Here is a 142125-nt window from a genome sequence, read left to right as displayed (position 1 = left end):
TATCAACACACCACACACGACCACCAGCTTTGCACAAGGCCGTAGAGTCAGGCCCCAACGGGCCACTTTAGGGGAGTCAGCCATGTGAAAAGCCCTGCTAAAATTTCCCCCATTACTAGTTGAGAGATTGAGTGATTAGTAACACGCTACGATTAGCGTGCTCAGCACACAAATGCACCGACACAGCTGAATCAACAGCATTATTGTCTCATCTTGAGGAGTGATCTGATTCTGTGTAACTGATTGGGTGAGGAGGAGGTCCCGGTTAGTAGCAACTGTCGAGACGGCAGGATGATGGTGGTTATTATTGTGATTACTCAGCCCGTTTTCCTCCCCATGTGTGAGTCACGGAGACCGACGCTCTGAGGCTTTGTGCCTCAGTGTGAAAAATATCACTCCTTCCCCAAGCCCCCTTCCCCAGCGTGGATTTCGGGAATTTGACATAACACCAAAGCTTTGTCGGGGGACAATAGGGCCCCCATCTGAATGTGACACATCCCTGTGGGAGCAGTTGTTTTTATACATCCTCTGATCCTCTCCCTGTGAACTGGATTAGTTGGAGTCACTCTTACAACCCAACCCAAACTGTCACAGGCGCAGTGTGTTGAGCACTTGGAAGGTTGACTACAGTTTAACTGAGCACTACGTTTGACACTTGTGTCAAAAATCTAAGAGCCATGACACATCAAGCTAACAGTGGACTGCGAGGTGTTTGGCTGTGGTTGAGTGTTTGTTTTTGAACTGTGTTTGGCACTCTTCCCTCGTCTGTTATCGACTGAAGTTTGGACATCTGTAGCCAAAGGTGTTCTCCAGGTGAAAACTCAAGACCTGCTGTGTTCATTTTCTATGTGATGCAAATGAATCATATCTCAGGGCATTGTGGACACAAGTGTTTTTATCACATATGTCTTGTGCTATACATCACCTATACACCAGTATGTGCCCAACAATGCAAAAAGTCGTTTTGTAGGTATTCTTAAATGTATTTTAGAGTTCATATTTTTTTATGAAAACAATTAGGCATAACGTTTACCATGTTCACCGACTTAGTTTATCATACTAGCATTAGAGAGCCAAGTTGTATATTTTATACAATGTTTATTTCTTCTAATTGGCTTACATTGACTAGATAGAGCAACAATTTAGTGCAAGCAACAAGTTTTCTATCAGGCATATTCTCAATTGGTTTTACAAGACAATTCACAGATTAACAATGGCACGACAATGGTTGGGTATTTTCTCTGTCTTTCTGTTTGTTTTTTATTCTTTATCCCAAATACAGACCAGTTATTTCCTGCCTCACATCTTCTGTTGAAGTGCAACTTCAACAGAAGATGTGAGGCGGAGAGGCATCAGAGGGCAACACAAAGCATTTGATAGGTCAGCCTTTGTTGTGTCGGTTCTTTGAGGTTGGCTTGTTCGTCAGTGAAATTTAACCCTTGAAATCTCTCTGAGGGTTGTGTGTCAGTTGTTCAGCAAGGTTTAAATGAATACTTTCTTTTACAAAGGCTGTGAAACCGATTGGTGTCTGTGGGATTGTTTGAGATAACTAGAACAGATAGGGGCATTCAGGTTTTCCTTGGAACCACGCAGATTGTGTTTGTTTATTTTGCTATTTTTGTATCTTACTTTCCGAACTGTCAACGCTGGAATTCGATCGCAGTCGTCCCCACCTGTTTTCATGCTCTCTTTATCTCTCTCTCTCTTGGCTGCCGCCCCATAAGGCCTCAGTTCTCTTTTCTAAGACATTGGTGTGATTGTTCGAGACTGCAGGTGCGTTTGCAGCTGTGGGAGTTCCTCCACGCTAATAACAGACTCCTCACTGACATCTTCATTCTCACTGAATTCCCGTCCCTCCTCAAACACTCCCTCTATATCTCTGTATTGTTTTTTCTTTATGACCTAACATTCAGGTCAGGAGCTGCTGAGCGATTATATCTCAGCGCTTTGGGAGCCTGAGAAGGAAATGAGTTTGGTAAACCACGCAGCCGCACTGTGACCGACCACAACATCCTCCTGCTTCTGTGCTCATTAACAGCACCTTTTTCCTCTCTCTTCCTCTTCCGACCTACGTCCCTCCCAGTGGGGTATCACCTCGCCCCCTCGTCCGCCAACAGAGACCCCACATCAAAGTGATTACATGGCCTGCCAGGAAGTTACATCACCACACCACAAGTCTTTGTTTGAGAGGCTTGGATCACTGCGGACTCACTTCATTGCCTGTTGGGCTCCAGTGGTTGTTGTGAAGTGAGTAGGTACTGGCTACTGTCCAGGGCTGACATTCCTTGTCACTCCTGTGAGTGAGTGTGTATGTAGGATCTCATTATAGCACCTTATATAGAGAAAACAGCCCGGGTACACCAGCGGTAGAGCATCCGCTGAACTTAGTAATGGTGGATGTTTTTTTTTTCCGGCCTAATATGACCACTGAATCGAACACCATTCTCGAGAGTACCAGTCTTTGCCGTCCATCTCTATAGTTACTGAAAGCGATGCCAAGCAGGGAAAACAACATCATAAAAGAAAATTGCTGTTGCGTTTTACAGTCATTATTGGATTCTATAGCTGGGTGGGTGGAAGTAATTGAATGCACATGTTTCTCTTTGTGTGACTGAAAGAAATGTTTTGTGCGCTCATGTGTCACAGTAGGATTACAGTAGACAGTTACGATGAGGTTAGAGCTTTCCTGGTCAAGGTTAGTCAGCCGTCTTTGGGAGCCCCAACAGTGTCTGTCTCTTATCATTTCCTATTTGTGAAACCTTGGAGGTTGTGTTTTCTTTATATTCCTTCGTCATTGTCTCAGCATAGGACTCTAAATTTCCCTGGACAGCGACATTTCCCTAAACACAACACATTGCAGAGCAGACTTAGACAGATGTTATTTTTAAGACGTGTTATATCTTTTTATCGACTCCAGAGTCAGTGAAGAATAATTTTTATGTGACCATTTAAATGTATTTAAAGCTGTGCCAATCAATATTTTTAGATGAGCAATGGATCAAATGACAATATCCACCAGCAAAGGGCTTACTGGACCTTCATTGCCACGTGGTTAAAGGAGCACTTTGTGAGATATGGCCAGAATTGTAGTTGCACAAAAATGAACTAACATTATCAACAGAGAGTGAAGAAACATCATAAATAAAAGCTGTCCCCTATGCTTTGGAGCAACCTTTGAATTCTGGCCATATTGTATGAATTACACCTTTAATGTGAAATGGACACAAACAGCAGTCTCCTGGGTAGAAGCCCAGAGTTTGACCCGTCCATCCAGGCTAGTTCTGGAGAAGAAATTTTAATCAGAAGAGAAAGATCTTCACTGACTGATTTTTTTTTATGCCTGAACATGACCTGAAAGGACAACACAATTTCATACTGTTTTACTTTGTTTATATTTGGCGGACCCTGCCACCTTTCTAGCTTCAAACAGTGTTCTGGGGACCTTATTTTCCTCTGAGAACAGCTTGTTTATTCAGTTATGGAAATAAAAAAAAAATTCAGTTTGTATTATTACCTCATTAATATTGTAAACACTGAAATTCTGAGTTTGAATTTCTTCTTCAAAACTACATAGTGCGCCTTTAAAGGCAATATTCATGATCCAAAAGTAAACAAAGCATACGCAGCTCACAAAAATCTGAACACCAGTGTGGAACCTGCGTCTCTTTAAAGTTAATTGACAGGTCTAACACAGGGAACTAAGTCTTAATGTGAGCCTGCATAAAATATGTAGTCAAAAATGATTGAGTCTTTACAGTAAACACCCTACGAATGATCTTTAACTCACAACCTCTAGTACAGCTTGCCCTTAAAGCCGCCACAGGAATTTTATTTTTGTTTTTCTGACATTTATCTCAACCCTCCCTCACACTCGCCTTGCACATTTTTCCTTTTTGCCCTCTCTGACAGTTTTCCGTTCTCTTATCTCGATATCAAGTTTGCTTCACAGCTGGTAAAAATAACCCTTCTGTCAAGACCATTGTTTCTATTTATGTCACAGTAAACACTGCTGCACTGTTGTCTCACTTGCCCGTTCCAATTGGTGAAAATATATATATTTGCTTCTTCTTCCTGGTTCCTGGTTCACTGTTGTAATCTAAACCCTACATATTGTTGTCTATAGTCTGTCAGTGGGGCTACACGTGCATGTGTGTGTTTATTGTGTGAACGGGTGGATCCTCAGGCCAGGGGAGATACGCTGTCTGCACTTGGACAGGCTCTTCCTCTTGGCTGATTACTGCACAGTCATAAGCACCACAGACGGAAACACAGACAGGCACACAGCCACCAACACACACACACACACACACACACTGACGACACACTGCTGACCTTACACACCCAAGAAAAAGGCCGGTCTTGCATCAACACAAAGATTGTTCTTTGTTTTCCTTTTTTCTTTTTCCAGTACCCTGTTCCTTACCAACATAGCTGCGTTTTCTTCCATGTCTGTCTGTCTGTAGTGCTATTTCAAGAGGCTTTCTTTGGAGGTGGGTGTTAGTATCCTAAAGTAACTGCAAACACACTAAGAATACCAAATTATAAATGACCTAAAAATAAACAAAAGAGGGAACTGGGGGAAGAAGAGGATGTGGAGGGATAGAAACTAATGTCTGAACATTTAGTTTGTGTTTACGCTCAGTGTCACAGCTGTCGTCTGCCTTTATATTTCCAGAAACACACACACAAACAGGCACAGACAGTGTGCTAAATCCCGACTAAATGCTTTTGCACAGTTTAGTCAGAAGTTGTTGACACAATGTTAGAAACTTTTGCGTGACAACAGATTGGCTACTCATGTTCTTATTCATTTTCAACCATGATTTGTGGCTTTTCTCTGGAAGTCGAAACTGTTGTAGAAACAGATAGACAATGACTATTTTTGCTGACGCTCAGCTGATCCAGGTTCTTTCGCACGCTGCTCTACGGCTATACAGTTTTTCCAGTGTAGAACTCAGGATGTCATAACTGTGTCACTCAATCTGTGGTAATAGTGAGGCTCTTTCTTCATCGTTGTTCGGCGTTTTCATCAGCGGAGTTCAATGGCAACAAAAACGTACTTTACAGCTAACGTGTAAAATCTGAGCTTTCCAATTTTTCCCCCACCCCTTGTTTTAGAGTGCCCTCGATGAAATCTCCCTCTATGAAATTGGGCAACACTATAAGACCCTCATGCATCATCAGTTGTTGTCAGTGGTGTTTGGGTACACAGACGTGACCGGAAATTTCCACAACGTTGTCTTCAGCTGTAGTGATTTCTCTTGCGTTATCGTGGCGATCCTGAATTTATCACAATGCCATTTCCAACTTATCTGATGGAGACAGAACAGCATGGATGCTCGCATTTCGTTCACAACTTCACGCTATGAATCAAATAAAAAAGAGCACAGCTTCATTACCTGGCCCCTGGCAGTGCTTTATGGGCTAACGTTAGCAACCCATGCTCCTACATCCTAACTGATGTTAGAGGAGCAGTACCAACAGCAGCAACTTTGCTGCTGCACGTGAGTTACATTTCGGGCGTCATGCTGTATGACATTAAAGATGGAGATGAAACATTGTATCAATTAGCAATAACAATGTACTGCAAACATGCGTGCCCACATGCAAACCAATCATGTCATTGGAAAATTTGAATTTTCTCAAGATTTGAATACCTGTGTGTGTCTATGGCTGTGGAAACTGCACAGCTGTCTGTTCATTATGATTTGCTTGTAGTCCAATGATCAACCTCCAGACCAGTCACTTCCTCTTCCACCTCCTTCAAGAACACTCCAGCAGTCAGATAACCCCAGTATTTATTCAGGCCAGGGGCCAGCTACTATAAAAGTTTTCTTTTTTCACACAGCCTTACTCGGTCATACACGATATTCGTAGTGAACAGTGTGCAGAGGAGAAGGCAGGGAGTATTTTAAGAGCTCTAAGTGCAGATTGTGCTACTTTAATTTTGAACCTGCCCCAGAATGGATACGCATGCTATACTTTTGGAAACATGGAGATGGAATGGCTTTACATAATATTGGCCAGAGCTCAGACTGTGATTAGAGACTGAGAGAAAGTGGTTGGCTGTCCAGTTGTTACTATTGTTGTTGGCAGAGCAGATGTAGGGAACAAGTCATTACTGCTAGTTGCTGGTTAATCAGTTGCTACTTATTGTCCCCGAAGCCCTGTTTGTTGCAGTTTGTGGGTTTTACTGGGTCAGAAAAAGTCCAGTGTCCTCTGCATGTAACACTTTTTGTTTTTCCCCTTTGGTATCATGGGATCACAATGTGACCAAAAGCCATTTTGTAAATATTCAGACATGCACTGATTATGCATCCTGGTGTGATGAGATGATAAAGTGAAAGACACGTGGTGGTCAGTACATTCTCACCACATGACACACCAGTTACTGTATCACGCATACATGGGACATCATTAGTCCGCAATGCTAGTTTGAACCTACTGGAGGCTAATCTCACAAAAAGGTTTCTCAGTTTGGTCCTTTGTCAGTCCTCAAGCGATAATTGGGATCCTGAGTCACTGTACAGACAGAACACAAACACACACGCTCACACACCTGCAGTCACACTGTAAAAACACTTTAAAGTCACTGATTGAATGTGTCACAGACTTTTTATTCTTCAGAAAAAATGGCAGATGGGAACGTAGGAGGTAATAGGAACCACTTCCTTACTTTATTTGAACCATTGTGGTTACATTCGTATCATTACTTCCCTCGTACAGTGACGACATACACTCCAAATGTGGTTTTCTCTTTAATACACTTGTGTGAATGCCTCAGTCAGAAAGTCCCAGCACCTCATTAGACACCTACAGTATGCCACAGCACCTTTTTCTCACTCTTTCCCCCCTCCTTCTATGAACTCTGTTGTGTCCGTGTGGGTGCACCATCTGTGTCACGCTGCTGTGCCGCCACATTCCTCTCTGACCAGTTCCTGACTCAAATGAGTACCGACAAGGGAGAAGGAACAGAGCGAGGGCCGAAACTTGCAGAAATGACAGGCAAAGAGACGTCAAGAGAGGGTGGCCTGTGTGAGATCACTGCTGCTGTGATGCCATGGAAATGCTGGTGGCTTCAACGCAGGCGCTGCATGATCATTTTGAGCTAAAAACGTTTTTTTGAAAAAACACAACATGGCTGGAGTACAGTTTAAGAGGATATGGCCTCATTAGCTCCCCGTACGGCAGTGGATCTTCAGTCTACACTCCCTAAACACAAAGAAGCTGAAATAACAGTGTTTGAAGTGAGGAAGTGTGATTGTTGTGAGGATAAAAGTGGAGAGGGAGGGGGTTTTCAACCAGCGTTTCGTCCGTCGCCTCATCCAAGAAATCTTTGTGTGTTTTACTGCAGAACTCTTGACCTTCAAGTGAATAAATGGAAAACATAAGCACTGCCTGGACATTCGAAGGCAGGCACAATACACACAGACGTACACACAATGCCACAATGGGGAGCCGTTGGCATGGTGGTAACACTTTCCCACAATCCCCTTGGGTACGGGCACCAGCAGTGGGTAGCGTCTATTTCAGTTTTACGCCCGTATTTTTACACCTACAGTAGGATTTAAAACACTTCCTGGTTGTTTTTGGCATTCTTAGTCACAAAGCAAAAAAAGGCGTTTCATTTCTGAAAGCTTTAGGAGCTGAGCTTCCCGTTAGAGAGAGGTTTCTTTATGAGCTTTTGCTTTGTTTCTCTGGAATGTGTGTAAAAATCCCAGGAGGCCTTTACTATATGCTAAAGTATGCTCCTACCTCAGCTATTGCTGGCATGCCAAGCATTACTAAACAGCATTACTATGAAACACGATGTTAGGAGACGGCCAGGCACCAGGGCTTTTAAACCTGATATATATTATGCAGTAATTGTGCATGTGCTCTGAGATAGGATCGTTTCAAAGAAAGAAAAAGTTTAATGGAAGCTTTTAAGCTTTGTCATCATAGAACTGATGATGCTATTTGTTTCATCACTTTAGTTTTATCACTTTATTTTGATAGTTTACAGCTGACCTTTAATAGTGTATAAGTGGAGAAGTGACTGTCAACAAGCCTGTATTTTATTGACTGAGCTTTCTGTAATTCATGTCAATTCAAAGTTCACTGAATGCAATTAATATGAGGCTGTTGTTCAGGCTACCAAGGTTAGAGTAATGGTTAGATTAAGGATAAAGTTACAGTATGTTTAGGGACATACATTCACACAGTTAACTACGAGTTAAAGGTTGGGGTCTGGTATAAAGGAAAGCTGATATCAAATGTACTTAAACATCAAAAGTAATCATCTGGCAATAAATGTACTCAAGTATCAAAAGTACAAGTAAAAGTAAATTATAGATATATTTACTGGGTTGACCAATTTTCGGCCTGGCTGATCCAATATTTAGCATTTTTCATTATAAGTAAATATACCTGTATAGTAACTGAAAATTATACTTAAAGAAGTATTTCACTGTTGGAGAGATGGCCCTTGCCTTAAACTGGGCTGTCATACAGTAGAAATACACCACTATTTTTTAAATTGGTGCTACACGACCAGAACGCACTGTGCCACACTGATCCGTGTTGTAATAAAAAGTGCTTTTCCTTTAAGTTTGGCCTCTGTTGAGCACCAACAATTAACCGAGATAACAAAGTGTCCTTGATTTCAAATAGCACCTGTAGGTAGGATCTATAGCTGGCAATGATTTATCCTCTCAGTGGGGTGAACAACACACACATGCACTCTGGCACAGAGTGTTTCAGTTCAAATACAGGTTGTGACAGGAAAATACCGGAATGTGATGAATGAGGCGTGGAGGGAAGGGAAAAGTGTGCTAAGTGTAGCCCGCGGCCACCTTCTTCTACCTGTGTACAGCTAAGACCTGAAGGAGACATCATTTACACAAGCAGGACTGACTCATACAGAAGATACTGTTTTACACAGCTGCTTTCCTGTCCTCCCTCTCCCAGTGTGAGGCCTTCTGAGCCGGCTGTAGTAACCTGAGTAAACATGTGACGAGGCAGCAGCACTCAGGTAACTTCAAAGCTCCTTTTCCAACAAACATATCGTGTTTCCCTCCTGGAATGTTCCACTGGCCCAGCTTTCAGTCCGAGGCCGTGCTTAATCGCTTTTGTTTGACATAAAAGAGAACCAGCAATGAATCCTTTCATCACACTTAACACTCCTGTGTGTTCTGGGCGGCAAAGACCAGGTGGAGAACTTGTTGTGGTCACGTTGGCTTTTACTGATGTTTGATCTCACACTGGAGCACCTGGTGAACGCTGAACAAGAACCACGAACAAGATGTGCACATGCATTTACCATGACAAAGCACGGAGCACTCCTGTGTCTTTGAAGAGGAGGGAATATTTTAGAAGCTTACAGCATTCCTCTAAATACTTTGCAGAACACGCCATGGATTATCTAAATTGTTTCCATAACAAGTGTATGCCTCAGGCCTTGAGAATGCATGTAGGTATGTTAGACACTTGCATAAACCACATCACTGAAACTATCAGGGGCACCTGGTGAACTTAAGACAGGGTTCCTAGTTCAACTAGTGACTAAGTGTCATTGCATCACATCAGGAGAGGGATGTGATGCAATGCAGTGACAACTGAGAAAGTGACATGTCACGATCCAGGGAAATATTACATTGGTGTGATACACGGGCAGGGAAGGGATGGTAGAGCAAGCACGAAGGATAGTCGAATTATCACCACCATGAATGTTTGGTATGTTGTACTTCTAGTGTAAGTTTGAGGATGAGGAGGACACCGATACGTGCTGGACTGGTGCTTGTGAGGTTGGTCTTCTGTTGTGCACAAGAAGAGTCAATTAAGGAAAATTGGATCCTTGTCCCATTTTACATTTCTTAAAGGGGCACTATGTAGTTTTGGAGAAGAAATTCAAACTCAGAATTTTTATATTTACAATATTAAAGAGTTAATAACTGAATAAACAAGCTGTTCTCAGAGGAACATAAGGTCCCCAGAACACTGTTTGAAGCTAGAAAGGTGGCAGGGTCCGCCACATAAGAAAAAAGTAAACAGTAGAGTTTGTTTATTCAGCTTGTTTAGGCATAAAAAAAAAATCAGTTAATGAAGATCTTTATCTTCTGATTAAAATGTCTTCCCCAAAACTACAGAGTGCACCTTTAACAATACAATACTCCCCTGTCGTAAGCAGAATAATTTGAAGCAGAGCTGAAACAAATTAAGAATACTGTATCCACCAGAGTCACTGCATTCATTTAAAACTGTCCCATAATAACTGATGTCAGCTATAAAAGTCTAATCTGTAGCTTCCACTCGATAAGCTCATTACAGAAATGTGAAAAACAAAGTTAAGCAGCACTCTTAGCTGACTTCTCAACTCACATTTTCTTATACACACAAGCTTGGACCTGTGAGTTTTAACCAAGAAACAGACATTTTGGTATTCAGTTCCTCATCTTTTGTGATGATTCAACTGGGAGAGTTTCATTCCCAGCCGTGTTTTGGAAGCGCTCCAACTATCGGTCAGCTATCATTGTCTGTGCAGAAAAGGAGCCTTTTAGACCGTGAAACCCTGCTGAATGTGAGGCTGTAAATTCCTTTCATTTTTTATCAGAGAGCGGAGGCCACATGAAAGCAAATACACAACATAATCTGGTACACATGTAGCTACATCATACCTTTAGTCAGCGTTTGAATGGTACATTTTCATATGGACAATCTCTAAACTGGTCTGGTCTCTAACGGCTGGTAGCTGAATAGATTGTATCTCCATGTGTCTGTCAGCTTACAGTTAAGGGTTGGGTTAAGCCGAGCAGGATGACCCAGTGATTCAGGTAGTGTGAATGGATTCAGACACACCTACAGGAAGCACCGCTGGCCATGCCTGTGTCACCGCCGGTAGTCCTGATTTACAGAACTCCAAATTAGGGCGGCTGCTGTTACATGTTTTGAATAGGAAAATGTTTAAAAAACAGCTGCGGTATGACAAATTAAAGCTTTTTTTCATGCCAATTAAAGATATACAGTGGTGTACTCATGGTGACATCAGCTCAGAGATCTGATACTGTTAGGTTGTCAGCTTTCTGTTTCTCTTCCCTTTCCTGTAAATTATTCCTGAGGCAGACTTCGGCAAATATTTACAGTCGACCTGTGGCCTACCTGGAAAAGTACAGAGGGTCATTTCCAAGAAAATAGTGTAGTGACAGACCTGACAGAGTGGAAAGGAGGACAGAGGCAAATGGACAAAAAAGAGGAAGTAAGAGAGGAAATAAAAGTGAAATGGGAAGGTGGTAGTTGTTTTTGCCTTTCTTCATAAATGCATTTGTAAATCGCTGCCCTCCCTGTGGTTTCACTTCTTGGGAGGGGTGATGAAACTGTCAAAGTCCAGCCATTATGAAATAAGCCCAGTAACCAAAAAGAAACGCTGACCCATGTAACATTGTCCTGTGGCAGCCGCCCTGGGTACGTGCTGGGCTTGTGACCTTACACCATTTTGGTGTTGCGTTGTTTAAAATTCAGAGAACTGATGGCAACATCAGGATTAGCTCACCCTGCAGTTTCTGCCCCTGTAAGTTCAGGAGAAACCATAACTTACCCCACCTTCAGTTAAAGGGAAAGTTCAGCCCCAAATCCAAAATACACATTTTTCCTCTTACCTGTAGTGCTGTTTATCCATCTGGATTGTTTCAGTGTGAGTTGCTGAGTTTTGGAAATATCGGGATGTCTGCCTTCTCTATTCACACTGCAGCCATTTTCCTATGATGAAGCTCAAATGCTGGGATAGTGTTAATGCTGCTGTGTTCCAGGTTGCAACTTGTATAAATGTTAGGAATTTTACAATCATTTTGCTGTTTCATGATCGATCAACAACTGAAAAGATGGACAGTGAAAATCTGGAGGAACATCGGGCTGTATTTCAAGGCGAACTAATAGATTTAATAACCCATTAGCCAACATTAGCATTCAACCACTTCCTCGTTTCACTTCTGGGTTTAAACAAATGTGTCTGAGATGTGTGTGTTGATATTTCAGAATTAGTTTACGTCTTTCCTAGAGTGTATACATGTAAACATGTATCAGACTGCAACATTAGCTAAGAAGTGTAGATGCACGCTTCCTCCTGTGCTGTGATACGATGTATTTTAGTAGAAAGAAAATAGTTCCTGGATGACATTGCTAGCAACAAGGTCTGTGGATTATCTTGAGTAACTGGATCATGATTTATTGCTCTTAAGTGATTTGTTGGCCCTTTGAGCACCACAAGCCAAGGGCCATCTCGTTCCATTATATTCAGAAGAATTTAGACATCTCTACGGCTGATATCTCCAAAACAATCAAGATGGATGAACAGCACTACAGGTAAGAGGAAAAATATGTTTTTTAGGGATGAGCTGTCGCCTTAATGTTGAATAGAACCAGTATCAGGACAAGATGTTCACCTTTTTTTATCCTGTCATCCTTTTTAGGATGACGTGCTTTGAAGAAAGAAATCACTGATACCCTTGTGTCTTACTCACTCACCTCTGATCCGTCTGAAAGGCAGACAGTCATAATAAGATCAGAATCTCAGTAGTCACTGTCTCTCTAATGCTGTCGAGCTTCTGCATGCACACACGCACACACACATGCACGCACACAAATCCACATAAACATGGAGCAAAGCTAATACACTCGTTGCCTTTTATCCAGCTCTCCTCTGGAGCCTATGTAACTGGAGCCGGCTGTCCGGCCTTTCTCACAGAATGGAGAATGTCACAACGATAGATCTCCATTCCACAGACTCTCCTGACCTTCACACAATGCTGCTTTTGAAGGACTAAATGTCTCTGCGCACAAGCCAAGCAGTTACTGTGTGTTCGTGTGTGTGTAGTATGAGAGGGGGAATCCCTGAGACAAATAGTGTATTTTTCAAGCCCAGCAATTGAATGGTGCATTTTGCCAACATAAGCGTACTCTCCAGGCTCTGCAGACTACTTTTTTGGATAATGTGGTTTATTTTACCCTTTCACAAGCTGCCATAAAATGGATATATGGAATAAAAGTGTGTTGATTCGGAGAAAAAAAAAGGGTGAGAAAAACCATTTGTCACGAGTAAGTCTGCCCGGTCTGTCTGTCTGCCTGGGATTCCTTGACTGAGTGATGCCTCCCATGATGAAAAGCCCGGTTTATTTTTCTATCATGGACCACACTCGCATCCTGCTGCAGGGAGGGAATATTCCGGCGTCTCAGCTGCGCCTCATGGATTATGTGAAATATGCAGAGGATGTGTGGGAGACAGACATATTCTGCTTGACGTGAACAATACTGGAAATAAAACCAATCCAAGCAGACAGACAGTCTGATGACTTCACTGACACTCAGGAGATTAACTCTGTGATGAATCAAGGGAGGCCAGTTCACACACATCTCAGATAATATCATCACTTTTATGTGTCACTTTATGGGTCTGACATTTTAGATATTGGGACAACTTTTTTTGTCAAACAGCAATATTACACAGTATGCTCTTCACAGTGCCAGTCTTATCACAAGTCCACACCCATCAGAGCCACTTTTACAGTTTTGAACACCTGCGGCAGCTCTCAAACAGACCGGTTCTACATGACATCACTTTACAGCCATGCTAGCAGCTCTGTGAGGCTGTTCTGCACCTGTGCTTTGAGCTAAATGCTAATGTAAGCATGCTAACATGTGCACAATTACAATGCTAATCGGCTGATTTTTAGCATTCATGATAGTTTGTTTCCAACTGACTGACTGTACTTACGCTCCACGTTGCTTATGTCTATTCAGCATGCTAACATGACATAATAACAATGCTAGCATTTTTTGAGATTGAACTGAGCCACGTGATCACTAAAGTTATTTCAATTCATGACTATTTGGAGCAAATTTATTAGTAATCGATCCAATATTTGTCAAAGTATCTCACTGAAAACCACAAATCTTATGTTTGTGCTAGAGGAAGAGATTAGGATTCACCTTCTGGGGACCATGAATGTCTGGTAATAATTAAAGGTGATCCATAGTTATTGAGATATTTTTGTCTGGACCAAAGAGGGGGACTAATAAAAACAGTCAGAAAGTGTCAATGATGTACAGTTAGACTGCTTAATAAGTCTTCATTAATCATATTTGTTGCCGTAATATCTCTTGAGAAACAATGTTCTTCAGATTGCTGATAAGACTGTTGAGGAAATAAGATGTTCCTGTCGGGCAACGGTGCGTGGTGAGGTGTTGACATCGGTGCTCTGCCTGGACATGTATGTGAGCACAACCTGTCATGACATCACACTGAGTGATTACCCCTCTCACGACTCAGGAATGCAGCGCAGGCTTCCCCCGTCTTCCAAGAGTCTCTGTCGTGGTACTTTTCCAAAGCACGGCTGGAAGCCAATACAGGAGGCATAATAAACTTTTTATACAACACTTTGCTTGGTGATAACTACGTAGACTTTTACCCTTTGCCTCCTGTGTCTCCCTTTCCCTGCACTTTTGTTTCTTGAGCGGGTGACACCACTAACACCACACAAACACACACGTCACAGACTACAGCTATCAACACATGCACGATTTACAGCACCTACGCATCTGAGCCGCTGTATGTGTCGTCCCTGCCCATTGCCCAGAGGTCATAAAACACAGTGGGGCAGCTGTGGCTCATGTTTATTGGCAGGAAAACGATCTTGGCTTTTTATGTCACATTCACTGTTTTTTACCCGTGTGCATCTAAAAAATACCCAACAGTGCAGTTGAGCAACCAGCAGCTTGAAAATATAAAGCACACGCAGTAGGTGTTGTTGTAAGTGGGTGCACTGAGTGAAAAGGTGATGGTGGGGGAACCAAACATAGTATATAGTATACTTGGTGTGCATAATCAGCATTCCCCCCACCCTACTCTGTATTTAGCAGCCGTCCCCCCCTCCATAACAAGGATCTACAGACCATCATGACCTCACCATCCAGGAGGCTCGTGCATTCACATGGTCAGGGGACATCGGGTAGCAGTGGTGTTAATTTACATGATGTCATTAAACTAGACACATACACACACTTATCACAGCCTAGACTTGACCCCAACATCACCACGAGCCCCCCGCACTGTGTTCAAAGTGTCCTTAGAAGTGCAGTGTGCATGCAGCGGGGAAAGGATGCTTTTCTGACTTTCATGATTCAAAGACTCGGCATGCAATGACACCTTTTTTCAGCACTGATCAGAATAAAAACTTAACTTGGGTTCATTGTTAATCAGTAGCTGGATGGGAGTGTGTATATGGGTGTGTGTTATTAATACCCCAGAGGCAGTCAGTTAGGGGGATTTGAGAGGCTTCTTGGGTGTCAGTGTTTCTGAGCTCACAGACAAATATCCCTACATGGCGGGTTTATTCTCCACTCCAATGTGCTAACGACTTGGCCCCAAGCTGGAAATGCCAACCCATGAGACCCTGTGCTGCAGTGCATCGGTGCAACCTATACGATCTGCTGCCTGAGAGAGCACACATGCACGTCGGGATGCAAACAGGGTGCTGGATGCGAGGCAAACTTGTGACCGGGTTCGACACAGGTTTGCTTTGAATGCGATTCAAATCCCCTGAGAGCCTGAGAAAATCTGTGTGGGATGGATGACAACCACTGTCATCTACCTCAACAATGCTTATTGTGGTAAACAAGGTACTTAAGCCCCAACTGCCCCGCTGGGACTGTTCAGTGGTCAGCAGCAGACGACTGTGGTTGCACTGGACAGCCCCGATAAATGAACTTAAACAAAGAGCAGGTATGCACAGTCAGCTTCTCTGGACTGAATAAAGGCATATATATTTACCTTTCTCTGTGTTGTGTTTGTTTAACACTATCTTTATTAGTTTTCAAGAAACACAAATGATGCAAATGAACAAAAGATAAAATGCAATGAAAATGAAATCAACAAATTATTTTAGCAATTTATAGCGATATCGACTATATAAATATATTTATGTATATATATATTTTTTTATATATACATGACTTTTTTATTGGCCATATGTGAGCAGATTGTAACATGACGTAAAAAATTAAACATTCCCTGTCTCTTGTTGCCGAAAACAAGCCTGTGGAACGATTTGTTTAAGTTGTTTAATACTACTTGACTTTGTTTTGTTTTGTTTGTGAAGGACTCAGGTTTGATTCTCTGCAACAGTCCAAAGGATGTGACTCTATGTATGTTTTCGAGTGCTTTGTCTCAGTGCCTCTCTCCGCTTCACTAACAGAGAGCAAAGTGTTTATGTGCATGTATATATACATGCATGTAAATACAGTATATATATATACTGTATATAACATATATTGGTTTCGTATTATATTGTAGTTGTTCTTTTTTACTTGGCATTTCCTTATTCCACTTTTATGTTCTGTACTTTTTGCAAAATGTAGTCAAATAAAATACACAACACTGGCAATGTATACAAAAAACATTTACACATGAGATTCATCATGCATACTTGGAATGTCTCCACACACTCATGCTTTAGGTCGAACACATAATGTAGGAGCCCTCTGTCCTGGGAAGTGACACAGCATGTCTGTATGTCTGTCAGTCACTCTCTGACCTTGCGCCTGTCTGTCTGTCTGCTTTAACACTATCTGTCATTGCAGGCTGTGTTCCAGCGTATCTGTCTGGCCGTCTATTTGCAGTATCAGACAGTCTATCCCGTTTGTATTCGACAGTTGATGTGTTATTTTGTCCGTGTGTCTGAGTGATGTCATTCAGGTGCAGTGTGCCAGGGCAGAAAGCCCAGGTGTCACCATCAGCTTGTTTTTCCTGTCACTGGACACCTTCCAGTCTGGATCCTCTGGGGATGCATGTACATGTGCATGCAAAAAACACACAGTTTGAGCACGAGTGCAGTATGCACTTGGTGAAAGGATGCAGATATTGAATGCTGCGCTGTAGGTCCAATTGTACAGCGTGACCTGTGGCACTGTTGTGGTCAAATTGTGAGGTGTTTTAAATAGACAAACCCCGGGATTGGACTGTGGTGACTGATGGGCCACACTTTCCCTTCCTCGCTCTCTGCCTGTCTGTGCTTTTGCGCTGCGATGATGGATGCCCAGCCCTCTGTAAATATAGCCCTGCCCCAGCTAGTTAGCATGGTTGGCATGATCCAGGCCGGTGGTCATAAGCTAAATATATATCCAAAATAAATACTTCCAGATTCAATTCTCAACTGTTGTTTAGACAGGCGGTAGCGTACATCTCGCGTAGAAAAAGAGTTAGAAAACCCTTTTGTAACGAAGCAAAGACCAGAGTTTAAACATTGCAGAATCAGACGGCTTTGAAAACCAGAGAGTTAAACATTTTTAGAGACCAATGGAGGAAAACAGTGTGGTTGTGCAACTGTCTACAGAAGCTGTGCCCAGTGCAGTGGTGACTGTGGTTGCGAGTCACTGCTGTGGTAACAAGTCATTGCCATGGTTTCCATCCAAACTCTGATTTTGTGTTCAAATGCACTGATACTGTGGAATGGATGCTGTGGGTGGAGAAGCGGAGACAGCCAGCCAGCGGTGACCACAATACGTGACGCAAGTGGAGAGGCTATGATGTTAGTGCGGCACTCGAGAGTTCAATCAGGTGAATGGCAGTGAACGACCACACCTGCCTCCTAAAGTGGATACAGACAGAGGAACAATGGCACTTCCCACAGGTACCCGGACGACACTGATGCCTTATCAGATCAAGCAGGCATCAATGTACACATTCACACTGTGCCACCACCAAATCTGTGAGCTGTTGTCTGAAAATAGGCCACAGAGGTATTCAAAAGGGGGAAATCATTTTTGATCAGGCAGAGCAGGACAACAGACTCTTTGAGAAAGTGTTCAGAAGAAGCTTATCAGAGTGCTGCCACCGTGACCGCACTGGTAGGATGGAATCCGGCTGTGTGAGAGTTTCCATTCTCTGCACAACAATAGACGGCCTTCTCCGCCTGCTTTCACCCTGCTGACTTGAAACGCTACAATCACCCGGACATGTCTCTGTTTTTCTCTCTCCTCTGCTGCTTTGACTTCTACATCTCCTACATCGTCACCTATGAAGACAAAAACATGAGAAACTAATGACATGCCAAGACTAATAACTAATATCAGTGTCCACTCACCTGGCAGCAAACATTCCCTGTGTGATAGAGCTCATTACTACGAACTAATTCTATATTGTGGAGTTTTCTAACAAAAAGTAGATAAAACATCTAGAGAGACAGATTTTTAAAAATATGTTAAATTCTACATCCGTGTTTACTAGTTAGGAATCTTCCTCTTCATCTCTTCATTTTCTTGGCACATTGCTACACTGCTTCTTCTTGTGTGTTTTACTGCTGCCAACTTTCAATCAGTGCAGTAGCGTAAACCAGGTGTCAGGAATGCGTCACCTGGAAGCTCCTGCATGTGTGTCCTTGTGCACGTGCATGATACAGAAGACATGGTGGACCACACGTACAAACATTGCTCTGCAGCACTTCTAGTGGTCAAAAAGCACAAAGAATATCTTTAAAGTGACTACCCTTTTGACGAAAGCGGTACGATCTGTTGTAAAGATCTTTGCTTGATGAAGATTTTATATGTGATATATGTGATTGTTTTTTTTTTTTGCTGATGGTCTCGTTTGCAGTTACAGGTCATTTGTGATCATCAGAGGAATCACGAGACTGTTTCACAAACACTTAAAAGTTCCTCGTAGTCACTAAACTTGTAAAATTATCCAACATGCGGACTACTGTCACCAAATGTTTTGGTGTGCTTCTAGAATGTATTGAGAAACAGACACACAGGAGCTCCTCACATCCTCCACTGGAAAAGTTTTCTGCTTTAATGTATCATTATTAAGTAGATGTTTATTGCACAAGCTAATGTCTATAGGTTTACAACACCATTGTTATCACTTTACAATACTGTCTGCCACTGGGCACGAAATCTTCCGGCAAAAGGAAGGTTAACCGGCGATCCATTCAGGTTGGCAGACTGGCACCAGTTCTGTATCCTGTGTTGTTGTTATTTGCGCCTGTGAGGAAAACGGACATGATTCAGTTCTCTTTGAAACAGCGGCGCGAACAATGACGCCACTGGGAATTGCTGGAAGGTTCGAAAAGTTGCCCCTCAAATAAAAAGATGGACACAAATTTCATGGCGACGCCGGTGCAACAAATCTGGTGACGGCTCAGTACAACAATAAAAAAAACAATACTGAATTGATTTCTTTACTGCATTATTCAAAACATAGATTCACATGTGGTATACTAATTGACGCATTAGCACGTTAAAAACAAAACAAAACAAAAACGTAGTAGCACAGGTGTTACTAATAACATTAACAATGACTCTGTTCTATTCAAGTGCCACAGTAAGACAGTGTGACAGTGAGGCAGTGATTTGTTTTATTATTCACACCTGGGCTTTTCCAACTCTGACATGTCCAACATCTTCTGTAAGAAGGGCCTATTGTTTGCCACTCAGCTATCATCATTGTGCATTTTTATCCTGCAGTACACACCAACCCACATAACATTTTCCAAGACATACCTTTTTGGTGTCTGATTGTGTTTGTTTTTCTTTGGTTGGTACTGTTTTTCATGTCTCTGTCATATGCTCAGCCTTAGCAGTGCCGCTTAGTGCTGAAGGGAAGGTATGACAGAGACCTCATTAATCTGTTATCACACTGTACCTCCACCCATCAACACACCATAACAAACTGGACATGACGCTGACTTCAAACATTGATATGAGATGTTTTGCGTTCTCCCTCTCGTGGTTTCTGTGGAAATTCTAATCTCGAACAGGAGATTATGTTTGACTAAAACATCAACAAACTGTGTTTTTATTTACTTAACAATGCCAGTGTGTTGCACGCTGTCTGAAAAAAAAAAAAAAAAGCACCCTGGCTCAGTGATGGAAAAACTTACACGTATCACCTATCTGATACATACCACAAACCCTCTGGGACAAAGACCTGTATGACAAATTATCCAGTCAACAAAACTATTAAGTGGAGTTTCCTGCACGTACGCTATTGTTTGTTTGCCACTGTTCCTGCCAGTCTTGTCTTGTTATTGCCATGGTTTCTCTGATCACTGGGATCAGACCGGTTATTAGATCCAATCCACAGGGATCACTCCTGTAATTCTTGTGCAATAGTCACTCAAAATTGGAATGCAGAAAATCAGGTCAGTATAAGTCGTGATTGATGTGGTGGGAGGTAACGGCACCACACATATCTTATTAAATCTAATGTCTACCTCCTTAAAGCTGCTACAATCAATATGCTAATATTCACAATGGATCAAATGACTATGAAAGGTTTAGTGTGAAGAGATGCACCCACTGAACTAATACAGTGCATTTAGTAGAGTGCAGATCTCCACCAGGTGTGTCTTGGGGCATGTGGGTGGGGAACAGGGAGTGCAGGGCAGGCTCTGTGTCCAAATGTCAATTTCAAAGTGACAATCAATCAAAAGAATCTGCCCACAATTTGACATGAGCGCGAGAAACTGTAGCAGCTGTTGATCACTTGCGGCCCGTACAGGCCGGACAAGTCAGCAGTCAATGGCAGTATAAAACAGAGCAGTCAGTAAAATAGGTTTCACTCACTGCAAACATGAGTCAAGTAGTATACACATGTGCATTGTGCTTATACAGTAAGTATCATTGAACTCTGCAGTTCCCCTACCTGTATGCAGTGTTTTAGTGTCTTTCAGCTTGTTGTTATGGTTTTAAGGGCCCACAACTTTTCCATTGTGGTTCAGTCTCATTGATCACATAATAGCTATTATCATTTCAAACTGCAGCAAAAAGATCTTTTTGCACTACCTGCTCAGCACTAATGACAACGTTAGCAACTTCCAGATGAACTTAGTCAAAATCTATTAGTTGAAATGCAAGACTCAGGAGTCTGAGGAGACAAAAACAGCTAAAAGAAGAGTGAATGTTGGACTCAATATTGGCCAGGTGGACACAAACACATCTCCAATTGAATACCAATGTGTTTGTTGGATATGTTAGTACCGTATGCACGTGTCTCCTTACATGTTCATCTTAACAATCATTTGCTGGGAAGGAAAATAATTAAAGGAGCATGATATCACTCTCAGTAAACTTATAAGGAAAGCAGGTGTGACTACTGAATGTATCTTTAACTGAATGATCTCAGAATTGGAAAAGTTTATATTTAAATTCGAAGCTTTTTTTTTCAGCAATGGGTTCATTCTTTCCAAAATATCTTCGAAGGGATCCACCAGTCCATTTCCCCATTTTGCTATGGGACAACTGTGGCCGAGCTGAGAGCCAAGAAATGTCGCTGATGTTATGAAACAAAGCGTCAAACACGTCTCCTCCTGCTGATGAAAATCCCAGAATCAGTCTCCGGCTGTCCACGTATACACTAATGCAGAGCCCCTGTAAGTATGGAAGATTATTTAAAAAAGGATTAAGGACTATTTGACCACTTTATTCACATGACCTGTTATCGAACACTGGTAAATTCATTATCTTGATGTAATTTGCTGATTGTTTTAAGTCAGTCGCTTTTTTCTTATATGTGAACGTTTCTATGTTGTTTGTTTTAAGTTGTTGTTTTTCTCTCTGAATCTCAGTGGGAATATTCCTGGTAAAATATAGGTTGAATAAAATAAATCATGATTATAAATTAGTGTACTGACTGGTGTGTGCTGGTTGTGTTCACCCTGTTTATATTTAGAACTGAGATGTCATGAAATAGGCTGTTGGAGAGGCTTTCATGTGGGCGAAGGCACTAGAAACAGGTCGTATCATATTTCTTATTAAGTAGATCAACAAACAGGTTTGAAATTATACAGTGGCCTTCTAATATGTGTGGTAATTTTTATTTAAAAAAAATGTAGGTGGGGTGACAGTAAAATGAGGTTACGACTGGAGAGGTGAGTACTGCTACCTGTTAACTTTGACCCACTTAATTTATGAACTCAGTGAATATTAAACTTGATGAACCGTACAAAGTCCAAGCATGACGTCCACCTCTGAGCCTTTCCTTGTCTGGAAAATCATCACTTTCTATCGCTACCGCTTGAAACCACCTCCCTATCAGCTGATATCGACCTGGTGACGCTGCATAGTTGCCTACGTACCGATGTGCTGCACGTTTGAGATTCCACACACTCTTCTTGAAGCTAAAGCCACTGATAGATATTCTTAAGTGAGAGCAGGGAAACACAAACATTACTGTTTCCTCAGAAGACTGATGAATTACTGTTATTAGTTCAGCTCTAATGTCTAATAGATGTATAATTAAGTTTCTGATGTCTTCGGTCTGTGAGGCCAGGGCTAGCCTCGTATGACTCATAACTTTACCTCATGCTCGAGGAATCCGGTGACCCATACACACCACCTCATGACGGCCCTGACCACTGAACGAGACCAAAGGCTGATTCCCAGGAGATTCCCTCACGTTAATATGTGCCAGACCTCTCTGCAGTGGGCCCACGTCGCTGTCCAACTCAATATGTAGGGCTCTGAGAAACAGTGTGACTAGCGAATAGCTGACATGGCATGGTATCAATAAGAGTTTTAGACATGTCATCAGCTCTGAGTGATTCAGGACGGAGGCAGCGAGGAGCCTCCCCCTGTCAATAACTCATCCCTCTCTCTCTCACCAGCCACTTACACACACATGCACTCAGTCTTTCTCTCTCTCTTCTCATTCCTTCCATTCCTCATTGATCTGACATCCAGGTCCTGGGAGGAAGAGGAGGAGGAGGAAGAAGGACGGGTAAAGTGATCAGGCTATGACATCATTTTTTGACTACCTCATCCTCACTTGAACTGGATAATACAAGTGTGTTTATGTCTATGGTGTGTGTGAGGATAGACTCATAGCATAAGTAACAATTTCCTGCCTAGACATGAGGGGTCCTGGGACACTAAAGGGACCAGACTAGTCTAGACAAATGGTTTCCACTATAAATGAAAACGTCTCCCTTTGCAGTCTATTATAATGTGGCTGTTGTAGCTCATATAACAGTAATCTGAGTTAAGCGAGTCTCTATGTGATGAAGCATAAGACCAAAATCAATTATTAGAGACAGTTATTGTAGTTACTGTACAAGTGAGTCATGTAGAGCTTTATAATTTCTGGTTGGTGAAAATCATTACAGTAGTTTGGGCTGAAGCAATTACAGGAGATGACTGAAATCTCCACAGTCAGACAGGTAGGCACACCACCTGGTGGAGAGAGGGAGGTCTGTATGACACACAGGGGCGCACACGCAAGCGGAGGCCTTGCAACACAGTGTCATTATTATGCTTCGTCGTTGCTAGCCAACAATTCGAAATGCCGTAAGGCATGGTTTCAGGTGTTCACCGGCGTCTCACACAGCCCTCCTTTCTCTTATCTCAGCTCTTCTTGCTTCACTCACCGCCTGTCACAGTTAGCACACGCTCGCACGGCCCGCCCACTTCCTCCTGGAGGAAAGCCTTTTATGGGCATTAACCTGAGCGTACAGGTGAGGCACCCCTTGAGATAGTCTGTGAGTTGTGCTCGCTGCCGCTTGTTAAATGACATTGCCTTCTCACTTTTTATGGCCCGTCAATAAAGCCAAAGTTTGTCTTGTGTGACACATGGTGGTGTCAGGCAATACATGTCCCCAAGGAGCTGGTGTTGCTGGTAGACATCAAATAAGGAGAGGAAAATGTACACTCACAACTCTGATGCAATCTTTTATTATAAGATTTGGCACATCGTCAGGGTTACAGTCAGCAATCATTTGGTTGAATAGAAGTGTATAAAGTAGGTGACAGTAATGTTAGGACCCCTTCCATGGGCCAAAAGAAAAATCTTAGGGGTTGCAAGATGCTTGGTGGTTTAGGAGAAACATCTACATCCACAACTGTTTGTCATTAAGGATTGCCTTCTGAACCAGAAGAAAGAGGCCGTGATGTCCAATTAATCCCTACAACAGCCGACGTGTTCGTGAGGAGGGCATTGAACACGTGTAACTAAGGCAACGGTCATAAGTGACGAGAAAGGTGGCTGCCAAGTTTATCAGTTAAAAAGTATTTATTGCACAGCAACAGCATGTCACAACAAAACACCAGCAATAGTTAAACTGGACCCAATCCTACTACTTCAATCAATCTTTCCTACAACGTCCTCCCCTGGATTGTCATCGGAATGCAATATTTAACTAAAGTTTACTGCCACGATCCCATATTGTCACAGCCTGGCTAACTATTAGAGACACACCTTAGGAACACGCACTAATCTAGACGTCCTGGCACTCCTACTACAAAACCACTTCCAGACAAACACACACACACTTCCACACACCTTGGGTTTGTTCCAGCAGAGTTATGTAACTTTTATAATTAAACCAAGAGCCTGATCACATCTGATGTATAAGAACTTTTCTGCACTGTTTTTTTTTTTTGTTTGTTTGTTTTTGGATAATCCAGCAAAGTGTGGCTTTTCATTCAAAGAGCCAAAGCCTGAAATCAAGCTCCTAGGACCCTCATGATTGATTGATTGATTGATGACAGATATGATTGCTATAATAATATAGCCTCTTCCTAACAATCATTCAACATTAATCAGCATTTTCCAGACACGTCCTCTCTATTATGTGTGACTATATTGAATTCCAGTCGTATATACACACAAAACAGACACCATGACATCATTCGGAGAGCTCTTTCCACTGTGTCTGTTATTGTTATGGTTCTGTGGCTACTTTACCCCACATCGTGAGGATACACACACACACTCAGTGTAGGAGTCCCATCATCCATGCCGCACCCAGGAGTGAGTGGGTGAGTTTGACTCCAAAGCCACGTTTGATGTGGACCCACTGGGGGGCTGATTGGTCAGTGGAAAAGTCCTCTCTACATTGTCCTTCTGGTATCAGGAATGTAGAAAAGTGTGGGTGGCATGGGCCTGGCAGCTGGATAAGAAGCCAAGTTTAAAGTGATGATAAGTAAGTTGTTTGGAATAAAATGTGCAATCTGCTTCCTGACATTTTCCAGTTAGTTTCCTCTCTGCTTGTGCGGCCTGATTAGATGTAAATAGTTTATAAAAGTGAAATTCTAACTAATGGTGACTGTATTGTCGACTCAGAGAGATATAAGGGAACACTTTGTGTGTCAGTCCGTCTGTCCATGACTGTCTGTGTGTGTGTGATGTATCGATCAAAGGGAGGAAACCAGGTCATGAGGTTGATGTCTGGTCCATGTCAGACATTGATATTAGTAACCACTGTCTGGCTGGAAAGATTTATTTGTAGTGGTCAATCTTAGCCGAGGAAGGCCACCAAAATGTTTGAGATCCAACTGATTTAACACACCTGTCCTGTACATTTTTCATGGTTTGACAAGTAGTATTCAATATTGTCACAAGTTTTATGTCTTTATGAGTTGTAAGCAGTCCCACCTATGAGAAATCTTCCCCTCTCAGTGTCTGATAATTTGATTGAAATAACTGTAAGCAACCAGAGAAGGTAAAACTATCCAGTATTTCACATGAAAAAATCAGGATCAAAGAAAAGTCTGAAACTTCTTTTCCTAATAGTGCTGGTAAAGTAGGTTTCCAGTGCTGAAAATGACCCACCTACAGGCACGACACATTTTGCCAGGTGCTGTCAGTGTAATATCCCCTCCAGATGTGAAGCAACACGTGTTCCTTTGGGGCTTTGAGTTGCGTCTTTGAGATGAAACAAGTGTTTTGTTCAATCAGGCACGTGCACACACACAGACACACTAAAGCCCCTCAGCTACTGGTCAGACCTCTCATTAGTTTTACTGCCATCCACATCAAAGAAAGGGGAGACCAATTTTGTCCCTTTGGACTAACAAATTAGGGTCTGGTTTCAGTTAACAGGCTCAGGTTTTGATTAGGAAATAATTTAACTGTTTTACTATGACTGGCTTTTCTCACGGAAGGTTTGCAGATTTAGAAGTGCCTTCAGGACGGGACTTCCTGTGCCACTCTGGTGGTCTGTGGCACCCTCCAGTGGTCACAGTTGTACAGTGGCTGCTACAAATTTATATCAGCCTACAGGGGACACCTCTTTATACTGAATACTGAATCAGTGCTGTCTGTCTTACAAAAATATGAGTTCATGTGACTCCAAATCAATACTGAAACCCCTGGTTGATAAATCAGTAATATAAATTCAAGTTCATTTTTGCACACTGTTCACTGTGGCAGTGCCCTCTAAAGGCAGAGAGAAAAAGAGCTGAGGACTGCAGCTAAAAAAGTGATTTGTTGCTTGTTTGGTGGAAATATGTAGCTATAACTTCTTCTTACACACTTTGTCACCAAAACCTCTTTAATATAGTTGCAAATGGAAGTCATTGTCAACATTGCTGCCTTTTTAATATTGTATATATATGTATACACTTGCTGTACTGATATAGTGTGCTAACCCCAAGAAGTGGGTCTAGTCTGTGCACATGCTTTGCATTGTTTTTCTGAAAATAACACAATCTCTGTGCCAACTTAAAACTAATATGATTGTATTTAACACTGTCATCACATCTGGCTGGTAAATAACTGCTGAGATAGTGACCTATAGAAAGGATCGGTAGAAAAATAGATGAAGGCATGACAAAGAGCAATACATATGTGACACATTTTTATTGGCATTGTTGTTTCAGACATCATGTGCTCAAACTCACTTATCCAATATTAGAGAAACACAATAATAAAATAAAATATGAGGTTCTTTTAAAACAGTATTTTCAAGTTTTTTGGAGATGTTTGTTGTTACACACACACACACATCAGTATATCAGTAAACGTATTGATTTATAGTGACTGTGCCTGTCCTGTTACTTGTGGACTAACAGTATGATGTTATTTACCCTGCATCAAAAATACAATACAAACATTTTAATAGATAATTTTAGATTTAGGTAATACTCATAAGAATAAAAAAAAAAAAAAAAGGCTCACGCTTTTGTGTTTTCAACTATTAACTCAAGAATCAAATATCTATCCACTAAGCAGCAGAACAAGCAGCAGCAGCAGCAAATAAACAACAACCAAAGAAATGCTGTCTTCAGTTGCAATGTGAAAACTCAAATAACATTACAGACTAACATTAGACACCCCTTTATACACTGTGTATTTAAAACCCAACAGGCTCCAGAAAGGCGGCCTCTATCCTCTATTTCAGGACCTTTTCCCCCCTGTTGGGGGTAGGTTGGGGGGATGTTTGTGGTAATAGTCTGGTGGGGTGGGATTGGGGCTCGCATTCATCCCTGTAGGGACATAATACATACTCTCCAGGTAGCTCTGGTCCAATGGTGGATGGTTCAGGGGTTCTGGCTTAGATGCCTGACCAGAGGGACTCCTGTAGCTGACACCAGACCCGCTTGGGTGCATTGTTGGTGCGGCAGAGGCCTCAGGATATCTGGGTGGCTGGGGCTGAGCCTGGGGATGGGCTGGGGGAGGAGGAGGAGCTGCATAGGGCATGTACTGCGCAGCAGGGGCATACATGTTGGGGTTGTGGAGAGATGGGTAGGGGGCTGCTGAAGGAGGATACAGGCCTGAATGTGACATTGCCTGCTGCGGGATGAGCACCTCCACATATTGGCCAGTCTCTGGGTCAAACAACATTTTCCTCAGTGGCTGCACAGGCACTTCAATATAAAAATACTTCCCTGTCTCAGGATCCAAGAGCACTCTGCGAGGTGTCTGTCCATAGCTACTTTCTGAGTACAAACTGGAGCCGTCACCCCCATATTCAGAGCCATAGGAAGGCCCCAGGCTTTGAGGGCCACACAGGTACTGGGGATCCATAGGAGGAAGACCAGGAGAGTGGCTGTGGCCAGAATCGCTGTAAGGAGCCCCAGCCATGCCTGGTGGCTGTTGCTGTGGGGATCTGTGGATGGGGGGTCGTCGGGAGTCGATATGCTGAGGTGGCTGCAGTGGGCGGTCAGCAGGGCAGGCCTGCATGAATGAGGGGTGGGGAGGGCAGGGAGGGGGCTGGTGGGGAGCGCAGGGAGGGGGCTGGTGGAGAGGCTGGTACATGGCTGGTGGCTGACTTGGACCAAGAGGACTTGATTTGGGAGAGCCGGGCTGGTAGCTCATCTGCTGAGGGTCAGGTCTGCACTGGTGGGGACGGAGAGGTGGTTGAGCCACTGGGTAGGGTAGTGCCTGGCCTGGGGAGTGTGAAGGGGCAGGAGGGGTGAGGGTATGGGGGCTGCGGTGATGATGAGGAGGAGTGATACCAGGGTGGGAAGGGCAGCCAGCTGTGCAGGAGCAGGGAGGAGGGCGGGAAGAGGGTTGATAGCGATTTGATCTCCTGGTGGTCAGATCTGGGAGCATGAGGGGACTGAAGCTCTCTCTTTCATCATAGCTTGGGGGGTCATCTGAGGCATAAAAACGCAGATCATCTGTCCTCTGGGAGCGCTCGCTGGAGAATGATCTGCGGTATGGCTGCTGTGTGTATCCTGGCACTTGTGTTGTGGAAACAGCAGCAGGTTGTTTTATATTGGTTGAAGTAACTGGCATAGCTTGTTCATGAGGGTATGCCATCCTGGGATGTTGTGGATGGCTGTCTGGTTCTGTAACAGCTGGCTGGCTTGGCTGGTTGGGTCCAGCTGAGGGTGGACCATGGACTTGGTTTGCCTTTTGGTCAGAAAATGGACCTGGAACTGAGGTTAAACCTGAGCCAGTGGCTGAAGTTGGTGCTGTAGCTAAGGTTGTGGGCCTCTGCATATGACTAGAGCTCTGAGGTAAGACCTCTGGCTGTGGCTGTTGAGCTCTGTCATGAGATGGCTCTGTCTCTGATGGTGCTGTCGACTGGTTCGACAGATTGGAGATGGTAGTTGCTGTTGTTTTGCAAGGTGGAGGTTTAAGGCTGGATACTGCAGATACAGCTAGCTTTCTTGTATAGTTTGATGTCGATGTTGACTCATTTGAGATCTTTCTATAGATTGTCGGTGAGGACACTACAATTGTTTGAGGCCTCTCCTCACCTTGTTGTTTTACAGTTGATGTCATTGCTGAAGGTCTCTGAGCTTCATTTGGCATTGCTCCTAAATCTGCAGGTTTAAATTTGCAGCTTGGTTTTGGAGGCACAGCTGGCTTTTGAGAATTCTTAGCTATAGATTTAACTTCAATGGTTTGAGGCCTGTTGTTTCCTGTAGAGTTTGTGGGCATATCTTGTTTCTGTACTTCTTTAGACAGTGACTTAACCTCAATCGGCTGTGGTCTGAATCTCCTTATTGCAGGGGACCTTGGGGGGAAAGTTGGATCTAGTCTTTTTACTGCTTCAAAATCTCCTACTTCTTTCTTTTTGGTCGGAGGTGGTGTTTGCTCCAGCGTATTCCTTAGTGGAGAGGCACTTTTTTGCCTTGCTGTATCTTTTACGGGAGGCTTATTGCTAACCCCTCCTTCTTCTCTGCTGGTCTTTGGAAGGTTGTCTTTGTTGTCAGACACTGCTGAGGGGCTAGATGTGGTGGATGAGGATGAGAATGTCCGCTCTCTATGAGACTCAATCCGACCTTCATCTGAAGGAGCAGTGGTCTGAAGAGGGATCTCCAGGCAGTTCACATGTTTACGGGGAACTCCTTTACCTCCAGCTGCATTCTGGTTGTCACCCACCACTGCTCCAATGTCAGCCTGATAGCCTTTCTCCTTTAATAACATGGAAACTGAGTGGCCACTGCTCCCTTGGGTACTGCCAGGGGTAGTGGGCCCCGGTGAAGGTGAAGCAGCTGGAGCTTGGGGTGAAGCGGGAATAACTTCCTGAGTTGCAGATGTCTTGGTATTGCTGGATCCATCCCTTATTAACACTACAGCAGTTGACACCTCTCTTTCCTTACTGGGCAGTTTGGGGAGGCTTCCAAGCATAGGAGGTTTTCTGTCTGTTCTGACCACTACAGGTTTGTCCTCATTGTCTGGCACTTTCTGCATTTCTGTCACCGTCTCTTGTGTTTCTGTTGCTATATTTAGATCTTGTTGACATGATTTGGCAACTGTGTCCCCTGTTGTGTAATTCTGCAAGGACTGCGATTCTCTGCTTAACTCTGTGACATGCTTCGATGAAGCCAGTGGTTTGTCACCAAGGTTCTCTGAGTCTCTTGTGCTGGACAACATCTTATTTTTGTCTTCTTTCCAGCAAACAGCTTTGTATTCTATTTGCATTGGCTGTGGACGAGATGGAGGATTTCCTTTGCTCTGAAGAGGTGGAGACATAGTTAGCATCTTTGAGTCATTTGCCTCCTCTTTTTGTGCCTCTTTCCTCTCCACCCTGGACTCCTCTTCCCTCTCTTCTCTCCTCTCCTCCCTCCTTATCTCTTGCCTAATCTCCCTCTCCTCTTCTGCTATGACCTCTTCCCTCTTCTCCTCTTTTATTTCTTCCCTCCTTTCCTCATTTAAATGTTCCCTCCTTTCCTCATTTAAATTTTCCATCCTTTCCTCATTGGCATTTGATGTCATTACAGCACTAGTTGCCTTGAAGGACAGATTATATGTATTTTTTACAAGTCGCCTCACGTCCCTTACTTTGTGAATGGGGACCTTGACCTGATTATTACCATTTCCTTCCTCTTCCTCTGTTTTCTCACCTACACCGGTCTCTTCCCTTTCCTCCCTTTCTCTGGAAGACAAGTCTGGCGAAGAAGCCAAAGGTTTGTTTTCTGCCTCAGGTGTGAGACACACGTTCAGGGAGGCTTTCTTTTTCTCCACAGCTTTGAGTGTAATCTCCTGGGTTTTTGTTGTGTAGGCACCCTTGTCACTCTGCTTCAGTTGTTTATGGTCCTCTGTGTTTTCACATTCCTGGTCTCTATTTGTCGCCCTGGCCTGTATGCTGCTGGCTCCGGTGGCAGAAGGAGCGCCTGTGTTCCCAGCAGTGGCATTTGCTGAGTCACCAGCCTCCCATGTTTTACTGTCATCTGCTCGTTGTACTCCACTTGACTGTTTACTATCAAATGGCAATTTCAGTTCTGATCTCATCTCAGATCTTGATGAAGTTGCATTCCTGCTTTGAGAATCAGCCTCTTCACTCTCAGTCTGTGAAAAATTAACACTTCTACTGCTGCTGGATGAACCCGGCCTGTTACTGGATCTCAGGCCAAAGCTTTTTGTTGGCTTGGCTTCATCCTTTGTACTTGGTTCTCCTCTCATAGAAACACCTTCAGATGAAAGACTATAATCTGACTGAAGACTGGAACTTAGATTATATGCGTCAGGTTTTGGGGACTCTGTAAGTGGTGCTACTGCACTCTCTGTTGGCGGACTGTTTTCCTCAAAAGTGGGGCTCACTTCTTCTGCGGCCTGCTCATCAGGTTGTTTATCAACACTTTGCATTTTCTTGGACAACACACTCTTGATTAGACAAGTGGCCATCTTGGTTTTAGTGCATGTTTCATCCAAAGAAGCAGATTTCTGGAGTTTGGATTTTCTTTCATGTTGCTGACTGGGCTCAGGGCTGCGCTCACATGTGTAGCATTCTTGCATTGCTGCTGGTGTACTGTGTTGTCTCACATATGTCTCTCTCGAGTGACCCTCAAGAGAGGGGCTTTCCATCATCACTGGTAACCCGGGACTACTATTTTCGCTGCTCTCATCCTGTTTACCTTCAGCATGATCCTTTCTCTTCAGCTGGATCTGTCTCTTTGGCACTCCTCTTCTCGCCTTCCTGGAGTCCTCTCTTTCCACGGCCACATCTACACACTCAAAGCTGCCTAGCTCATAGCGCCTTGATGGATCTAGGCCATCTGAGTAGTATGCAGATGGTTGCTGGAAGGAGAGTTCATCATTGTCCAGCTTTGGAGCAGAACCCTTGAAGTCAGCATAGGCTAGCCAGGCAGCGTTGACCCCAGCTGGGCTCTCCTGGGTAGATGATTGAGAGATGTTGGTAGATGAACGGTGGCTTGAGTTGTACATATCAAGGTAATCTACTTCAGGGCTTGATAGGCTACGGAAAGCCGAGTCTGTGAACCACTTCACCTCATTGTCTGCCTCATCAAGCTCACTTCCCATGCTGGAGCTGGAACTCCGGCAGGACCTGTTTACAGCCACGCGTCCAGATGAACTGTTCTTGTTGTGGGGTGCAGGAGGTTGAAGCCGTCTGCCAGAACCACCACCCCTGGTGTCTTGTTGGGAAGCAAATCTGAGCAGACTCTGTTGTTGCTGTAGCTGTCTGGTCGCAAGCAAGCTCTCTGAACAGGAATGCACTGTTGGCAGTCCCTGACGGGTCTCTCTGCTTGTGGGAGCTGCTCTGCGACACACAGGCCCTTTTCTATTCCTGGCATTGAATGACAGCTCAACCTGTTCCCCTCTGTAACTGGCGTCCCCCTGCCACCCCTTCCCCTTTTCAGGAAGCTGCTCCTCCCTCTTTCTCTCTCTCTCCATCTCTCTATCCATTTCTCTATTCATTTGCCTCTCCCTACCTACCACCCTTTCCTCCTCCAGCTGCATTTCCCTCTCCATCTCCAATTGCGTTCCTAGCCTGACCCATTGGGCCTGGCTATTATTGTCAACCGGGGCGACATTGGGGCTTTCCCTATTTGTCACTGCTTTCTTTAAATTACCACTCGGTGACGATGCTACAACCCGAGTCGGGCTATGGCTTCTGTTCTGCCAGTGTCTGTATGGCTTCTCAGGGGCTAAGATGTGGACAGGTGTAAACCTGGTGAGAGGCGGAGAGGGAGTCCGCCTTCTGTTTGCATGGTGGGCCATGTCCTCTGTAAACCTCTCTCTGTTTTCACGTCTAACAGTGTTTGACAGCTGTCTGCTGGTGTGCTCACGTGTACAAGTGGATTTTAATGAGCTGCTGCTTTCAGAAGCCCGGGAGTAGTTAGTGAATTGAGGCTGTGGGTTTTCTGGTCTCTGCACAGGTGATTTAGATGGGGCCCTCTGGACAAGAGAAATGCTTGGACTTGTGTCCTTGGAGACAAGAGGATTAGGTGAAGGAGATTTTAGTTCAGTGGTAGAATTATTATTATTATCAGGGTTTTCTTTCTGATAAAAGGTTGGACTAATGGCTTGTTTTTCTTCAGGGGAAGACACTACGCTTGAGTTATCCTGAAGGTTTGCTTCCTTTGGTGGTGCTTCTCTCTCTGTGCTTTGTTGTTTCAATGAACTGTCTACGTTTTCCTCAGCTAAGAAAGGTGAAATAGACAAAGATGAATCAACCACCACCACTGGTGACCTGCTATTGATTTCAGTTACAACTGATTTGTCTCCCCTGTCTAATTCAAATGAGGGTGACACACGCTCTTTTGCCAAATGTGTTTCTGTAATATTACCTGAATCCCCCACAACTTCAGGTGTATTTCGAAGAGGAGGAGTAGGCTGTATATACTGAGGGCTGTACTCTGGGCAGAGGTTTACTGGTGAACACTGAGGAGACCTTAGCTCAAGAGATGGGGCAACAGGTGATGGTTCCTTACTTCTGAACTGAGGTGAGGGACTTCGATATTTGTCGGATAATGGGGATTGATATCTTGGCTCAGGTGATGGAGTGTGATGCTTTGGCTGAGGTGAAGGTGTTTGGTACCTGGGCTGATGTGACACAGTTATTTCAGGCTGCAGGACGGAGGTCGGGAAGACTAATATATGAGGGGAATCTCGTGGTGTACCAGTGGAGCAGCTCCGTATACTGTCCTTGCTTGGGGTAGCGCTTCTTGCATCAGGGGACACAAGTGGCCTATCAGGCACCGGGGAGGAGAGACGAGAGAGCTCAGGAAATGGTGGACTGTCCCTGTCCTCCGGCTGAACAACAGAGTAAGCAATCCCTGTGATATGAGGGGATGAAGTGAGGCTTCTTGATGTGGCAGAGTCAAAGCGAGGCTCTAAGAGAGGGGAGGCTGACTCCGCTTCAGAAGGCCGCTCCCTCCTACTGACCTCAGGTGAGGATGCTGTAATCCTGATTTCAGGCGAGGGAGCAGTATATCTGTGTTGAATGGGAGAGCAGTCCCTTGTAACTTCAGGTGATGGAGATAAACTATAACTTGCCACAGGTGAAGACACTTTGGTCTCGACTTCAGGTGAAATACGTCTTATTTTATGTGAGAGGCCAGGAGAGGGAGTTCTTGTCCCAGCTGTAACTGGAGAAGCAGCACTGAGTAGGCCTGGTGAGGGAGCTGTGCAACTTAATTCAGATAACACACTGCTACCGTCCAGCTCAGGAGATGTTGCTATTGAAACGACAGGTGATGGAGGTGTGTATCGTGGGGCAGGTGTAGACCCAGCACTGCCAGGTTCAACTGATAACCTTGCACCCTGGCTCTCTGGAGTAGTTGTTGTGTCTCTTTCTGCAGTGGACAGATCTGAAATCAGCTCAGGGGTGCGGGTAGAGTCTTGTATATCAGGTGTGGAGCCTCTGCTAAAGAGATCAGGAAGGGAGATCCTCCCTCTGAGCTCTGGAAAAGGAGATGATGCTTGAGTATCAGGGGAGTAGGGCCTATTCTTCAGCTCAGGGGTAACAGGTGTTTCTCTTGACTGGGATGGTAACTCTGCACTATTGGATGAAGGTAAGGGAGATGAAAGGATGGCTCCAGATTCTGTAAAATCTGAAGAAGAATCTTTCGATGTTGGCTGAGGTGAAGGACTGTTCCTTGGCTCAGGTGAGACTTGTGCAACCCTGGACTCAGGTAAAGATTGGGTGCTCACTGATTCAGAAGAGGACGAGCTGACACAGTTCCTCGTCTCAGGGGAGGGACTTGGAGTTAAAGACTGATGTGAGGGGCTGTTGTGTCTATTTATGAAAGTAGGAGTGATTCTCCTTTGATCAGCTTCTGAATGTTCCAGTTTAGTGTTAGGTGGTGATGGGGAATATCTTTTTTCAACTGAGGAAGAAGATAAGGATGACACTGTTCTCTCTGGAGTCAGGGTAAAGGGGCTTTTATGTCCAGGAGACGGGGTCCTTTGACAAGTTTTAAAGACTTCAGATGACGGGCTAGCTGTACTAAGCTGAGGTACAGGTGATCTGCTTCTTGGTTCTAAATTTGGGCGACTGTCCTCAGAAACATCTGGCTGCCCTGAGCTCAGTCCCTCGCCCTCTGGCTGCCTCCTCTCTGAGGACCTGCTCTGCAACGGGGGGCTGTAAAGCCTTTCTCTTGAATCTTCAAATCCCTCCTCTCCTTCACTGGAGCCTGGTGCAGTGTGGTAAGAGCCCGAGGAGTCGTTTGGGTCATCCACAAGGGGTGATGCAGCAGCTGTCCCGTCCACCTCCCTCTGGGAACGGACAAAAGCCCCTACAGCAGGGCTGCTTGAGAGCGCAGATGATTCACAGTCGTCTCCAAAAATATCACACAGGCAGGTAGTCTCAGAAATTGCACTGCGCTGACTAGGGACGTTGATGATGTCAAAGATTTCAACGTGGTTGGGGGTGCCGTCACGATGGCACAGGGAAAAGGTGCGGGGTGCACTGCGCAGAAAGGAGTAGCTATCCCCCTGGAGAGTCCAGCTGTCCATCGCTCGTCCACAAGCTCCAAATTCTCACTGCGGCCACTCCAGTATGCTCCTCTAGTCTGCTCTGGGCTCTGTTCCTGGACTGGAAATGAGATATGGTCACCTGGAGGGTGTGCAGCTCATTCATTTATATCACCAGTAACACTGATGAATATCACTCTGCAAAGCTTATTAATAGCAGACATAGAGGCTAGAGCATTGTGCATTCTTCCTGTTTTGTTAGCTTGCCAACAGCAAATGTTTCTTTTAACCCTTAAATGTTCTGAGAATACTGTACACAGATAAATCTCCAAAAGGGGTTCGGATCATAAATATACCTCTGTCACTGTGCCTTAAAAAGCAGTAGCAAGCAACTTGAAATCCATAAGACAATATACAAATATTCACTTTAAGCTGACAGAAAATATTCAGTGGACACGAGGAATTTAGTATATCTCTACATGTGCGTAAAAAATGAAAAATGAAATTTCAGTTTGTATCCAGTGACAATATTTACATTATCTTTGCCATATACACGCCCTTTATCTAAACTTTCTATATTGCCTTGATGTTAGACTGACTAGAGAAAGAGAGCTCGCTCCACGTGCAAAGACAGAGAGAGAATGAATTGATACTGTACCTTTGGCCAATGATGAGGCTTTCCCAAGGGCACTGAGTTCCTGAGTTCCTGTGTTGCAATATCTGAACTGTCGCTCAAAACCAAACCGAATCCAGGACTGAGCCGCTCCGCACAGCTCAGTCTGGCAGTGCCACACTGGCTAGACAACTTCAGAATGCAAAAGACATTGCCATGCCTCAGACTTGAACAAAAAAAGCAAAGAGGGGCATCTTGCTCAGACCCGTTACATCCTCTAATGCGCCCATCTCTATTACTGCCCCTCCCTTCCGAGCTGGCTTCTGGGAAACTGCTTACCGAGTCCAACCTGAATCTTTTTTCTTCTCCAGGCTGGGGTTTGGTTGGACGTTGGCTTTCCTGTGTGAGCTGGGCTAGGGTGTAGCGCAGGGGGCGGGTGGGTTTATAGTTAGCAGCAGGTGCTGATCCAGCCAGGATGGATGAGTGCGCCTGGAATCTGACACTTACAGCCAGCTCAGTCACAGGGCTCCTCTATATATAGACCCATACTATCAGGGCCAGATAGCCTTAGCTTTAGCTGTTTGCCTGGGTGGGAAAGAAAGGAATAATAGAGAGCTTGAAGCAAGCCAAAGCATTGCCCCCCTTACTGCTTGATGGGTAAGATGGGAGATAGTTACACTCACCATTAAGGGTGAGTTAATGTATGCTTGCGTGCGTGTATGTGTTTGTGTATGTCAGAATGCTAAGGTGTAGCTGGGGTACCACAGGTCAAAGGTGGACACAGACCACCCAACTCTGACAGGTCACATGCAAAACTCCTGTGCACTGTGTCCTAGTTAGCATCACTTGCATAAAATCTGTGAGGTGCTATCACATGTTCTCAGTCACGTTTTTTCTCTTAATGTCAAGATATTTCATTTTCCAGGGACCACCACAGCCAATGGAAGATGATCAGTTTCCAATTCATGTTTAAGCTTGGCTGTCATACGGCGACACATGACAAACCTTTGATCGAAACTGTAAAAAAAACGAAAGGGATCATGTCATTACACTGTACTATCACTTCTACAATCTCAGCACCCTCTAAATCACATTAAGGCTGTCTGGGCATGTTTGATGGCAGTGAGTTTGATAAGCCCTCTGTCCCTAACCTAATACCTCATGAGATTACCATTCATTCTCAGCTATTAAGTCATTCAGGGCAAGCTAATGGAAAATCTGTGATTGCAGCCCTGACAGAGCGTTGCATAATGCAGGGAGGGTATATTATATTTGTCGTATCAAAGTGTTGAGAGACGGCTTTCAACACTGAAAAGTCAACAATCTGTTATATGTATGGCATCATACATATGTAATTTGGCCCCTTTTTCTGACTGAAGTGTGGCAAGCCAAAATGGGAACCGTGTCCTTGACCTTGTACAATATGGCTATACACAGAGCTATAAACGGACAGGTATCTTTTATTACACCATTAATTCTGCATAAACTAATTATTGTTTATAGAGTAATGACTACAGACTCCAGATCCCCTTTCGAAGCTATCCTGTAAATGATTTCATATTTCATTGGAGCCTCTAATGGCATGAAGCATCATCCCTCTGAATTCTAAGCAGGCTGTAATGAGAGGATGTATGATACGATTGTAACTCATACAGTATACTGGCATACATGTGAAATATGGTAAGTTTTAGTTTTATTTATAAGTTTTAAAGGTTGTAAAGGACAACATGCATGCATGTGTAAATGCCTGTGTGTGTGCTGGATGTGAGATAGGGTTCAGTTAGTGTACAGAAGTGCTGATAAATTTGAACCTCTGTGGTTATGGCGGCACAGTAGTCTGGAGGAGGACTCAGGGGGAAAGAATGCTGAGCACCTCAGCAATGGGGAGCTTTAGCCTACATCACTGATAGATTAGTCACACGAGCCTGCTTAAGTCTACAGACCTCACCCACCCTCACTCTCAGCAATGCGACACGCCGATAGGCCACACATAAACAATATGCTGCGTGGGTATCTATATGTGGACAAACATATGATAAACTTCCAAAACAGGGGGGGCGCGGCAGAGAGGCTGATGTTCAGTGTCCACTTGTTGAGCAAATGTCAAACGCCGTCAGCCGCAGCACTTTCTTATGTGTGACTGTGAATAAACATGACTTACTTTTTTTAAATTTAATTATGGCTACTTTTTCTGCCTGTGCTCTATCTGTGGGATATGATGATAATCGGGGGTCAAGTCTCATGATCAGTTATTCAAGTGAGAGTAAACAGTCAGAATATAAACATAGGATCACATTTCAAATCCGTCTCTTTTGAACTGACCTAGTTGCTCTTTAAGAATGTGATTACTGTGCATGGCCGAGCTCTATACAGGCCACATTTCTAATATTAGTTTAGTTTATTATATTAGTTTACTTTTTTGGTAGTCAGTGATGGACAATTTTGAAGCACTCGCCCTCTACATGAATATTGCTACTCTATACTTTCAGAGGGAAATGTACTTTTTACTCCAGTACATAGATTTAATAGCTGCACTTACTGGTTACCTTTCACATTACCTTTACTTACAAAACATATAAGTGTCTTAAAAAAATATGATGCATTGCCACAGATGTGCTGTATCTCAGTAAAGTCACAGGCGATGGGACTCGGGCTTTCTGAGTGGCAGGGATGAAATATAAGTGCCACCAGCACACAGAAACAAAACATTTACAAACCTTGGTTAAAATATAACTCCACCAGAGGAAGCTGCATATAATCTGATAAAATAATAATAATAATAATAATAATAAGCTGCTTCAGGAACTCAATCACGACAAGGCTCGTGCTTTTACACAGGGCTTTTTTTCACTTTCTTGGGATGAAAAGGCAATAATAGAAAATTTGGACGGCAGGGGAAATGAGAAAAAGAAGATGGAACCAGGTAAACAAACAAAACTCCTGATAATTTGCAAATAGCTTAAAATGCAATGCACTGCATGCCTTGTTGCACACAGTGAACCAAGGATACAATGGAACAAACAGGGCTTTCCCAAAATAATCACACTAACCTCTGTGCAGACCAAACCCGTCATTCTCACAGTTCATGAGTAGCATCGCAGGGCGTGTAGGAGATGGCGGCATCCTGGACATGCAGTCCCATAGGCTACAGCCACATGACAAATAGCTCTGTTCTCCCTCGACACCATTCAAACAAGCAAAGAGCATGAGATTATGACAATATTAACAACATTGACCTGTTGGTGTATTTGGTGGAATATATATTTTAAAAAAAAAGAGATTTGGCCCTTTCCTTTCACGGAAAACCATCGAGTAAACGTATGTTTTCAGCAAATCTGTGCTTTTCCAAAGGTTTTATTTATTTCTGAACTGATAAAGCTTTTCAGGGTTTTATGGTGATGACTCAATGAATTGGTCATCAGTAAAATTATCAAATAAATGCATTCGTCTTACCTGGAGGATTATTACCCAATCATACAACTCCCAACTCCTTTCCAGTAGATTCCTCCAGTTCTCGAGAGTTAGCTCCTCACAGTTTGGGTTTGCAACAGGTCAACTCGCCCAAGTGCAGAGTGAGAAATTAATGAGATAAACAACACAGCAATAAACAATGAGATGCATTATACTTACAAGTTTCTCATATTTGTTGAATATATTTCCTTTGTATTTTTTATTTTTGTTTGCAACTATGTGTTTGTAAGATGTAAGATTAAATAACTGTTGTTATCATGCCATGTTCTCCCCTGCAGTGCATCACACAGCTTTTGTTTTGGTGTGGTTTATTTTGGTGCACAGCTACTCCTTGTGTTTTTAGTTGTGCAAGCCTAAGCCATCATCTCCAGCAGCTGGATGTGTCGATTAACTCAGTGGATCCTTGACTCCAAAGCCACATGATGACAGACAATGTTGATTTATGTTGTTTTTTGTTGTGTAGTGTTATGAAGTCCTATTTTTGGGGATCTATTTTACCGATGGTTTGTATCTTCTTTTAGCTTAGAGTATATAAAATAGTTAAAAATAGCTATACCTTGATTAACTTTAACAATAAAATGCAGTTTATATGCATCATATGCACCATGACAATGATCGGTATCCTTACTGTGCCACCACTTAAAACGCCCTTTTGCAGGAGGGAAATCTGACTCGAGTGAAATTCCTCAGGCTGTTCTTCAATGTCGCAGAGAAACCGACTTTTATTGTGAAATGTCCAGTTAACGCAGAATGCGACACAGGAAGATCCGCATTACGACTGCTGGTGAAGTGTTGCCATAACAGGCAAGTGGCTAACGCTAATGTCGGCTAACTAATTAGCAGGAGAGGTGAGTAGCGTTTATTTAAACATATCTTATGATTCAGTCAAACCGGCGGTAGATGTTTTAAATGTTGGAGTAAAACAAAGTGGTAAAGACAGGCAGGTTGTCAGTCTCCTCTGAAATTATTTGGGCCTTGTCAGTCAGCAGCTGGCTAACGTCAGCTAGCTAAGTAGCTGCTAGCAATGGCGAGCTCTCGTAGCTAGCCAGCCTCTGTGATACCGTTTGTTTATGTTAGCTGTGAGACAGCTTAATTTTCTAAATGACTGCATCCAGCCAACATAAATGGTTATCACTTTGAGACACTTGACTTGTATCATTATTATTGTGTAAAAATGAATACGAAACGTGGTATTTCAATATTAAAAGAGAAATGGAGCTTGCGTTAATGTTTGTTAGCTCTGTGACGGTAGCTGCTAGCTGTTAGGTGGACATTTTCTGTATTCGTTAGAGCAAAGCTGTAATCATCAGTGATTTGATGTTTTTCCTACACGAAATTATAGAATCTGGAAGCAAACTAGCTGCTAAAACAAAACCAATAATTAACATTTCCTTTCGTCACCTGCTGATGAAATTATACTTTAGTCTGGTTGAGACTCTAGGGTCATTTAACGTTAGTAAACACCAGGCCGCAGAGTACACTGTGAGCCTGCGTTTAATATAGTTAAGGCCTGGCTAGTTAGCAGTGCTACACCAGGCCAAACTTTTAACAAACAGGGCAGTACGAGGTGGGTTCGTCTTTCTTCTCTCGATTAAAAATGAGGCCTGCCAGCTGTCAAAGGTCTTTGAAACCATTGTACCTCAACGATTGGCCTGTCATGTTCAAGAGGCAGCTGTGTGGCAATCAGGAGGCCATTGTTTTTGTGACATGTAAACAATGGTGATCTATCCAACACATCCACAGTGTTAATTTGTAGGATTTTGTTGAATCCACTGCAACAAACAACAAAGAGCTGCAAATGAGAAAGTAACAAAAACTTGTATTTTTCAAGAGTCATTTTTTGGACATAATTCAACTTAAAAATGTTTTGTTTTTTAAAAGAAAAAAAGGTTTGTTTGACTTTGTATTTAAGTGAAGAAAAAACAGTTTAAATGATCAGTTGATCAACTGTAAATTGATCTCCAACTATTTCAGAATTGTTTGTTTATTTAATGTTAAAGTAGTGTAACTCTCATTACCCCTTTCCAGTTCCTCAAATGTACAGACTTGCAGCTTTTCTTTGTCTTATGTCATTTTATGGGTAAAAAAAATGTTGCGCCTTCGGCTTTAGGAAAATATATTTTCCACCCCTACCTAACATTTAAAATGAAACGATTCAGTGAGAAAATACGATTCTACAATGAAAATAACTGTTTGTTGCTGATCTAAAAAATAAAAACAAAGTCAACCATTATATTGCTATCAAACACTTCTAAAAATCTAATTTTGTTTGAGCTGTATTAATAGCTCACTTGCTTTGACCCGTGTTTTTTGTATTCTTCTGTTTTTTATTTATTTATCTTTCACTTACACTCTAGGTGTTTTGTTGTGTGTGTGAGTGTTCCAGTCTGAACCATGGAACAGTGTGCATGTGTTGAGCGGGAGCTGGAGAAAGTGCTCCATCGCTTCGTAATGTACGGCCACCAGTCTGAGGAGAGGCTAGACGAGCTCCTGCGCAGTGTCTGTGAGATACGAGGACAGCTAGTTGCCTTTGGTAAGAAAACACCATGGAGATGTAATATTTAACTTCTTCTTTCCTTCTAAATGTCTTGTTATATTTCAAACATGCTATATCATAACTCTATTTTTGTAAACGTGCACTGTGAAGACTCCTTTTTCTCTCTTGCAGGAGTACAAGATGCAGACTTATCAGTCCTATCTCAGACCATGGCACAGTGTTGTAAGAATATTAAAGAAACAGTGCAGATGCTAGCCTCCCGACATAAGGACATCCATGGCAGTGTGTCAAAAGTGGGCAAAGCCATTGACAGGGTAAGGACAGGCAGCACATTTGTTTAACTTTTTAACATGTGGCATCAAATACTTCACCTTTTTGTTTTGTTTCTCTGCAGAATTTTGATGCAGAGATCAGTGCTGTGGTGGCAGAGACAGTGTGGGACACCCCGGAAAGACAGAAATACTTGAGTGAGACGATTGTGGAGCACCTGTACAGACAAGGGATGCTCAGTGTAGCAGAGGATCTGTGCCAGGTGAGTAACTCTGATAGTTAAAATAATGTTTTTGGTGTAAACCTGGCTTGAATGGCTTTAAGATGATTCCTTTCTGAAATGTATTAAAGCATCATTATGGGGCTTTGTTGTGAAAATTCATTGAAGAAATTCTAATAATTCAAAAATGCCTTTTTTAGGAGTCCGGTGTAGTTATAGATATGAGTATGAAGCAGCCTTTCCTGGAGCTGAACAGAATCCTTGAAGCTTTGAGGATGCAGGACCTCCGGCCAGCACTAGAGTATGTGTTGTTTTTCTTTTTTTACCGTCATCTGTGTCCAGACACTCATCATCTTTATAAAGAGAATACAATAACTTGATTATTTTCACTCATTGGAAGAGATGGAGATGTACATTTTACCTGCTTTAGGTTAAAATGTGCTAGAAACGTAAAAGGAAAATAAATGCCATGGTTTCATTGTTTCTAAAATGTATAAGCTACTGTCTGTCTACTCCATCTGGCTCAGACTCCTCAAACTTTTGCGAACTCTCTGGCCACTTCTATAGAGCCCAAATATGCATGAAAACTCCCTCTAGGGTGTTGTTTGCTATATTGAAAATGTTGACCGAGCTGACTTATTTATGTCTGTTCCCTCTTAGGTGGGCTGTAACGAATCGGCAGCGCCTTTTGGACCTGAACAGCAGTCTAGAATTCAAGTTGCACCGCTTGTACTTCATCAGCCTGCTCAGTGGGGGAATCGGCAACCAAATGGAGGCCCTGCAGTATGCCAGGCACTTCCAGCCCTTCGCCTCTCAGCACCAGAGAGGTACAGTGTAGATAGCGTCATTTTGACATTCTTGAGGCTTAACTTGAGTTGTGATTCCCTTTTTTTTCTTAAACTTGATAGAAATCGTGGCTCTGACTCTTGGGAAAAGGCCCTACAACATTTCAGAAGTTGTATAAAAGAAACCAAGAAGGAGTAGTGTTCATAATTATTTGAGACCTACCTCAAAATACTCATGCAGTGTTATTTCACGCATGTCACTTTTTGTCTTTGCAGATATCCAGATCCTGATGGGCAGTCTCGTGTACCTGCGTCACGGCATTGAGAACTCTCCATACCGCAGTCTGCTGGAGACAAATCAGTGGGCCGAGATCTGTAACATCTTCACCAGGGATGCCTGTGCTTTACTGGGCCTCTCTGTAGAGTCTCCGCTCAGTGTTAGGTTAGTAAACCTTGAATAACAAGCTACACCACCTATTGTAACTGGATCTGTGTATGTTCTGTAAATGGATCTGTGAATTCTTGTTTCATATTGAACTTTTTGAAAAGGACCCCAGGAAGACTAGCCTGGCGTTTGTGCGTCGGCTAATGGGGATCCTTAATAAACAATAAACCTCGTATCTGTTTTCCTAAAAAATCTATGCATTTGTACCAAAATTGAGACTTAAGTTAAAAAAAAAATTAATTGGTACTAGACTTTCTTTTTTTCAGATCAAGTTTAAACACTGCCATTTCATTATCATCACTGTGTTGTCTTAAATCAACCTTTGGGCTCTGTGCAGTTTTGCTTCAGGCTGTATGGCCCTGCCAGTGTTGATGAACATCAAGCAGGTGATAGAGCAGAGACAATGCAGCGGAGTCTGGACGCACAAGGATGAGCTGCCTGTAAGTCCCTATGCGTTGGCACCTAATCCTCCTTTTCACTCTTTTCCACCATTTGGTTGATTCACATCATGTCTGTCCTTGCAGATTGAAATCGACCTTGGGAAGAAGTGCTGGTACCACTCTGTGTTCGCCTGCCCGATCCTCAGGCAGCAGACCTCAGAGAGCAATCCACCCATGAAACTCATCTGTGGCCACGTCATCTCTAGAGATGCCCTCAACAAACTGACTAATGCTGGGAAGTAAGTCATCAATGCAGCCTATTTTGTTGATATGTGCATGGTAGGATAAGTATGTGTGAGTAGAAATGTTCATATATTGTTATCTTTAATCACAACATTCAATTCTTACATTCTCATTTGTGGTGAGTTATCGCCTTTTCATATTAACTCTTATGTTTTCATTATTTCAACTGGATGTTAATTTAACAAGCAAGACTGCTGCCAAAAACGAGAGCTACAGTATTTTTGATCATCACACCTGGAGGACGGATAGCAAACATTGAATACATGTTCATTGACTACAGCTGTAAACTTGTCCGAACGTTAATGTTAGCTTCTCCAGCAGTTAGCAGCTTTTCAGTTACAGTGTTTTATGGATGATTTTGAATTAAGACAGGGTCGGTGCCATAACTTAGGAGATTCTTCAGATTGGATGGTTCTGTAAAGATAAGATAGGATCGGAGCCATGTTTCTGTAATACCAAAAAAATGTCAACTGTTATCTTAAAGCAACATTATGTAACTTTTTCCTCTAAAAACAACAGCTTCAAAATCATGTTGGTGGTGCAGTAACCCTTTTCACACAGAGACTTCGGATTATCTTATTATGTTTCTGCACTATGTAACTTCAGTGAGAAGGTAGGATCACAGCGTCAAATTGTTACAGACCTGGGATTTGTATGTACGACAGTTGTGTTGGACCCCAGTGAAAACAAGTGATATATTAGCACACTAACATCCTGTTTCTGTCTCATCCTCAGGTTGAAATGTCCGTACTGCCCCATGGAGCAGAATCCGTCACATGCCAAGCAGATCTACTTTTGATACCGCACGCTCTCCTCATGAGTATGGATGAAGTTCCCTGGAGCTGTTTGCGTTTCCAGGACCATTTTGTTCTGGCCCTTTTTCCTCTGTCCCTGGCCTCTTGGCCTCTTGGCCTGTTATTGTAAGCATTAAGGTTTTATCCCAGTGCTCCTCTGGACAGCCTCGGCCATCCTGCAACCCACCTCGGACCCTCCAACTTTTGCCTAGTATACAGAGTCCAGCGGGGATGGTCCTACTACAACCTGCGGTAGATTGAGGAGTCTGTCAGTAATGAGAACATCCTCGCGAAGAAGCACCTCTGAAAAAGGATCATTCATTGAAACTCATTTGCAAATGCCTGCAGAGTTATAGGCTTATCTTTTTAAAGTATGTAATACTTTATAGTGTTTGTTTTCTCGGCTTTATCGACTGTTTGAGTTGGATGACTGCTTCTTTTTTTCTTTTTTCCTTTTTTGTGACAGAAGCAGCTGAATGATTACGAATGTGTGAGTGTGGGTAAATGGTATATAGATAGACAGTTTCTGATTTCAGGATTGGTAATAAACTTCTATTATACATGAGAAAAACCACAGAGTAACAAACTGTGTTTAAGGTTTATTATTCGCTGGTGAAGGGAACTGTGGAGGTCTATCTTACATTGAACTCTAGATTGGGACCCCATCACTCCTCCATAATGTAATTAAGGCCTCACGTAGCTTGAAAGTCACTGTCGGCTGATGTGTGCGTTTGATCAGTAGAACAATTAACTCATCAACTGGTGGGTGGATCAGCTTTTTTTCCCCCCTTTTTTTGTGACTTACTGCACCAGCAAGATTTTCCTCATTGTAGAAGCCATTTGTCTTGTTCTATGTATGTATTTAACAAACAATGACAAAAAGGAAACAAAAAATATATACTACTGTGAAATGTGCTTTGTTTCTATTTTTCATTGCAACCGCCACAACGGCTCATGTAAGATAGTAAATTAAACTGAACAGCAAAATGCATAATCGACACTACTGCTGCGTAACTTTCCGAACTAACGATTAGACAGTACAGTTGTGCCATCGCCTCACTCTTGCCCCCCCGCATTGTGTATCCAAACGCTTGCACGCCATTTGATTTGGAGATGTAAAAGTGGTGTGTGATGGTAGCTGTATGGTCTGACTTGCAGTGGCTGTAGGCTTGTGATTCAGCTTTACTCGTCGTGGGGGTGGGGCAGTTCTCTGATCATTGTGGCTGTTGTTTAATATATACTTAGAAAAATGCCTCTGCTGCATAGGGTTCTATTATCTTTTATTTGAGATAGAGTCAGAATAGAAACATTTAAAACCCATACATTTCCTCAGGGCTCATTGTAATGGTTCATACCACACTTTACAGTCAGTATAAAGGAGAACATTTATTTAAGGAGTCTTGAACAAAGATTACACATATTTCACTATTGAGGCTGATAGTTTGGGTGTTGTTGGAGTCTGTATATATTATTCAGCAGGTGATGTGTAAGCATACACTTGGAGAAAGGCTGTTATTTGGACAATACAACATGTTTAAATGAACAAAAATAATAGTGCAAGTTCCTGTTGTCCCCTTGTCTACGGTGATGTCACCTCACACTCTGGTGAGGCTAATTCGTTCAGCGAGCACCGCACCAGCATAGCTCACACTGACAATGCAACATTACACTCAGTTTTAAGTCAAACATTTTCTCTTGGTTTCACTTGGAATGGGTTAAAGCACATGCTTCGTGTGGACTTTCACTGAACTTCCTCTGTTTTTGCTTTCTTTGGTTGACAATCATTCATCGCTTCTTCGAATGTTCCCTTCAGATAGACCGCTAGCGCTCCGTACCCTCTGTCATGTTAATTTTGTTGAATGTTATGCATTTCCTGCTTTTGTGTGTGCAAGTTTTATTGTAAATATTTATCCTCTAACATGTTTCATATACTTGCATCTGAAAATTAAAATAAAAATTTATACTCCAAGTCAGCTTTGGAGGCGTGGACTGGCATTTGGTGGTGGTGGACTGCTCCTGTCATAACTCACTGACCAGTTTCCATCATGGTGTTGGAGCTGCTCGGGCCTCCTGTCATCACCACTTGGTGGCGCTATTGCTGTATTATCCACTCTGACAAAACATCCTTGAAGTCTATTAGATCTCAAGCTAGAGGTTTTCATTTGATTTTCACCATTTTTCCTACATAAACTCTACACTAATGTTAAATAATCGTGTCAGGTCATCAGATAAACAGCACTGACGGCATTCAGCTCTGCATCCTCCTACAACACGTGTGAGGTAAGAATTTTTTCTCATCCCACTTCAGTACCACTCCGGAGCTGTGCAGTTATATTAAGCCCCAGTTTATATAATGTTTTAAATGCCAAAGTAAGGGCTTTGTGAGTCAGCCACTGCTCATAACTATTTAGATTACACATAAAACAAATACAAAGTAAACCTACTGTATGGACTTCCATGTGCTGTCTCTCTTTTCACACCATGTTATATACTATGTATTCTCTCCCATAAACATAAACAAGGCTTAAAAATAGTTGTCTTCTCTGCCAAGATATTTTTGGCACTTCGTCCTAGTATGTGCATTTGAAGGTTTCCATAGAGGTGCTTGTTTTCCAGTGCCAACAGGGATCCTCCTATGTTTCCGTCTCAGCTGACCTCCCACCTCTCCCCCGTCTGTACTGCAGGGCATGGTGTGTGTGGACTGGCTGGGGAAGGCCTTAGGGAGAGGTTGAGATAAGGATTGAAGGCTAAACCTCTAAAAGCCACATTAGTCCCAAAAGCCTCCACCGCTCTGTTCATTCTGCCATAAAGCTCCTGTCCTTGGGTTTTATTGGCACGCTCTGCGCTGATTTTAAGCCAACTCAAAGCAGGCGGGCGTCTGAGCCCTCGGGTGAATGTCATCAGTTACTTGAACATTTTCACAAGTGATTTCTAGTGAGTTTAATTCAGACAAAGGTAGACAGAAAAGCCTATTATAAAGCATTCTGCAGCCTTGACTGCAGAATGGAGCAAGCACAAACCAAACAGCTTCTACACCACTTCATAAATGTTTATTATGAATCCAAAACAAACATATATTTATACTGTACAGTTTTAATTCCAGTAAATAGACAAGAGTCACAGTATGTTGAAAGGTCGATTGGAGAGCTGGCTTTTGAATGTCCATATATTAATAATAAACAATACAAGAGAACAACTTCAGTTACGTCATGCGTTTGATGTTTTTGGCTGAGTATGTGCAACAAACCGCACCAATAAACAGGAGCTGTCATGTTCAGCGTCGCAATCTATCGATCGCTTTCATTGCGATCAAAAGATGTGGAAGCATGCCCGTTTAAGACAACAGTGTGCTTCGAATACAATGACAAAAGGCCAATCGAACCAAAATTACAATATGTACAAAATATTCTGATCTCACCTGACAGGAGCTGGAAACTGAGCGAGAAAGACACTTTCAGTTTCTTAAGTAGCGTACACAGTTTCCTTTATAGTAAAGAAATAGCATTAGTACCTTGGCACCAGATAGCTTTAATCCTCGATACTTAACCCAGAGAGTTCAGGCGGACCCTGAATGAACAGGTGCTCCGATGTCCCTGGGCCGCACTAAATCCCTTTGAATCCTTTGGTTAGAGTCAAGACTATACAGCAGTCCAAACCAAAAGGTAACAAATGAACACAAAACAGTCAGCATATCAATTTGCTCATTTACAGGTTTATAATTGGACAAAAGTCTTAAACAGGACAGTCTAGGTGCTCGGCTGTACTTGTTTCGTAGTAGAGATGAGATGAGTATTTGTGTGCATCCACCCTCAGTCACAGGTCCAGTCTTTGCAGGATAAAGTCATTAAACAATCAACAAGGGTTCACAGGCAGAGTATGGCAAACAGGCAGCAACCTATGGAAGCCCATTTTCACCAGGAAAAGATGAAAATTATATGAAAAGTTATGCAGTCAAACTTATGAGACATTAAATCACCAAGTATCTGATCATTTTAAAAATACTTAGTCAAAAGTTTGCCTTCGTATCACATCATTTTGTTTAATATCTTGTGTTTTTCTATTTATTTTCTCTATTTAATATTTCTATTCATATTTCTATTCTTACGTGTACTGTTGGCACCACGAGCTGTTGTAATATGTGAATTTCCCTGTTGTGGGATAAATAAAGACAATCTTATCTAATCTAATCTAATCTAATCTAATCTAAGAAAGTCGGCGCTGTGATTTATCTCTGAATTGTGACTTAGTAAGTCCAAACTGAACTTTAATTACAATTAATTAAATGATTAATAATAAAGAACTTGAAAAGTTGATTTTTGAGTCTCATTCCAACTCGTCGAATACCGATGCTTTGGGATTGTAGGTCGAGTCGGCCGCCATCCTAAAGCATCAAGCACTTTGACGAGTTGGTAATGAGACTCAAAAATCGGCTTCTTACAAATTGGACCTGTAATTCTAATTTAGGTCAAAGCTTTTTTTTAAATTGGTCTTAGTAAGGCCACAGTTTTACTATTTTTATTTCAGAACTCATTATTTGAACTTACTAAGTCTATTTTTTTCTTCTTTTCCTCGTGGATGTGGGCTTCCACAGAAACCAAACTACAGGGTGAAAACAGTTTGCATTGCAAATGAGTAACATTCAAATTTCAGATGATTCAATTCTCTCTATCCACGGCAAACCTGAGGAAGGTCTGTCCTCTTGTTTTTCACTCTCACTCCTCAGCTCTGGCACTTCTCTTTCCAGTGACCCATTTCTGCTTCCTCCTCCTCCTCCTCCTCCTCCTGCACCTCCTCCTGCACCTCCTCCTGCACCTCCTCCTCCTCCTTGCTCTCTGCCTGCCCTCAGCTGGTGCAGTTCCCTCTCCAGCGCTTCATTGTGGTGATACATGTCTAAGTAGCTGGCCTGCAGCTCCTTCTGGTAGCGGATGACCTTGTCCTTTTCTGTCTGCCATGTCCGCCTCTCTTCCTCAAAAGCCATGGCCTGGGCCTCGCTCTGGCGTCGCTCCAGCAGGAGCTCTGCGCGCAGACGCTCCTCTGTGGAGCCCCCGCACCCTCCTGCAACGAAAAGGTTCACATGGCTTCAACTACAGTCCAGCAGAGCCGCAGGGGAAGCATAATGAGAGACGTTGGCCTCTTTTAAATGTGAAGAGAACTCTGATCCTGACCTGGTTAGCAAATAACCTGATTTTGGGTCCAAGCATGCAAACGTCATAACTCAAAATAAGCCAGACAAGCTCCTGCTATGTTGATAAGAAACCCAGTTTACATAGTCTCACTTGCTGTGATACTAAACAGACATCAGCTTGGCATGTGCATGCTACTTTTTATGACTTTTCCAAGAAGTGACTGAATGTTTATCAGTTGAACTACTTTTGAGTTTCAGACTTGCTTTTGGAGAAGTGCTGCATCCACAAATAAACTGGCGCCTCAACATGACTAAACTAAGGCGTAGCCATTTAGTCATCAAGCCATGTACAAACATTGCTCATGACAATATGTACACACAAGTAGGAGACAGATAGATGAAACTACCTGTTGCTCCAGCTGCAGGACTCTCTTCAGCTCCTTTTCCATCCTCGTGTGCAGTCTGAGAGGGGCAGTGGCGGCGCTGTGTCCCCTGCAGGACGAGCTTCATTGCATCAATCTGGCCGTCTTTGTTGCGCAGCTCTGTGCGGGTCTCCCTGAGCTGCGTCTTCAGCTGGAAGAGCTCGCTCAGCTTCTGGGTCACCTCCGCCTGGGAGTCCCTGAGCTGCTGCTTCAACAGGGATATCTCCCCTGACTTCTGGCACACCTGAGAGAGGACGATAAGTGATAAGGTCCTCGTTGTGATTATTTTAAAAGGACAAACAAGGAAAGAATTCAGTTATCTCCACTGTCTCTTGTAATAACTACTTTTGAAGAGCTTCCCCGCCATAAAGTGTCCCTCCCCTGTCCTTCCAAGGCCTTACCTCCCACTGCGTCTCCTCCAGAGTCGGACTGGTTCGCTTTACTATGGCTCCGGCATCCTGGCTCCTCTCTCTCTGCAGGCTTTCAAGCTCCTCTTGCAGTCGGCTCTTCTCCTGCTGGGCCTTGAACAGCTGCAACTGCAGGTTGCGCTGAGAACGCTGGGCATGCTGGGAAACCTGACGCAGCTTGGCGGCATACAGTCGTTTCAGCTCCTCCACCTCCTTCTCCCACAGTCGCTGTTTCCCTTCAAACACCTGCATGCGGGGAGCAGATGTGGGTCAAACTTCAAGACAGAGGGAGATGGATGTAGAGATTGATGGTGGAGAACAGACAAATACAATGAGAGTCACCTGAGCGATGGCGCCCTCACTCTCATCCAGGTTTCGTTTCATCTGTTTCAGCTCATGCTCTTTCTCCACCAGGCGCTCCTCCAGATCCCGGACCTGGAAAAAAGACAACATGTCTGTAATGTCTGTAAATCATACTGATCTGCTCAGCCTTCCACCCCTTCATCCATCAATCCATCTGCCCACTACTCACCACTTCCTCCACAGACAGAGAAAGCGTCCATTCGTAAGGAGGTGGAGCCTCCCCTCCGTATGGAGCCAGGCGGCTCAGGGTCGCCATGCTCCGACACGCCATCTCCCCGATGGCCACGCCTCCTGACCCGACAGCGTTCGGGCTCAGAGAGGTGCGGTCCAGGGAGCCGATGGTGTTGATGTGGCCCATAGATGCACTAGGGTATAAAAAGAAACCATTAAAATTTCCTCCATAATCACTACCCACACAGTCATTAAGTATAAAATACCAATTATAGCAACTCTTCTTGTTCTTCTTGAATATAAAGCAGAGCTGAGACAACAATGTGGCAGACCTGATGTGAGCCAGGTGTGGGCGGAAGGGAGGCCGGTACGGCGGCAGGCTGCTCATGGAGTTATGGCCCGAGTCTGACAGGTTATCATCCTCCTGGCTCATCCCACGCACCGAGGAGACGGCCTACACAGTCATAATTATACAGTTATTCATCACTGTGAAATTAACAGGCTGAGAAAAGATTAATTTTAGTCACAATCGTGGCTGAATAAAAAGTTGAAATCGTGAGTAGGTACTTGTTTTGCTTCTGTTATCAATGTTTAAAGACTCGATCCTGCATCCAAAAACTAATTCACTTGTTCCCTGACCCGTAGCTCAACTTTCAAACTAGTTTAATGGAAGTCTATGAAAAGGTTTCATGGTACTCTGGTCAATCTCTAGTTTTAAATGTGTGGAGAATCAAGTTAGAAGTAATGGTACGTATGCCCTTTCATTCATTCTTAATTGTTTGACCCTTTGGATTTCAGTGAATATACTCAGGGACAAAAGAGATACCTTGTTGCCACTGGATGTCGTCGGTCCTCCGTGACGGGAGGGCGAGGAAGAGGAGGAAGAGGTGGAGACAGCTTTTGGGACATGGGCATAGGCTCTGCGCAGCCCGTTGGAGAGGCCATGGTCCACATCCTCCGACTTGGAAGACGGATAGAGGTTTTGCATGGAGCTGAAATTTTTGGGTGTGACAGGCTTGAAGGCAGAAGACCTGAAACGAGCCTGGAGGGAAAAAAAGCCGGCAAAGTTCAGGGCACTCTTAAAGGATGCAGAGATAGTAGAAAGTAGCTGGAGAGAAAGACTTTACTCACCGCAAAGAGGGTTGGGCTACGCAACATAAATCACTATGTTTCTATTAAGTCAATACTGGTTCACTCTGTGTTTTTAACGTTGATCAATTCACGCAAAAAACGGTGAGATTCAATTGCTGCAATAAATTCAGAACACAGCAAGTGGCAGATTCTCAATCTACGCTGGTGAGCTGGAAGAGATTTAAAGTTGATTTATGCTGGTAACAGGCTACGGGGGCGTTGCAACCTGCCGCTGGAGATGTAAAAATGTGATACTGATCAATTTAACACAGCCCCAGCAGCCAGTCACTGGCTGTACCACATTTATAGAAATACCTCAATGGGGATGCCATTCATCTACATGAATGAATCGGACAACAAGACCCAATCCTCCTCATACGTACTGTTTTAAAATGATTTAGGTACCGTCCAGATCGAATACTTTTAAGATTGCCCTGAGCCTTTAAGTTCCCTATTTTACTCTGTGAAGAAAATAAGAAAGAAATTTCTTGAATTAATCTTTTTTGCTGAACAATATTTACCTTTTCATACTTGGCCCCACTTGGCAGTGAGTTTTTTGTGAGGTCTACTTCGGTGCCGTCTTTATGGTAGACCTTGGCGTACAGGTTGTCCTCCTCACGTGCAGAGCTCAGGCCAGAGATAATGTCCTTTTTGCCGTCGCTGCTTGTGTTCGCTTTAGGCTCTTTTCTGTTTGGAAGCACAGGTCAAGCCCTGTCACGTTTTATTGCACCTTGCAGACCGCAGAATGTGAAAGCGTCTAGCAGCACTCACCTGGTGATGTTGAGGTAGTTGAGTAGCTCTCTTTGGGTGAAGCCTTTCTTCAGGAGGCCGTTGGTCTGTTTGGGTCTCACCTGGGGCACTGCACGGCTGCCTTTAGTCGGAGACACGTCAGGCCTCTCAACCAGACTGCCTACACTTCCCATGCCGCAGCGGGAAGCGATGGGCTGGGCTGGGAAAGGGTTATGGAAGGTTTTGTTAGGGCCTCGGGTCAGAGGAAGAGTCTGGACTGAGGTTGCCATTGGTTACAAGGCTCTGAGGGGGGGTGAGGTGCTCTGTAAAAAAAGACAAAGGTAAAAATAAGCTTCTCAAAGGAAGAGGAAGCAGGTAGATCTGTTTATAGTGATGGTGGCCAAGATGACCATGTTCTGCTTTATCCTCCGGGAACCTTGAATTTCATGGTTATCCAATCTATAGGTGTTGAGATATTTTAGTCTGGAACAAAGTGGCAGACCAGCCAACACTGCTACAGCTAAAAAAATTGAGATTTGTATCTTTTCTCCTTATAAATAAATCCACCTCTTTCCCCTTTACAACCCTGAGTGGATGTTGCTCTCTGGAGGAAGAGCCTGAGCTAACAGACATTTCATCAGCTGTGTTTCTCTCCACAGACAGCTGCCTCAGAGCACAGCTCAGCTTCCCACAACATCACAACACAGCACTTCACCACAAACAAACACACAAACTGACCTCCCTGAAAACCCTTTTACAGGAGAACAATGACTGTATAAAGATGTCTTTGCATGAGGACAAAATTGAAAATGTTTATTTCATGATGCAGTTGATACAGCGTCAGTCTTTCCACTCATGTTCATGTTATCCTGTCCCAACAGCAAATAAACAGGATCACATGAAACATGTTTTGTTTTTTTTTAGGGCAGCATATGTCACATCACAATCCTGTTATGTAACTCTGCTCCAACTAGGGATCAGAAATCAGACAGAAATGCTTTGGTTGCAACTCAATCAAGTTCTCCAGCAGCTTATTTTGTTTGCAAATTTCCTGCCTCGTGAAAATCTTGTGTATCCAAATGTACCGATCGCACAGTGCGTCTACCTTAGTCTAGCCTGAACACATCTTAAACAGACGTGATGGCTGTCTGTGTGAGATTCCTGTCAGTCACAGCAGGCGGCGTTTTGCAGAGAAAAGAAACAATACAAGGATGAACATTTTCTCTCGAATTTCACAAAACATGACCAGTTGCCAAGTTACCCCCACACCTACCTAACAGCCTCTATTGTTTTGTCAACTCCAGTTTGAGCCTCGTCGACTCTACGCAGCAAATCTCTCCACAACCTCCCCACCACCACCGTCTGTCAAATCCCCCACATATCCCCTCCCTTTTCGTCTTCTCAGACAACCTCATTAAGGTTCACTATTGATTTCACCCCGTTGACCCCCTCTCTTCCCGTGCATAAACACCCCCAGCAGCCATTAAACCTTCTTCAGACCATAAAACACACAAACACGCCCCAGTCTTTCAGACTATAAACACGAGGCGAATTCTCCTTTTGTGCTCAGCCTGCTCATAGAACAGGTAGAGGGCCAAACCACGAATACAGCTTGTTTTATTAATTATCTTCAGCACTGATCATTTTTCAAACCATACCACAAATCTCAAGATTAATTTCCTAACTTGTAAGAAAATATTGTTTTGATTAATTTCATTATTTTATGAGAACAAACCTGAGAGGCTTAAAAGTTGCTATCCAAAAGTAGCTTTCCTTGACAATGATATCTTATTATTCTGAGGCATTCTACTCATATGTGCATCCACGGAAATCATATATCTTATATTCGGGGTGCCAAAAAAAACAACAAAAGCCTCTACTGTGAAAAGCATGTCATCAGGAGATCCGACCTGAAAGCGATAAGCACACATGAATGCTGTCAAAGGATAATGTGTATTGAATCCTTTCTTGCATGAAAGGATGCTGTTTGCAGGTAACTCAGATATCTGAGTGTCCTTAAACGCACCAAGAAGATGAGCTCCTAACCTGTCAACGCTGGCTCCTGCGCTGCTAAAGGGCCTGTCAGGATAATTACATTATCGACGTATCGATGTATGTGCTGACCTCCATATCTTCATATAGCGTTTGTTTACATAAGAATGTAATCAACATTTTAGCCAATATGATGCCAAGGTAAACATTTTAAGACTTGAAAGCAGCACCTTTAAGCATTTCTTCTTCCCATTTTATTTATTGTTTTGTTTGTGTGGTTTTATTTTTTCAGGATGTTTTTTATGATGTGATTTTTTTTAGCATTCAAAACTCAATGTCTGACTATTATTAAGAATTGAAAAGTTATTTGCTCTTTGAGAGGGTGTACTTGCATTATTATGCTATTATATCATCATTATATCAGTGGCATACAATAGTCTTAAAACGAAAATAATATCATTTATTGCAATTATTTCTGGGAAAACATATTGTCCAACAATAAGTGTTATCGTTACAGCCCTAGCAGAACTTTATGGAAAAATAAAGCAAACAATAGTCGCTGAGAAGGACTGATTATCTTAATTTCAGACAAAGTGGCTGCCTGGAAGGTATAAAATCAAGCTGCTTTTCAATATGCAACATGCAAAACCCCAGTATGTTGGTTGCTGAAGGTTTTGGCAGGTGCATGGCTACACGGGGGATCAAACCTGAGCTCGTCCCAAATAATGACTGGGCCGTTCTGCCGCCTCTCTGTCAGTGCGCACTCGTGACACAGACACACTACCTCAAAGCCATTTGTCTCTCTTGCTGTCACATCAATATATACTACGTATGAGCAGAGACACCCGCAGTGACACTCTGGCATCTCCTCTTGCTTCTAATACAATACACATTCATCAAGTGCCTTGCACTGCTGGCCTCTACAGTTATAACAATTATGCAAATGGTTAAAATAGGCAGAGAGAGCTGTGCAAAGGCAGCTCCAGCCCACTCTACTCAGGGCTCTCCGCCAGGCTGAGATCAAAGCAGCCCAAGCTGCTCATGTTTATATTCATGAGGTACTGTTTCTCCCAATGTAAAACTTTCCACTAAAGCATCCGGCTCTTAATAAGCCAATATAATACAGGCTGAACTGAGGAGAGACATCAGATAATCAACAATAATGAATATAATCAAGTAAAATGTGACACTCCTTGAACGAGGAACTTCTCTGGTGCCGTCCAACCAGGAAGTCTTCGTGTCCCGGGTCAGAAGACATGATGGATATGAGTCAGTGCAGGTCACGCTGAGCGTGTATGTGTCTGACACCGTATGAATAAGTCATGAGTGCACCAAACCTAAGGGCCACTGGCCAAGGTCTTACGCAGTATTTTTAGGAACGGTATTTTACGCAGTTTGTATCATGTATCTGCCAAAGACATGAGAGGACAATCGATGCCTGACGGGAAGCTGGGGTTGAGATGAGGGCGGGTGAGGCAGGGCAATTCCTTTTGGGTGGACAGGAAGGCAAAAATCCTTTTAGGCAGCAACCACAAATCTCGCAGGACTGAAGAAATCTTGCATCCAGTTGTTTTCCATAATTGCCTTCTAGTTTATGGGCCCCGAGTAAACCAGGAGACACAGCAAGATTTACAGCCCAGCCCTGACTAACCAAGGGGCCCTGAAATGCAACACACCTTCTTAAATCACACACACACACACACACGCACACACACACACTGATCAAAGCAGTGCTTCCTACCAGCCTTGAACAGTTGTGGTCTAATTGAAAAGTGCTCTGTTCCTGATTTATGCTTCTTTGAAAGCTGTGACAAGCTTTTTTGTAAAGCTGCTAACTCTGATCAAAGATAGAAATGTTCAACATCAGTGTATCAAAGTGCCTCTTCATCCCTCTGATACCGTGCACTCATACCTGCATCTGCTGCGCAGGTTTCAAATATAAACGGGAAAAATGTAAAATTAGTACACTGATCTACTGACTCGATCTCATATTCATCAGCCTGCCTCATGGTGCCGAGCGTCATCAGGGACTGTACAGTTTATCTTGAAAAAAGGAAAGGGTGATACTGATTACAGCAATTCCCAAACTGGAGGAGGTATCAATATTAAATATGCACACTAAAGGGGAAAGATGTGAGGAAACATGCCGCTGAGAGCTGTGGGTCTCTACAGGCTTTACAGTGAAGGTTTTGTGTCTCGTGTTTTCACAGGATGATATCCTAACTCATCTAGAAAACCGTACAACTGCCAATTTACTACAACCACAAAGAAAACAAAGAAGGAAGCCCTCAAGAGGAGTGTTTCAAGGACGCTCTCTCCTAAAATATTGTAATCAGGTGTCCTGTGGGGAAAATAAAAGCTTTCAATGGAATGCTTGAGCGTGAAGAGGGGACATTTCAAACCCTCCGAGACACACAGGTCAGCGCTGGGACTGAGGCCCGAGGAGACAAGGACGGGGAAGCCAAATTCCACAGATGCTTCGCAGAACACAAGCTCGGGCTCGTCAGGCTTTTAGATGCACAAAACGCTCACTCCCACGGACGCTCACTCACACTTGTGTGCGCGCGGGTCACTCAACGCAGCCCCGAAAAAAGCATAATATGCACGGCTCGCGGGCTCCAGATCCTCTGTCCTCTTCCCTCGGCGCTCTCTCTCTCCCCTGCTCCATGATCAAAGTTTGTTTACGTTTGTGGGGTAACTTCGCAGGTTACATCTGAAACTCCCACACAGCGCACACTCTGTTACGTTATGTAAGCCCTATCAAAGCTGTGCTTGCTAGTTTTCAGTTGTTAGTTGTGTAAAACACTATGGAGCGATTACCAAATCAGCCACTCGCCTTATTGAATCTATTTTAGACAGAACTGCAGTATTGTATTTAACTCCTACTCTGATAGCCTGACAGCCCTTCTTATAGGACACTGTCTGTCTTTAAACAAAACAGCAATGACAGGATGTAATGATGGTTTGACAGATGCTTCTGACACATTTAAATGCCAAGCCAGGCTAAATAAACCGAAAAGAGGAGCACGACGATATTAAAAGTCTGAAGCCAGGTTTGTGCATCCGTGAGCCTGCAACCTAAATGCTAATGTCAGCATGCTAACATGCTCACAATGGTAATGCTTAACAGAATGTGACCGTTTTAAAGATGTCTATGTATTGTGATGCAGAGATATTTACTGAAGTTAGCATGCTAACAAGCCCCTAGCCTGTTTGTTCTTATAGTAAACAGCACCAACACTCCCCCAGTGCTCCGAGCTCCCAGTCCAGCCAGAGTCAGCTGATCGGAGCACTAACTGCATGGCTAACTGAGCTAACTAGCTAACGACAGCTACAATTAGCAGCAGTTAGTGGTTACTCTGCTGCCACAGGTGGCCAAAAACTTACACATAGCAACTTTAAATGCTGATGTTTTGCAGGTAATGCTTGCTGTTTTTAGTCAAAGTTAAATTTTCTTTAGAAATACAAAGGTTAATTGATTGATGATGATGAGAATGTCATTAATTTTGCAGATATTTGGTCATAAACCAAAAAAATGACAATGGTGATTGTGCTACATAAAAAGTCTGGGGATCTTTAAAGTCACAAGGATTAATTGTTTTCGGTAATCTATATTTTGCGACAAGAGAAACTAAAGTCACACGTTCAAGGTAAAAGTCAGCATCGTAACCAGCTGATGTAGGCTAGTAGATGCAATTTGGAGCTCGTTCTTGTATTGTGGGCTACTGTAGGAGCTAGTTAGTCCTAGTATTAATGAGAAAATGTGTATTAACGTTCAACCATAGTTGAATTACAAGCTTACTTTAGCCTATTTTTGCCATTTACTTCCTTTATTTGATAGTGACAGGTGAAGAGGCAGACACAGCGCTGTAGGCTAACCATGCAGCTACAAAGGTGCTCCATTAGCTTGCTTTTTCATATATTAGGCTAACGCGTACAGGACAATTAACAACATAAAAGCTTTAAAACAAGATCAAAACACCCATCTTCAGCCAATCAGTGCAACTTTTCAATACGTTGTTCAAAGAACGAGGATCTCATCAATCATCCCAAATAACAATAGACATTATCAATGAAACTGTTTCGTCCACAGAGCGCACAAAATATAATGTATGTAAAATCAAGAGTGATCATTTGATATCACGGTGCTCTGACGGTCTAAATCTGTCAGCAGCAGCAGGTAAAGCTGTGCCCGGGGCCGACGCGGAAGGAACCATCCCACTTGTGAAGCACCTCCACTCTCTGATTGACTCTCACATGGTAGCGAGTAATGAGTGAGTATGAGAGAGTGTCTCTGGCTGTTGGGCATGACAGCAGAGGAGTGCTCGGCAGCAGCCTCTAATTGTTAGCAGGTTATTCATTATGGATGGCAGACGATCAGGAAGACAGACCTCGTTCCTCTCCACAGACCCTGAAGCCATTCAGAGCAGCCGAGGCGTTGAAAAGGAAGGTCGTGAAACATTCCTTCTTCTGTGCGTCTGAATGCAGCGTTTGAGTCACATAGTATCATAAATCAGTAAAACTCTGACAAGACACAAGTCGTACACAGACTTTCATTTCACGACACGCGAGACGAGGAGCGGTCCCTCTGTGAAACGTTGAATGTAACTCACTGGCGGTAAGATGTTGTGGTGCTTAAGCTGAAGGCCCACTGTTCAGTCTCACACTGTCTTCATTGATGACGAACACTTGAGGCTTCACAGAGGTCAACAGGTCATATTTAGTCATGGCGATAGATACAGGGCGCTATTGAGCACACAGACAGTAAAGAGCCGACACAGACGTTTCATTCTAAGAGCTCTGACAAGGGAGGACTGCCACTACTCAGCCGGCCCTGTTCGATGCACTAAAATGTGTTTCGAAGCAATATTTTACTGCTAATCATGAAATATAATGAGATTCTTAGAACAAACAAAGTTGCTAAACATACACATGAACACTGTGCAAAACAGATGAAAATAGATTTAAAGTTAAAAACGTGTTTCGACAACTGAATTACTGAACCGGATTAAGGGAAACGTATCCAGGATTTCTTTCCCATTAAGCAACATTATGAAGAATCCTTAGATTTGACTGATGTGCAATAAGTGAGTATAAGTAGTCTGTCCATAAAATTACGGTATACTGGACCCCTTGAAAGATAAATCTTGATTAAATGACATTTAGTCGACTTGAGCTGGCTGCTTCTTTAAGATAGATGAGGCTCCTAAAATTCTCATTAATAATTTTCACAGTAGCCGCCATAATAACAAGAGTAGACCTTGAAACTTGTGACCAATTGGGAAAGAAAGGCGACCTTTGAGCATCCGTTGTTGCACCAGGCTTCAGGAGCCCTAAAACTCTCACAGTCCTGATCATGACTGTCTGCCTCTGATGGACTCAGTCCACTAAATCAGCCGTCAGGACTTCCTCTGAGGCGGACCAGCTGAGGTGGGTTTCCTCTCTGCATCTGTTAGCCTATTGACAGCTGTCTGCACAGTGCGCCTCAGCCTTTACTGCCTATGCTGACTTCACAGTATTGTATTTCTGCACTGAATTCAATTACTGGCTCTGAGTACAGTAGCTATGTTGGGGTTATCTGGGGTGACTGGTTGCGCTAATGTTTCATGGAACTCTATTGATCTGGATCTGACTGATGTTACATAAGGCTGCTTCAGTGTGAGAAGATGTCACCCCAGGGAGTGTGTTCACAGGGCCACCTCCTACCTCCAAATGTATTATTAGTGTTATTTATAGGTTTCTCTTCCAACAGTACAAAGAGTCTGTTTTGTTAAATTATCAGAGTCTTCAATTTGTGGTGTGAAAAAAGATTTATTGCATAATCCCTAATGTTGTTTCGATGAATGCCTTTGTTGATCCCTCTTTGAGGTTACAAGTTCAACCTCTATGGGTGTGTGTGTGTGATAGAGAGATTAGTCCTTGCAGCATAAGGATAAGTACCTGACCTCAGTGTTGTTTTAAGTGACATCCAACTGCCCTTCACTCATTCACACACACACACACACACACACACACACACACACACACACACACACGAACAATCACAACTAATCTACCCTGAGTGGTGAAAACAACATGCCAACCAAATACATCTAATACTAGAGGTAAATCTTATAAAGGCAAATATCATTCAAAAACACTGTTCCTTCACTAAAATAGACTTTCTAATTTCATATTTATCCTCGACAACTGTGTGTCTCACACTATCCATCTATTCAGTCACGGCAGACAGAGGCACTGAAAAAGGACTGACAGCGTAAAAGAAAGTTTTAATTGAAAAAGGACATGAAGAAAAATCTGGACTGTCCTTGGAAAACACACCAAAATACAAAAGATACTGAAATAAAATGTTATATTAATTATTTTTCAGTGAAACTTTCTTCAATGCCAATACCTGTTTCAGCGGCAACACAACTTTTCAAACACAAATGTTTCAGTGCCAGTGTTTCCTTTTTCATCCAAGTGTTGTTTTCAATTCCAAACTTTACTGTCACAGGTTTGGCCTTATAAATCCTGTATCGAGAACCTGAGGGTTGAACTGGAAGAAATGATCTCTGAACGAATTGAACTGTTTGCTAATGCCTGCCTCCCTTATTTATTGGTCCTTTCTTTATATTCTCGCACAGCACGTAGCCTAGGCTAGGCATAGCCGGAGGTAGCACACAAATAGGCTATAATGGTGGCAAGTTTACCACGAGGAAAACGACAAGGAGAGCATCTCCTTTCTACAAAACTGTTGGTTTTGCAGGCCAACTAAAAGCTGGTTGTCGTTGTTTGCTTTAGCTTTGTTGTACTGTAGCCTCATTTGCTCTGCTTTGACTGCTGCACATGTCTTTATGACTGGATGGATGATTAGCTTAATGTTACTTTCAGGGGACTTTGTGAAGGACCACATTCTTCAGAAAAACTGTATTTCCTTGGATCCTGAGACAAACAACACGAAGCCCAACATGGATATAAATATAGTAATATTCTACCTGAGACATTCAGTATAATTTGAAGTGATGGACTACAAGTAGCCTCGAGAGGATGCCTCTCTGAAATGATGGTGCAATTTGGACCAGTTATGGAAGAATTTGGCAGAAGTTATTGGCATCGTACATTTCTTATTTTGATGCATCTTGTTTGGATGACGATTTCGGCGATATGTTCAGCTGTTAATATACAAAGGTCAATGCCTGTCAGGCATGATGAGCGTGCTATAATCAAAACCCAGCATGTTCACTTATTCCTCCAGATTTCTAGTCTCACCAGGATGTCACCAAGGAAGTCAACGGCATCTAAAAACAGCGTCACACAGAAGTATTTCCTCATCTAACCTCACTGGAATTTTTGAAAAAGCACACAAAACAGAACGGCACGCTATTAATTTCACCTAATCTTGAATCCAGTTCAAATTCTCTGTTTGGTTTCTGTTCACCTTGTCCGCAAGCTAAGCCTGCACAGTGTTTGCCAACTGCTGCTATCAGTTTGTGAGCGAGCAGAGGTTCAGAGTGAAGAATGTAAAGGGAGAGCTCGATGAAACTCACATTCCTCGCATTTCTCACTTGGTAATAATTAATGTGCCTTCACATTACCCATACAGCACTGATATGGGTGGTGTGGTGGGCCTGTTTCTCTGCTCTGCACAACAACTAAACAGCAGCGTTTATTTTCCAAAGCACCTTGGTTCCCATGAGAGCTATGTTGGTAATATTAGACATTTAATGACTCATAATTCTACCACATAATCAGATCCATTCAGTGTTAAATTGAGCTGATAAAACCAAAAGCACAGGAGCTAGCTTCTTATTAAATTCATTAGAGCAAGCCTCTCTTTCTCTTTCCTCTCTGTGGCTTCTTTGTTTCCTGGAGCGGTTCATGTAGGAGTCACTGTTCTGTGATTACAGCAATAGAAATCGAGTGGTTCCCGCGTCGACCTACACCTGAACCAGTTCCACTTAGCGGCTGCAGTGAACGTGCATGCATCCATCCACACACACACCCTCAACGCGAGACCACACACTCAGCACAAACGCAAACGGGGAAGCGCGTGGACTGCAGCTGGAAATTGATTGGGATTCAGAGGAAGATGCTGATGTGGACTGACCCACAGTATGACCGCCAATTTAGGAATAGATTTAAAGCTTTACAGATCACATCGCTGCAAACTTTCTTCTTTGATCTCATCTGCAACGCAACACCAGCAGGCTGCGCGTCAGGTAGTAAACACTGATGCTGCTGACGCACGATGATGCCAAGTCAGAGGATCAGCACTTTCTACTCCTGTGGTGTTTTCTCCGTAAACAAAGTGACTGTGAAGCAGAACAGTGGGAACTAGTGAAAATCAGCTTGTTGGGCCGACTCAAGTCACAACTTCGCTGCACAGAGTTACAATGACAGCAAGAAACAACAGTGAAACGAGAGAACGTCACCTTGTGGGGCTCATGTTATACAATCAGGAAGAACAAAGGCAGTCTAATGAAATCTTGTTACCCGACTTGGATACAACACTGAGCCATGAATAGTCCTCAGGGGGAATTCCAGGCACACAAATAAAACCATCAGACTTGCAATCATCACAGAAAAACAACGCAGAGAAAGAACACACGTAATGGAAAAGACGGTTTACTGAAGAAATCAAGACGCTCAGTGGAGCAGATAATCCTATACATTGTTCTTTAAGCACCATGTGGCTCCACTTTGGGACGTTCAATAATTAACAGTGAATTAGCATATATGTCCTGCGCTGCCGGGAGTGAGTGTGGAGGATGCGGATGCTGCTCAGTGTGACGTCATTCGTCCCAGGAGAAACAGATTGAGTTAAGAAGTTAGCTAATTCCAATTCAGCTCCACAGCAAACAAACATGCCTGAGCAATTAACAATCAGGCTGCTTTCCTCTTCTCTCTGCAGCTTAAGCTCTTCTTTGACAATGTAGCCTTCACATGGTGAGTTCAGAGCGTGTCGAGCCTGCCGGCGCATAAATAAGTCAAACTTTGCCATCAGCAAGTCGAGGAATGTATTAAATATACACATACAGGTTAGACTGGTTCTTGCTTTGATCAGAGTCCACTATCACACAGCAGACTTTGGAGTTAAGGCACTTTCAGTATCACAACACTGACTTTTCCAAGCAAATAAAAGAAGGAATATTATGATGACATGAGACCAACTGAGATAAAAAGACGGGTAGGAATAAAAAGTCGCGTGTTTACCTGTCTGTCTGTCCACCTGAAACGTCACTTCTCTGCTTCTGATCCCATGCTCACTCTGTTTGTCTGTCTTTCTGACTCATGCTCGCGCTACTGATTATATCGCCACATGACTTCCTGTTTCTCAGTCTTCGATGGCAACAGGGAGGTGTGGATGGGAGGGAGCTGCCTGGTCCAAACCACTGACCTGCAGGCCGCGTCAGGATTCGCCTTGCACGGATCTAAATAGACGACTAAGCTGATCTTAAGCCGGATGCTTTCAATCGCGACAGGGGGTTTGCCTGTGTGTTTTATATATGAAACTGGGAGAAATCACTAAGTTGACCTCTCAGTCTCCCATGAGAGAGCCTGGTACTTTCCTGCTCACCCTACACCCCTCTCCCTTTTCCTTCTCTCCTCCCCGTCTCACCTGCTCATCTCTTTGTGCACTTTGAGCCCTCTCAGGGGCCCGTGTGGTTCAACTTGTTCTCCCAGTTCCAGAAACAAAAGCCCCGCATGTGAACCAGCCTTTGAGGCGGTCAATCCAGACCCTGCACTGACATAAAACCCAGCCTCAGCGGACAAAAACCAACAATGCAATGTGTGTTGTTTGCTCGCGACTATGAGGACAATAATGAGGGATCAGAGTTTGGTTAAGACGGACAGCAGGAACACAGAGAAAGAAGGATGAGGGCTGGAAAAACAAGACGGCGCACACAAGGAACAAGTGGAAAATGAGAGCATGTGGGGGTTGTCTCAGCGTGGACCGTCTGGACAATAGTCTGAGTGTAAGTCTCCCTTCCTGAGGCTGGGTTACTGGATGGGTTCTGCATTATATCGAATTACATAACTCAAACCGGGGACACTTGCATCGGAGGAGGCAGAAAAGAGAGGACATTGTTCTCCACTCCCTGACCAGAAGAAAGTGAGTCCTTTCTTCTTTCTTCGCTGTGTGATGGAGGGAGTGAAGGAGGTATCTGGACTCCTTAAAGCTGGCACCAATAGGTGGGCACACAGGAATCCCAGTTAATAAATCACCTTGCCAACCAGAGATGCACAATATAGAGATTGGCAAACTATTAAAGGCATTCCAGAGCAAGAATGTGATGTTTCGTGCTGCCCTTTTGGCTCGCCCGGTGCAATTTCAAGAAAATCAGCTGAAAAATGAAAGGAGGGGATAACCCCATCAAAGCAAGGCGGCCCAGTCCAACACTTAAGCAGGTGCCGCCGTACCCCTGTCATTACCTCCGGGCCCCACAGGCATATCCAGTCTCAGATTCCACAGATTCCCACTTGTAAGTCTCCCAGCTGGCTGAAGGCACAGCTCCAACAAGAAATCTCTGGGAACCTGTAGGGGTAGTGAAGGTGGTGCATGTGTGAATGGATGTCAAAAAGGCAGCAGGAGGAGGGAGGACAGGAATGTTGGGATTCAAAGATGGAAATATGAAGCAGAAACAACAGAGAGGAACCATGCTGTACCTGTCCGACTAGTCAACTAGACGAGACAACAACCCGGGCTAGACTCATTTCCTCTGCCTAAGCTCTTCTGGACAATAACATTACAGGAAGCAGCTACAGGAGGCACGCTGGATGTCTGGCCCATGAGAAATAACATTATCCTGGGTCCTGGGACACCCACCTGAGCTTGGTGCGCCTGTCAGTCTGGAGTTTGTACTTTCAGAAAAACATGACAGTTTGAAATCCAGTCAGTAAGGATTTAGAAGAAGCTACCACAAAGGAAGAAAATAAACTAGAATTACAAAACAAACGGACACCGGTCTTTGTGCTAAGCTAAGCTAACTGGCTGCTGATTGTATATTCATATTTAAGGTGCAAGGCGGAATTAAAGTGCCAGTGAGCTTTAACCATTGTTCCACTTTTGCTACCTGTGTGACCTACATGAGACCTGCGCAGGTCACAATGAATGACTGCAACCTTTAAATCCACCGTATTGATTCCATGTAAAAGAGCAGGGTGTGACAGCAAACTGAAATGCTGTTGGAGAGAGCAGAGCTGCGTTTGCCTCGATGACTGCTACCTCTACACCCAGATAAAAATAAACAACAATGCCCACTTGCAGAGGAGGGCTTCGACTCGTGGCCTTTTGTTCTGCAGCGCTACAACCCTTCAGACTAAATAAAAGAGACAACGGCCAGGTACTCTGTGCACACAATTCATCCCGACGCACACGCAGGGTAACCATTGCTGCTGATATCTATAGAAGGCAGGTGAATGCGGGGGCTCCTCGTGGGGAGATGAGCCTGATCAATAAAAACACGAGGAAACGATAGGCCTTAGCAGAGGTGAACTCACCACGGCTGACTCACGGGGGAAAGAAAACATTCGTTAAAAAGACAATAGTCCCGGGAAGAGATGCTGCCAGAGTTAGCGGCTATTTCCGTCTGCCCTCTGAGTCAGTCGGTGACATTTAGAGACAATGGTCCCAGCATGGGGTCCGTCCGCCCTCCTACACTCTCAGACCTTTCCCCTCTGAAGGTCAAGGGGTCCCACTTGTCCCATGAGGTTAAAACTATTGTTCGGCACTCAGGTGGCGGGTCAACCAACCAGTAATAACACAGGAAATCCTGAGTGCAGTAGACTTTACTGTGATTAAATATTAAGTATATGATGGGTCTGGTTCATCTGGCAGCACAAGAGATTTTGATTGATAGAAATAAGCATGTGGGCCACAGAGCTAGCTCCTCATTATGCCAAATCCACCCATGCACATTCACACTTACCACCACAACATACTGTAAATCATCAATCTGCAATGTTTTGTTCTCTCCACGAGTTATTTTGTGGAAAGTTTTCTCAAGCTAAATTCAGTTTTCTGGCAGATGATGAATACAAAAATGAATATAGAAAGTTAACGGTCATCTAAGTTAGGTGGTAGAAAGCAGGTGTGATGTTTGCAGGTGGAGAGAGGATTTATATTTAAAGTGCATGGAAATAGCTCTCTGGATTACACGAGGAAAGCAGAGAAAACTTACTTGTGTCTACATCAAACATCCCAGTTTGTTGCCAAAAAAACAAACTGCCACCTTTGCTCAGATGCCTGCATGCTGTCATGTATCATCAGTCTGTGATGTTCACATTCAAGCTGTTATTTTGTGATCACAGGGCTTTAGCAGACTTGGTTTTCCTGCCTTAACCTGCCTAAACTACTTCGTCTAAGACAGAACTTGACAATATCTACATTAAACCTGCAAGTACAAAAAATACAAAATCAAATTTTTACTGTATTGTAGGTGTTAAAAGGTGGATTATTCTTTAAAAGCAAAAGTAAATTGGCTCCATGTAACAATTTCAAACAATTTACATCTATCAAACACTTTTTCATTGGCCTGCCAAAACCAAAACAATGAGCTGAAAGATCCCGAAAAGCTCTGCAGAGTCGAAGGGAAGTGTGGAGCTTCAGGCAAAAACTGAGCAATCGTAAATCAAAAATCTTGATTAGAGCAGCTTTAAAATGTATTAAAAATGTTTTAATACCGGTTCCTGAATGACACTTTTTTGATACCAACTTCATGAAATGCGTTTTAATATTACATTTTACACAAACAGGTGGTGAGCCCTGTTTCTGGGTGTAACTTAGTGTTTGTCCTGCATGCCTCGAGGCAGCCAATCACCAACGCTGTTAGATCTTGGCACAACAAGTAAGTTGCATGCTTATTGGCTCACTGACGCTGATGAGATCAACTCCTCAGGTATTAAAATTTGGTATCAAATGACAAGACATTTTTCAACACTCGCATTTCGATCAGCGCCGTAAAAGCATCAAAGTTCGATACCCAGCCCTGGTTTTAAGGGGTCTCATGTAGAATCCCCTTCAGTTATGACGTTGTAGTTTTATCATAGTTCAGTTTTAAATCTGGCAGGTGTTTATGTCAGGAACGGCACCATGCTACTCAACGATCAATCTTCAGTTGTAAACACCTGCCACTTGGGGATAATTATTAACTTGGGTGTGTTCTCTGTCTTGTCACTAAGAAAACAACTCTGCAACTTGACCCCGCTGAATTTGTTTAAGATAAATCAATGTTTCACCGAGCCGAATTACCACACGTTTGTGTGTGCTCCTTGGTTAATGTGATTAAACAACTGATTATCAAGTGCAGAATTACATAGGACATATATTTTCCTGCAGTTACAAACACACTTGAACACTTCCTTTTAATTCTACTGACAATAAAGTCGTGCAAAGTTTTATCATTTACTGTGATAGCTTTGAGCTAATGAGCCTTGCATCCAACAGTGGCAGAATCCTGGCAGGCAGCCCTGCACGCCTGGCCAAGTCCCACAGTGATTTTCTTAACCCGGCCAGGCTTTAATCACAGCGACAGAAGGCTCAGAATGCGTATCAGGCCAGCCACAGGCAGAGGAGTGAAAGCTCTAAGTATAAGAGCACGACACTTTCTCCTCAGACCGATCAGGCATGGCCTCGGCTATAAAGAGTCTATGAGATGAGTGCGGACGGGAGAGAGAGAGAATAGGGTAACGGGATAAGCCCAAGATTAGGAGAGAACGGGGAGGGGAAGCGGAGGAAAATCTGAGGCGAGGGGAGTGTTGAGGAGGGGAGACAGACTGAGCGCAGTGAGTGTAAGAAGGGCTGATTAGTGTTTGATTAGCTGGCTGGCCTGAGGGGAAATCTCTGTCCACCGCCACAGTGCCATTATGACTGCTCTCCCCGCCACACCATCTGCTAAACTGCAGTATGCATGACTGACCTGCTGTGCACTTACACGCAACAACAAAAAGCCTAACAGTAGACTGCGCTGTGGTTCACAGTGGTGACAAGGATGTTGGGTTAATTGGGCTCCGACAGGGCAAAGTGTTTAGTTGTTGTACCCTTTTTTTGAAGATTTACATCAGGCCTACTGTGGGAATCTGGAGGCGTGGAGTTTATTCAAGTTGACTGTGCCTGATGGAGAGGAGTTTGTATCCTCCTCTCTTCGGGTTAGGCAACACTAAGCAAATGGTCAGCAGACATCTGACAGTTCAGCAGAATTAGTGTTTCATCAGCTGCCAGAGCCCTAAGGAGATACATGTACACACATACAGACACGCACAGGGGAGTGCCAACCCCCCCGGGAGCTCAAACAGCTGAACGAAGACATCACATCAGCTGTCTGGCCGATTCCTCTGTGAGAAGAGCAGCAAAGAGACGGACAGACTGTGCTAATAGGTTCCTGTCAAAAAGTCTCTCGACAAGCTTTCAGCTAACAGATGCGTTCTGTGATGATACTGTTTACAAAATCAAACGTCGTGATGCTTTTGATCGAGTGTGCCGATGTTGATAACTTGGCAATAATCAGCTATTTGAGATTAGATTAAAAATACACAATTGGCAAGCCCATAGGAATATTTTAATAATTGATTCATCTTTTTTTTCTTAATGACTTCGAAATTCTCTTAAATGTTCAAGATGATGACATATGGTCAAAACAAGCCATCGGATCTCAAAGTGGGGTCTTTAAGTTGCTAATGTAGCGCGACAGAAAGCCAAGAAGTCATGTTACAGCATATGTTGCTGTGTATGCTTGAGAAATTACCTAAAGAAATCTGAAACTGATCATCAGAATGACCCACAATCTGCAAATGAAACAGCTCATTTTAAAAAAGCTACAACAGAAGACTCACTTTACTGTAAACTTAAAGGGTCAGTTCACCCAAATCGCAGAAACAACCACCTTCTGTCTGATAACACTTGTTGGTATTTAGCCATGAAGGTTTGTGATACTGACTTGAATGTTGATTTCTTTAGTTGCACAAATCAAATTATCGTCGTCTCTGTTTTGTTGAGCCGTTGGCAGAAGGTCCAGACTCCAGTAACATAAAAGTTCTGCACAAAAAAAACAAGCTATCTGCATGAGAAAAAATTATTTGTTTTTGTGTCTGTGTGTGTGATTTTGGCAAACTGACACACAACTGATCTCACACAACCGGAGCTAACACTGCACTCTGTGATGTGTTTCGGCGTGTTTTTGCAGTCGATGACAGCGGAGAGCTGATGGCGAAATCTCTCAGTCACCTCCGTGTCATAAGAAAGTGAGCTGGATGGGATGTGGAGAAATGCATTTTTGTGCGGTGACTTCAACCCCCAAACAATACTTAAGCTGTCATGCAGCAATCAGTCACCCACATTCACAGGACACAGCAGTCTATCACCCCTCTATCACCTCTGAATTCTCCTATAATCAATGCCTAAATTACAGGAATGGTTACCAACGCTGTCTCCAACAACAGCTCGCACGTCTATTGTCTCTCCATTGTCGGACGGCTCCTTCACTTGCGTCAGCGCGCACCCATAACCACCACACTCAAAGGGCTCTTCCTGCAACGCTCCATGAGTCCTCAGGTCAGAGGTCACCTGTGGCCTCTGGTCTCCACGACGACAGCCCGGCAGTCCCCAAGACTCTCCACCCACACCCACACACACACACACACACACACACACACACATACTCAGGCTCTCTCACACACAGAATCAGCTTTTGTCCCCAAACTCATGTGCATCAAAAGAGACCCTGGAGGGCGAGCTTCAACCCAAACATTTACAGCCGTGCAGGCCAAACACTGCAGTGGAAGTGCAGGAGACCACCATAGCTGCAAAGTGACAGGAAATAAATGGCTAGAAAATCACTGTCCATCCATCAGCCTCCTCCTCCTCCTTCTTCTTCTTCTTCTTCTCCCTCTCACACACACAGTGGAAAGTGTTGCAACCACCAGGACCAGAGTGAAAACACATTGTAAGGATTAACCCTGATTTAGAGACTAACAGTCTGTGATCCACCATCAGCTCGCTCACAGGCTTTAATCTGCACATTCAAGCACGTCCTCGAGTTGAGCAGAAAGTTTTGAACGTGCCACCATCATGAAGCACAAACACACCTCACGTGAATGTTCACGCAGACTTTGAAGGGAAAAGGATGAGAAAGATGTGGCGCTCACCATGCTCTGCATGCGGGACATCTCTTGGACCAGCTCCGGTACTCTCTGCAGCAGTTTGGTGTCTCGCTGGTTATATAATGAAACAACGTGGCTCCGCAGGATATTTTCCAGGACTTAGTGCCGAGCAGCAGACAGTGATCAGCCTGCTGGCGGGGAGAGAGAGACCGAGAGACACAGACAGAGAGAGAGAGAGAGAGAGAGAGAGAGAGAGAGGAGCGCAGACTGGGACGGTCTCTTTTCCCTCTCGGAGGTTTGAACAGCGGAGAGCAGAGTGAGAGGAAACATGAGAGGCAGGGGAACATGTGCTGTCCCCCCGAGGACCGGACTGACACACTTCAAGATGTGAAGAGGGACAGCGCCATCTAGCGAGCAGGCAGGCAGGTGCACAGCATGCAACGACTGCTCCAAGGGCCCAAACACCCAGGTAGATTACTCTCGACTAACTTTTGGCTTTGGGTCTCCTAACAGACAGCCATTTTCATAAAGCTGTAAGGCTCCTGGCCTCTTAGGCTCTTTTTCATTAATGATTTATCAGTCCATGTTTGTAATTGTTTAGTAATGAAATATTGAACAATCTACAACAGAGTATCCGAGAGCTCACTGTGTCATCAAATGTCTGAATTAATCTGTCAGAAACCCAAAGATATTCAAATAAGAAAGATATTAGACTGAAGAAATAACATTTGAGAAGCTGTAATTTGGGAAATGTTTTACATTTTTGCCTCAGGAAGAACTGATACTTCCATTTTTCAGTACATTTTGTAAAGAGCAACATTTTTCATTCATAGTTTTGTCTTTGTTTCCTGGTGTGACAGCATTCTTCTGTAATTGTCAAATTTATGAGAGGGAGGTATTTATGATAACTATGAACATTACAATTTAATGTTCATAATGATAACTTATATAATATATGATATGTCATAATATAGAAAAATAAAACATAAAACATGACAATATTGCAGATGTTGTTGCAGATGTCTCAGATGAAGATAAATAAACTATCTGCCTTATCATAATAATAATAATAATAATAATAATAATAATAATACGATCATGACAGTTGAATTTATTTAATTTTTTATTTTCAATGTCTTCATCTTTAGCGGGGTCATACACAATAAGAAATAAGTAGAAAAAGACAACGTGTTTATATAAAACTTTGAATAGACAAGCTTGATGCACAACAACTCACACATATTCATCTAAACAATAGGATCTCTGACATCATTGTAATGCTACAGTGTGTTTCTATTACTCATAGTGACAGAAGGAGAATGTTTTCTTGGGGTTATGTATTCATATGTGACTCATAAAATACTGTTGGATACTGTGACAAAGTCGAATGTTGCACCAGATCTCCACTTTCTCTCTCTCCATCACCCAGTTTTGATGGTTTACGGTTTCTTAGGTTTGGCTTTGGGGACCACTTTAACCGTTGTGGACACTGATTTGGCTCCTTGCAGGTTCTGGGCAGTGCAGGTGTACGTTCCCTGGTCCACGTCCCTCACCTCGTCCACCAGGAGGATGGACTGAGACTGCTGTCGAGCCGCTCCTCCGCCCACTGGACTGACGCTCTCTTGTGTGTACAGAGGCCTCCCAATCTGCAACCAGCACAGGTGCTCCGGTCAGTTTGGACATAAACGCACACTGTACAGCATCTTTAAGTGTATGTTAATAAGTCAGCGATAAATAGTTATAGGCCTGGGTGGCTCTGCAGTCCATAGGCTGGATGCCTCTTGAATTTAAACAAACATACTAGACAGGCAGTAACATCAGTCACACAGATCCTTCTCCTAATTTGTCTCACAACCAACCTGATTTGTATTAATGCGTGACTTCTTAATATTATCGTAGTTAGCAAAGGGTAAGTGTAAGTGTCTGACCTGCTGTCCTGGGTATTCCCAGTTAAACTCTACGACCACTTCCTGTTCTCCCACCACAGAGCAGCTGACACGCAGATTCTCCCCCACTGCCACCGCGCTCGACGAGGCCTGGATCACTGGAGCAGGAGGAGCCATAGGGTCTGATGGCAAGTGTGGTACACGAGTGAGTTATGTTAGTGTTAAGTCACAGCAAACAATAATTTAACAGCGACTTGTGTTAGTCAGCATAATGAAACACTGTCTGTAACAGGCAATTTTCAGTGTGGAGTTTGCATGTTGTGCTTGTTTTGCCCAGTTTTCTCTTGCAATCTTAAAAAAAGCATGTACAGTTGCACTACAGTGGCCTTTTCAAGTACTGTACCAGCACTACTTCATGTACAGGAGTGTTAAAAAGCTGCTCAATGACAGTAACAGTGTAACAGTGTAACCACTGAGTGAAGTTGAATTACCAGCTGAAATAAAAGTGCATATGGAAAAACTGACCTAGACTAGAAAGTGCTGAGAGTAATTTATCCTAGTTTAAGTGTTTAAGCTGAAAGATGATTTAAGTTGAATCAGCTTATCAGCAATTTCCGACAAATTAATTTCTGATTAAAGATCCAGTGACTAGGATTTAGTAATATTCAGGGGTTGCCGAATGCAACCAACTGAATACCCCTCATCCCACCTTCCCTTACGGTAGCTGCTAAAATCTCTCACTAGAGCCAGTGGTAACAAAAACACACCAATCCTTAGTTTTGGGGCATTATACACAAATTAAAATATGAATATTATATACCATTTCTGTATCAGGTCCCCCTAAATCATACACACTGCACCTTTAAGGGACAACTTAATGGCTGCACTCACAGTTAACATAGATGAGCATGTACTTAGTGGAGCTCTGCCTCAGGTTGCCCAGACTGGCCACACAGTACAAGGCTCCAGCATGATAAGGCCGCGGTCGATGGATGGTGAAGCCCTTCTTGACATTAAAGGAGATCTCCGTCCCGTCCACCGCCACCTCCACGGGTGGAAACTCGCGGTGCAGGGTGACTTTAGCCTCTGGTGATGTCACCTGGCAGGGGAGGACTGTTGGCCAATTTGTTCTCAGCTGAATCACCTCGTAATAGTCAGACGATGGCACAAATAGTTCCTGTGGATCTGAGTGGTGCAGTTAGAAGATAGGGCAGATTGATGATAAGAATATAAACAGGCTCACTATCACGCTGATGGGGAAATAAAACCGAGGCAGTTCTGAGAAGTGCATGTGTAAGCATCAATAAAGTTTGTTCATTGTACCGGGAAAGAAGACAAAGACTTTGACAGCTTTGTCGTACTCCTTCCTGCAGTCTGTGTCCTCACAGTACATCGGATAACAGGTGTACTCCCCTGTGTCTGCACCAGTCGTGTTGACTAATGTCAGAACACCATATCGCTCATGTTGGACAATCCTGAAGAGCCCAAACAGGATAAAGTCAACGAACAGACTGACAGATAACAGATTTTATCTTTCTGTCGTTAGAGGAAAACAATTTTCCATCGTGCATAATAAAGATTTATCGACCATGAAGCTTACCTGAGCCTTCCATCATCATCCTCCTCCAGGTACGGGGGGACGCTCCACTGCACAGGGCTGCCCCTGCACCTCAGCTCCAGAGTGTCTCCTGTCTGCACACTGATGCTCTCTCCCACCTTCTTAAACTTCCCTCTGTTTAGCACCTTTATGTGTCAAATAGAAAATCATCAAATAGTTATACAAAAATATCACAGACGCAGTGATTCTTCTGTCTCTGATGAATCTTCCTTTAAAGGTGTAAATTGTAAGAAATGGCCCAGCAGCTCAGATCAGGACTATGACTTCAGGGATGAGAAGACACGGCAGGCAGGGACAGGACAGGTCGGCGTAACCAGTGGGTGAATACGGTGTTTAGAGCTGGAATACATTTTATCTTACTCTGTGAACTGAGGATTTATTTTGACCAAACAAGTGGTGGATTTGTTTACGTTGAGTTTGAATGAAGTCTGTTGTCCAATGAGGTAATGAGGCAATTAAGCTTGTCTTAGTACGGACTTGAACTTGAATTCAGATGGGCCGCGGTTGTATTTTTCTGTTTAGTTGGGAAAATAGGTATGAGAATATTTCCTTTTTTGACATTATGTGAGTTTATTTTCTTTACTTCTTCGACTAAGTAGCAAACTCACCATCGCATGCATTTCCTAGCTAAAAGTACATACGATGGTTCGTAACTACAGTTTACCTCTTGAGATGCAAAGTGGTATTACGGGACAGGAAGAGCCAGGGCTAGCTGGTTAGCAATGCTAACGTTAGTAGACATCTCTGCAACACAATACATTGGTGTCAACGATATTGATACTTCTCATTCTGTTTTTAAACTCAAATTCTGCCCACATCTTACAAATTGCACCTTTAACAATCTTAATAATAAGATTATTGTGTACTAGATGATATACCTGTGTGAGGAAGGTCTGTGGCGGAGCTGCAGGTGTAGCTTTGATCTTAGGTTTGGTTGTTACAGCTCTTGGACTTTTATTTGTTGATTTCCCAAGTTTAGGTTTGCTTGGCTTGGGCTTCCTCCCTGGAGTGGTCCTCTGTTCCTCGGCCTCTTTTTGACAATAAGCTACACAGTTTACAGAGCTCATGAGGCAAATATTTCACAAATATAGACACAGACAAATGTTTATAATATCAGTAGTTACTATCTCCATAAAAAAAAGAATACAGTAAGCTTGCTGTGTGTGGTAATGGTATAATTTCTATCAGATGACAACTTACTAGAGTAAGTCATGTCACGCATTAGGCCAACAGAAATCTGCCCTCCTTAGCATTTCTAGGAGCACATGTTCACAGAACTGCTCAGCAAGTGAATAAAGTCACTTACCTAACTCCAAGATTACAGCACAAATTAGGAGAGTGCTCAGCACCAGCCTCCGCTTTGACCCAGACAAGTTCAGCAAAAGCATGATTGATCAGTAATCTTAAAGTCAAATGTAAATCAAAGTGGTCTGTGGATTGTTAGTTCACACAGTTCAACACAGAGAACGTATCGCAGCAATCAGGAGGAGGGAAGGAGAGAGAGGCGAGGAGGAGGGCAGAGCTTGTGAAGTCAGCTGTTTACCAGAATCACACAAATTCCTCCTCCTGAGAGTGGCATTAGTACCCCAAATTCCTCCTGACTGGCTCAATGGAGGCTTTCAAGCCTGTCCGGACCAATGAGGGTCCAGGGACAGAGGCCCCTCCATCTGGAATCGCACAGCCTGTTTGCTTAGCTGCTGGACTGGAAGTGTGCTAGCAGCATGAGTCTGGCCCTCGAAAACACACCTCACAGCCCAGACGTAGACTGTGGCAAGTTATTAAAAGCATTCGGTGGCCAGTAAACCTTGTGTCCTACTCATGCTGATTGTCTCTCAAGCACATGACAGACTGGACCAGGTTTAGATTCATATAAATCCACAAAAAACATATATAAACAAGTTTAGCAACTTATCTTCTCTCTGTTCGTCTGTTGTGAAGAAAATACAGCTGTGTTGTTGTTGTGTTGTAGTGTTGTTGTAATAAAAAGCCAGTTTTGCTCTGGGATCATCATCGGTATGTTCGTGTGTGTTGCCGCTGTGTGTAAATTGAATTGATAAACATACCCTGAGGATAATTATATTGGTTTGTGTGAAAATACATTTTTCTATTGCCTAGCAGCAGTGCATGTTATCAGCGCAGCACAGCTCCTTTAAGGAATAGTGCAGTGCTTAATGTGTGTACGAAGCGTTTGTGTGGCAGAGAGAGAGAGCAAGTGACAGAAAGTGACGGTAAGTACGAGCAATAAGTTGTCATTGTAACAGAGTGTAGATTATAGTTTGTCAGTGAACACAGACCAAAGTAAACCTCCTTCACTGGACAAGTGAAGACAAATTGTTGACTATTTCCTCTTGTCCTGCTAATTTTTATAGCTATTCATTTTATAATTTGCCACAACCTTATTAACAAGAAAAAGAAAAGGCACAATCAGGAGCATTGGGGTAAGAAAATGAAAGATTTGCATAACCACGAGAAAACTCTAGTGTGAAACAATGAATAAAAGATTTTGATGTGAAAATACATCAACTTAAACCAATATATTTAACTAAATAAACTGTTCTACACAGAAGAACTTGAGATTTTAGGCCTTAAAAAGCTTAAAAATGACATGTTTCTAAACAGGAAAAGAAATCACGGTTTTGCATATTTGATTCAATCCATAGCATGCTGCACCCAGCGAGAACAATGTAAACCTCTCCTTCTGGCTGACCAGCTAAGCCATGGTTTTGAACATGACACAGGTAAGCTGCTGTGAACGGGCCTTTTGTTCTCTGTGAACTCCGGGTGGTGAGCCAGTCTCTGGCTCTTTATCCAAGATTACGAGTAGAACTGGACTATTTATTAACATGCCGTGCAGAAAATGAAAACTCCAGACTGTGGTCGTCTTGAAAACTGGATTCTTTCTTTTTTTAATTGAGGAATACATTTACAATACATAATTAGAAAACATGTACAGTTCCCATATTTACACTTCTGAAACAATAAACAATTAACACAGAGGAAAAGAAGATTTTCTGTATCTACACTGTACATACTTTTGTACAGTCTAATGCTACATAATGATACGCAAAACAAATGATTCTCTTGTTACTGATAATCATAATTAGAATTGTATAAAATATGAATACATTTCAACATTTTACAGGTGATATGAAAAGTGTAATCTTGCTATTTAAGTGCAATTAAATGAAAATTAAACAGTTTGAGCCCTTATGTCTTTTCTTTTTACGGTGTAAGCTGCTCTGATAGTGGATTTAGAGGCTCCAGGACATGGCTCTGACGCTGACGCAGGCAACAAATACTGGTCCAAAAATATGAACGGCTTCATTTCAGTGTTGGCGATGACAATATTTAGATACAATAAAAACTCCATCAACATGTAATAAAGCGTAATTGTGTGATAAAAGTCAACATGTTGGTCCATCTGTCCATTTGTCTCCATTTCGACACCTGTCAGGTACATTATCAGCACTGGTGCATGTAAAACAAAGTGACACCCTTAAAGCAATTACTCGCTGTAACATCTCAATCTATTTCTCTCCACACACACCGAGAGGCTCAGAGTTTTACTTCGTGGATGATCATGTCTGTTTTGCCGCTGACAGTCTCAATCCCCGTCTGGCCTGTCCTGAGCCGCTTCCTCTGCACGCTGAAGTGCATACCGTATCCGAAATAGATGATTAACCCTGGAGAGAGGACATGAGGATCATTACAGGTTAACAGCTGACTCGATAAAAGCCCTCTTAACCTTTCAAGCGTAAACAGTCTTACCCGCTAACATCCAGATAGCGTATCGTAACCATGTTTCTTCACCTAACTGGACCATCAGGTAGACGTTGATGAATGTGCTCACTAAAGGCAAAGCTGGGACTAAGGGCACCTGTGAACAGAGGAAACATGATACATGATAAGAGAAAGGAGTTCCTAGTTAATGTTTACCTGGTGTCATCGCTCTGACACACAATTAAAATATTCTTACCATGAAGGATGCCTTGGCGGAATTTTGTGGTTGCCTCCAGATGAGGAGACCGCAGAGCAGCAGAGTTAAGGAGAAGATGCAGACAATCACTATACTCCATGCCTCCCCGTTGGAAAGAGCATCCATGGCTTGGGACAGGGTGACACACAGTGCAACCACACTTGCAACTGAAAAAAAAACACAGAGAGATCAGTTTGCAGACCACAAAGACAGAGGAATTATCAGAAGATGCAAAGAAATTGTTGGCAGAGCTGCAATAATTAGTTACAATTAGTTTCAAAAGGTGCTGCCAACTGTAGCTGCTATTAGCTCTTTAGCTAGTTGGCTCAGTTAGCCGTGTAGCTAGTGGTCCAGCCTGGGAGCTGGCCTTTTTACAGCTTCATTGACAAGACAGTTTAGAGAGGTGACAGGAAATGGGGGGGGTAATCGTGTATAAAAATCAGATATTGTTACAGCCCGAGTTGCAGCAGTTGCAGCACATCTGAGCAGGCACAAGAGCTTCGGTAATGTTTGCCATACATACTAGAAACCAGTGTCAAGATGGTGACTGTTTTTGAGGAAGACGAATTGGCAGATGGCGGAGGATTCACTAAGGCAAACTTGGGCTTTGATTCCATGATCTGTAGCTCTGTGTCTTCAGACGGACCCTCCTGGTACCTTGATTGCAAAAAACATAAATTAAATTTTGCTCAGCCTTCTAGGGAAACCACTGAGGGCAGAAGAGACAGATAAAATAAAAACATACCTCAGTATTAAGATGCATATGGCCACCAGTGTGTAAGCAAACAGGGTACCGATGGACATCAAATCCACCAACGCGTCCAGGTCAAACAGCAGAGCCATGATGGCTAAAGATGACAAACGAGCAATATGGAGTTATTCCAAGTCCATGAACCTCACCACATGTACATAGAGGCTGATAAACAGCTGGAACATCTGTACCTGCCACAAATCCAGATGATATGGTAGCTATAGCAGGACTGCCCTTAGAGGTGACTTTTCTGAGGGGTTGGAAAAGCAGGCCGTCTCTGGCCATAGCGAACAGCACCCGGGGCATTGGGAACATCGAACCCAGCAGGCTAGAGAGACAAACACAAGCAGGGTCAATCAATGCCCAACTAAATTCTTTGAGTACCTGGAAGGTACTGAAACATCTCCATGCACCAGGATATTTTATTAAGCCAACAACTAGGCTGGGGAACAACATGTACACTACGGACTGTACTATCAGTACTTTCATACCTGGTAGACAGGGCACACAGCGATCCCACGGCCACTACGTATCTGGCGGGATCCCAGCCGACATATTTGAAGGCAGCAGGCAGGGGGCTTTTTTCATCCAGCAGGTAGTAGGGCATCATCAGGGTGAGAGCAGCAGACACAGAAAAGTAGGCCAGGAAACAGATAAGTAGTGAGGCCACAATGCCTATAGGGATAGACTTCTGGGGGTTCTTCACCTCCTCACCTACGAGGAAAGAAACAAAGAACTCACTTTTATGACATCGCTTATTCAGGTTTATACATTATACAAGAGGAGAAATATATAATTCATTATAATTCTTATCAAGTAATGAATTAATCTGTAAGGTTTATGCATCATCTTGTTAGTTAAGCCAAAGTGTTTATTACTGACCCTGGAATAGGCTAGTAGTTTGACAATTATTAACACAATTCCAAGCCAGGACGGAAGGAAAGGCCATTTACTGGAAAATCTACAGAGCTTTTAGCCACATCTCTCGACCTTCATCAGATAAAGGTCGCTCATTTGTCAAGGATATGGATCATATGTTATCAGATTCCCAACGTTTCATACATGATAGCTGAACTGTCTCTGAGCAAACTCCCTCTGCTCCCTCTACTGGCAGAAATATAACCACATGTAACAGTACGTATATAATCACAGTAATACTGATAAAGGAGGTAGTTGTCATTATACCTGTTGTAGCAATGCAGTCGAATCCAACAAAAGCGTAGAAACATGTTGCAGCTCCGGCCAGCGTTCCACTAAAGCCATACGGGAAAAATCCACCAGTTCCATATTCTGTCGTCTCATTTTTCAAGTTTCTGCGTTGGGGAGAGAACATTATTTTGTGGTTATTTACAGTGATAACATGTAACTAAGTACATTTACAAAGGTACTATATTTTGAGATATTTGTACTTTATTTCCATTTTCTGCTACAATATACTACATTTTTGAGACAAATGTTCTAATTTTTACTCCATTACATTTATTTGATAACTTTAGTTTCCAGTTACTCTGCAGATTGCAGGCTGTATCAGAGCCAGGAGGAGTGCATTTTTAAATTAATTAATTTTTATCGGCAATCAGATAAATACAAACACTGATTCTGATATCAGAAAATCAGAAAACTGCTGAATATTGGCCCAGTCTCCTCTGATTGGTCAGCTCACACACGCCTGTGCCAGCACCGCTATCAACAACAGAGCCGCTGTGTCAAACCAGTTCTTAAGCGCCAAACTAACTGATAGGCATAAATTACGCAAATACGACACAAAGTCACAGAATTAACTACTGACGAGGCGTTTCAGGAGCTGTGTATTCTGTGGGAGAAGGGAGTTTCTGTTGATGTGGACTTTTTATAGCTCTCAAGATCTTTTACCTGCACAAGAACATATAAAATACTGAAGGAAAGGGAAAAAAATGAAAAAGCGTAATAGGGCTCCTTTAAATACATTAATTGCAAGAACATTTCTTTTGATACTAAAATACTTTACTGAAGTACTGTTCATATGGGGCCCTTTTACTTTTATCAAAGATATATTTTAGCATAATATCTTTACTTCTACTCAAGTATCACTTCTAGCTAAATACAGTGGTGTTGCTCTCTTGTTTATCTCACTGTAAATCACCAGTGAGATAAACAGGAGAGCAACACTACTGTATTTATGTAAGACAGGATCCTGCACACACATAGACACATTTAGGATTATATTGCTTTTTTAACATTACTGTTGTGTTTCTGTGTAGTTCAACACTTGTTCTTCACTGATTTGCCAGTTGCCAATGTTGCCCTTGATGAATCCAGAGATGGTCACAAACAGCAGCACCAGGATGTTGACCGCTGTGAAGATCTTGTTGATGGTGGTTGACTCTTTCACTCCAAATGCCAGCACACCTTCATGGAAAACACATTGAATGTTTTTTTGTACGTATGACTGTCACCACAATAACGACACCAGTGTCATCATTTTACCTGACAGGAGCAAGACGAGGACGGCAGCAAAGACGTCTGGGTAAGGCGCCAGGCCAGGGAGGTTCATGGGTGCATTTTTTTCAAAAAAATTCGCTATGTGGCCTCCTATGAGATCATCGAATGTCCCACTCCATGCCAGAGCCACACTGGATGTCCCTGAGTAGAAAGATACAATAAAGCAATCAGCCTGAGACGCAATTTAACCGTAGTCATAAACAGACAGGACTGATGGCCATGTTTCCATCCATGCGCCAACACCTTACGACTCAGCCACAATCCCGCTTTATGGGGTTGTCACTATGAAAGAAGTGAATTCTGCAAGTGGTGTAAATAACTTGTAAAGTAAATATAAGAAGATTGATGCTGAAGAAAACTAAACTTTCAAACTTTCGCTGCTCAATGAACCGGGTACAGTATTTGCTTCCACAGCAGGTGAAAGGTCACAGAGCCATAATCTTGATGGTTGATCATTTATGGGTTTCTGTGTTCACTGCGAGCCAAACATGTTACGTGGAAAATCTTGATTTTGATTTGATTTTTGAGGATGGAAATTACAAGTTTGAGCCAGAGATTAATATTGAGACAGATATTAAATTGAAATCCTTGAAATTAAATTGAAAATTTCTGTACATTTTTGGCATATTCACGAAACATTTTGCATTTTATTTTCTCAACAAAACAACTATTATAAGAGGACTTGTTCCCAAAACATACATCATTCAATAAGAATAGAATAATAATTGCTTATAATCCTGCGTATTACACTTGCCTATGATGTAGGAGAGTAACAAATTCCACCCGGTGATAAAAGCCAGCAGCTCTCCAATGGTCACATAGCTGTACAGGTATGCTGAGCCTGTTTTGGGCACCCGGGACCCAAACTCTGCATAGCACAGCCCGGCAAATATGGACGCCAAGGCAGCGATGAAGAATGAGATGATGATGCTGGGTCCCGCACTGGCTCTGGCCACCTCTCCAGACAGGACGTAGACCCCGGCCCCCAGGGTGCTGCCCACACCGAGGGCCACCAGGTCCAGGGTGGTCAGGCATCGGTTAAACGTGGACTGCTCCCCATCGGGCTCCAGGGGCTTCCTCCGAGACATGCTCACCAGAAAGGACTTCATGCACAACATGCTTCTAAGGAGTTTGGATCAGGATGTGGGAAGCTGGAACAGGTGAGAGTGCAGTTTGATGTTAATGGGAAAGAGGGAAGGGAAGAGTGAGGCGGCAGGAGAGGAGTGGAGGAGGATGGGTGGATCAGTCAACCTGTGAATAATTGTCAGATCAGGCCCACACCTCCGCACAGTCTTCAGTCTTTAAAGAATACTTTTTAAAAATCTACATTTTTAAACATCAAAATGAAGCAAACCAAATTCCATGTAGTTGAAGTTTAACAGTGTCAGTATGACAAAAAGTAACTTCAATTCAAATTAAAGGCTGAAGTGGACAAAATTCTCTTACCTGTTCTGTGTAGTCCTGTCTCACAGGTGAGCTTAAGAGAGACAATTAAAAGTATCCGTCAGTAAATGATAATATTCATTTATAACTTGCCTTGTTCTTTATCTCCCCCTGATATGATAATGCTGATGCCTGAAGTTTTCACTGCCGCCCACAGCACAAAAACAACGCCCTGCTGAAGAACTGCACTTTACTCAACCTTCAATCACTTGCACAATTACTTCCTTGAACATTTCTGAGGAATGCAGGAGATTCATTTATAATTTGCTCGTCAACCTTGCAATAATGTTGTTCTCACCTGACCAGAGCAGTATCATCTCAGAGATAATCCCTCCCCTCAGCGTGATGCAGGGCTGCTTGTGATCAATCACTGTTCAAATCAAATGGAAAAATACACAAACACTGAGAAATATTTCCTCACTACTAGAAAACCGTGTTTACATTACCTGTGTTGACATTTTTTACAAATTGTAAATGACTGCACAATCTGCTGCACAATATTTCTTTAAAACTAACTAACTTTTAGCTTCTGAACCACAAATAACTTGATTAGTTATCCCATATCTGGCAGAGCAGGAAATGAAGGAAATGAAAAGAAGGAAATTAGCTAACCACGAAGGAAATTAAATAGTGTTTGATTACTTTTTTAAATTGGATTTTTTCCCCTACAAATACAGTAAAAACAAAGCATGCCTCCTTTTGTGAGTTACTCGATGATCATATCATAATTGAGCCATCAAGATCATCCTAGAATTTAAGGTACACTTTTGTCTGTGACTTTAAATTTTGTCCTTTACAGAAAGGAACCAATGAAGAAGAAACTATGTTTTTCTAAATCTCTGACTATGTTGCCAATGTCTGCCCACCACAGGTAAAACATTTGTATTTATTGCTTTTCAGACAATGTGTCATACTCTCCAAAACTATACTGCATGCTCCCACTGTGTGTTCTCACTGCAACAAGCTTACATCCTTATCACTGCCGCTATGTTGGACTTTTCCTCCTTCTCTAGTCCACATCTCTACCTGGAGGTGTGAGCCTGCCAGACAAATGGCCCTCTGGGTTAATGAAACAGGAGGACAAAGCAGCTTTCAGGCTGCACACTTACTCTTTGAGAGGTAGCTTTCGCCTTCTCATCTCCCATCAGGGGATTTGAGCTCACCTAATCCCTCCTGGCATCTACTTTAGCAGGCAGGAGGCGAGTGGGAAGGCAAGCCTGTGTGGACGCTCAGAGTACCTTTGACCAAACTTGAACTTTCCTATCTGCAAATCTCGCTGGTTGAGATACCATTGTTTTCAGATGACAGTGGAGTAATCCTTATCTAAATAACAGCTACTGCACACGTGATGTGCAGCTTTATGATCAGAGGGTTGATCTGGATCACAGTGAAGGTTCATTAATGTGTTATTTATGGCTTTAAAGAGAAATCTCAGATGCAGTGTTACAGATAAATGTTGCTGTCCAGCTTTAAATCACAGATGCAGGTTAAAGCAGAGGTGAGGGAGTTGATGGTAATTTTATTCAGTTCTTTACCTTGTCTTCAGTCCCACGAGGAGTGACTGGTGACTGTGCTGCAAAAATATCCGCGCTGTTGACTTGGATGAAGGAAACATGATTTCTGCAGCGATATATACAAGCCTGGCCTGTGTGACCCTCCCACTCAGTGGACTTACAAAGTAGCCTTTCTCACTCCCGACCAGTTTGGATCATAATGTGCTCATTATTGGACGGCACAGGGTGAGAATTGTGAGCAACAAATCCTATTCAGAATGTCAAAAATGCTTTTGTGCTCACTTCATTTGTTTTTTTTATTTAGTTTACACAAATTTTCCTTTTTTATTTTTTGATTCGTGAACATGTAGGATAGATAAAATTGAACAGTTCTGAGGAATAACTGATCCGTTGTAATTACACAAAGTTATTGATAAACATAAACTGGTCTCATAAAAAGTAAAATATTATGTGGACAATCAGAGCTTTTGTGAATCAATCAGCACATCTGTGGGTTAAAAAAAACTCATTTTGTGTGTGTGTGTGTGTGGGGGGGGGTGTTCATGTGGCTCAGGTTCTTATGATCAGTGTGCAATGCATTTTCAAAGCACAAGAGGTCAGTACACAACAATGACGTTTCATCACTGATGCCTCCCACCTCCATTTTTTACCTCATGTTTTAGCTCCCAGATAATAAAGACATAAGAATAAGGGAATAAGTCAAACAACACATTTTCATGACGGACCAGGTGCATCAGGTGGTATGAACATAAATTGTTTATACAGTAAGCAGAGTCCAATATGTGAGGTTAACCTTACTGGCAATCACAAAATAAAAGTAATTACACTGGGGTTGGCTTCCAGTCAGGCTAAAACGCACTGAGTCACACTTCTGCTACAGTTTCAATCAAAAGGATTCACCCCTTTGTAAAAAGAAAAACAAAGTATATTGACCATGATTCCATTTATAAAAGCAATAAAAGAAAAACAGAAGGGTGTGTGTACTTTTTATAGGCACTGTCTGAGTGGCACTGGACTATCACCTCTGTGCTTCCTGGTAGTCTCCTCTTCTCTCCCATCATTTCTTCTGCCAGCAAACTCGACACAAACACTAATGTAAAACAACCTTGTGTAAGTTTTTACCTTCAATAAATAGCTTGAGGGTTCAGTGTCTTGTAATAAGGTGCATGGTGTCTCTGTCTCAGCTCATGTAACTTCAGTGAGAGGGTCGGATCACAGCGTCACATACACGTTTACTTCAACATGCAAGTTTTTTAACACATAACATTGTTTTGATGTGATGAGTTCTGTTTGTAGTCAGCATCTACATTACGTCTGGTATTCATGACAGTGGCGTTGCACTCAGAAACAGTGGGGGGTGCCAAATCGCTCAAAATGCCAATTTCTACATAATGTTGCTTTAATTAATTCATGTTGAAAATAGTGTCCGTGCATGAAACAAGTTCTGTGTTTCTGCCTCCTCTGACCGGAGTTTATGTATTTGTTTCACATTGTCACATTTTTCCTTCTGTGATCCACAGTCCTGACATGGCCTCTGTCTCTCTGGTGTCTCTCCCCCGCTCTTACTGGAACAGACGCCCGACAGGACAGAAATAGAGCAGGCAAGCTCTAACATCAGTGCCAGCCGGCTCCCCTCACATTTGAACTCTCAGTCATGTGACACATTTAACAAATTCCTGCAGTGGAAAGGTGAAAACGAGAATAAGAACACAGTAAAGGAGGGCAATAATGAAGGGGGATTACATGTTTGTTACATCACACATTATATTCATAGAAAAACGTATGTGAAGGGTTTAATAGCATTTTTGTTATTGGATTAAGAGACTACATTTACTTTTATGAATAAAACATTTTGCCAATAGAATAAACACATTTATTGTAAATATGAAACAAACACTGGCTACTTTCAAGAACACCAGTACAAAGTGTTGTGCATATTTAAATAGCTTTTACGTATTTTTAAAAAGAGAGAAATATGATTTTCATCAACAAAATAAGGAAGCAAGAATGAAAGCTGCCGCAGACCAAGGTGTGCGTAAAATGACGCGTCCTCCGGGAGTTAGATTTCAGCTCGGACTGAATATTACCTGCTCACATACGTTTTACATAGCCCTCTCTTTACAGTAGGACATACCCCGGCTACATCCAGCCTCTCACGCACAGACACATTCAAGACAAGCTGCGTGAGAGAGCGCCGCAACCGTTGCGTCACAGAGGACACGTAACGGGACGGCCCGGAGTGTGGAGACAGGCATCAGAGCGGCTGAGCGGGGACAGAGCTGAGACAGCAGGACCACTCTCACCGGACACCGACACGTCCTGCACAAGGGGGTAAGCCATTTTACGGAAACGTCTTCATCCAGGTAAAAGGTTCTTCTTCTTCTTCTTCTTCTTCAGAGACAGAAAATGACGATAGAAATACACGGGAGAAGTTTGCTGATGCGTCATTATCACATGTGCCAATGATTTGCAGCGGACAGCAAGACACCCCTTGGGAGACAGTTCAGTGTAGTGCATGAGTGTGTTTGAAATGTGAGTTACATCTATGACGTCTTTGGTTTGTTACAGAGGAGACTTAAGTTTAATCTTCAGTTATATCCTCCGAGGTGCTTCAGTGTGGGGGACAGAGAAGGGCGTGGCTCTGCATATATAGAGGCCCAGTCCCCCCCCAGACCTTCATTCTGACATTAAGTTAAACTGTGCGGGCTATTTTGGGAGAGCTTCACTTCTGTCTTAAACAAACAGTACAGCGTTTAAACCCTGAACTTTACTCTCCTCTCTTTGCCTGTGCAGAAAAGCTGCATGGGTATTAAAGTCAACATCTGTAGTCAGTAAGATAAAGTTAGCAGAGCACTGGTGAGCCTCCGTATGCTTCACTTGTCTGAATGGCTGCGTTATTCTGTAGGTTAAAGCACTGCAGCGTGGAAATTGTGACTGCATAGTTTCCCTGCCACTTGGCTTGATGCATCAGCCTACATGCCTTTTTTAGTCTGATACAAACTCTGTCCTGTTCCTCAGGATTACTGTAGGCGGGGATCAGTTTTCAGCACAGCACACCGAGCAGACCACCTCATTAGGTTTACTCAGGAAATGACTGGTCATGATCATGCATATTGTCTCTGTGGAGGGGAATGACACCTTCACCAGGACAGCGCTACATCAGCGTTTCTCTCCCTCTCTCTTCTAGGCCTGAAACTATCGATTCCTGCACAGTGTCGACACAGACGACCAAATATAGAAATGGTAAGCAGACAGGACCGTTCTCATCTTGTGTTATGTGAGTAAGATGTGGACTATACAGCCTTTCTAGGTGGTTTTGTGCACCATTCATTTAAGGTGTGGACAGAGTGAGGTAAAATTTCTGCCATCAGCCACCATGTGAGTCCTCCCCATTCTAAAGGCAGCAGTGTAGGGTGTCATCGCTACCTGTGGCGTCGCCTGCACGTCTGATAGACGCATCTGACAGCTTCTATCTAAAGACAAATGCTTTGTAGAATTATTTAAAGCTTGTGGCAGACGTCCAACTGCCTATTGTCCGAGCCGTAAGCCATTCTGGTGTCACTTGAGGTAGCACAGCAGAAGAGGAAGGAAACAGTAAAAAAAATTAAGCCCATAAAACATTAGGAGTTAACTACGTTTGTTAAGGGCCTGTTGCTATGGGCTTGTGTTTGTGGCCCTGTTGCCATGTGGGTGAAGCCCTCCAGCTGTCGTGAGGAGTGATGGTCGCTGTGGAGAAGCAGAGGATTGGAGCATGTGCAGGGCGGAGAGCACATTTTGGCTGCCTTCCTCAATGCAGCAGTAATCTCTACAGCAGCAGCTGCAGTTTGAGCTTCACTGTGCAGGCCAAGTTTTCTTCTTTCCCACAGTGAATGAATGTGTAACGTCCCAACTTCATTCAACAATATCCTTATGCAGAGCTTTATGTTTTCTTAACGTGCCGTTGGACTTTGTTCATATGTGCCCTGGTATGACCGACCCCCCACAAAGGGGCTACTCTGTGTGCAACCTGACCCCCTGCTGCTTGTACACACCCACTGTCCCTGCCCCGACACACATGCACCAAACTCACACACAGCAGGTTTCCCTCTGATCGGCTGGGAGTGAGACAGGTGCAAGAAGTCAGCTGCTGTAATGGCGGACTTGGCTTCCCCTTCTGTCCCAGTGTCTAGTCTAAAGTGTGGGTCTAGACAGTGCATTGTTAGTAAGTATACAGTAGAAAGACCCTGAAAAAGAGTATTTTGATCCCTGACCCTTAGTTGGGACTAGTCTGTCTGGGTTCAGGTGAGCAACATCCGCAAAGTCGTAGCAAATGATAAAGGAAAAACACTGAGCACAGTGTGTAGTCTGTGATAAAACAAGACTAGAGCCATGCTATTAGCTCTGTGAGGCTGCACTTAGGCACAGACATGCGTTGAGATAAATGCTAATGCTAACATGCTCACGCTGACAACATCACAACATGCTGATGTTCAGCAGCAGTGGTGGAAAAAGTATCCAGATCCTTTACTTAAGTAAAGGTACTAATACCACTGAAACACAGTGAAAATACTCCGCTACAAGTAAAAGTCCTGCATTCAAAAGGAAGGTGATTTCATCATCATTTATAGCATGTTAACTTTTATTTAATTAGTGTTTACACATGTGTAACATTGTGTTTATGTTTATGAAGGTAAACAAATAAATGGTTTATTTAACAAAACAACATAATTTTGCAACATAACTAAAGATCAGTGGTGTGAGTGTAAGATGTAGTGTGTGCGGAGGATGTTGGATGCTGGAAAACAAACACACGAACGTGCTGATGGAGGGAGAAGTGATGAGTAGAGCGGGGGAAGATGTTCATGAGAGGTGGGGCTTTTAAAGTGAGTGCACCGGGCCCAGGTAGTAGCTCCGCCTTGCGGACAGGCTACCTGCTGCATAATAAACAACAGGATGAGTAAGGAGCAGGTGGCCATCAGTGTAACAGAACAACAAAAGGCTATATGGCAAATGATACATCAGTTACAGGCTTTAGACAACAGCACTCAATGTGAACACAACCACTCACCACTCAGAAGGACTGAAGAATGCAGCCAAACCTAGAGACGGGGTGAGAGAAGAATGACGTTGTACAAAATGTCAATACTCATCTTAGCGTTACTCTTTAGCGTATTAGCATGCTAACATTCTGGCATCATTATTATTTGCTCATGTTGGTGCGAGAGGAAAAGTCAGAGAATCACTGAAGGCAGTGCTCTTTATCCTCTGAGGACCATGACCACTTGTACCGACTTTCATAGCACTTCTTTGTAGATATTAATGTGTTCTTGAATCATCCCAATTAAAAATGTTGCACCTCAAAATTTTTTACTTCCAGGTGTTCAGAGGCACAGTAACAGACGCTCCGGACTTTGATGCCAGCGCTGATGCAGAGGCTCTTTACAATGCCATGAAAGGGATCGGTAAGTGCCTCAATTCTTCATTACCTTTCAAAGATCAGTTTCGGTGACTGAGACGAAGGTTGTTTAAAAATGTTGCTTTTGTGTTCCTCAGGTAGTGATAAAGAGGCCATTTTGGACCTGGTCACCTCAAGAAGCAACGCACAGAGGCAGGAAGTCATTGCAGCGTACAAAAGCAACTTTGGAAAGGTACAATAATACACATCCTCTCATCTCTTTTCCTTTTGCTGATATAGAAACACATTTTTCAGTAACTTACGACACATTTAGATAACCTTATCATGTGTTTGTTGTCTCAACAGGACCTGATAGATGATCTGAAGTATGAGCTGACGGGTAAATTTGAGCGTCTCATCGTCAGCCTGATGAGAACCCCAGCCTACCACGATGCCAAAGAAATCCATGATGCGATCGAAGTAAGACCTCCACCTCTCTGTGATACTCTCATCTAATGAAGCAGAGGCTACTTGATATTAAACTCGCTGCTCTTGTTTCAAGGGAGCTGGAACAAACGAGAGATGCCTTATTGAAGTCATGGCATCGAGAACCAATCAGCAGACGCACGACATGGTTGCAGCATACAAGGATTGTAAGATACGTTAGATAAGATGTCATTAAAACAACATATTATGTGTTTAGCATATCTCAACTGTTTACACTGATGTCTGTGTCTTCAGCGTATGGCAGCGACATAGAGGAGGATATAATCGCAGACACTTCAGGTCACTTTAAGAAGATGCTGATTGTTTTGCTTCAGGTCAGTTCACAGAGGAGCTCATAGTATCATCAGCGAAGTATTCAGCCAATGATTGATCAGCAGCGTACTGTTTTGGTTTGATGGTTCCAGGGGACCAGAGATGAGTCAGGAGTGGTCGATGCCGACCTGGTGGAGCAGGACGCGCAAGTGAGAATTTGAAGATTTTATGAATATGTTTTGTTTTTTTTTTTTACATTTTTTACTTTGTGTGTATCATTTTCTTCACGCTAGTCATACATTTAAATCATTTTCATTTAACATGTAGGTGACAATGTACTGTCACTTTGTACCAAAGATTTTATTTAGAACATTGTTGAAACAATCAAAACACATTAACATCACACAACACATATCAGCAAGACTGAGAGTCGACATCCCTGCCAGTGGCTACACTTGAATACTGGCTCACAACAGCATGCTAACAGGCTCACAATGACGATGCTAACATCTAATGTAACTAAAAACATGAAATCGTCTCATCAAGTTAACCAATTTAGTCTTTTTTTTTGTTTCCTTAATTTACAATGTATGATAATTATTTTGGACGTCTGAAAGGTTTAGTTTTTTCCTACATTTTTTCTCATCCTCTGCTTTCTTACCTCTGTAGGACCTGTATGCAGCTGGAGAAGAGCAGTGGGGGACTGATGAGGCCAAATTCATCATGATCCTGGGAAACCGTAGTGTGACTCACCTTCGCATGGGTGAGAACAGCTCTCAGGGAAATTATCACAACAGTGAGGCATCCAGGCATTCCCACCGTGACCTCCAGTCCCTCAGGAATCAGTAGCACCAGGGAATGATGAGGCGCAGCACAACATCAACCTACCACTGGTCCTTCACTGTCAAATACCAGTAAAACTGCCTGAGGCCTGCTGTTCAGAGCTAACATCCAAATATCACAGAATGAGAGCTTATTTGGAGATGGTAGAGAGAAAGATCACAAAATATTACTTTTAAAAGAAAATGTTATACTGTACCTTATATATATATCTTTGTGGATGCCAGCACTCTACAACCATGCTAGCAGCTAGTGAGGCTGAATGCTAACAGCAGCATGCTACTATGATCACAATGATAATGATACAAATGTTTAGCAGGTAGCATTTACCAGGTTTACCATAATAATAATAATAATAATAATAATAATAGTTAATTTCCTTTATATCGTGCTTTTAATGAAGGACACTTTACATCATTTTAAAAGGAAACCACCACATTAAAACATGTGAAAAATAAACATCATCTTCGTGTTGCTTAGTAGCATGCTAACATTTGCAAATCAGCGTTAAAGCTCAGTTTGCAGGGAATCTCATACATTTTGCAGGTATTTGAAGTCATAAACCATGTCAGGACACCACCAAGGATATCAAAATCCTATGATTCTGACCATGAATATCTGTCGCAAGTTTAATTGCAAGAAGTGAAAAAGTTGTGACTTTAACATTGCTGAACTTACGTTTCCTGCTTCGGTCAATGACCATGAAACACATAACATTATTTAATGTTGTCCTCTTTTGTCTTTAGTTTTTGATGCATACGAGAAGATTGGAGAGGTGTCCATTGAGGACAGCATAAAGAGTGAGCTGTCTGGTGACTTTGAGAGGCTGATGCTGGCTGTTGGTAAGAAACGCACTTAAAGTCCCACAGCGCTTTATGACGACATGGGGAATGTCAAGTTGTCAGTTTAACAAAGGACTCTCTTCTGTCACACAGTCCAGTGCATAAGGAGCGTTCCCATGTTCTACGCCAAGCGTCTTTACAAGTCAATGAAGGTAAACATGCCCAGAATAAAATATCTGTTCAGTCTGGTTCCAAACAGATATGCCGAAGCAACACACATTTTTCCTCTTGGTGGCAGATTTCCATCTAACTTTTAGATTTTTGATCATATTTAAAATGGATTAGGACTACTTTGTGTCCTGACCCTCAACACTTCTCTGTCATTTTCCAGGGTCTCGGTACAGCTGACAACACCCTGATCAGGATCATGATTTCCCGCTCTGAATTAGACATGTTGGACATTCGAGAGTGTTTCCGTTTGAGATATGAGACGTCACTTTATAACATGATTAAGGTTGGTGAAACACTTCAAAAATTTTACTAAATAGCACCAGATTACCGTGCACCTATAACTTGATCCTGTGTGTGTTTAAACCTGTCAGGATGACACATCAGGGGATTACAAGAGGACTCTGCTTAATCTGTGTGGAGGAGATGATGAGTAAGTAACAGTTCGGCTGCAGGCAACGGCAGCAACCAGATGGGGGCGATAAAGCACCACTTTTCAGGGGTTATTACTCCCATCAGAAAACGTTTGACTTAATGTGAGAAATATTTTTTCCTTGCAGTACGTGGTGAAGTTGATATCCAAATATTGTTGAAAGTAAAGCAGCAGTGTTAAGTTTATTTCATCATGTGTTCCCAGATATGTGCCCTTTCTGTACCACTCGAGATTTCGGCTTTCCTGAGTGTGTTGTCTTGTGTCAAACTGATCATTACAGCTTAGCTGGAGAGTTCTTCCCTGAAGCTGCTCAGATAGCCTACAAGATGTGGGAAATAAGTGCCATGACCAAAGTCCAGGTTTGGACCCTGTCTGCTCTAGAAGTGTGTGCATGTTTGTCTTGGCACTGGCATGCATCCTAATTACCTGCTGTCCCTGCGATGACCTGCTTCTAGCAGTGCCACAAACTTGCGCTGATGTCTGCACAGTGAAGGCTTTGTGTAACCGTGGATGCGATCAGTATGCTGTTCACTCACATACAAACAGTTTTTGTTATAATGCACTCTCCAAACCTCTGATTGCCTCGCTTTGTGAATGCCAGAAAGATCTCAGCATTTTGGTCAACAATAGCTCGTCCCACTAACGCTCAATGAAAATGAGTTGTTTTTCAGCCTGCCCACCTTTTCATCGTCGGTGGTGTCATGGCCTCTAACCTCGAGAGGGTACACTCCCTCTCACATGTCATGAGATTATTATCAGAAAATTGAGTATGCTGTTTTCAGAATTATGATCTCATCAGAATAATCTACAAACTTTTTTTTTTCTTGTGCATGTTCAGTGCTTTGAGCTTACACATCGGTTGTATTATAAACTATTTAATTTTATATAATATTATATCGAGTGAAACTGTCTCATATTATGTGTGTGTGTAATTATTGAATCACACTTCTAACTGTGCCCCTCCACGACATCAGCTGAGGCCAACAGTTCGACCTGCAGCCAGTTTTGACCCTGCTGCTGACGCTCAAGCGCTGAGGAAAGCCATGAAGGGATTTGGTATGCGACCCTGAAGGCTAATGCACGTTTATACTGCCACGGTTCTACAAAAACATGTTTTAAGACTGTTACTGCCTGTTGCCGCTCACAGGAACAGATGAAGATGCAATCATTGACATTGTTGCACAGAGAAGCAACGCTCAGCGGCAAGAGATCAGACAGACCTTCAAATCCCTCCTGGGAAGGGTGAGAGGAATTCATTATTGGAAATTAAAGAAAACAAGGACTCATGTTGGAATATATTTCTTTACCTTTCATTTTTTTTAGAACATTGACCGCTGGATATCTTAAACTCAGCAATGTCTTGTAGCGAGTTTATAATGACTCTGTTTAATCTGTCCTCAGGATCTGATGAAGGATCTGAAGTCTGAACTGTCAAAGAACTTGGAGAGGCTGATCATTGGGCTCATGTTGACCCCTGCAGAGTTTGATGCCAAAATGATGAGGAAGGCAATGGAGGTACAATTGTTCTTCTGATGTTTTTTGAGTCATCTGGTCTTTAATATGTCAGAGAAGGGTAAAAAAAAAAAAAAAAACATTCTGAAGGACCAACCGTCACCCTCAAATGTCTTGTTTTGTCCCCAACCCAAACACATTCAGTTTACTGTCATAGAGGAGTAAAGAAACCAGGAAGTTTTGACATTTATAAAGCTGGAATTTTTTTACAGATGCTTTGGGTTTAAGACACAAGACTGACTCCAACCCATACCGTCAGTATTTGAAGTCCTAGGAATGAGACTATAAATCAATTACCTTTCTTCTGGTTCACTTTAAAAGTTACATAGTGTTGCTTTAATTGATTATCTAAATAGTTGGCAATTAAATTAATAATTGACAACTAATCGATTAATAGACGCACCATTACAGCTCTAGATTTAGTGTGTGTAGTAGAGAGAGAAGCTCGTGGGTTGACTTTACCTCTTCATAAATACATTATTCATTTTCCAAGTCTGTGATGGTTGATGTCAAAACCAGAGAGGTATTGTTGGTGCTTGAATGCCATCAAAATACCACAGAATGAATTTGGAAGTGAAATAATATTGTATATTGTATATATATTGTATTTAAAAAGTCATAACACTGGGCTAGGGCTGAGCGATATGGCCTTAAAGTAATGTCGCAATATTTTATATATATACAACAAAATCTCCTCTAAAGCGCTTCATAAATGCTAGGACTGTGTGACAAGATACCAATGTTTTTGACAAAATACCTCAATATTGTACTTGCATTGTATTGTATTCTACAAGATTGTACACATACATCTGGCAGACACTGTCCCAATGAATAGAAGTTACATTGGAAAGACGTAGTATGAGGAGCTTTTGCTAAGTTACTACGTGTATTGTAGAGATGACTGTTAGTACTTTCACAAAATATATACTCAATGTGATTTTGCAAATGCAGATTATAAAAAATAAAACCAAAAAATAGATAAACACTTCCCTAGCTGTATGATTCTCGTTCATCCTGTTTGTCTTATCATGATTAAACTCCTCATCTCATCAGGGTGCTGGGACAGATGAACATGCTCTGATCGAGATCCTGGTCACCAGGAGCAATGAGGAATTACATGCCATGAACGCTGCTTATCAGAGTGGTGAGTGTGGTGATGAAAAAAAAAAAGACTTTAAAATCACTTTGTTGTTCTGGAAACCTTTTACAAGCCAAATATCATGTTCCCACACATGACAGCCTACAAGAAGTCTATGGAGGAAGCCATTCAGTCAGAGACATCAGGCCACTTCTGCCGCATTCTTGTCTCTCTCGTGCAGGTAGAGTTGATCATCATGAGAACTTAGACTGCGTTTATTTTCCACGCCCACTCACTGGTTGCAGTCTGTCTGATGACTGCAGCAGAGTGCAAAATGGTCTATTTCATCAAATGCATGTTTTTCTTTCACAGTCTCTCCCATTACACATCAAAGAATACAAAATATTCCTGCTGAACCACAGATTTCATCATCAATTTACATTTAACCTTGTTTACTCTGCTCAGGGTGCAAGAGAGGAGGGCCCCGCAGATGTGGAAAGAGCTGATGCAGATGCTCAGGTGATTTATTGTATGACTTTAACATTTCCGTGTTGAATTATGAAATGAGAGAAGGGGTTTATGAATGTTTGTTCCTCCTGAACTAACCAGGAACTTGCAGATGCATGTAATGCAGACTCTGATGACATGGAGATGAAGTTCATGAGTATTCTGTGCACCAGGAGCTTCCCTCATCTTAGGAGAGGTAAAGGTCAACACAGAAACATCACAGTGATCAGTGACACAGAAATGTAGAAGTGTGTTTATCTACATCTCAATAATAAAATGGATCCAGCTCGTGATAACTGATCTAACTTCTTGCTGTCCACAGTTTTCCAAGAGTTTGTCAGATGCAGCAACAAGGACATTGAGCAGATCATCAAGAAGGAGATGTCAGGAGATGTGAAAAATGCCTTTTATGCAATCGGTAATAACTGTCTTTGACCTTAAAGGGTAAATCCATCAATTTTCTTTATTAAAGTGTGTTTACAGGTCTTGGGGAGTACTACTGCATATGTGAAAAAAGTAGTGTAAAGTTTTTTTGTGGCTCCAGAGGAAGCTGCTTGTTATCTAATAAAGTGCCTCCAGTGATGTCACCCAGTGACTTTGTTGCATTCTGGGTAATGGAGGCTCCAGGTTTTGCTGGTTGTGCTGTATTGAAACTGTCCATAATGAGTCTAAGAAGCTTTTCAAAACCTGGTGCCTACATTACCCACAATGCAACTTAGCCACTGACTGAACATCACTGGAAGCAATTTATCAGATTACATGCAGTTTCCTCTGGAGCCACAAAAGGCTTTATGCTACTTTTTCACATATGCATTAGTACTCCCCAAGACCTGTGAACACACTTTAATGTGTAAAAGTGGTGGAGTTACCCTTTAGGTATCATAATATCTTACTTTTGAGATTGTCACAATGTACACTGCTGTGAACATCTATCCTGCGTCTCCTCCTCAGCTCTTTCTTTCTCTCTCTTTGCTTTGCAGTTCGCAGTGTAAAGAACCAGCCCTCGTACTTTGCAGACCGCTTGTACAAAGCCATGAAGGTATTTATACACAGTGCTGCAAATATGTTGTTTAATTCTAGCTTCAGGTCTGCAGATGCCACAAAAAGCAAGTGATAAGGTCATATCTGTTGGTGCATGTGATATATTAAGCATGTTTTTTTTTGCTCTCAGACAGTAGCAGCTACTGTCACCGAATCAGAATAAACAAAGTAACTATTGATCTCCTCTGCAGGGCCTCGGCACAGACGACAGAGCGCTGATCCGCATCATGGTGTCCCGTTGCGAGGTCGACCTTTTCAACATTCGTAAAGAGTTCAAGGAAACACAGGATGTATCTCTCCATGAATTCATCCAGGTAGAAACCATGATCGTAAGTCGCAGTATTCGTCTACTAACCCTCCTGTTTGGTGTGTTGTGTTCGCATCTCAACTGTGAGTCTCTGTGGAGTTTTATTTTTATTTTTTTGTCTCATGGCCTTTATCGTGATCTGTGTTTGTGTGTGTTGCACATCCTTCTTCTGCTGCTGCGGTGGGGTGGTGGGGAACGGTAATCTATAGCTTCCTGCGGTGGACTACGGGTCTGTGGCTACTGCACAGCTGTTTAGGAATTTCCCTTAATGCTCAACTTCCTCTGTGTGATTGGCTGCCAGCCGCAGAGACAGGAAGTCTCCCAGAAGCTGTTCTATAATAACTTGCAGATGAAATCACCGTGACATCGATACAGGCGAGCAAGTAGGGTGCCCTGGATTAGCTTTTCCAGAACTGTTATCAGATAATGCACCAGGAAGGACTGTTATGCATTGTTTATTTTGAAGAGAATCTGCATAGATTTTCAGTTTCAGCTGCAAAGAAAGATTTTAATTGAAGCACTTTGTCAAAAAATATTGAGAACTAAAATATTTAGTAAGTAAAGAGCCAAAGTAAAAGTTTCATGAGAAAAGTCATACAAGTCCCCCGCCTGTACAGTAAATAATGATGCTAAATACTTTGCTTTCACTCTGTTAATAACCTCTTGTATCGTTTGTTCTGTTACTAGACAGAGCCAGCATGCCCGTCTCCCTTTGTTTCCAGTCTTTGTGCTAAGCTAAGCTAAGCTAAGCTAAGCTAAGCTAACCGATCGCTGTGTGTAGTTCCATATTTACTGTCCAGGCACGAGAGTGGCATCGATCTTCTCATCTAACTCAAGAAAACAAATCAGTGTAATTCCCAAAATAAGGAACTAGCCCTTTTAAAAGTTGTACTCATATAATTGAGATGATTATAAAGATAGAAATCTGCATGAGTCTCAGCTGATATGAAGGGCATTTCCACTTTTAACTGTTGGCTGAAGTTTTGAGACTTTTGTCCCCATGACACATTCATGGGGACAAAAGGATAATGTCGCTATTATGTGACTGAGAAGCTTTCCAGTTTCAGCAGTGTGATTACCAAACGTCAGCAGACACGGTGTAAACAGTATTTTCCGATAACTCAAGCTCCTTCTGTCTTTGTGTTTTCCATCATTTTTTAGGGTGACACCTCAGGAGACTACCGTAAAACCCTGCTGATGCTCTGCGGAGGGGAAGATGATTAAAACGTCACGTCTGTCCAGCTCCGGTAAAAACCCTGAGAAGAGCCCGATCCCACAGTGAAACTGTGGTGGTTAGCGTCAGTTTCTGTTGTCACTGTCCCTAAACTGCTGCCACTCCTCAGCCAAACCAAGTGACCTATGACCTCCCAGCCGTCCAAGCCAGTTTTTCAGCTCTCACGTCCGATCGTCCTGTCCAGCAGGATGATGTCTTTCTTTCTTTCTTTTTTTTACACAGTCATATGTAACACTAAAGATGTCCATGTAAGTGTGGAAAAATGCTTCACATGTACTTCTGATCGGAAATAAACAATTGTCATAGTGCCTTCAGATTGCAGGCCGTCAAATTATTACTGTGATTTTAAGGTGTCATACATGCCTGAATAAAATGATGGGAAATACAAAGATGTTGTTTTTTTCTGCTTTTTCCAATTTTAGTTGAAAAGATTAAAGAAACAAATTTAAATGTGAATCAGTAGCAGCTATGATGTTAATGTATTGTGTTGCAGAGATATCTACTGAAGTTAGCATGCTAACCAGCTAGCCCCGGCGCGTCCTGGTCCAAAGCTCCTGTGCTAGCAGTGTAAACAGTAACACTCACCTGGTCCCAGTGTGAACCTCTAGCTGCAGAGCTAGCTGAGCTTACTAGCTAAAGGCAGCTACAGTTAGCAGTAGTTAGCATTATGCTGCCTCCTTTTTTCTTGTATGAATCTGACAGGTGGACAAAAGTAAATCATCCTAGCTCACATTCTCTTGCTAAATCTTCCTCTTTTTTTTTTTTTTTTTTTACAGTATGTGTTCTGGGTGGGGTGCCCTGGTTTGTATCTGGCAGGACAGTTCAATGATTAGCTGTGTGTATACTGGAAGCACCGCTGGGCTGAGCAGAATAGGAACTAAAACATTTGACATCAGAAAACTCCCGTTCCAATTCAGTGCCTCTTCTGGCGTACACACTCACACACAAACATACATTATTGTTGTTCATGATGGGGAACTGATGTAGGGCCTATATAAAAACAACTCAGACCTTTAAGCCTAGGAGTATAAATAACAGTATTTATACCCCTACACGTTAAAATAAGCTAAATAAAAAAAGAAAAGATATGTAGTTTACATTTAAGTGCATTAACACTTTACACCTCTTTTCATGTGTCTCAGTTATTGTCTCAGCACTAAGTGCAGAAGAAAAGTCAAAGACAGCTGCCTCTGTTCTTGTCAGCGTCTCAGTTCATTGCGTATGTGTGAGTGCAGCTGTTGTCAGGCCATCTTTGAGTTAAAAGAGGAAAGAAGAAAAAAAAAAAGAGACGTATATGTGGCGAGGAAATCCCCTGCAGTGCGCCAAAATCCAAGGCAACAAATAGAGTGCACAGCAGTCAGTCAGACACACTCGAGTTTTAATGGCACACCCAACTTGAAATTGCTCCATTTGGTGATTATTATGAGAGATTAGGAGGTTACTTCAGCAGAACATTTGTTAATGTGCAGCCAGTGTCATAATATACACTATGTTCTTGAATTTCCCTTTTGACAGCTGGGGGAAGTTTGTGCTGCGGTGGTGTCGTTCAGAACATCTTGCACAGCATAAATTAAACAGATTGTAGTTTACATATTTGAAAGCCGTCACGTCCTCACAGAGTTATGGGTGTTGCTTCAGCCTTTGACTTTTATATAACTACAGTCTCCATGGTTATGCTGGCATCATGACGTGAGCATGCAAACAAGCCACGTACAGTACAGTGCTGTGCTGTATGCACTGTGCTGCACAAAGTTAATGCATATTAGAGGTGTTTTTTTCTTGAATGCTCTCACTGTTTCGTGTGTCATATTTCTGTGTGCATCCTCTATTCATTCACTTTTCTTGACATGTATTATTGTGTGCAGCTTGGTGTTCATGTTGCGAGCCACTGTACAAAAAATAATTGAATGCATTCAGTGTTTTTTGTTGTTTTTTTTTTGCTAACTTGTTGTGTTGCTCTGTAAAAGGCAGGCCACACACTTGGACACACACTAGGTTCGGCCATTTTATTGGGTTGTGGGAATTCCCCAAGTCTCACAGTGAAATTGCTTCCCCCCTATTCACCAGTTTCCTTAAAAAGTGCCTCTCCGACAAGCTGAATGTGTGGGTGAGTTGTTGTTTATTTGTTTTAACGTTTGAGGTGTAGGAACTGAACGTATTAGATTTATTATCATTATTTGTGGCAATGTCTTTTTCTGTTATTCAGGGTGGGTTGAATCATTTGATGTTTTCACTGAAATGAGAGTTGTTGTTCTCTTTTGAGAACATTAAATGGAGGGCAAACATAATGATAACATTGTTTTGAACACAAAAAATTGGCAAGCTCCATAACTGTATAGTATTTTCTGTCTTTGTGGGTAAAGGCTTTTTAATCTTAAGCATATTCCCTAAAAATGTAAATTGCTGGCAAGTGTTTAACAACAACAACAACAGTGTGTAATATGTATTTTTATTTTAAAGCTGATACATATTTCTTTATCTGTAACACAATTGTGTAATTCATTATGACCTTTCAACATATTTATGGGCTTGTTGGGAACAAAATAACAAGATTTTAGAGACACAATTGAAGCACAATAACACTAAATGTCACTTAGAAATAAGATTAAGTCATTATCACTATTATTATTTATACATTATACTGTATACAGTATATTGGTTATCTGTCACACTGGTTTCTTGGTCATAGTTAAAGTCAAGATTTAGGATTTTGAATAAAATGTGACTAGAAGAGTATCTTTTAATCTGCAGGCGAAAATCTCGGCCGATTTGTTTGCATAGCAATAGAGACAGGGATGTCCCTGGATTTAGGCCTCGAAAGGACAGCCACAGTGACTAGTTGGCTAACAAAAGGGCATTTTGTATTAAGCAGCACAGAGCTAATGACTATCAGCTGCTGATTTCTGCTGCAAGGAAATTTGAGACTGGACTGTCCTTGTGTCTCAGCAGGGTGTGGATACCGACTTTACTTGTGACACCATAGGCTTCAGTCTGATGATTACCCCACTCACTCTGCTGTCTTTGTGAAACGAGGAAAATACTTTAAAATATTTGTGTACGTTATGTTAAATGAGGGGGGCCATTTCCTGTTTCCTCAGGGTTTTGTTTTTGTGCTGGAAGTCACCAGTCTGTTTATTGAGATGGAAACGTTGTGCACCTATAAACAAGGACAAGGTGTTTGGTGGCAGGCAGAGGACTGAGGAAAAAACAACATCTGTGCGTGAAGTGTATGTTTGCTTTTTCCTGTAGCCAGCTGAGGACTCTCTGGGGAACACATTCACATATTTCACCACTGTCCTGTACCGGATTTTTAGGAGGAGCTTGTGATTCAATTCAATTCCACTGAATCTAAAGTGGTTAAAGCTGCATTTTTATGTATGAAAATTATTTTTAAATAAGTTTTATTGTTATTACAGCACACACACCCATTACATAGTACGCACATTACACCAACTATACACCAACTATGTATTATTTACACACTAATTCACTTATTCTCCTTCTTTACAGTGTGATTTATATCCATTCATTAGAAGTTAAGTTGAAGAGACAAATGAGTGGTATGAAAAAAACTATGGATGATATTATTACTATTACTATTACTATTACTATTTAAGGAGATGATCATTTTCATGAAAGCTATTACTAAACTAGTTTCTGTATTACAGTAGTTTTAACATTAGCTGTACCTCAGTATTACTGGCATACCATCACCACCATCAGTGTGCTTTTCATGTATTACAGGAAGTAATAATGATGGATATAGAAAAAAACAAACAAAGGCGTGACTCTGATTCGTTTATCTTATCACAAATCACGTCATTTATCGTGTAAAATAATTTGCAAACTGGGTATTTCCTGTGCTAACACGGCGTGTTTCCTGTGAAAGACCTCCAAGGTTGATGAACTGAAATCTAAAATCATTATTTAGGTTGTTTGTCTCAATTGTCTTTGCGGACAAGCGGTTGTATGTTTCTACTTTTTTGGTAGTTTGGTAATTAATCATTTGGAAACATTATAGAGCCTTATGACATGTAATACTTAGTTGGAAATACCAAGTACAATTTGAAGTCTAATTCTGCGCAGTAACAAGCTGAATTGCATCAGAAGTACTTTATGCTCCCAGTTAACTCCCTGTGGAAGAAATCAAACCTCCGATTACCTGTTTGTTAATTCCCACAAGATGTCACTATTGCTCTGAATTAATCATGCTTGGTCGGTCAGGGGCCTTCAATAAAGTTGAAAATTTGGTCAAATGTTTATATTACCAAATGTGGCGCAGTGCTGCTTAAAAAACACCCCTTTAACTGTGACTGACATTTTTTAGAAATGTTGTATTCGACCTCAGGAAAATGTAATTTAATCCTATTTGTGCTATTATTTAAAGTAACCAAAATCCCAGGTAATATTCAGGTTAAACAATCAGAGCTAACATGATTAGTTGATTAATCGATTCGTCTAATTAGTTTAGTCAGTTATTAAGAAAAAATTCAAAAGAATCACAAATATTCATATCTAGTGTATCAATGAGAATATTTATTACTTACTACTTACTATTACTAAAAGCAAGTCACATTAATATGTCAACTTGAGCTTTAGGAGGTTCTGGTGGGCTTTTAGGACATTTTATAGAATTAATAATTAATTTATCACAAAAAATAATCGTCAGATTAACCAATAATGAAAATAATTATTTGTTGCAGCCCTCATCACAATGCGAACGTCATAACTCTTGGCTCTCGTACGAATGATTTCTTCTGAACCGACACTGTGGACTTGAGAAGCTCACTTTAACTTGATCTAGGCCTCATCGCCCTCCTAGTTCAGAGGAAATACACTATGTGATGCAATCACAGAAACCCCCCACCAGCCCTTTCTCTAAAATTATCAATGAAGAAAAACGTCATTCAGAGAAAATGGCGGGTTTGTCCTTGGCCTGGGGGAATATGTTTCAAGAGGTGAAAATAAGAATAAAATGGTGTGATTATAAGTAGGCTATTACGATTTAAAAATAAATAAATAAAAAAAAACAGGCTCATTTTAATGAGTAGTTTTACTCACCTTAGTGTCACGTGAGCCTTTTTTTTTTTGCAAAACATATATAATGAAAAGTCCATGATGTGAAGAGGGGGGATATGTCGGGTTAATCTCTGTCATGAATTAAGGATATGTGCAGCATTCAGCGCCTCTGTTTACATTACGGTCAGCAGCTCTCGTTGGTGCCCCGCTGACAGAGAGCTGCCTCCTGATTGGCCGCCCGGCTGTCAATCACCGCTGTTTACATCAAACGTTGTGAGGTGGAATTTCCCAGGTTACAGCACAGACCAGTAGACCACTTCCGCAATAGATGTCTGGCAGAGAGACGAGAGGCCACTGCGAGCTGAAAGGTATTCAGACAAAAGACACCGCTTTGTTCTTTGATTTGTCGTTTAACTCTCCATTACGACCGACTTGCTGCATCGATAAAAGTATCTTTAGTGAGTACAAAAGAGGAGCTAGCGGCTTCCTGTCCCGCACTGTCATCTAGTGTTAGCTAGCCGACAGCTAACGAGGATGTTGCTAGCAATTTGCATGACAACAGCGAAAACTAATATTAGCCTTCTTCAGCCAATCAAGGTAGCTATCATTAGCTAGACTGTGCTGTATTTGACTCTGGTCTGTTGGGTAGATGTTTGTCAGCAGGATTCACGTACCATTTAGCATTTATTCCCCTGCTTTCGTCCTCTTTTTCCTTGGATATGAACGTTGTAGTTGTCATATCTTGCCACCAGAAACGTTAGCACATTCTTGCCTTCAGCCTGGCAGGGTGGCATTATGGTGATAGTGTTGCTGCTTTTGTCCTCTCAGAGCTGTCAGTGGGTTTTTATTTTCTTCACCGGGCTTCACTGATAGTTTACACTCGTCCTGTTATAAATAATAGAGAGGGAAGGAACGAAAAAGGTTCGTGTAGTTGGGTAACTTACAGCAGATACAGTAGCATCTCTGAGTGGGTGGTATTTCATCTGCAGTCAAGAAGTAACAGGACACCATTTGTTATATTTTCGATTGGTTGTAGTCTTGCTACAATACAAGTTATGATTCAATGGGGTTTGTAGTGTTTAAGTTATTGTCCCTTATACTGTACAGACAGTACTTCTGTGCAACTGTTGCCATCACTTGCATGATCAGTGGGGTGTCGACATTTGATGTCGGTACTTTAAATTGCATCTATGAGCACAACCTTTTTAACTAAAGATTCAAATAGAACTGTTTGCAATGCAAAACTTTAAAAATGTTTCACCAGCTGTTCATATTGCAAAGGCTGGAGGACCATTGTAGACACAAGACTCCACGATTAAAGGCTTTACTATCAGCACTTTTTGTTTTCTGTAAAGGCCAGCTACTCCACTGCAAAGATTTCGGTACTTTAAACGTTCATAATTACGTTGAAAATAACAGTTTGTGTCTTTTTTTCTACAGTTTAGAGGACCATGTCTAGGAAGTGAGCCACGGCGATGGAAGGGAAAGGCCCGTACCGCATCTATGATCCAGGTGGGAGTGAGGTCAAGGCCCGGGATGAGGCCGGAGGGGGAAGCAGCTATCGACAGCTGCTGGAGGAGAACAGCATACTGAGGGAGCGGATGAAGGGACTTAAGAGCTTAGGTAGGTTCCTAAAAACAGAATGGTTACCTGAAGGCTGTTCTTTGGCATCACACATCTGTTTTGTGTCTTAACACCTGAGGGGAGTGTTTTTCTAGATTGGCATGCATACAAGAATGTTATATTTTTTTATTGTATTTTGTAAAATCTAAAATAGAGAGTTGTATTTTGCAGCAGTATCAAATAAATTACTTTTCAATATTAGCTTCATCACATGATGTCTTCCATAATTGAAGCTCCAGTCAAAATATACAAACACGGGAGTGAAACTGTTGCGTGACAAATGACGTGGAATGTAGTAAATCCTGATGATCTTCATCGGTAGCTCTTTTAAAAGTGCATGCCAATGATGTAGACAGCCTGATAGCTTCTTTTGTGACTCACCAAAGGAGTGCTACTTAAACAGAATTTCTTGCTAAATTTCTGTCATAGCCTGTTGATGACTGCTCGTGCTAATAGATGCAGTCTAAGTAGTGTTGGACAGAGACAAGATCTCTTTGAAACTTGCAGGTGATTTGCTGGAAGAGTCTCAGTCAGAGGCATCGAGGCTTCGGCAGCGAGTGGAGGAACTTGTGAGAGACAACGAGGCCCTCAAGTCCTCCAGCTTTGCAGCCAGTCTGTGTACGGGAGGGCCCATTCAGACAGAGACACAAAGTAGGTCACACAGACTTGATTGTAATCATGTAGATATATTTTCATATCTGTAAGTGTGGTAACTTATGGCATGTTGTTCTACTTTACTGCAATTTTTATTAACCTTTATTGTTGGTACTGTTTATTTCAGGTAAACCCTGTTTACATCCCACTGCGGAGGAGAAGGAGGAGCAAACGAGCTGTTTAGGGAAGACCCTTCAGCCTGAGAAGCCCAATGTAAGGCATTTATATAGACAGAAACAAATTAGATGATTGTCGGATTGTGCATACATTTAGCAGCTCTGAACTGGAGGCTGTTTGTTTGTTGAAGTAAATGCAGTAATGACACTGCATGTTCTATTGCGCTACTTACTTTTTGGTCTTTACAGGAGGCCTTATCAGAGTTTGAGGTTGTGAATATGGATGGGAAGACAACAGATGCCTTGACTGTACGTACCTGACTTTTTGTTGAGATGAATCATTTTCCAACTATGACAAGAGCTCAACTAATTATAGGTCCAATGAAACTTATTTTCTTACAAAAATTATTTTGTGTATTTGATTCATGCTAAAATCAACCTTTCCTCTTTAAAGCCGTTTCCTCAATATTAGGAACATATCCTCGGTGGGCTGACTCACAAACAAACTCAATACTGGTAGCTCCAGCCTGAGTCAGCCAGGGGAAAGTCCAGGATTATTACTGACTAGAATTACACCACTGATTCATACACACGCTACATCCTAGAGGATGTGTTAATAGGACACCAAGCCACAATATTTCAGGAACTTGTTGATGGACTAGCTTATCACATTTTGTAAAATCTTTAGCCTACTTTGACACAGTTTCTACACCTGAACAGAATATTTTTGTTTTGTTTTTGTTGCAAATGTGTTACCTCAACAACGGTAGTCTATGGACTAAAATTAATTCCAACAGGAGAAACTGGTTTAACTGTTCAGTTAAGTAAGCTGCTGCTTTTTTTAGAAATAGCAGCCTGATGACTCCTACAGTCCCGTGCGGGTTGAAATACATATGTAACTGTCAGCTTGAGCGCTGAGTCAGCTTGACAAGAAGGACTGACTCTTCACCTGTGTGGGTATCTCCAGGCCGGGTCAGCGGTAGGAGTAATCCCTCTCCTGCCTCAGGAGAACATCGAGTTAGCAAGCCAGCTGAAGAGACTGGAGAGCTCCTTCAGCATATTCGCGGAGGAGTCCAACCCAAACCAGCTGTTAGCTCACCTCGGTCGGATGGCTGTGGAGTTTCACCATCTTTCCTCCAAGGTCCAAAAGAATGAGCAGAGGACCTCCCTCCTACAGGTATGTGACAGTAAAGATGCCAAAACGACCGTCAGGCTCCTTTAGATTCCAGGTAGCTGTATAGGTGCTTAAGATTTCATTTTAATTGGAAACATACAGTGGGAGCATCTCGAATGATTTATCATGACAAACGTACATTTAATTTTAATGTTATATAAAATGGAATTTAATGGAATTAAATGCAAGCCGTTCACATGCTGTTTTACATTAAAGGCTGCAGAGTGATTTTTATGATATGCCAGATTCGTACCCAAGATCTGATTTTTATTTTTTTTTAGGGCTACGCTTTATACTAAAATGGGGGCAGAGTTCTTTGTTTGTTGTTTAATTATACATGTAAGAAGTTATATTTTGTTTTGGTGTCGTACACAGTTGGCCGTGTGGGCTGGGTACTTGTACATGCATGACATTCATATAAACAACCTCCACTGCGGGCACACAACGCAAGCTTTTCCCTTTTTTTCAACACATTGTTATTTTAACTGTAATGACCTTGTTGCTTTATTGTGAGCACATTTCTGAACAATGTTATGAAGTGCTTTGAAATAATAGCCTTTATTTCATTACATACACTCACTGGCCACTTTATTAGTTATACCTGCACAGTCTTATACAATCCAATACAACTGCTCTGCCATCAAATGTACTTTTATGATGCCTGCAATGTTCAGTTTTATATTGACACTGTCACAGAGGTGTTAATTAAATGTTACGCCTTTAGCATTGAGGTCCTAGTTAAAGGTAGGTATATCCAGAGGTGTATCGTATTATTTTTCTTTCCTATTTACATACATAAGGGGGTCAGAATATTAGTAACACCTCAGCATAATAACAGTCCAGTATAACTCTAACACTAACTAATATTATAATACTTAGTTTCTTAATACTAAGACATATAATTTGTTTAACACTGAGTGTAGGTTCACACTTAAAGAGGAGGTTGTTTGTTTGTAGTCTGTATCAGTGGAAGTGTGTCACATTATGGCCTAATTTTAAAATACAATGTAAAGCAGTATTTGCAGTGACTTGGGTTCATATTTTCAATCAAGTTGTTATTGTTCTTACTTTATTTTTTTCTTTTCAAAAGCTCTCTGATAAACTGTTTGTTTGTGGATTTATCCATTATTCATTTTGTGCAAAAGAAGTATTTCCTTATGAAGCTGCTCATACGCATGCATAGTATTCAAACATAATTTGTTCTTTCTACTGTCTTATGTGTGGGCATACAGGTGTAAAAATGTAATTGTCATTATACTAACCGATGCTAAATGTTGTGATAACGTGTTTTTCCGTTGCAGACTCTCTGTGAGCAGCTCAGGCAGGAGAACAATGAGCTCAGAAAGAAAATGGAAGAGGACCATCATATCAGGAATCGAGACTTGGAACAGCTGAGGTAATGTGTTTTATGACTGGTCTTTGTGTTGCTTCTGCTGAAGCAGAAACATTATTGTTGGTAAGGTCAAAAAGAACCAACTGTGGATCTGGAGCATATTCCTAAACAATGCAAACACTCACATCTCATTCACACTCCTCTCGTCTTTCTCTTTAAACTGTGGGACAGTTTTTGTTTCTCACGACCTTTTGAATGTAGAGTGAATCAGCCTCCCATAACTATTTGATGACAGTTTATACTTTGCTATGGATGTTGACCATGCTTTCACTTTTAGGGGGGGATTATTCCACTGCTTTCTATTGGCGTCACTGTACCCAGTGGGTATTGTAGGGTCTTCCCATAGGACATCCTGAAGCTGTACCAAAGCTTCAAAGAAAGCTTTGGGAAGGGACATGGCTCACATACACTATCATTTTCATTTTCGTGCTGATTTCAGACTGGAGAATCAGAAACTTAAGGAGTTGGTCACAGGAGGAGTGACAGCAACAGGATCGTCTGCAGCGCCATCTGACACCGAAGCAACAGAGGCCAAAGAGGAGCCCGTGAAGGAGGAATCGGCCGCTGTCAGGCCGAAGATGGAGGCCACCACACCGCAGAAGGTAGTTAAAATTAAATCACCTCGCACATTATTTTTCCTTCTGTACGGACATTTTACAACCTTGCTCTGTTTGAATAAATCTGTCCCATTTACAAACCAAATCCATTCATTTTGAACTTTTTTTCACTTTCAGAAATACAAGAAATAAAAGATTTCACAAGAAATTTGTGACTTAAAACTTCCCTACTGATAAACCCTCATGATGTGGGGTTAGAGTAATGGAAGAATGTTGTGGATTTAGGAATGTTTTGTGTGCCCCACAGAGTGGAAAAGCTGCAGAGAAAACCCCGACCAAACCTTGTGATGTTGAGGTGTATGAAAAGAAGATCAAGCTTTTGGAGAAGCAGAGAAAGGATGTGAGTCTTTTTTGCTCTTACTGCTCATCCTCTTTTGCCATAGGGGAAAGTCTCTGTGTATTTTAGTTTCCTATATATATGTTCAAGTGTCATTTGTTTCACTTTCTGGCGCTGCTTACAGGTACTGGAGGTGAACAAGCAGTGGGACATTCAGTGGAACTCCATGAAGTCACAGTTTGAACAGAAGGTACAGTAATGACTTTACAGCTGTTGTGAAGGGTGTGGGAAGGCACCGCTGTGTCTCCACTGATGTAGAGCTGTCGAAGGAGAACTAAAACCTCATTCTCTATGAATTCCTTTTTATTTTTGTCATTTCAAAACTCAGAGTCAAAGGTTTAAAACATTTATTTTTAGTTCTTGATTATACGTCAGCACAAACTCATCCACCAAATCGTTTCATTTTTATGTTTATTTTCACTTTGGCCTGTGTCAAAGTCCACATACCAGGTTTTGTAGATTTATATGAGAGCATTCATAAACTTTACAAGGATTGAACTACATGATGTATTTATGCTGCATTGTCATAAAACTTCCCGTATTTAATGTAAATAATGTGCCTAGAGCAGACCTTTTTTTTTATCTGTTGCCAAATTAACTCTCTTTAACTGTTCTCCACTGCTTATTTCATGAATTATTATTGCTACTGTTACCAGTAGTAACACATTTTGACAATAATAGTTGAATTTAGTTTCAAGTTCCCCAAACAAGGATAAACTGGGCCCTACAATGTCTGAGCATTATTCAACTCTATAGTCAGAAGACGCCAAATTAACCAACATCATCTTGTCAGCAGGCTTTCAAATGAAGTAGTTGTAGCCTTGTGATACCAGTGGTCACATTTTGCATTATGTCAGCAGAATAATCAGAATTATTTGTTTTCCAAGTAAATGAAATGACAGATAAAAAAGGATTTTGTATTGGTGACAGCAGCTCCTTTAAAAAGTCATAAAATGACACAAAAGTCAGTAAAAAGTCTTAAATTTCCCTTTGGAAGGTCTTAATTGGAACAAACATTTTTGTCTAATTTAATTTCTCCATCTTTTAAATTCTTTTTGTCAAATTGAGTCAATGAGATCCAATTTCTGATGTTACACACCTTTAAACCTGTGACAGACTACTGTTTTACTTACATACTTATCTGTTGGCCAAATACAATCGACCTGTATGGACCACATACTGTACACACTGCGTACTTGCTCGCCTGCAATGTTTGAACGAGAAAAATATGATTTGTCCAAAAATCAGTTTTAAAATTGGTTATCTTGAAACAATCTCAAAAAGCATCAAATTAAATTGTCTGATACCTGTAGACACCCGACTTAATTTGGAAATATCTGTAAAGAATACAGGACTCTGATGTTGTGTGCATCAGTTGGCTGTGTGTGTTTTTTTTTTTTTTATATGCTTGTCCAGTGGAAAAGGTGCAATCTTGCAATAGCTTCGCTATCTGAGAGCATACATACCACAAGGCCTGTCACACCTCAGTAAGAATTCCCCTCACCTCTTTGGTACCCGCTGACTTCCTGTGTGGTGCAGTCAGAGGGCAGCAGAGACACACACATCTGTACACATTCGCACAATCTCACACACACACCTACGCTTCAGCACACCCACAGTCATGAACAAACCTACATTCACACTTTGTTGAGACAGGGACACCATGCAACCTTGGGTTTAAACCGCAGAAGCCTAGATATATCCATTTGCGTCACTCAGTTCGTTCATATTTTACACAAAAACAGAAATGCGTGTGTTTGCAGATGTGTGCTTGTTGCTGTGGCTTTTTTTTTTTTTTTTTTTTAAGAGTTTGATAACACGAATGTCTTACTTGTTTATAAGGCTGCGATCTAATGCATGCAACAGCTGATGTTTGTCTTTATGAGAAAGGAGTTATCACTGAATCACAAGTTTATTTTTTGGTTTGTTGGTTACCTTACATCCATGATTAAACTGCATAGCTCACATTGTCTTTCAGATCACAGACCTCAGACAACGGCTGGCTGAGTCCCAGAAAACTGTGCTTGAGCTAGAGGCAGAGCGAGAGCAGAGGCAGCGCGACTACGACAAGAAGCTGCTGCTGGCCAAGTCCAAGATTGAAAATGTACAGGTGAGAAATGCAAGAACACAAAAGCCCAGGTGATATCAGTCTGTTAAAACACAGACACAGACAACAAATGTTTTAGGATACTGTAAAGAAAGTTTCATGTGTTTTTGTTTCAGGGGGAGAAGGAGTGTCTCAACTCTGAGACCACTGAGCTGAAGCAGAAGATTCGCTACCTGCAGGATCAGCTGCTGCCCCTAAGCAAACAGAGGGAGTACCAGGAGAAGGAGATCCAACGCCTCAACAGGGTGAGAGAGGAGCAGATGAACGATTAAATACCTAAACTTTGTCTTACTTTTCTTTCTTACTTCAGGGTTTGTACAAAGTTTAGAACATGCTTAATTTTGACCATTATATTTTCAAGGATAGGAATATGCTTAAATTTGAATATACTCCTCGAAGAATGTTTGATTTTCAGCATAATCTGGTGCTTCATCAACACAGTCACTCATCTTCTCACTCTGTCTTTTAATATTTGAAATTAAAAACTCCTGTGGTCGAGATTTACAAGCATTAAATAATCATCATCAAATGTACAATCACAATTAATTTGAACAACTGGTAAAATAAAGTGACTTTAATGTGGGTTAGGGCAGCAACTATCGATTTTTATAGATGACGATTAATCTATTATTTTCTTAAGTGATTACTTGTTTGGTCTATTAAATGTCAGCAAATGTTGAAAAATGCTGATCAGAGTTTCCCAAAGACTAAGATGAGGTCATCAAAGGTCTGCTGACCTGCTGCTGTTTGAGGGGTACTGGGAGACGCTTAATGGCTTTAGGAAGTTGAGGGATGCGGTATAAAGAGTGACAAGTCTGTTTCATTAAGTGAGGAAGTGATTGTGGTTGCATGGGTCAACAACTGGACCTTTACCTGGGAAACAGAGGTTCTTGACTCACATGAAACTCCAATGTGGCTTCGAAACACCGCGCTAACATATTAGTTAAGGTCATTACTGCTTTCATATACTAGAATATGACCTTTTATTTCATTTTAGTTGTTTATTTAATCTCTGTTTTACCTGTATTGGTGTTATCATTGTTATCTTCCATGCTTATTAAATAGGCTAATCTAGTTTGAGGTGATTATGTAGCTTAGATCCAAAATGAGGGCGCAAAACCTTTTAAAAATATTTTTATCGAAGGGGTTTTTTGGACAAAAGATTCATGAGAAAATGAGAATCAATTAAAGAAAGATGGAAAAATAGAAAACCTTTCAAACACACGGTCCATGTTGTGAAAAACAACTATTTTAACCCAAACAGAGCATGATCTTTTGACCTATTGGTTGGCTGCCGAAACATAAATACTGCAACAGAACATCTGGAAAAAATAATAATAAAACCCAAATACAGCAAATCAACTCAGTCTAAAAATAATAAATCATCATAATTGTAAAACATAATCAACTCTAAATGGGACACAAACTCCCATCTCCTGCATGAAAACTCTGCTTTCGACCCATTCAGTCATGCCTTGAATGCTGCCTTGATTAATATGCTCTTTGTACTTCATCACCTGACTCTTTATTTTTGGCAATTGAATTTTATAGTAACGATTTAGATATGATGATAAAGCACATTTTTGGTTTAGGTACCTTGAAAGTGGTTGAAAAGTGCTTGTGTCGTTTCTTACTTTTTTTTTCTTTTTTTTTTTTTTTTTTTTTACTTCAGGCTCTAGAGGAAGCCTTAAACCTGCATACCCCTTCATCCTCCCAACAACCGCCTGCCCAGGGTAACTTTGCTGATGCCGCCAATAACCTGAAGAAGCAGGAACTGCTCACTCAAATCGCTGTACTAAAGGAACAGGTCAGACAAACAGGAAAACACACACACACAGATACACACAGGTCTTCTGGAATTATACATCCATTTCCTGTTTTTGTGGTTTGGTACTTCAGGTGAAGATCTTTGAAGAAGACTTCAGAAAAGAGAGGAGTGACAGGGAACGAATGAATGAGGAAAAGGAGGACTTGAGGCGGCAAGTTGAAAGACTCCAGGGTCAGATTACTAATTTGACCAATCAGGTAAGCCATGTGTTTACAGTATATTTTCCTGTCTGTAGTCTTAGCTTGATTGAATGACAATTCTGACTAAGCTGCTCTCTAATGTTTGCTTTTGTGTGTTTGTGGTTCAGCTTCATCAGGCACAGAACGAGTGTCAGAGAGAACGTACGGAGAGATGTAAGCTGGAGAGACTGCAGATGCAGCATCACAAACAGGTACTGGCTGCAGCCGAGGTCTGAGCCCCGTAGTGTTACAGACATGTTGACGTTTGAAATGAAACGGTGCCGTCAGACTGGATAGGTGACATGTTTGGTCGTTTTGACCATGTATATTTATTTAGGGCCAAGGCAAAAACTGACAGTTTCTCTTCAGGTTAGGAGCTGTGGTGAACCTTGCAGACTAGTGCCCCCTTGTGGCAGAGTGCAGCCCCATGTAGATGTTACTTTAACAAATTTAAACTGGACAAATCAATACTCCAGGACAAGAGCCTCACTCCAGTTAGGTTGTTTATCAGTGCATTCGGGATCAACAGGTGGAATATTTACACTCCTCTGTTGGAGGCAGCTGCAGCAGGGTTGAAGGTCAGCAGCGGCCCATGCCATGACAGGGCCGCTGCGCTCGCTGAGAGTAGCAGCCGTGCACTGATTGGGGATCACGTTTGTACTTGTGATCCCTCATAGGGGCAGCAGCAGGAAAGACGTACCTCAGACCCTACGTCAGGCTCAGTGAACGGCCCGCTGAGCCCTCCCTACTGTGGTCCCTTTGTGCAGGTGGGACCGCAGGGCCTTGAGGGCTGGCCCATACACTTCCCTCCCCGGATGCCCAATGCAGCAGGCGCCACGGCCGCAGCCGCCGCAGCACCGCCCCCTGTACGAGACTTCCAGCCTGTTACCCCGGTAAGGGTCCTCAAAGGCCCCTCTGTCTCTGTCTCTGGAGTGACTCTGGTTCACTGAGCAAACGCGGCTCTTCTTTCTCTTCCTTCTACTCCCCTTATCTTTTGGGAGGAACAAGCAGATATAATTAGGTCTAACTGTAGCTCAACTTAGCCAGGCTTACATTCAGTAACAACTGTAAGGTTACGGCAAAAACTTATGGGCTGCAGGTTGTGATGAACGAGTGTATTTGGTGATATGAGAAATAATGTTGCTGTGTCTTTGGTCAGGGTTTTCCTTGGCAATCGTCATTCCCGCAGCCCAGAGGGTCCAGAGCAGTAGGAGAGAGTTCAAGACCACCACCAGAAAATGCAGGTATGACACAGCCAGCCCAATGCAATATATCATTGTCATACTTTGTTGTAATTCACAGTTGTGTACACTTGTTTGATTTCTCTAAGGATAAAGCTGGTGATACTCTGTATTTGTCTTTATTGCGAACAAAATGGCATCAAAAGGCCAAAACCAACACTGGATTTGTAGTAGTTGTAATCTCTCAGTATTTCTCTACCCTGTCTGTCACTCTCCCACTGAATTTGTAAGTCTTTAATAGTGGGTCACAAATGTACAGTGGCATTTTTGAAAAGAGGTTAAATAATTTCATTTTTAGTAAACCTTACTCAAACAGTTTCAGTCATGGATTTATTATTTACAAGTGTGTATTTATTTACATTGGGACTGAATTAAAATAAACTATGTTTACGGTAATGAAGGACTGTAACCTAGTACAATGGTGCTGCTCAGTGACTACGTTTACATGCACGAAATATTCTGATTTTGATTTTGATCTTATCCCGGAAAACACAATATTCCCACTAAGCTCTTTACATGGCTAATGAAAATGAATATTCCACAAACTTGCAGCTATACATACTTTAACAAACACAGCCTCCCTCCTTCAACCACCCTCCTTTTGAAAAGGTCCACATTGATTTTGGTCTTTTCATAAGATCTGATGAAAAAAACATCTGAACATCCCATCAGCCCCAGGATTTGTGTGTATTTTCTGACACCACACAGTGGCTGAATGTTTTCTGTATTTATTGTTTTCTTTTTAAAAGTGTGAAGCAGAAAGTTTGTGTCTGTGAAGATAATGCAGTGTCGTTCCTGTGCGTGCCTGTAGATCAGCCAGCAGCAGCAGCAGCAGCAGCAGGACCAGGAGGACCAGGATTTGGAAAAAGGGAGCGACAGAACATTGACCCTGGAAAGCACTAAAGCATCACCGTACCCACCTGAGGGAGTCTGGGTAGTAGCATGAAATCAGTTTGTTTTTGAGTTGACAAGGTGTGATTTGATCTATAATTTTCCTACTGAACTGTAGATATCCTATTGTAATGTTGTTTATACTTGCGTTTTATAAGGCTATTTGTGAAACACTTCGCTATTCTGAATATACATGAAATATTATTTAGATTTTTTTATCAGGAGCTGAAGTCATTTGTTAAATAGGTTGGAATAATTAACATCGTTCCTTTTTTTTTTTTTTTTCCTCCAGAAAATATACCTATGTGATTGTCTCTCTGCAAATATGTAACAATTTGACACTTAGTTTGTTACTTGTAGAGTTACAGGAAGCCATTCCCCAATATGACTAAGACTACATATGCTCATTCCAACAATGAATGATTATATACAGTAGGTACATTGAATCATAGGATTTACAATGTGAATGTTAATTGATTTATGAAGATTTCTTCAGTACCATCGATGTTATAGAACTGTCCCATATGTGTAACTGTTCAAAAGTGGTTGTTGAAATACAAAAATTTTGGGAAATGAATTTTGATGGTATCATACCAAAAACATGATTGTGATTATTAATAATTTATTTATAACCTGCTGTTTTTGATAGTTGCATTGACTAAGTGTAAATCATTGTCTTTAGTAATGCTGTTCTTTCTATGTTGTTAGTGTAATCCCAATATATTGTAGCTATTGACATTGTATGTTTGTATCAGACACAATACACAATGCACAGTACATACAGCCTTTTTTTCCCCATGATGATGGACCTAATCTCATTAAACACAACACTTCTACTTGACCACAATTGATTTGATGATTTGACCACTCATTCTGATATCCATACTCATCTTACTGCATCCTGTACTATTGCCCACAGTTTAGCCCCGACATACATTAACTAGACGTTGCAGCACCAAAACCTGATGAGTCTTCTGCATCTGGTTATTTCACGTTCAACATTCAAATTCTGCTCAAGCAACAGAAAGAGTATTTTTTTCATCAGTATTTGGAGGCTCTAGATCCGGTGTTACAGCAGTACAGCCACTCCTCAGAGTAAAAAAAAAAAAACCCTCTGCGAGGACGTCTGGCTTCGCTCTCTGTCCACTTCAACAACCAGCAATCCATGCCGTACCGACTGATCTGTGAGCTGCTGAACACAGGATCCACACCTCGAGATAATGCGCGTTACCATTTTAAAGACGGATCCAATCTTAAATCAAGCTACTGTATTAACTGAATACCCATTCAAATTTCCTTAGTATAGTGTATATCAGGTAGTCAGATGAAGGGCTTCAAAATGTGTGCAGATGAATCTGAAAAAGGCTCCATTTTATCTAACAAGTTGTTACTGGGAACAAAATCCTGATGGGTGAGAGCTGAAATGAGAAATTGCACTTTGAAGGGTACGCTGTAATTACTGGCAGTTGTATTTTCTTGGTTTGTAGCCCTTTTTCCCTTTTTTTGCTGTAGGCAAAAGCACATGTGAGACTTTTTGTATTTGACTGGCTTAATAAATCTATTCTAAATGTCTATTAGCATCTCACCCTGCTTATTCACAGTTTGTCCATTTTTATTGCAGGATAGAAATGTCAGTGCCACCAATATGCTACATCATGCTCACCTTTACATGACACGTTTCTCATAAAGAAAGGTCTGCACATCAATGTGTTGTTCTCCATGATTTATTAGAAGTAATTAACATTTAGACCGTAATGGCCAACAGGTCCTGACAGAGATGAGAAGATGACATGATGCTGTGAGGTTGCAGGACAGCCTGAATGCACTGAAGAGCTATCCTGAACCTCAGACTCCAAAGAGGCCCCACAGAGATCCTGTTTTCAAGCCTCCTCTTCATTTAACATGCAATCTTCATGGGTCAGAAACTGTTGACATTACTTTCTATGTTTAATTCTACCTTAGCATCTCATTACAGTTATCTCATTAGAAGGACAACACTGTATGATGAATCAGAGATCTAATTAAAAATACGCTGTGTGTATAGTTTGAGCAGGTATCTACGAATGTCAGCTCGGATGTCAGAAATGTTGACACTTGGGTGCCACCTCATGGTCGGCTTCCCGTCGGGTCCCACCAGAAACTTTTCAAAGTTCCACTTGATGTCGTTGAGCTTCAAAGGCTGCCAGAACAATCTGTCTTTGGGGTCGCCGAAGCTGTCTCCAACAGGAGGGCAAGAGCTCTGCGCGGCAGAAAGCACAAGATTATAATGTCATGTGATCAATCTCCACCTTACAGAGGTCTGTCAGTAGAAGACCAACTTCTGATCTGCTGCATCTCTTTAAAAAGCAAACTAATCACTTACGAATAAATAAAATCAACTTCCTATTCTTTATCCATTTCAGGAAACCTAATGCCAGTGATGGAAGAGCATTCTGATAAACTGCCTCCAGTGATGTCACTCAGCGGCCACATTGCATCATGGGTAATGTAGGAGCCAGGCTTTAATAAGGAAGAATGAATGTGTGGATTCAAAAAGTGATATTTTTGGTTCTGCTGCATCGATCCTGATCGTTTGTGTTCAACTGTTCATAAGGTCCAACAGTGTTATAGGAGTATAGGACTGCCTTTTCAAAACCTGCCAACATTACCCACAATGCAATTTATCAGATTAGACTCAACTACTTTTTTCACATATGCAGAAGTTCATCAAGACCTGTAAACACACTTGAATTTGTATAATTGGTCGAACTAAAAAAAAGTTGCATAAAAGTACAAATAGCTAAATATTATACTCTAGTACAGTACTTGAATAAATGTACTTATTTACTTTCCACCACTGCGTAGAGAGAATGTTTTTAAGTGGCTCCTGAATCAAAACAAAACCATTAATAGCCTTTTATATTTGGAAAGTACCTTTTGCTGGGTTTGGCTGTGGGTGTGAACATATTTATGGACCATTTGGTAAACAAGGGAGTGTGACTTCTGAGGTCAGAGTAATGAGTCTGAGAGACCAGCGCCAGTAATACATGTTGCGATCCCCCTATTGACCTACAGTATACAGGAAGTCCCACACTTTCCTAAGCAGACCATAAACGTACCTTAAGGAAAGTGTAAACCTCTTGCTCGTCTTTTCCATTCACATCACCTTTCTCCAACAGCAGGAAGTTTGGAACGAATCCATTTCCTGGTCGGACATGCCTGGAATCCAGAAAGAGGGCAGCTTATCAGTGGACGTGCCTCTGAGCACTCTGAGGCCTGGCAGCTGCACTAGATTCACTACAAGCCGAGTGAAACGACACAGTCTATTGAAACGTCTTTGCTATCTCTGCTATGCAAGTCCACCGGTGGAACGTGAGCCATAAATTCAGTGCGTGTTCGAGAAGCCACAGGCAGAAACTGATCTCACTGCCAAAGGATGCTTCCCTGATTAAATTAAGCTTTGTTGATTGACAGATAGAGGATTTACCAATATTGCAAATTCCTCTCTATATCCAGCTTTGAAAGGTTCTTATGTTAATATATATGGTCTTTTGAGAAGCTTGTGGCTCAGGTTTCCCAATCTCCTACAGGCTGAAATAAAAGTCCAGATCTTCCCTTTCAGGTTTCCAAAAAAGGTTTCTGTAGGAAGGTTTTTACCTAATTTCAATGACACGTAGCACTTTGAGCTGATTTCTTTAGTTGACTTTGTAGGAAGTACGACCTGACATTGATTTGCATTGAAAGAGAAACACTTCTCACTTTAAAGCTGGCAGAATTTCATTGTTTCCCCCTGGTTCCTGTTTCCCAAACTGGTTGCAGGGAAAGCCGAGGATGGTGAGTCCGAGAGGTTTCATCTCTTCGTGTAGTGCATTCATTTCTGACGACCGAAAGAAAAAACAAGCAGGTTAATGTCTCGCGCAGAGATTCGTTAGTCTGTACTGTGACACGATGTCTGTGGTGCCGTTTCTTACCCACATACTGATAGGTGTATCCTCAGTACGTGGCCACATTGACGAAGAGGACACTCTTGCCCGCGTAGTCTCTGAAGTTTACAGTGCAGCTCCCATTCAGAGTCTTTGCCTTGTATTTGTAGATGGTGTCATCCGTGGATGAGTCACACTGCTGTGGGTACACACACACACACACACCGATCAAAGCAGGTCACTTGTTTCAGCTGGCCAACCGCCAACATCAGTACTTCTGTAATGTATTTCCTCTTTCTGGATATAGTATGCTGTATGTATGCAAAACAGCAAAGCCTGCAGAACATAATGGGTTCACTCTTTGCTTAGAGATTTGCATTTTCTACAACACCCATCTTTTTAGCCAACAGTGTATACTGACCTTTCTCACTTCATACAAATGTTTGATCAAGGGTGATGGCACAGTGTCCACAGCGAGTCATTTTCTTGGAAAAGTTTCATAACAACAAAATATTGTTGCGTAAACATTAAAAGCCAATCTTGTTGCTACACGTTTATGTAGTAGTGAGCAAATATTTCACAACATAAGACTGCTGGTTCATAGTCCTGTGGCAAGTTCTTCATTTTACAGGAAATGTGAAAAGAAAAAATTATTTCATGTATCGATATGAAAGATCATGAACTTGAAATTGACCGACAGTGAGATGATAAACGAGTCATAGATCTTTTTCCAAGCGACTGCATCTTAACTGTGAGGCTTTGCTGCTTTTGTTTGTCTTACATGAAGATAAACTAAATATCATTACGTTTTTAACACCGGTTCGACAAAACAAGACATTTGAACGTCTCACTTTTATTAAATCAAGAAAACAAATCAATCCATAAAGAAATTAATTGTTAGTTGTAGTGTCAACATCATACCCTTGCCGAGTGAAAGCTACAACTTGTTACCATGTGGGCTGAACTGTTATCGCCCGGTGTCTCAAAGAGAACAAACAATTCAGAATCAGACGTTATCTAAGACGTGTGTAGCTGCAGGGAAAACTTTAAATCATCCACCAAAGTGGATTTACTTCTCACTGTAAGCAACAAGCACACGCAGGAGCACAAAGTGTGTGTATTGCCAGTAACATCTGTTTGCATAACTTTGTCAACACATGCCAGTGTGTGTGAGCTCTGAAAGGGGTCTGGGGATGAACACTGATGAATAAAATGAGCAGTGTCCTCATCTTCAGGTGCAAAGAAACCTCCAGACTTAACCTGGCATGGTACATTCAGCACTGACCTTAAGAGAAGTAAAAACTCACCATCAGGGCTAATGAGACATGACGCACACTGCTAAATATCTGTGTAGCAGTGAGATGATGGTGTGTTTTTACGTAATTGCCTTCCATTAGAACAAAAAAATAGAATAAAATAAAACATAAAGGCTACAAATACTCATTTTCCTCCTCTGCTGCAGCTCAGTTAATGTTAACCCTCTGCAGGTGTGAGCTGAGAGCACAGTGATGTCGTCCTATACCAGGCTGTCACGTCTGCCTCTCTCACCTATCTGGGCTCATGAATATTAAGGTGCTGGGTATCAACAGGTACCTGTCTGAACGAGGCTCCCGCGGTGGGTCGCAGTAGACCGAGCAGCAGCAGCGGGACGAGGGGCCACATCGCGCCGCCGTCCCTCCCCGACATGATGACTGATCGCTGTGGACGTCCGTCTGCTTCTCCCTCAGGATATGTCTCTGCTCTGCCAGGGGGCGGAGGGGCCGCACAGCTGGCTCAGATGACGCCCTTTGCTGACGTCACGACGCACACGATGATAGACCTGTGAATTAATGAATATATGAATGATTGATTGATTATCTATCTATCTATCTGTTGGGAAGTTTAATATCAGATAGATCATCACATGTTTGTTGTGCAGCTTTCCTGTGAGAGCACATTTATCTTATTCTCCAGCTAAGTCAAGAGGGTTTTAAAATATATTTTTAAATGATTTATTTATCTCGAGAAGCAGGAGAAGTGTCTTCTTTCATGCTTCAGTTTATCAGAAACAATTCAAAAGATTGTGATAACATGTATGTGTGAGGTTGCATAAAATGGAAAACAATCAATTTAAGTACAAATATCTCAAAATGTCTCATTCAGTAATGAATGTTTTGCTCTCCCTCACTGTTCACTTTCCCTTATTAAGACAATCTGCCCAAAATAAAGAAACCGAGGCTGACTGTGTCTCTGTGTGTGTCTGTCACTCTGAGCATGCCTGGTGCTAAACCTACTGTGAACATTCATAAACAGGTTTCAGTGCGACTGTGGAGAAATCTTATATAAGAAACTGGTTAAATAACAGTCTGTTGGAGTGACAGGTCGAATTTGGCTGAATCTCCATGAACACAAAATGATAAGCATTACGTGTCCTCCGAAGAGGAGAAACACTGTTTGTTTGATTTTTATTCATGGATCATTTCTCCTCTCCAGGATCAGCTGTTGCCATGGTGAGCTGGTACTTGGCCATATGCCCTGTGGGTGGCTGACGGGCTCTTTCCAGTCCTGTTAGAGCACCTCATTGATGACATTTTACACAGTGGTTACTTCAGGTCTGTCTTATTGCAGCAAGGCGACATAATCAAAGACAAAAAGTCAAAAGAGATGAGAAAGAATTGGAAAAACAATGTGACTACAAGAAAGTAAAAGATGATCTTGGTATGCTTTTTGATTAAGTATCTGAATTTGATCAGTTATTTCATTGTATTTATTTCCATTCCTCTGAAATACACACAGTCTATGCAGCCAAACTTGAGTGTTGTTAGATATCAACTTACGCAATTGTTAGTTTCATAACATTCTCACTTTTACTAGCCTCCCGATAGCAGGAACTGGTTAATATGCACCACCGCAAAAATTGTGAAATGTTTTATTTCTGCAATACTGTACTGGTCAGTTTAAATGTGTGAATTTGTTCAGTCTACAGGGACTATTGGAACCACTTCCTGGGATTTTACAGAATGTAACAACTGTAACAACAACTTTCACAGTTACATTTTTATTTACCAGGATTTGCACAAATTATGATCGAAGTTAAGAAGATGTTGCAGGTTTTTCATGCTTAATAAGTTTGGTGTGGGCATGGATGGATTATAACACAATGTGCCCCTGGGAACAGACACATAAGGGATCCCACCATGCATGTGGCACTTATGTTCATTTTGCTTCTACTTGATGTCCTTCAGAGACATTTCTGATGTTGACCACAAATGTTAAGTGCTGCTGTTGGGAGAAAACTGCACTGCAACTTCAACGCTTTGTTCATACTGGATATGAATATAGGTTGTCATTTGCAAATGGATCTTCAAATAGTTAGGCAGAGAGATGAAGAAAAAAGGTTCATCAATCACATTTGTATATACACAAGATCATTCCGTCATCCTCAGAGACTCACAAGTAACCTTTAATTAATACAGTTTCTTTTTGTAGCTCATATCTTTCTTACATGAGCATCTTCTGTTTCATTCAGTTCCTACTAGGAACAAGCAATTCAAAACTCTGTCACAAGAAACAAAGAGGACAAAACATATTGAATATAAATGACTAAGATATACATTTCTCTATTTCTACACATGATAAAAAGCTGTAGGAAACTTGTGATGCATATTATATTATTGTAAAGCCCTCAAGGGGCTTTGGAGGGCCCTGACCCCTGAGCATATGCACAAGCCTATTCAGTAATCCAGTTGCGGGTGGGGCTCGCAGTTCCACCTGTTGACCACATGAGGTCGACATTGAGCACACTGTGTTTCCTCAGAGGCCAGACAACTAGCGGTGACTTCCATGCTCGCAGTGCAGTCAGTGAGCCCACGGACTCGGCTGCTGCTCCTGTCAGAGATGGCGTCTCTTCTGCAGCCAGATAGAGTCGTCTATCTGGTTCGTGGAGAGAAAAAGATCAGAGCACCTTTATCTCAGCTGTATTTCTGTCGCTACTGTAGTGAGCTACGGTCTCTGGAATGTGTGTCTCACGAGGTACGTGAACGTTTTTCCTCACTATCCTCTGGTTTTGACAAGCTAGCTGTTAGCTTTATTTGTCAGCGGCTACTTTGTTGTTAGCCGGCTTGCTAGTAGCTTTGACTTGTAGGCGGGGTTAGAGCAAGCACCACGCGCTCTGTATGGCTTAGCTGCTTGTCAATCAAGGTTCTTTCCTACAGTCTCCTCATCTCATTGGTTGCCAGCGACGTTTAACTTCCGTCGGAGTTAGCGTTATCGCGAGCTCAGCGCTAATGGGCCAACAAGCTAGCAAGCTCTTGCTATTCTTTGAGGTTGACGTTAAAGTGATCAGTTTGCTCACATGTAAAGAATATGAACAGCATGTCTAACAAGAAAAATCTTTCTGTTATAACGTTAGTCCACCACAGCTAACGTCATCACTGTCTAAATCCGGCTTGTTAACGTGGCTAACAGTTATGGACACCACACCCAGACTGATTAAGCTAGCTGTTTCATCTATTGCAACCTCATATCACCAGTCAGTGACTTGTCTTTGTAAATACGGGAGTACTGACAGTTCATACGATTAACCATCTGCCTTGCGTCATAAAAGCAGAATTGGTACCTCTCTTGGTCATTGTACCACACTGCCTCAATAAATGCTAACGATATTCAATGATAATCGCTGTTATGTATGTAGCAGTTAGCAGAACACTGATAATCCAACAATTGGGAAAACAGGGCTAAAAATAAACTGCAGACTGACCCCTCTCTTGTCCCCCAGGTGGACTCCCACTATTGTCCAAGCTGTCTGGAGAACATGCCGTCTGCAGAGGCAAAGCTTAAAAAGAACAGGTGAGACTGATGCATAGAGAAAGCTGCATATTTACATTATACAGTACTCCTGCAGGTCACTGTTGACTTTGTGGTCTCCTTACTTCATCTTATTTATGTCATTATTGTCCGTTCTTTCATTCCTGATGATCTGTATCTTTGCCGCAGGTGTGCGAATTGTTTCGATTGCCCATGTTGCATGCACACACTGTCCACTCGGGCCACCAACATCCCGGCTCCTCTGCCTGATGACCCTACGAAGACGGCCATGAAGAAGGCCTACTACCTGGCCTGTGGCTTCTGTCGCTGGACCTCCAGGGATGTGGGAATGGCTGACAAATCAGTCGGTGGGTGCTTATGTGATGCGGTCATATTTACAGCACACTAAGAGGCATAAACAGTATAAAAACACTGTAATGTGTCAAAGTCCTGCTGAAGGTCCACAGATGCTCATTGAGAAAGCTGTTATTTGTTGTATTTGTTTCTTTTGCCGGTCTTAATCTCATGTTTTGGTGAATTTTGTTCATTGCAGCCAGCGGTGGATGGCAAGAGCCAGAGAACTGTCACACCCAGCGGGTGAGTTTTCCCCCTGTGGTCATCTAAATTCTCATGAGTTGCTCACATGTTTCCTGATGAGGCGTTACTTGTTTTTTCTGAATAAGTGTCACCCACAAATAGCCGGCCAGAGGCAAAAGACAACTACATGCGTAGTTGCTGAGGCCTTAAATCTGCCACAAGCAACAAATCATAAGTGCTTCTTTGTCATTTCATCACAATATATTAGTGGTTAAAGCTAATTATATTGTGCTTTTGTGCACCTTTACACCTTCAGTTATTGTACCAAATCAATTTTAAGTGTTTTATTTCAGTGATTTTCATTGTAATTGATTATTATTATTATGCACTTTTCCACATTTCTGAAGTTAATTTAAGGACTGTTAACCTGTTTTTGAGGGAATACAACTGTTTTAAACCTGTAAAGCCTTCCTCGATTATGGTTACTTTGAAGTACATCACATTCATAGATGTAAAATCAGTGTGTACTGTACTGTGGGTGAGGGTGTGTGGTTACCCTGGTTCAATTCTTCGATTCTCTTGTTTTATAAAAATACAGGAAGGATAGATGATCAGTCCCTGGATGATTTTTAATTTTTTTGTTACCCTACAGATCAACAAGCTGATCGAGTATTACCAGCAGCTGGCCCACAGAGAGAAGCAGGAGAGAGACCGGAAGAAGTTGGCCAGGAGACGACAGTGCATGCCTTTGGCGTTCTCGGTACTCTGCTCCCTCTGAGTCCACTTCAGCCTTTTCAAAAATGTCATCATGTCTTCTTCTTTAACCTTTTTAAATGCCAAGCAGCTGTTGTCTCACTGTAATTTGTTACAAAATGTACAGGTCCCGTTTGAAACGGCAGTGATATGAATTTATGACGATATTATATGATTAGCACACCTTTAATCAAAGCAGGAGGGAATAATTTGCTGTATCTGTAGCTGAAGTGTTTGGTTGCAGTGCAAGATTGAAACCATGTCTATACTTAGGAGAATGAATATGAAAGCTTCTGAAGTTTTCTTTGAAAATATTCTCCATCCACATTGACACTTGAAAGCAACAGAAAAACACCAGTTTATTCTGTCTGACAACAGAGCAGATAATGTACATTTTCATGTTCAGACCCCCTGGTGTGGACATGGTCTTCATGCTTCTGGAGCTTCTTGCCGTATAGTTTACACTTCCTGCATTTTGCTTTTACAATAATTAACATCCAATAATGCAAACCAGTCTGTCCTGTTGTGTATTGGAGCCATTTTTAAACACCGGACCACTGTGACGTCCCGCCGTTGTTTTCCATCACTGATGCATTTCTGTTGCTGTTGCTGCATGTCACCAAATGCCACTAATGTTTGCTGAATCGCTTGGGTTTCACCTGGTTCTTTGTTCTCTCTTTTTTTCCTTTGCTTATGCACTCTGATATTTTTGGTTTTTACCCCCCAGCAACACACTATTCATGTGGTGGTGAGTTGTATTTTTCACAACTTGGGTAGTCTCATCTTTACAGTAGTGCTGTCTTCTCTTTATCTCTGTTCCTGTCTAATCTGTTACTGAGTGACCTCACAGATCACATGAATGTCTCCTTGGATAAATGAGACTGAGATCCACACAATGGGAGCCTTTATGTTGATTAGCGGGAGAGAAGAAGTACAAGACTTTGTGTAACCAGATCAAAATAGGTTTCATACCAAGTCCCCAACTTTCAGCTGATACTCTTCCTCTACCCTGGGCAGAAAGGCTCCTGTTGGTGGTTCTTACCAGATGAAATTGTTCTTGGCTTATTTATTATTTATTGAAATGTCAAGTACCATTTCTTTCCATTTTTTGTTTTTTAAAAGTTCTCTTAGCTGTCAAGATAAAAGTAGCCGTGTAGAAAAATGGTTGTAGATTTGATAATATCATAAATTCTCTTTAATCCTCCTTAATTTTCCCAGGCAGAAACTGATCTTGTTTTTTTGTCCTATAAATTCACTCAGGAAAAATATGGCCTTGGAACCAGACTGCAGAGGCAGAGGCCTGGAGCTCCCATATCAAGCCTGGCTGGCCTTTCGTGAGTCGTCTTTTGTCATATACTGGAAATTGCTCCTGCTTTGCGCTTGTAAAACTAGGTTAAGAAACACATTTTCCATGTTAACATCCAGTGTACATGCATATTATTGGTGACTTAGATAAATGGACTTCTTACCTTCCAGCAGCCACGGTTTCATTAATTCCAGTGTGCCATGGAAATGAATTAGCAGAGCCTTGAAACTTGGCTTGAGATACATATATAATCCATCACAGTAAACAGTTAGTCACCCTTAGTTATTTATTTATTTATTTTTCAAAGTTACATCATCACTTTGGAGTAATGCAGTTTTGAGCGAAGACCATTTTTAACTTTGACCAGCGAGATGCATTCAAGGACCTTCCTTCACAGCTGAAAATTAATAATTGGCTGACAAAAGGCGGTGTTTTTGACAAAGTATGCTGTCAGATGCAGGAGACAAATGTAAAGCAGGTCAGGACATCATGAAAATTATTATGTAAATTTGTTTAAAAAAAAATGGTAGCTGTCCAGTAGTTAAGTGTTGCATGTCAAAGTTCCTTGAAGGCACCAACACTGACTCCTCAAAAGCTTTTTCAAAGTCTAAAGCTGCATTCTAGGAGTGGCCGAGCATACAATAATCTGATTTATCACAAAATATGTAAACAACATATTTAGCACATATGTCCATATAAGTCTCACGCATATGTTTATAGATGTGATGTACAAGTCAGTCGCCATATATCATCTGCCTCAGCAAACTGCATCCAGAAGAGGTCATAACCCAAACCACCTGCACTGTTAGTAGCTTTGTTGTAACGTGTATGTGGCCCGAGTCTCACTATGCGTTACAGTGTAGCCAGCATTCAGTTTACATTAATGACATTTTCATTGGAGATACGACAGATTGTTGATGGCAGTATTTGTGTCTTCACCAGCCTCAAAGAGGGCGAGGACCAGAAGGAGATCAGCATTGAACCGGCCCAGGCCCTTGATGAAGTGGAACCCCTGCCCGAGGATTGTTACACTAGGCCCATCAGCTTACCAGAGGGTAAGTTTGTTTGGAGCTCGCTAATCAATACTGTTGTTTTTTTTCCTAAGTATTGAGGTGGAACTGAATCAAAGTGTCATTGTGTCCTCCCAGTGACCACGCTGCGTCAGAGGCTTCTGCAGCCCGACTTCCAGCCTGCAGGAGCGTCTCAGCTCCACCCCAGACACAAACACCTCCTGATGAAGCGCTCACTTCGCTGCAGGGTCCGGTTTTACTCTCCCGTTTCAATTAAAGGCTGTTGTCTTCATGTAGATGCACATTAAGATAATAATTCTTCTTTTTCTTAATTTTCTCCTCCAGAAATGTGAGCACAACTTGAGCAAGCCAGAGTTTAATCCCACTTCAATCAAGTTTAAAATTCAGCTGGTGGCAGTGTGAGTATCGGTCATCAGATTCTGTCCTAAACACGTGTTTTCACGATGATGTTGATCTTATTTTAATTAATGGAAAACATGAAAATGAGCCTGAAGCTCCATGTAGTTTAATTAGATTAAAATCCCCCAAAGTTTGATTTTAGCCTAGTGCAATTATGAGCACATGTTCAGGAAATTTTTCACGTGAAAGTAGCTAAATCTTAAACAGATTTTTCACATTTTTAAATGGAAAATAACCAAAGATTACACAACATTTAAAGCAGTGTCCTAGAAAATAAACTCTGTTGCCTCTGTTAACTGTTTGGGGTAATCTGTAATGTTCAAATTGCGTGAGGATGTTTTTAGGAGTTCCTTTTTATTTTTATTTGGCAAGAAAAACTCTTAACTTTTTATTAATGTGGTTGTTGTGTAATGATTGTCCTTCTGCCTGTTCCTCCACAGGAGTTACATCCCTGAAGTGAGAATTATGTCCATTCCTAATCTCCGGTACATGAAGGTCAGTTTGTGCACTGCCTCTGGCATGTCAAGTGTATCTGTTACATTTTGTATTCATTCTGCTCACAATCTTCACCTCAATAAGTGGAGTCTTGCAGTAACACAGCTGCTAAAACCAAGTATTCAACTTTGTTAATAAAACCTAGAGCAAACCACGATGACTTCAAGATATTCGAGTAGAAGAAGCTTTTAGTGTGAACTTCACAGAGATCTGACGTCTTTAAAAGTTGTGCAGTGTGACCGAAGTATAAGTGGACTCTTAACTTTTCTCTTTTCCTGTTTATTTAGGAGAGCCAAGTGCTTCTGACCCTGACCAACCCAGTGGAGAACATCACCCATGTCACACTGTCTGCCTGTGAGGAGGAAGATCCTGATGACATCAACAGCACTGCCAAGGTATTTCACTATACTTTGTCATTTTATTTGTAGTCGCAGAAAATATCAATTAGTGGCTACTGCACAAATACTTATTACTCTCACAGCGGCTATCAAACATTGACACTATGATTTAAACACTGATGGAATAATGGAGTGCCTTTCATTGACTTTCAGGCAGGATAACAAGAGACTGCGCCTGTTTGCCTTTAATGAGACTTGAAGCTAAAAAATCAATAGTTAATTATATTCATGCTTAACCTGAAAAATATGTTAAATCTGAAAATTTAAAAATCAGATATTTCTCTCTGGAGTAAGTTAAGACTAATCCTGAGCCAGAAGAGAGCTTAATATTGGACTTGAATTTGTTAGGTGGTCAAAAACATTTCAGTAGGATCATAACTTTGTCCCTTGCTGTCTGTTGGATACGCAGCTGTTTACAAAAACTATTTTGTAAGGTAATTAATTATATGTTAGGGCTGTGTGGTCGGGAGCACTTCTGCCCCACATGGTGTCAAAACATGAATGATTGGAGCAGAAGTACAGAAGAAACAGGCAGAGTCACAGATTGTGGCTGGTGTTTACCACCTGCCTGCTCTTAAATAGTCTGCATTTTATTGCCAACCAGCTTTAGACACTTCAGCTCCTTCCTGCTGCCTGTCCCTTGCGGAATAGGTAGCCTTGTCGTCATCTCATATGCAGAGTAGTTGTGTCCCATTTTTACCTCCATCTGTCAGCTGTCACGCGTGCAGCTAAGACTGCCGTGCTCCTGTGGTAGAAGGTCTGCTGAACATGCCTGTTGCCAGCAGCCGCTGCGAGGCTCTCGGTGACTACAGGCTGTTTGTCTTGGCCTCTTTAGTGATGAAGTCATGGACCGGACAGGGTGAGGAAGAGCTCCTGGCCAAAACAGAGCATCTTCATGACCCATTTCCACTCACATTAAGGCCAAACAGAGTGTGCAGTCCTGTCATTCTGCTTGATCTGATATTCAAACACCTGGAGGGCAGTGAGAGCCATGCCTGGTTGATTTCATCGACCAGCACTTTCCAGGGATGGCTTGGCTCACCTCTTCCGATATATATTATGTGTTGCATCTGAACATTATGTAAGCTTGCTGATGATAGTCGGATCATTTATTTTACTCGTAAATGTGATTGAGATTCCTTTCGTCCCTCACAGATGACATTGACTTGTTTTCTGAGTAGTGCAAACATAAATCAGTTGTATTGGCACCAGAGTTTTAGGACACTGAAAAGTAGGGATGGGAGGGAATTCTTAACGGCGTTTAACGATTAATGTTGAATAATTTATATTTCTAGGCGCAAATGGTGCTTTTAGAAACTTCACAAAGGCCTCCTCATATGACAGAAAATGACAAAGTGGTAATCCATAGAGCCACAAGCTGTAGTCAGACTCCCAAAGGAACAGACCAGAGCAAAAACAAGGGAAGGGATTATTTGGATCTGTACTATGACTAGCCGAATATTTCACAATACATTGTTAATTGTACCCTTGTTTTTTTTTTTTTTTATCAACCGTTTTTGTGTTAAAACATGAAAATGCTCCTCATGGTATAACAATTTGTGTCTGTAATGTAGCACATAAAGTTCATTTACCAGTTTTTTTCTCTTTCTTTCTATTGAATTCTCGAGTTACATATATTTCCTCCTTATTGAGCAACACCAGAATCTATGAAAATTACATTTTTTACACTTCAAAAGATTATCTACAGACCAAAAGATGTCTCTCACTTCATCCAACAGTCTATTCTTAATGTATGTGCACCGAAGTCTTCAATTTCCGACATCAATCGCGTGCATTTGCATATCGGAACATGATCGGCTTCCCCAATTAGTTATGATGTCAAGGAATCGTGCTCGTACTTGAACGTCTCATACTCAGACCTAAGGTAGAGCCGGAAAACTTTCCTCCTTCAGCAAATCAATGTGAAAACAACCTAGTGTCGAACTCTGAACATAAATCATTCTGCACAGTTAAGGTCAAACATCCAAGTGAAGTATGAAAACATATTTTTCAGTTGTTAGATTCTGTTTTCCTACAGAATGTCAATATACACTGACATTCACACGCCTGGAAACAGAAAAGTGATATGACTTTCAAAAATCTTATTGAATGTTGAAACTGTTTTTTTTTTAGGTTCTAGTACCTACCAAGGAACTGGTGTTGGCAGGAAAGGATGCTGCTGCTGAGTATGATGAACTGGCTGAACCTCAAGACTTCCAAGATGACCCAGAGTAAGTTAATACGCACAGACAGACACACACAGACAGACAGACACACCCTCACAAAGAATTAATAGCATGAGGTAACTATTAACCCGATCCCTCTGTCTCTTCCACAGTGTTGTTGCCTTCAGGAAATCCAACAAGATTGGTTTCTTCATCAAAGTGATCCCTCAGAAAGAAGGGGATGCCGACGTCATGGTTTCATTGAAGATCCGACATGACTTCCGCAACCTCGCGGCTCCCATCAGGCCGAGCGAGGAGGGAGCCGAACCCACCACCGAGGCCATTTGGCTCACGCACCATGTAGAGCTGAGTCTGGGACCACTCGCTCCCTGAACATGAATACTACATTCACCATCAAACAGTATAGTGTTGGGTTCTTTGAACTAATTTCTGTGAACTGTGGGATGAATTTAATATTACAAATGATTTCTGATTCTGCTTATTGATCTGTAACAATTTTTTCAGATCTACTTGGCATACAGTAATTTTTTTCTTAAGTTGCGTCATCGGATACATTGCAGAGCGTGATTGCGTGATACTCCAAGTTATAGATCTTTATGAAACCATAACGCAATATAGGCTGCCAGATAAGTTCATCAAGTTCAACCTCACTTAATGACTTTTTTTGTTTGCTTTAATGTTGCTATATGAAATATGAAAAACATGGAACCTTTACAGTACTGTATTTCACCATCATCATCTTTAAACACTATACAATCTATCAGTAAAAGGCACTTTTAGTGTGAGGTTATTCAAAGCAAACAGAACCTTATATATTCATGTAATTATTATTAAATGTTTTGTTTCACGTGTTTTCTGTTGCTGGAATGTGAAAAAGGATTTGTCACGGTTGTACATACAGTATTTTCTTAAATGGCAAAGCAACTCTTAACTTCCCAGCCTCTGTCTCAACACTTGTGTGTTTTGTCTTATTGAATCTATTAGCTTTGAAAAATTGTTTTTTAATTTATGTAGAAAATTGCAGTTTTTGTCAAAGATAAGAGTGAGTGGTTACACATTAATACAACAACATCCAGATTACAGAAACTTTAGACAATAAGTGATGTCGATGAGCAGAATCAGAAATTATAATAAAGAACAATCTGAACAACTCCCAACAGTGCAGCACACGCCTCTGCGCTTTTCGCTTACGTATCCTCGTCAACATCCTTTTCTGCAGACGATAGTATCGTATTAACTCGCATGCTTCAACTATAGTGAATATCGCACATGTTAGACAATGTCATCACTGATCCTATACTGTTTTCTTATCAGAAAGGTTCCTCTTGGGTTGAAGGTGATACCTGCCTGTCATTTTACTATAGTCTGAAGTCAAACCTTCATTGGCACTGTGGAGAGGATGTATTAGAGCTCTGTAAATTACAAATAAAGTGTTCATCATTTAAATGTATTGAGACACTATAATTCTTTTTTCTGATTCAAAATGTTTGGTTTTGTAGACTTCACTGACCGCTCTGTCGGTGTATATCGTAAGCTGCTGTCATGTTTGGTCTCAAGTGTGTTAGTAAAACAGAGCCTTCCAACCAACAGTTAACCCTCTGTACCGGTTAATAAACTAATATGATACTGTAACACACCTCTCGACCTTTTTTTTTTCTTGGGCTGACTTGACTTTCAAAGCTCTTTGAGTCCAGTGTTGTGAAAAGTACTCAAAAGTCATACTTGAGGAAAAGCAAAGATGAAATATTAAATGTTAATGTTAAAACATGACTTCGGTAAAAGTGACAGTCACCCGTACGCAGAGTGAAAGTCATTAAGTATCCGATAAATTATAAACACATTTACATGTATATATACACTCTGGGTTGCCTTTGGGAATGAAATGTCCTGTACTGTATAAACACATTTCAGATCTGATATTCAGTATTTGTCGGATTATCACGTTTCTTTTTATCTGATTGCTGATTGTTTTAAAAATGCATAACTTTGGCTCTGTAGAATGCACTCTGCAGAGTTACAAGTAACTAAAGTGATCCAATAATAGTGGAGTAAAAAGAACCGGTGGTGGAAAGAGCACTGCAAGTAAAACTACTGGTATTATAATAATACTTAAGTAAAAGTACAAGGAATTCTTTTCAAAGGCAACCCAGAGCATTAGTTACTTTTCAACCATTGATGATTAATGCTTCACCAATAGCAGGCAATCAATCAAATTGGCCCATTTGTGATCAGATAGCTTTATTGGCTACAAAAATGCAGATGGAAAGCTTTAGATGTTATTCAAATTGAACTCAGTACGGAAGCCCTAAAGGGCCATGATAACGAGTTAATTTCATTTGTTTTCTCGAGATATCTCTCGAGTTATTATCTCGAAATAACAACTGTTGTTTTCCCGAGATAACGGGATAATTTTCTCAAGATCTTGAGAAAACAAAACGATAGTGTAGTATATTAAATCATTGCAGGAAACATCATTCAGTGTAGCAATGTCAGAGGAGCAGGAGCATATCGATCACTGCGTCACATATCTTTTCAATCAAGGCCTGACACAGGCTGAAATAGCATTATGCCTTGCTATTACAGATAATATACACATTAGTGTGCGTAATCTAAAAAGACGGTTAGCAAGGCTTCAGCTACATTATATCGGCAGCGCAATCTAAGTGAGCCTGATGTCGTCATTAGCTATATAGCTGACCAGCTACGAGGTCCCGGGCGTCTCCATAATCTCAGGCCTATCATATCACAGTCATTATCTCGAGATCTCAAATTAATTATATCGTTATCTCGGGAAAACAAAGTTTTGTTATCTCGAGATCTCGAGAAAATTATCCCGTTATCTCGGGAAAACGGCAGTTGTTATTTCGAGATAATAACTTGAGATCTCGAGAAAACAAATGAAATCAACATGTTATCACGGGAAAACGGAGGAAATAAAATGTATGAATGCATGGCCCTTTAGGGCTTCCGTAACTAAGTAATTAAATAGATGATCTGGTGTAATGCATACTTAAGTATGAGTAAAATAACAGACTCAAAAGTAGTTACCCAAAAAACTGACTTCATTACAATAATTCTACCCAGTACAATATTTATCTCCAAAATGTAGTGGAGTGGAAGTATAAAGTGGCAGAAAATGGAAATACTCAAGAACAAGTACCACGAAATGGTACTCAAGTACAGTACTTTAGTACTTAGTTACACTCCATCACTGTCTGAAATATGGTGAGTGAAACTCCTCTGTGCGTCCGCTCTATATTCATTCTCCCCACTGGGTGGCGCTGCAGGCAAACAGTTTTTACAGAGCAGCTGCAGGGGAGAGAGCTTTGAAAAAACATAAGAGAGCACACAGGGACATGTGTTCTTCAGTATGCTCTTGAATGACCCGACGAGCTAAAACAGTAAATGTGATTACAGTAATGTTTGGCTGAGAAGTTAAAAAGCACCGAGATCCAGACAGAGATATTTTAATAATAACCCCAGCACAGCTAGATGTTTTGTGTTTTTTGTTTTTTTTCAGGATATGAGTCATGAGGATAAAATGTCTCCTTGTCAACAGCGGGAGTAGACTAATGGAATTTGTGTTCCCACAGATAACATTTTGTATTTAACACATATCGGCCCTGCTTGGTGATGCTTTGCGCACATGGGACAGTTTATTGCCTCTGAAAAGGCAGATCAGATCTGCGTGATGCAGGCCTGGTGCAGCTGAGGCCCGTCTGCTGTGTAAACAGACCCACTCGGTCTGGGTAATAAAGCCATGATTTTCTTTTATCTTCGGTAGATATAAACAGCTCAGAAGAGTGGCCTGTGTGCGAGCCATAAATCACCGCTGAAGATGAGGTAATAAAGCACACATGGAGCAGGTCAGAGCCACCGAAACAGCCCAGACTCCCACTTCAAGCACAGCTGATGAGAGCGGTAGCCGACTCTCAGTGCACTGCAGTGGCGTGCTGTACCTGCACTTGCTGGGAGATTGCTTTCCTGCTGGGAATATCATATTTTATTAAAAGAGATGAACTCGTATATACGTAGTCGTGGCTGTAATTTAAATAAACAGAGACGACAGAGAGTGAAGATGACTGAATTGCATATAGCCGAGGAGATTTATGCAGAAACCCTCTGACTGACTCATGAGCAGAGCTTGAATGATGCCCAAAAACACCGTCTGGAGGACAAATTCTGCATTCTTCTGGTTAGGATAATATTTTCCTGGATCAAGACTCGAATTATTTCATGCTCGGCATCAGCGTGTTCTTATTTGTAGAACCTCATTCTGTAAACAGCACAGAAATTTGACCTGTGAGCATGTTAAGGGGATTAGAAATTAATATCAGGGTGTTCCAGCAGTGTCGACTAAGTAAGTGGCTTAGTGAAAAGACTTTCATGTCTCTCCTTTCCTCTTCCTCTGTTTTGCCTCTTTTGAAGACTAACATCTTTATTTATAAAGACAGACCCGGCCAGCCTTGACCAGATGAGAAATTCCTCACTGAATTACAAGTTTGACTGCACCCAGGACTTTTCCGCAATTACGTCAGCGCCCAAACCGCCAGTAACTCACCCCACAGAGGAAGCATGACACAAGCAAGTAAAAAGGAAAGCTACACCTCCACAGCAGCAGTAAATTCCCTCCATCTAATAAAAAGATGGCATCGAGAAGTCTGCACGACTATCATTTCTCTATGTACTGTCATGGATCAACTGTACAGTGTGTACTGTTTATGCATGAGGTCTGCCTCCTTCATTAGATCTGTCAGGTGGATAGATATTGTCAACATGAATCCTCAGAGGAGTCTCTTCACATCTTCCCAGAATACTTTGGAAGCACAAAAAACCCAGGAGCTCTTTTTTCCTTTACATCCCACTTTCTTAGGTTGAGCAGTAGGCCTTGAGGTGCTCTGAGTGATTAATCGCCTCCCTCATTTTCGGCTCACCAGACCATCATCTGGTTAATTAGAGGTAACTGATGATGTCTACCCAGATGAATAACTGTAGGCATGTGGGCCGGGAGAGCCAAACCTGTGAAACCTTAGCTTTTCAAGAGGAACCCCCCCCCTTTCTCTACGGTACCCTTTTTGTCATTTTCTCTCAATCACCCTCCATTTCCTCTCGCTTTCATTCTCTGTCTGCATTCTGATGGCTGTAGGTTAGTTGGAATGTTGACTTTGGACGCCTGAGTTGAAAAAGATCACTCTGAGAAAGCAGCTGACCCTCGACACCCCCTCCGAGGCCCCTGTCAGAGACTCATACTACGGGCCTGTGCTCCGTGCTTTCATTTATTATTTGCTCAATTGCTCACCGGGTGCATTACGTGTGTTGGGGCACAAGAGTGTCAGCGCCCCGAGCCAAGGCCTGCGCCACAGAGTGGGGCCTCAGGGGGATCACTGAAGGCACTGGAGGGCTGAAAGTCTGCTGTTTGTTTGGCATCTACCACTGCATGGAAAGACCAGAGTGTAATTGAAATCAGACTATCAGGATTAGTCTAGTTCAGAGAATGATGTAATGTTTTGACCATATGTTACTCTGTATGTTACTCCATCACTTGGTTCCCTTCCCAAAGCGTAGGAGAGAGGTCAAAAAGTAGATACCTCTGAAATGACAAAAACACTATGAGCAATGTGAACTGCTGACGGACGAGCTAGCAGAAGCTACAATTGGTAGCAGTCCATGTTAATAAGCTTCCCCCTATTTGTTTTGAGTATGAATTTGAGAGGCGGCTGATTCTTACATATTGCACCTTTAGCGTCCTAATTAGCGTAGAGATGTTGTAGAGATACCAATCTTCCCATGTAACTCTGCAAGAAACAAATAAGTGTATTTCCCAGATTTAAAAGAAGGGCAATTAGCACGAACACTAGTGTGTGCTGAGTTGTGACAGTGAAGTCACAGGACATTTCACACTGCAACATAAATGACACTCATTTATTTGCTTAAATAAGCGAACAGAGGAGAGCTTGAGTTCCCCTGACATTTATAGAAAGGAGTTGTGCAGCTGCCACACTAAGATCTTAATTCAGTGATGCCCGGTACAAGATAATGCTCTGTGGTCTAAAAGTATCCACCTAAACAAGGTTTATTAATTTCCAAACTGAATTACACGCCCCAAAGACATTCAGCCACACGCCAGCAATAATACAAGTTCAATAAATAACGGATTTCAATTAGGGCATCACTTGTAGCAGAAGTACTATTGTCGTCTCACAGTGGATGGTATAGCCGGAGGCACCTTGGGCAGCTACTGTAAGCCCCATTAGATCCTGCTGATAGCGTACTGGCAGCTGAGAATGTGGGGATGGATGCTGAAGACAGAGGCGGCTGGTTTCCGCTTTGCAGCCGTCCCAGGGCGTGCGGCCAAACCCACAGAAGCCCAGCCCAGCACGACCCACCATCACACCACAAATACTGTATATCCACATCCAGTATACACACACACAAGTTCCCATCGCTGAGCAGCGCTGTATTTCACCCAGGAGAGGCTAAGTTAAATCAATGTAGGGAATCAATGAGAGCTTCATTGGATTTACAGGGCAGGAATATGAAATGTCAAACTGCAGATGGGGATTTGTTGTAGACTCTATCAGTGGCACATTGCACAGGCTGAGAGGCCCTTAAAAGGCTAGAGGACAATAAAAAGCCCCTGCAGAAGGAGCTCTGAGTACACTGCGGTGTGAGTAAACAACAACAGATTTCAATGCTTTCATATCAACATGGAGCGTTAGTGCAGTTTTATACATAATTATACTGTCTTATGCACAAGAGATAGCATATATTAGATGTATTTATGTAATTTAAAGCAGACATTTGCCCCTAAGGCATCTCAAGATGATTAAAGGAATGATGAATAATCCTGTCAGAGAGAATTGTTAATTTATTCTTACTTTTCTCTCATTTTTGCTTGTTTTCCTTGTGGTATATTTGTACCTTCAGGCCTTTTAAAAGTCCATCAAATGAGACACATCTGAGAAAGGAAAAAAATCATTACTTACATCCCATGGCTGCACTAAGGCCATACCCTGTAATGAGAGGTCACAAGTATGGGTCAAAAGCCAAAACGGTCAACAACCTGTGGTCTATAACAGTATTTCAGTGACCATCCAGCAGTTAATCAGTTGAACATTATGTTGCTCGTAGGCGGGCGAACTTGCACAGCTCAATAGTTAAACTGTCAATGTTACATCCACCATTTTGTCAGATCCGTGACCGAGCAAATACCGACAGGCATCTTTGATCTAGTTTCCAAAATGCCCTCCGAGCTTAATCTGTAGATACTCTTCATTATTTCAGCTGTTTTGTGATTGTTGAATGTTTCTTTCATTTGATCTGTTTAATGATAACCAAGCTAAACATTATAAATAATGTCACTGTTTATTTCCTGTTGGGGTAACTTTATGAATTTTACCTTTGTGGAGAACTTAATGTTGAACTTTTGAGACGTTACATTTAAACTGGGAAGTGGGAATTTCCAAGTTCCCAGTTGGAAATTTCAAATACAAATACTGTATGTTCATATATGAATATCATTAGACATTTTTATAACATATAACATTTGGTTTGAGTCTCAGATTTTGTTTGCTAAACTCATTTGGTGTGTAGGGTTTTATTAAATTCCCCGCATAATAAATCATCTTGCAGCTGATGCAGCCACAGGTGTAGGGCGTTGTATTTTGATTCAATATTGATTAACTTTATTGAAGTGATCTTGATTTCCACCTGCACACTTTGTGCTCTAATCCCCAATGATTTAATGAGAACATCATCTGTAAAAGAGTTTTATAGATACTCAAGCTCAGCTGTGGAAACAGAGTCCGACTCAAGATCCCACAGGGACTGTCGGCAAACAACAGTGCTAACACACACACATTTCCGTCATGCCCAAGGAATTTAAGACAGATTTGCCATCCCCTCTAAAACAATAAAACAAGGAACAAAGAATGAGATCATGATGACACAATTTGTGTCAATCCATTTTGAGGCTGTGTAGTCAAAAAACAGACATGAGCCCTGATAAGCCAAAGAGGATGGAGACTACATTCACTAGTGTTTAAATTTCCAAACATTCATTATTTACACGGTAATGTCTGTCTGAGGACTGTTGTTTATCTACAGACTGTACTGAGGAGTGTTTCACCGTCAGGACGTCCTCAAGCATTGCCAGGCTGCTGTGATGAGGCTCTGGGTCGAGCGGGGCCTGTCTAACCCATGTTGTTCTCTTTAATTTCCTGTTGATGGAGCTCACAGATCTGATTTCCTGCCGACGCGGGAAAGATAATCTTGCTGCCAATCCGCTGACTTTGGTGGGGGAGAATTTCACTTCAGTGAGCCACGACGACTTTATCTCAGACCTCCCCACACCCCCCACCATCACCACCCTCACAGCTTGCAGATAGGCCTCACTGGATTTTCACATCTGTTGCGTGTATTGTCATAATTTAGTTTTCACAAGACTTGGCAGGAGAGAGTGTACAAGAGGGAGTGAGGACAAGAAAAGAGTCATTGTAGGTAGTTTATAATTCATTATGAACAACAATAAACATAATCAATTTTTTACAATGCCTTTCAAAAGCAACAACTTCATTAACTCTGGTTTTATATGTCTGACATTGCTTAGTGTATTGTGGCGTAGTTTTAGTGTCAACCTAAACTCTTATTAAGTGTGTTTGTCTAAACTCTAATCATATTGTCTCATTACACTTAATATGAGACACGATTGTTTTGAAAGTAACTTTTCAGTGAGAAACAGGGAATTGTTTTCACGACAACTTTCTCTTGTTCTATTGAAAGACTTTGCTTTGTTTTAAAGGTGCAATATGTAAGAATTTACGCTGAAAACATTAAAAAAGTTTACAGAATCATGATTATTATGACATTAATGTGTTGTGTTGGAGAGATATCTACTAAAGCTAGCATGCTAACCAGCTAGCCCCTGCCCATCCCGCACCATTAGCTCCTGTGCTAGCAGTGTAAACACCAACACTAGCCTGGCTGTCCGACCTCGCAGTCTGGACCGCTAGCTGCACAGCTAACTGAGCTAACTAGCTAGCAGCAGCTAAGGTAAGAAGCAGTTAGCGGTTACTCTGGTGATTGGCTGCCCCCTAGTTGTTTTGAGTATGAATTTGCGAGAGAGAGAGAGAGAGAGAAAGAGTCCTGAGGGAAGAAAATATGTCTTCAAAGGACGGGAATATTTTGGTCTGGGACCAATCTGAAGCATCTGTCACTCCTTTCCTGTGCAACATCCTCTGATAATGGTTGCAACAGGGACTCCTCGTGGTACCCTGGTTCTTCAGCTCCACATGTGAGTTGTCATGCATCTTCTTTGCATTTGTGTCCACAGCTGTAAACTACCATGAGTGTTAAAAACATCAGAATTAGCAGGGGCTGAGAAACGGAAAGTCTGCAGCTCACCCACAGCTACATATACAGGACTGCACTCCAGGCCGTGCAGTAGCAGTACATCCCCGACATCTTTCCATTTGCCAGAGGATGGATGAGCTTGACCCCTGAGCACTTGACCTTGTTCACTCTGAAGCAAGAGCAACACATTCCCCGCTGGATCAACACCACTCCGTTCATTCTTACAAAATTTTCCATTCGCTGAACGTTGAAAGAGGGACCACCTCTGAGGTGTAGTTTCACCCTGATTAGAGTCACATGGAGAACCGTGTGTTGCCGTTGAGATATTCCTTTAAATGAGTATCAGTAAAACAACATGTGGGCGTAAGCCTTAGGACTGCAATGACTTCATGTTTCTGGTGTAGCTTGCACAACATGGTTAGCAGGAACTTATGCCGGCAAACATCCAACATGATCTGTTCTTAAGGGCCTTTTCTTTTTTGCTC

The 142125-nt window shown here is 42.1% G+C and overlaps 9 protein-coding genes across 17 annotated transcripts; 4 read left to right on the top strand and 5 right to left on the bottom strand.

Moving 5' to 3' along the window:
* Positions 1-26583: 26583 nt before the first annotated feature.
* LOC311257554 (uncharacterized protein) lies at positions 26584-36339 on the bottom strand. The gene is made up of 2 exons (XM_084353232.1): positions 36015-36339; positions 26584-35477 (listed from the first exon to the last, which is right to left on the bottom strand). Exon 2 carries the CDS (start codon positions 35396-35398, stop codon positions 27140-27142), a length of 8259 nt encoding a protein of 2752 aa, XP_084209358.1. The 5' UTR covers positions 35399-35477; positions 36015-36339; the 3' UTR covers positions 26584-27139.
* Positions 36340-40171: 3832 nt separating this feature from the next.
* On the top strand, positions 40172-46049 carry rmnd5b (required for meiotic nuclear division 5 homolog B). 2 transcript variants are annotated; one of them, XM_084353291.1, is made up of 10 exons: positions 40172-40288; positions 41827-41973; positions 42109-42251; positions 42332-42469; positions 42628-42728; positions 43088-43254; positions 43489-43654; positions 43995-44097; positions 44182-44336; positions 45076-46049. In XM_084353291.1, exons 2-10 carry the CDS (start codon positions 41835-41837, stop codon positions 45137-45139), a joined length of 1176 nt encoding a protein of 391 aa, XP_084209417.1. In that variant the 5' UTR covers positions 40172-40288; positions 41827-41834; the 3' UTR covers positions 45140-46049. The 2 variants fall into 2 exon arrangements, with proteins under 2 accessions (XP_084209417.1, XP_084209416.1); XM_084353290.1 differs by having other exon boundaries at positions 40174-40288; positions 41798-41973.
* A 2113-nt stretch (positions 46050-48162) lies between these two features.
* Positions 48163-71969, bottom strand: n4bp3 (NEDD4 binding protein 3). Of its 2 annotated transcripts, none has more exons than XM_084353285.1 (10): positions 71600-71969; positions 53525-53805; positions 53275-53440; positions 52449-52664; positions 51955-52076; positions 51621-51816; positions 51431-51523; positions 51083-51334; positions 50667-50925; positions 48163-50189 (listed from the first exon to the last, which is right to left on the bottom strand). In XM_084353285.1, exons 2-10 carry the CDS (start codon positions 53770-53772, stop codon positions 49774-49776), a joined length of 1968 nt encoding a protein of 655 aa, XP_084209411.1. In that variant the 5' UTR covers positions 53773-53805; positions 71600-71969; the 3' UTR covers positions 48163-49773. The 2 variants fall into 2 exon arrangements, with proteins under 2 accessions (XP_084209411.1, XP_084209412.1); XM_084353286.1 differs by lacking the exon at positions 71600-71969 and adding an exon at positions 64670-64750.
* Positions 71970-72680: 711 nt separating this feature from the next.
* LOC311257580 (platelet-derived growth factor receptor-like protein) lies at positions 72681-77346 on the bottom strand. Its single transcript, XM_084353287.1, has 7 exons — positions 76365-77346; positions 75937-76103; positions 75041-75183; positions 74764-74915; positions 74332-74625; positions 73483-73622; positions 72681-73200 (listed from the first exon to the last, which is right to left on the bottom strand). The coding sequence occupies exons 1-7, from the start codon at positions 76444-76446 to the stop codon at positions 72994-72996; spliced, it is 1185 nt and encodes a 394-aa protein (XP_084209413.1). The 5' UTR covers positions 76447-77346; the 3' UTR covers positions 72681-72993.
* A 589-nt stretch (positions 77347-77935) lies between these two features.
* Positions 77936-85299, bottom strand: LOC311257119 (cationic amino acid transporter 2). The gene is made up of 14 exons (XM_084352591.1): positions 85245-85299; positions 84008-84079; positions 83713-83743; positions 83021-83417; positions 82252-82407; positions 82008-82173; positions 80971-81098; positions 80277-80499; positions 79977-80113; positions 79780-79882; positions 79558-79691; positions 79035-79201; positions 78827-78935; positions 77936-78741 (listed from the first exon to the last, which is right to left on the bottom strand). Exons 4-14 carry the CDS (start codon positions 83382-83384, stop codon positions 78614-78616), a joined length of 1815 nt encoding a protein of 604 aa, XP_084208717.1. The 5' UTR covers positions 83385-83417; positions 83713-83743; positions 84008-84079; positions 85245-85299; the 3' UTR covers positions 77936-78613.
* A 2067-nt stretch (positions 85300-87366) lies between these two features.
* Positions 87367-99707, top strand: anxa6 (annexin A6). Of its 3 annotated transcripts, none has more exons than XM_084352279.1 (25): positions 87367-87554; positions 88411-88466; positions 90580-90664; positions 90756-90850; positions 90964-91077; positions 91160-91250; positions 91339-91418; positions 91509-91565; positions 92026-92119; positions 92943-93038; positions 93132-93190; positions 93370-93492; positions 93581-93639; positions 93920-93998; positions 94614-94695; positions 94787-94881; positions 95041-95154; positions 96205-96295; positions 96391-96470; positions 96695-96748; positions 96839-96932; positions 97059-97154; positions 97717-97775; positions 97969-98091; positions 99246-99707. In XM_084352279.1, exons 2-25 carry the CDS (start codon positions 88464-88466, stop codon positions 99306-99308), a joined length of 1986 nt encoding a protein of 661 aa, XP_084208405.1. In that variant the 5' UTR covers positions 87367-87554; positions 88411-88463; the 3' UTR covers positions 99309-99707. The 3 variants fall into 3 exon arrangements, with proteins under 3 accessions (XP_084208405.1, XP_084208403.1, XP_084208404.1); XM_084352277.1 differs by having other exon boundaries at positions 97969-98106; XM_084352278.1 differs by having other exon boundaries at positions 87367-87586; positions 97969-98106.
* Positions 99708-104596: 4889 nt separating this feature from the next.
* tnip1 (TNFAIP3 interacting protein 1) lies at positions 104597-117338 on the top strand. 4 transcript variants are annotated; one of them, XM_084353920.1, is made up of 18 exons: positions 104597-104705; positions 105778-105960; positions 106468-106611; positions 106742-106827; positions 106980-107039; positions 107698-107907; positions 109206-109300; positions 109737-109899; positions 110162-110254; positions 110376-110441; positions 112230-112361; positions 112475-112603; positions 114031-114165; positions 114258-114383; positions 114494-114577; positions 115043-115258; positions 115525-115609; positions 116418-117338. In XM_084353920.1, the coding sequence occupies exons 2-18, from the start codon at positions 105813-105815 to the stop codon at positions 116507-116509; spliced, it is 2064 nt and encodes a 687-aa protein (XP_084210046.1). In that variant the 5' UTR covers positions 104597-104705; positions 105778-105812; the 3' UTR covers positions 116510-117338. The 4 variants fall into 4 exon arrangements, with proteins under 4 accessions (XP_084210046.1, XP_084210049.1, XP_084210048.1 ...); XM_084353922.1 differs by having other exon boundaries at positions 104598-104705; positions 115133-115258; XM_084353921.1 differs by lacking the exon at positions 104597-104705 and adding an exon at positions 104776-104795.
* An 867-nt stretch (positions 117339-118205) lies between these two features.
* gpx3 (glutathione peroxidase 3) lies at positions 118206-122145 on the bottom strand. The gene is made up of 5 exons (XM_084353924.1): positions 121993-122145; positions 120448-120598; positions 120236-120353; positions 119596-119695; positions 118206-118736 (listed from the first exon to the last, which is right to left on the bottom strand). The coding sequence occupies exons 1-5, from the start codon at positions 122083-122085 to the stop codon at positions 118515-118517; spliced, it is 684 nt and encodes a 227-aa protein (XP_084210050.1). The 5' UTR covers positions 122086-122145; the 3' UTR covers positions 118206-118514.
* Positions 122146-124223: 2078 nt separating this feature from the next.
* Positions 124224-133921, top strand: dctn4 (dynactin 4). Of its 2 annotated transcripts, XM_084352759.1 has the most exons (14): positions 124224-124410; positions 125156-125226; positions 125374-125552; positions 125738-125781; positions 126374-126481; positions 127202-127222; positions 127735-127808; positions 128723-128835; positions 128929-129038; positions 129136-129209; positions 129651-129705; positions 129993-130100; positions 132237-132334; positions 132442-133921. In XM_084352759.1, the coding sequence occupies exons 1-14, from the start codon at positions 124276-124278 to the stop codon at positions 132659-132661; spliced, it is 1410 nt and encodes a 469-aa protein (XP_084208885.1). In that variant the 5' UTR covers positions 124224-124275; the 3' UTR covers positions 132662-133921. The 2 variants fall into 2 exon arrangements, with proteins under 2 accessions (XP_084208885.1, XP_084208886.1); XM_084352760.1 differs by lacking the exon at positions 127202-127222.
* Positions 133922-142125: the final 8204 nt, after the last annotated feature.

Source organism: Pagrus pagrus, assembly GCF_965226575.1.
Source record: "Pagrus pagrus genome assembly, chromosome: 5".
NCBI classification, from domain to species: domain Eukaryota; kingdom Metazoa; phylum Chordata; class Actinopteri; order Spariformes; family Sparidae; genus Pagrus; species Pagrus pagrus.
This window is presented reverse-complemented; position numbering and strand designations above follow the sequence as displayed.

Coding starts and splice junctions, on each gene's coding strand:
- n4bp3 (XM_084353285.1), bottom strand. CDS start 53,772: ATGGCAACCTCAGTCCAGACTCTTCCTCTGACCCGAGGCCCTAACAAA. Junction 51,817..51,954: donor CCACACCTGGCTCACATCAG/GTCTGCCACATT, acceptor TTTATACCCTAG/TGCATCTATGGGCCACATCA. Junction 50,190..50,666: donor TCCTGCAGCTGGAGCAACAG/GTAGTTTCATCT, acceptor TTTTCGTTGCAG/GAGGGTGCGGGGGCTCCACA.
- LOC311257580 (XM_084353287.1), bottom strand. CDS start 76,446: ATGCTTTTGCTGAACTTGTCTGGGTCAAAGCGGAGGCTGGTGCTGAGC. Junction 74,626..74,763: donor AGTCTTTGTCTTCTTTCCCG/GTACAATGAACA, acceptor TGCACCACTCAG/ATCCACAGGAACTATTTGTG. Junction 73,201..73,482: donor GGGAATACCCAGGACAGCAG/GTCAGACACTTA, acceptor TGCTGGTTGCAG/ATTGGGAGGCCTCTGTACAC.
- dctn4 (XM_084352759.1), top strand. CDS start 124,276: ATGGCGTCTCTTCTGCAGCCAGATAGAGTCGTCTATCTGGTTCGTGGA. Junction 128,836..128,928: donor GCCCATCAGCTTACCAGAGG/GTAAGTTTGTTT, acceptor GTGTCCTCCCAG/TGACCACGCTGCGTCAGAGG. Junction 129,706..129,992: donor CTAATCTCCGGTACATGAAG/GTCAGTTTGTGC, acceptor CTGTTTATTTAG/GAGAGCCAAGTGCTTCTGAC.
- tnip1 (XM_084353920.1), top strand. CDS start 105,813: ATGGAAGGGAAAGGCCCGTACCGCATCTATGATCCAGGTGGGAGTGAG. Junction 107,908..109,205: donor AGAGGACCTCCCTCCTACAG/GTATGTGACAGT, acceptor TTTCCGTTGCAG/ACTCTCTGTGAGCAGCTCAG. Junction 110,255..110,375: donor TGGAGAAGCAGAGAAAGGAT/GTGAGTCTTTTT, acceptor CGCTGCTTACAG/GTACTGGAGGTGAACAAGCA.
- rmnd5b (XM_084353291.1), top strand. CDS start 41,835: ATGGAACAGTGTGCATGTGTTGAGCGGGAGCTGGAGAAAGTGCTCCAT. Junction 42,252..42,331: donor TGGGCAAAGCCATTGACAGG/GTAAGGACAGGC, acceptor GTTTCTCTGCAG/AATTTTGATGCAGAGATCAG. Junction 42,470..42,627: donor TAGCAGAGGATCTGTGCCAG/GTGAGTAACTCT, acceptor TGCCTTTTTTAG/GAGTCCGGTGTAGTTATAGA.
- LOC311257119 (XM_084352591.1), bottom strand. CDS start 83,384: ATGTTGTGCATGAAGTCCTTTCTGGTGAGCATGTCTCGGAGGAAGCCC. Junction 82,408..83,020: donor GTTACTCTCCTACATCATAG/GCAAGTGTAATA, acceptor CTTTCTACTCAG/GGACATCCAGTGTGGCTCTG. Junction 79,692..79,779: donor ATATGCATCTTAATACTGAG/GTATGTTTTTAT, acceptor TTTGCAATCAAG/GTACCAGGAGGGTCCGTCTG.
- anxa6 (XM_084352277.1), top strand. Junction 91,566..92,025: donor TGGTGGAGCAGGACGCGCAA/GTGAGAATTTGA, acceptor TTACCTCTGTAG/GACCTGTATGCAGCTGGAGA. Junction 96,471..96,694: donor TTCTTGTCTCTCTCGTGCAG/GTAGAGTTGATC, acceptor TACTCTGCTCAG/GGTGCAAGAGAGGAGGGCCC.
- LOC311257554 (XM_084353232.1), bottom strand. CDS start 35,398: ATGGACAGCTGGACTCTCCAGGGGGATAGCTACTCCTTTCTGCGCAGT.